Source organism: Gorilla gorilla, chromosome 21, assembly GCF_029281585.2.
Source record: "Gorilla gorilla gorilla isolate KB3781 chromosome 21, NHGRI_mGorGor1-v2.1_pri, whole genome shotgun sequence".
Lineage (NCBI taxonomy): Eukaryota > Metazoa > Chordata > Mammalia > Primates > Hominidae > Gorilla > Gorilla gorilla.
In genome coordinates this window covers 81,265,815-81,409,993 of record NC_073245.2, presented here as the reverse complement: position 1 = coordinate 81,409,993, position 144,179 = coordinate 81,265,815, and positions in this window count along the sequence as shown.

Sequence of the window (144,179 nt, the reverse complement as noted above, 5' to 3'; positions counted from 1 at the left end):
AATAACTACACCGCTATCTGTATGAACATGGAAATATCTACAACGCCATCCGTATGAACATGGAAATATCTGCACCGCCATCTGTATGAACATGGAAATATCTACACCGCTATCTGTATAAACCTGGAAATATCTACACCGCTATCTGTATGAATATGGAAATGTCTACACCGCCATCTGTATGAACATGGAAATATCTGCACCGCCATCTGTATGAACATATAATTATCTACACCGCCATCTGTATTAAGAAGGAGATATCTACACCGCTATCTCTATAAACATGGAAATATCTACACTGCTATCTGTATAAACATGGAAATATCTACACCGCTATCTGTTTGAACATGGAAATATCTACACCGCTGGCTGCAAGAAAATGGAAATATCTACACAGCTATCTGCATATACATGGAAATATCTACACAGTTACCTCTTTACACTTGCAAATAACTACACCGCTATCTGTATAAACATGGAAATATCTACACCGCTTCCTTTATAAACATGGAAATATCAGCACCGCTATCGGTACGAACATGGAAATATCTACACCGCTATCTGTATTAACATGGAAATATCTACACCGCTATCTTTATGAACATGGAAATATCTTCACCGTCACCTGTATGAACATGGATATATCTACACAGCCATCTGTATGAACATGGAAATATCTACACCGCTATCTGTGAAAACATGCATACATCTTCACCGCTATCTGTATAAACATGGAAATATCTCCACCGCTATCTGTATGAACATGGAAATCCCTACACCGCTATCTGTTTGAACATGGAAATACCTAAAGTGCTATCTGCATGAAAATAGAAATACCTACACAGCTATCTGCATATATATGGAAATATCTACAAATCTATCTCTATACACATGGAAATAACTACACCGCTATATCTATAAACATGGAAATATCTACACCGCCATCTGTATGAACATGGAAATAAGTGCACCGCCGTCTGTATGAACATATAAATATCTACACCGCCATCTGTATTAAGATGGAGATATCTTCACCGCTATCTGTATAAACTTGGAAATATCAGCACCGCTATCTGTATGAACATGGAAATATCTACACCGCTATCTCTATGAACATGGATATATCTACACCGCTATCTGTATGAACATGGAAATAGCTACACCGCCATCTGTATGAACATGGAAATAACTGCAACGCCATCTGTATGAGCCTCTAAATATCTACACCGCCATCTGTATTAACAAGGAGATATCTACACCGCTATCTGTATAAACATGGAAATATCTACTACGCTGCCTGTATAAACATGGAAATATCTACACAGCCATCTGGATGAACATGGAAATATCTACACCGCAATCTGTATGAACATGGAAATATCTGCACCTCCATCTGTATGAACATATAAATATCTACACAGCCATCTGTATTAAGATGGAGATATCTACACCGCTATCTGCATAAACATGGAAATATCTACACCGCTATCTGTATAAACATGGAAATATCTACACCGCTATCTGTATAAACATGGAAATATCTACACCGCTACCTGTATAAACATGGAAATATCATCACCGCTATCTGTATGAACATGGAAATATCTACACAGCCATCTGGATGAACATGGAAATATCTACACCACTATCTATATGAACATGGAAATAGCTACAACGCTATCTGTATGAACATGGAAATATCTACACTGCTATCTGTATAAACATGGAAATATCTACACCTCTACCTGTATAAACATGGAAATATCAGAACCGCTATCTGTATGAACATGGAAATAATAGCCTCTCTATCTGTATGAACATGGAAATATCTACACCGCTATCTCTATGAACATGGAAATATCTACACAGCTATCTGTTTGAACATGGAAATATCTAAACCACTATCTGCATGAAAATGGAAATATCTACACAGCTATCTGCATATACATGGAAATATCTACACAGCTATCTCTTTACACATGGAAATAACTACACAGTTATCTGTATGAACATGGAAATATCTACACCGCTATCTGTAGGAACATGGAGATATCTACACCGCTATCTGTATGAACATGGAAATATCTACACCGCAATCTGTATGAACATGGAAATATCTTCACCGCCATCTGTATGAATATGGATATGTCTACACAGCGATCTGGATGAACATGGAAATATCTACACCGCGATCTGTATGAACATGGAAATATCTACACCGCTACCTGTGTAAACATGCATACATTTCACCGCTCTCTGTATAAACATGGAAATATCTACACCGCTATCTGTATGAACATGGAAATATCTACACCGCTATCTGTATGAACATGGATATATCTACACAGCCATCTGGATGAACATAGAAATATCTACACCGCTATCTGTTTGAACATGGAAATATCTAAACCGCTATCTGCATGAAAATAGAAATATCTACACAGCTGTCTGCAAATACATGGAAATATCTACAAACCTATCTCTTTACACATGGAAATAACTACACCGCTAACTCTATAAACATGGAAATATCTACACCGCCATCTGTATGAACATGGAAATATCTGCACTGCCATCTGTATGAACATATAAATATCTACACCGCCATCTGTATTAAGATGGAGATATCTACACCGCTATCTGTTTGAACATGGAAATATCTACACTGCTATCTGTATGAACATGGAAATATCTACACCGCTATCTGTATGAACATGGAAATATCTACACCACTATCTGTATGAACATGGATATATCTACACAGACATCTGGATGAACATGGATATATCTACACAGCCATCTGGATGAACATGGAAATATCTACACCGCTATCTGTATGAACATGGAAATATCTACACCGCTATCTGTATAAACATGGAAATATCTACACAGCCGTCTGGATGAACATGGAAATATCTACACCGCTATCTGTGTAAACATGCATATATCTTCACCGCAGTCTGTATAAACCTGGAAATATCTACACCGCTGTCTGTATGAACATGGAAATATCTACAACGCTATCTGTATGAACATGGAAATATTTACACTGCTATCTGTATGAACATGGAAATATCTACACCGCCATCTGTATGAACATGGAAATGTCTGCACCGCCATCTGTATGAACATATAAATATCTACACCGCCATCTGTATTAAGATGGAGATATCCACACCGCTATCTGCATAAACATGGAAATATCTACACCGCTATCTGTATAAACATGGAAATAACTAAACCGCTATCTGTATAAACATGGAAATATCTACTCCGCTACCTGTATAAACATGGAAATATCAGCACCACTATCTGTATGAACATGGAAGTATATACACCGCTATCTGTATGAGCATGGAAATATCTACACCGCTATCAGTATGAACATGGAAATATCTACACCGCTATCTGTTTGAACATGGAAATATCTACACCGCTATCTCTATGAACATGGAAATATCTTCACCGCCATCTGTATGAACATGGATATGTCTACACAGCCATCTAGATGAACATGGAAATATCTACACCCCAATCTGTATGAACATGGAAATATCTACACCGCTATCTGTGTAAACATGCATACATCTTCACCGCTATCTGTATGAACATGGAAATATCTACACCGCTGTCTGTATGAACATGGAAATAACTACACCGCTATCTGCATGAAAATGGAAATATCTACACAGCTATCTGCATATACATGGAAATATCTACAAAGCTATCTCTTTACACATGGAAATAACTACACCGCTATCTCTATAAACATGGAAATATCTACACCGCCATCTGTATGAACATGGAAATATCTGCACCGCCATCTGTATGAACATATAAATATCTACACCGCCATCTGTATTAAGATGGAGATATCTACACCGCTATCTGTATAAACCTGGAAATATCTACACCGCTATCTGTTTGAACATGGAAATATCTAAACCCCTATCTGCATGAAAATAGAAATATCTTCACAGCTATCTGCATATACATGGAAATATCTACAAAGCTATCTCTATACACATGGAAATAACTGCACCGCTATCTCTATAAACATGGAAATATCTACAGTGCCATCTGTATGAACATGGGACTATCTGCACCGCCATCTGTATGAACATATAAATATCTACACCGCCATCTGCTTTAAGATGGAGATATCATCACCGCTCTCTGTATAAACTTGGAAATATCTACACCGCTACCTGTATAAACATGGAAATATCAGCACCGCAATCTGTATGAACATGGAAATATCTACACCGCTATCTCTATGAACATGGAAATATCTACACCGCTATCTGTTTGAACATGGAAATATCTAAACCGCTATCTGCATGAAAATGGAAATATCTACACAGCTATCTGCATATACATGGAAATATCTACACAGCTATCTCTTTACACATGGAAATAACTACACCGCTATCTGTATGAACATGGAAATATCTTCACCGCCATCTGTATGAACATGGATATATCTACACAGCCATCTGGATGAACATGGAAATATCTACACCGCTATCTATATGAACATGGAAATATCTACTCCGCTATCTGTGTAAACATGCATACATCTTCACCGCCATCTGTATAAACATGGAAATATCTACACTGCTATTAGCATGAACATGGAAATATCTACACCGCTATCTGTTTGAACATGGAAATATCTTCACCGCTATCTGCATGAAAATGGAAATATCTACACAGCGATCTGCATACACATGGAAATATCTACAAAGCTATCTCTTTACACATGGAAATAACTACAGCGCTATCTCTATAAACATGCAAATATCTACACCGCCATCTGTATGAACATGGAAATATCTGCACCGCTATCAGTATGAAGATATAAATATCTACACCCCCATCTATATTAAGATGGAGATATCTACACCGCTATCTGTAAAAACATGGAAATATCTACACCGCTACCTGTATAAACATGGAAATATCAGCACCGATATCTGTATGAACATGGAAATATCTACACCGCTATCTCTATGAACATGGAAATATCTACACCGCTATCTGTATGAAAATGGAAATAGCTACACCGCTATCTGTATGAACATGGAAATATCTACAACGCTATCTGTATGAACATGGAAATATTTACACTGCTATCTGTATGAACATGGAAATATCTACACCGCCATCTGTATGAACATGGAAATGTCTGCACCGCCATCTGTATGAACATATAAATATCTACACCGCTATCTGTATTAAGATGGAGATATCCACACCGCTATCTGCATAAACATGGAAATATCTACACCGCTATCTGTATAAACATGGAAATAACTAAACCGCTATCTGTATAAACATGGAAATATCTACTCCGCTACCTGTATAAACATGGAAATATCAGCACCACTATCTGTATGAACATGGAAGTATATACACCGCTATCTGTATGAGCATGGAAATATCTACACCGCTATCAGTATGAACATGGAAATATCTACACCGCTATCTGTTTGAACATGGAAATATCTACACCGCTATCTCTATGAACATGGAAATATCTTCACCGCCATCTGTATGAACATGGATATGTCTACACAGCCATCTAGATGAACATGGAAATATCTACACCCCAATCTGTATGAACATGGAAATATCTACACCGCTATCTGTGTAAACATGCATACATCTTCACCGCTATCTGTATGAACATGGAAATATCTACACCGCTGTCTGTATGAACATGGAAATAACTACACCGCTATCTGCATGAAAATGGAAATATCTACACAGCTATCTGCATATACATGGAAATATCTACAAAGCTATCTCTTTACACATGGAAATAACTACACCGCTATCTCTATAAACATGGAAATATCTACACCGCCATCTGTATGAACATGGAAATATCTGCACCGCCATCTGTATGAACATATAAATATCTACACCGCCATCTGTATTAAGATGGAGATATCTACACCGCTATCTGTATAAACCTGGAAATATCTACACCGCTATCTGTTTGAACATGGAAATATCTAAACCCCTATCTGCATGAAAATAGAAATATCTTCACAGCTATCTGCATATACATGGAAATATCTACAAAGCTATCTCTATACACATGGAAATAACTGCACCGCTATCTCTATAAACATGGAAATATCTACAGTGCCATCTGTATGAACATGGGACTATCTGCACCGCCATCTGTATGAACATATAAATATCTACACCGCCATCTGCTTTAAGATGGAGATATCATCACCGCTCTCTGTATAAACTTGGAAATATCTACACCGCTACCTGTATAAACATGGAAATATCAGCACCGCAATCTGTATGAACATGGAAATATCTACACCGCTATCTCTATGAACATGGAAATATCTACACCGCTATCTGTTTGAACATGGAAATATCTAAACCGCTATCTGCATGAAAATGGAAATATCTACACAGCTATCTGCATATACATGGAAATATCTACACAGCTATCTCTTTACACATGGAAATAACTACACCGCTATCTGTATGAACATGGAAATATCTTCACCGCCATCTGTATGAACATGGATATATCTACACAGCCATCTGGATGAACATGGAAATATCTACACCGCTATCTATATGAACATGGAAATATCTACTCCGCTATCTGTGTAAACATGCATACATCTTCACCGCCATCTGTATAAACATGGAAATATCTACACTGCTATTAGCATGAACATGGAAATATCTACACCGCTATCTGTTTGAACATGGAAATATCTTCACTGCTATCTGCATGAAAATGGAAATATCTACACAGCGATCTGCATACACATGGAAATATCTACAAAGCTATCTCTTTACACATGGAAATAACTACAGCGCTATCTCTATAAACATGCAAATATCTACACCGCCATCTGTATGAACATGGAAATATCTGCACCGCTATCAGTATGAAGATATAAATATCTACACCCCCATCTATATTAAGATGGAGATATCTACACCGCTATCTGTAAAAACATGGAAATATCTACACCGCTACCTGTATAAACATGGAAATATCAGCACCGATATCTGTATGAACATGGAAATATCTACACCGCTATCTCTATGAACATGGAAATATCTACACCGCTATCTGTATGAAAATGGAAATAGCTACACCGCTATCTGTATGAACATGGAAATATCTACACCACTACCTGTATGAAAATGGAAATATCTACACCGCTATTTGTATGAACATGGATGTATCTACACAGCCATCTGGATGAACATGGAAATATCTACACCGCTATCTGTATGAACATGGAAATATCTACACCGCTATCTGTGTAAATATGCATACATCTTCACCGCAATCTGTATAAACATGGAAATATCTACACCGCTATCTGTATGAACATGGAAATATCTACACCGCTGTTTGAACATGGAAATATCTACACCGCTATGTGTGTAAACGTGCATACATCTTCACCGCTATCTGTATAAACATGGAAATATCTACACTGCTATCTGTATGAACATGGAAATATCTACACCGCTATCTGCATGAAAATGGAAATATCGACACTGCTACCTGCATATTCATGGAAATATCTACACAGCTATCTCTTTACACATGGAAATAACTACACCGCTATCTGTATAAACATGGAAATATCTACACCGCCATCTGTATGAACATGGAAATATCTGCACCGCCAACTGTATGAACATATAAATATCTACACTGCCATCTGTATTAAGTTGGAGATATCTACACCGCTATCTGTATAAACATGGAAATATCAGCACCGCTATATGTATGAACATGGAAATATCTACAACACTATCTGTATGAACATGGAAATATCTACACCGCTATCTGTATGAACATGGAATTATCTTCACCGCCATCTGGATGAACATGGATATATCTACACAGCCATCTGGATGAACATGGAAATATCTACACCGCTATCTGTATGAACATGGAAATAGCTACACAGCTATCTGTATGAACATGGAAATATCTACACCGCTATCTGTATGAACATGGACATATCTACACTGCTATCTGTATGAACATGGAAATATCTTCACCGCCATCTGTATGAACATGGATATATCTACACAGCCATCTGGATGAACATGGAAATATCTACACAGCTATCTGTATGAACATGGAAATATATACACCGCTATCTGTGTAAACATGCATACATCTTCACTGCTATCTGTATAAACATGGAAATATCTACACCGCTTTCTGTATGAACACGGAAATATCTACACCGCTATCTGTATGAACATGGAAATATCTACACCGCTATCTGTATGAACATGGATATATCAACACAACCATCTGTATGAACATGGAAATATCTACACCACTACCTGTATGAAAATGGAAATATCTACACCGCTATCTGTATGAACATGGATATATCTACACAGCCATCTGGATGAACATGGAAATATCTACACCGATATCTGTATGAACATGGAAATATCTACACCGCTATCTGTATGAACATGGAAATAGCTACACCGCTATCTCTTTGAACATGGAAATATCTAAACCGCTATCTGCATGAAAATGGAAATATCTACACCGCTATCTCTATGAACATGGAAATATCTACACCGCTATCTGTTTGAACATGGAAATATCTACACCGCTATCTCTATGAACATGGAAATATCTTCACCGCCATCTGTATGAACATGGATATGTCTACACAGCCATCTAGATGAACATGGAAATATCTACACCCCAATCTGTATGAACATGGAAATATCTACACCGCTATCTGTGTAAACATGCATACATCTTCACCGCTATCTGTATGAACATGGAAATATCTACACCGCTGTCTGTATGAACATGGAAATATCTACACCGCTATCTGCATGAAAATGGAAATATCTACACAGCTATCTGCATATACATGGAAATATCTACAAAGCTATCTCTTTACACATGGAAATAACTACACCGCTATCTCTATAAACATGGAAATATCTACACCGCCATCTGTATGAACATGGAAATATCTGCACCGCCATCTGTATGAACATATAAATATCTACACCGCCATCTGTATTAAGATGGAGATATCTACACCGCTATCTGTATAAACCTGGAAATATCTACACCGCTATCTGTATGAACATGGAAATAGCTACACCGCTATCTGTATCAAGATGGAAATATCTACACCACTATCTGTATGAACATGGAAATATCTACACCGCTATCTGTATGAACATGGACATATCTACACAGCCATCGGGATGAACATGGAAATATCTACACCGCTATCTGTATGAACCTGGAAATATCTACACCGCTATCTGTGTAAACATGCATACATCTTCACCGCTATCTGTATAAACATGGAAATATCTACACCGCTATCTGTATGAACATGGAAATAGCTACACCGCTATCTGTATGAATATGGAAATAGCTACACCGCTTTCTGTATGAACATGGATATATCTACACAGCCATCTGGATGAACATGGAAATATCTACACCGCTATCTGTATGAACATGGAAATAGCTACACAGCTATCTGTATGAACATGGAAATATCTACACCGCTATCTGTATGAACATGGACATATCTACACTGCTATCTGTATGAACATGGAAATATCTTCACCGCCATCTGTATGAACATGGATATATCTACACAGCCATCTGGATGAACATGGAAATATCTACACAGCTATCTGTATGAACACGGAAATATATACACCGCTATCTGTGTAAACATGCATACATCTTCACCGCTATCTGTATAAACATGGAAATATCTACACCGCTTTCTGTATGAACACGGAAATATCTACACCGCTATCTGTATGAACATGGAAATATCTACACCGCTATCTGTATGAACATGGATATATCTACACAACCATCTGTATGAACATGGAAATATCTACACCACTACCTGTATGAAAATGGAAATATCTACACCGCTATCTGTATGAACATGGATATATCTACACAGCCATCTGGATGAACATGGAAATATCTACACCGATATCTGTATGAACATGGAAATATCTACACCGCTATCTGTATGAACATGGAAGTAGCTACACCGCTATCTCTTTGAACATGGAAATATCTAAACCGCTATCTGCATGAAAATGGAAATATCTACACCGCTATCTCTATGAACATGGAAATATCTACACCGCTATCTGTTTGAACATGGAAATATCTACACCGCTATCTCTATGAACATGGAAATATCTTCACCGCCATCTGTATGAACATGGATATGTCTACACAGCCATCTAGATGAACATGGAAATATCTACACCCCAATCTGTATGAACATGGAAATATCTACACCGCTATCTGTGTAAACATGCATACATCTTCACCGCTATCTGTATGAACATGGAAATATCTACACCGCTGTCTGTATGAACATGGAAATATCTACACCGCTATCTGCATGAAAATGGAAATATCTACACAGCTATCTGCATATACTTGGAAATATCTACAAAGCTATCTCTTTACACATGGAAATAACTACACCGCTATCTCTATAAACATGGAAATATCTACACCGCCATCTGTATGAACATGGAAATATCTGCACCGCCATCTGTATGAACATATAAATATCTACACCGCCATCTGTATTAAGATGGAGATATCTACACCGCTATCTGTATAAACCTGGAAATATCTACACCGCTATCTGTATGAACATGGAAATAGCTACACCGCTATCTGTATCAAGATGGAAATATCTACACCACTATCTGTATGAACATGGAAATATCTACACCGCTATCTGTATGAACATGGACATATCTACACAGCCATCGGGATGAACATGGAAATATCTACACCGCTATCTGTATGAACCTGGAAATATCTACACCGCTATCTGTGTAAACATGCATACATCTTCACCGCTATCTGTATAAACATGGAAATATCTACACCGCTATCTGTATGAACATGGAAATAGCTACACCGCTATCTGTATGAATATGGAAATAGCTACACCGCTATCTGTATGAACATGGATATATCTACACAGCCATCTGGATGAACATGGAAATATCTACACCGCTATCTGTGTAAACATGGATATATCTACACAGCCATCTGGATGAACATGGAAATATCAGCACCGCTATCTGCATGAACATGGCAAAATCAGCCCCTCTATCTGTATGAACATGGAAATATCTACACCACTATCTGTATGAACATGGAAATAGCTACACCGCTATCTGTATGAACATGGAAATATCTACAACACTATCTGTATGAACATGGAAATATATACACCGCTATCTGTATGAACATGGAAATATCTTCACCACCATCTGTATGAACATGGATATATCTACACAGCCATCTGGATGAACATGAAAATATCTACACCGCTATCTGTATGAACGTGGAAATAGCTACACCGCTATCTGTATGAACATGGAAATATCTACACCGCTATCTGTATGAACATGGAAATATCTACACCGCTATCTGTATGAACATGGAAATATATTCACCGCCATCTGTATGAATATGGATATATCTACAGAGCCATCTGGATGAACATGGAAATATCTACACCGCTATCTGTATGAACATGGAAATATCTACACCGCTATCTGTGTAAACATGCATACATCTTCACCGCTATCTGTATGAACATGGAAATACCTACACCGCTATCTGTATGAACATGGAAATATCTACACCGCTATCTGTTTGAACATGGAAATATCTACACCGCTATCTGCACGAAAATGGAAATATCTACACAGCTATCTGCATATACATGGAAATATCTACAAAGCTATCTCTTTACACGTGGAAATAACTACACCGCTATCTCTATAAACATGGAAATATCTACACCGTCATCTGTATGAACATGGAAATATCTGCACCGCCATCTGTATGAACATATAAATATCTACACCGCCATCTGTATTAAGATGGACATATCTACACCGCAATCTGTATAAACCTGGAAATATCTACACCGCTATCTGTATGAACATGGAAATAGCTACACCGCTATCTGTATCAACATGGAAATATCTACACCACTATCTGTATGAACATGGAAATATCTACACCGCTGCCTGTATAAACATGGAAATATCAGCACCGCTATCTCTATGAACATGGAAATATCTACACCGCTACCTGTATGAACATGGAAATATCTACACCGCTACTTGTATAAACATGGAAATATCAGCACCGCTATCTGTTTGAACATGGGAATACCTACACCGCTATCTCTATGAACATGGAAATATCTACACCGCTATCTGTATGAACATGGAAATAGCTACACCGCTATCTGTATGAACATGGAACTATCTACACCACTACCTGTATGAAAATGGAAATACCTACACCGCTATCTGTATGAACATGGATATATCTACACAGCCTTCTGGATGAACATGGAAATATCTACACCGCTATCTGTGTAAATATGCATACACCTTCACCACAATCAGTATAAACATGGAAATATCTACACCTCTATCTGTATGAACATGGAAATATCTACACCGCAATCTCAATGAACATGGAAATATCTACAACGCTATCTGTGTAAACATGCATACATCTTCACCGCTATCTGTATAAACATGGATATATCTACACTGCTATCTGTATGAACATAGAAATAACTACACCGCTATCTGAATGAACATGGAAATATCTACACCGCTATCTGTTTGAACATGGAAATATCTACACCGCTATCTGTGTAAACATGCATACATCTTCACCGCTATCTGTATAAACATGGAAATATCGACACCGCTATCTGTATGAACATGGAAATAGCTACACCGCTATCTGTATGAACATGGAAATATCTACACCGCTATCTGTTTGAACATGGAAATATCTACACCGCTATCTGCTCGAAAATGGAAATATCTACACTGCTATCTGCATATACATGGAAATATCTACACAGCTATCTCTTTACACATGGAAATAACTACACCGCTATCTCTATAAACATGGAAATATCTACACCGCAATCTGTATGAACATAGAAATATCTTCACCGCCATCTGTATGAACATATAAATATCTACACCGCAATCTGTATAAAGAAGGAGATATCTACACGGCTATCTGTATAAACATGGAAATATCTACACCGCTGCCTGTATAAACATGGAAATATCAGCACCGCTATCTCTATGAACATGGAAATATCTACACCGCTACCTGTATGAACATGGAAATATCTACACCGCTATCTGTATGAACATGGAAATACCTACAACGCTATCTGTTTGAACATGGAAATATCTACACCGCTATCGGTATGAACATGGAAATATCTACACCGCTATCTGTATGAACATGGAAATATCTACACAGCCATCTGGATGAACATGGAAATATCTACACCGCTATCTGTATGAACATGGAAATATCTACACCGTTATCTGTAATAACATGGATATATCTAAACAGCCATCTGGATGAACATGGAAATATCTACACCGCTATCTGTGTAAACATGCATACATCTTCACCGCTATCTGTATAAACATGGAAATATCTACACCGCTATCTGTATGAACATGGAAATATCTAAACCGCTATCTGTATGAACATGGAAATATCTACACTGCTATCTGTTTGAACATGGAAATATCTACACCGCTATCTGCATGAAAATGGAAATATCTACACTGCTATCTGCATATACATGGAAATATCTACTCAGCTATCTCTTTACACATGGAAATAACTACACCTCTATCTGTATGAACATGGAAATATCTACACCGCCATCTGTATGAACATGGAAATATCTGCACCGACAACTGTATGAACATATAAATATCTACACTGCCATCTTTATTAAGATGGGGATATCTACACCGCTATCTGTATCAACATGGAAATATCTACACCACTATCTGTATGAACATGGAAATATCTACACCGCTATCTGTATGAACATGGATATATCTACACAGCCATCGGGATGAACATGGAAATATCTACACCGCTATCTGTATGAACCTGGAAATATCTACACCGCTATCTGTGTAAACATGCATACATCTTCACCGCTATCTGTATAAACATGGAAATATCGACACCGCTATCTGTATGAACATGGAAATAGCTACACCGCTATCTGTATGAACATGGAAATATCTACACCGCTATCTGTTTGAACATGGAAATATCTACACCTCTATCTGCACGAAAATGGAAATATCTACACTGCTATCTGCATATACATGGAAATATCTACACAGCTATCTCTTTACACATGGAAATAACTACACCGCTATCTCTATAAACATGGAAATATCTACACCGCCATCTGTATGAACATAGAAATATCTTCACCGCCATCTGTATGAACATATAAATATCTACACCGCCATCTGTATAAAGAAGGAGATATCTACACCGCTATCTGTTTGAACATGGAAATATCTACACCGCTATCTGTGTAAACATGCATACATCTTCACCGCTATCTGTATAAACATGGAAATATCTACACCGCTATCTGTATGAACATGGAAATATCTAAACCGCTATCTGTATGAACATGGAAATATCTACACTGCTATCTGTTTGAACATGGAAATATCTACACCGCTGTCTGCATGAAAATGGAAATATCTACACTGCTATCTGCATATACATGGAAATATCTACTCAGCTATCTCTTTACACATGGAAATAACTACACCGCTATCTGTATGAACATGGAAATATCTACACCGCCATCTGTAGGAACATGGAAATATCTGCACCGACAACTGTATGAACATATAAATATCTACACTGCCATCTTTATTAAGATGGAGATATCTACACCGCTATCTGTATAAACATGGAAATATCTACACCGCTATCTGTATAAACATGGAAATATCTACACCGGTACCTGTATAAACATGGAAATATCCGCCCCGCTATCTGTATGAACATGGAAATATCTACACCGCTATCTGTATGAACATGGAAATATCTAAACCGCTATCTCTATGAACATGGAAATATCTACACCGCTATCTGTATGAACATGGAAATATCTACACCGCTATCTGTTTGAACATGGAAATATCTACACCGCTGGCTGCAAGAAAATGGAAATATCTACACAGCTATCTGCATATACATGGAAATATCTACACAGCTACCTCTTTACACTTGCAAATAACTACACCACTATCTCTATAAACTTGGAAATATCTACACCGCCATCTGTATGAACATGGAAATATCTGCACCGCCATCTGTATGAACATATAAACATTTACACAGCCATCTGTATTAAGAAGGAGATATCTACACCGCTATCGGTATAAACATGGAAATATCTACACCGCTACCTGTATAAACAAGGAAATATCAGCACCGCTATATGTATGAACATGGAAATATATACACCGCTATCTGTATGAACATGGAAATATCTACACCGCTATCTGTATGAACATGGAAATATCTACACCGCTACCAGTATAAACATGGAAATATCAGCACCGCTATCTGTATGAACATGGAAATATCTACACCGCTATCTCTATGAACATGGAAATATCTACTCCGCTATCTGTTTGAACATGGAAATATCGAAACCGATATCTGCATGAAAATGGAAATATCTACACAGCTATCTGCATATACATGGAAATATCTACACAGCTATCTCTTTACACATGGAAATAACTACACCGCTATCTGTATGAACATGGAAATATCTTCACCGCCATCTGTATGAACATGGATATATCTACACAGCCATCTGGATGAACATGGAAATATCTACACCGCTATCTGTAAGAACATGGAAATATCTACTCCGCTATCTGTGGAAACATGCATACATCTTCACCGCCACCTGTATAAACATGGAAATATCTACACTGCAATCTGCATGAACATGGAAATGTCTACACCGCTATCTGATTGAACATGGAAATATCTACACCGCTATCTGCATGAAAATAGAAATATCTACACAGCGATCTGCATATACATGGAAATATCTAAACAGCTATCTCTTTACACTTGGAAATAACTACAGCACTATCTCTATAAACATGCAAATATCTACACCGCCACCTGTATGAACATGGAAATATCTGCACCGCCATCTGTATGAAGATATAAATATCTACACACCCATCTATATTAAGATGGAGATATCTACACCGCTATCTGTATAAACTTGGAAATATCTACACCGCTACATGTATAAACATGGAAATATCTACACCGCTATCTGTATTAACATGGAAATATCTACACCGCTACTTGTATAAACATGGAAATATCAGCACCGCTATCTGTTTGAACATGGGAATACCTACACCGCTATCTCTATGAACATGGAAATATCTACACCACTACCTGTATGAAAATGGAAATATCTACACCGCTATCTGTATGAACATGGATATATCTACACAGCCATCTGGATGAACATGGAAATATCTACACCGCTATCTGGATGAACATGGAAATATCTACACCGCTATCTGTGTAAATATGCATACACCATCACCGCAATCTGTATAAACATGGAAATATCTACACCTCTATCTGTATGAACATGGAAATATCTACACCGCAATCTCAATGAACATGGAAATATCTACAACGCTATCTGTGTAAACAGGCATACATCTTCACCGCTATCTGTATAAACATGGAAATATCTACACTGCTATCTGTATGAACATGGAAATAACTACACCGCTATCTGAATGAACATGGAAATATCTACACCGCTATCTGTTTGAACATGGAAATATCTACACCGCTATCTGTGTAAACATGCATACATCTTCACCGCTATCTGTATAAACATGGAAATATCGACACCGCTATCTGTATGAACATGGAAATAGCTACACCGCTATCTGTATGAACATGGAAATATCTACACCGCTATCTGTTTGAACATGGAAATATCTACACCGCTATCTGCACGAAAATGGAAATATCTACACTGCTATCTGCATATACATGGAAATATCTACACAGCTATCTCTTTACACATGAAAATAACTACACCGCTATCTCTATAAACATGGAAATATCTACACCGCCATCTGTATGAACATAGAAATATCTTCACCGCCATCTGTATGAACATATAAATATCAACACCGCCATCTGTATAAAGAAGGAGATATCTAAACCGCTATCTGTATAAACATGGAAATATCTACACCGCTGCCTGTATAAACATGGAAATATCAGCACCGCTATCTCTATGAACATGGAAATATCTACACCGCTACCTGTATGAACTTGGAAATATCTACACCGCTATCTGTATGAACATGGAAATATCTACACCGCTATCTGTTTGAACATGGAAATATCTACACCGCTATCGGTATGAACATGGAAATATCTACACCGTTATCTGTATGAACATGGAAATATCTACACAGCCATCTGGATGAACATGGAAATATCTACACCGCTATCTGTATGAACATGGAAATATCTACACCGTTATCTGTAATAACATGGATATATCTACACAGCCATCTGGATGAACATGGAAATATCTACACCGCTATCTGTGTAAACATGCATACATCTTCACCGCTATCTGTATAAACATGGAAATATCTACACCGCTATCTGTATGAACATGGAAATATCTAAACCGCTATCTGTATGAACATGGAAATATCTACACTGCTATCTGTTTGAACATGGAAATATCTACACCGCTGTCTGCATGAAAATGGAAATATCTACACTGCTATCTGCATATACATGGAAATATCTACTCAGCTATCTCTTTACACATGGAAATAACTACACCGCTATCTGTATGAACATGGAAATATCTACACCGCCATCTGTAGGAACATGGAAATATCTGCACCGACAACTGTATGAACATATAAATATCTACACTGCCATCTTTATTAAGATGGAGATATCTACACCGCTATCTGTATAAACATGGAAATATCTACACCGCTATCTGTATAAACATGGAAATATCTACACCGGTACCTGTATAAACATGGAAATATCCGCACCGCTATCTGTATGAACATGGAAATATCTACACCGCTATCTGTATGAACATGGAAATATCTAAACCGCTATCTCTATGAACATGGAAATATCTACACCGCTATCTGTATGAACATGGAAATATCTACACCGCTATCTGTTTGAACATGGAAATATCTACACCGCTGGCTGCAAGAAAATGGAAATATCTACACAGCTATCTGCATATACATGGAAATATCTACACAGCTACCTCTTTACACTTGCAAATAACTACACCACTATCTCTATAAACTTGGAAATATCTACACCGCCATCTGTATGAACATGGAAATATCTGCACCGCCATCTGTATGAACATATAAACATTTACACAGCCATCTGTATTAAGAAGGAGATATCTACACCGCTATCGGTATAAACATGGAAATATCTACACCGCTACCTGTATAAACAAGGAAATATCAGCACCGCTATATGTATGAACATGGAAATATATACACCGCTATCTGTATGAACATGGAAATATCTACACCGCTATCTGTATGAACATGGAAATATCTACACCGCTACCAGTATAAACATGGAAATATCAGCACCGCTATCTGTATGAACATGGAAATATCTACACCGCTATCTCTATGAACATGGAAATATCTACTCCGCTATCTGTTTGAACATGGAAATATCGAAACCGATATCTGCATGAAAATGGAAATATCTACACAGCTATCTGCATATACATGGAAATATCTACACAGCTATCTCTTTACACATGGAAATAACTACACCGCTATCTGTATGAACATGGAAATATCTTCACCGCCATCTGTATGAACATGGATATATCTACACAGCCATCTGGATGAACATGGAAATATCTACACCGCTATCTGTAAGAACATGGAAATATCTACTCCGCTATCTGTGGAAACATGCATACATCTTCACCGCCACCTGTATAAACATGGAAATATCTACACTGCAATCTGCATGAACATGGAAATGTCTACACCGCTATCTGATTGAACATGGAAATATCTACACCGCTATCTGCATGAAAATAGAAATATCTACACAGCGATCTGCATATACATGGAAATATCTAAACAGCTATCTCTTTACACTTGGAAATAACTACAGCACTATCTCTATAAACATGCAAATATCTACACCGCCACCTGTATGAACATGGAAATATCTGCACCGCCATCTGTATGAAGATATAAATATCTACACACCCATCTATATTAAGATGGAGATATCTACACCGCTATCTGTATAAACTTGGAAATATCTACACCGCTACATGTATAAACATGGAAATATCTACACCGCTATCTGTATTAACATGGAAATATCTACACCGCTACTTGTATAAACATGGAAATATCAGCACCGCTATCTGTTTGAACATGGGAATACCTACACCGCTATCTCTATGAACATGGAAATATCTACACCACTACCTGTATGAAAATGGAAATATCTACACCGCTATCTGTATGAACATGGATATATCTACACAGCCATCTGGATGAACATGGAAATATCTACACCGCTATCTGGATGAACATGGAAATATCTACACCGCTATCTGTGTAAATATGCATACACCATCACCGCAATCTGTATAAACATGGAAATATCTACACCTCTATCTGTATGAACATGGAAATATCTACACCGCAATCTCAATGAACATGGAAATATCTACAATGCTATCTGTGTAAACAGGCATACATCTTCACCGCTATCTGTATAAACATGGAAATATCTACACTGCTATCTGTATGAACATGGAAATAACTACACCGCTATCTGAATGAACATGGAAATATCTACACCGCTATCTGTTTGAACATGGAAATATCTACACCGCTATCTGTGTAAACATGCATACATCTTCACTGCTATCTGTATAAACATGGAAATATCGACACCGCTATCTGTATGAACATGGAAATAGCTACACCGCTATCTGTATGAACATGGAAATATCTACACCGCTATCTGTTTGAACATGGAAATATCTACACCGCTATCTGCACGAAAATGGAAATATCTACACTGCTATCTGCATATACATGGAAATATCTACACAGCTATCTCTTTACACATGAAAATAACTACACCGCTATCTCTATAAACATGGAAATATCTACACCGCCATCTGTATGAACATAGAAATATCTTCACCGCCATCTGTATGAACATATAAATATCAACACCGCCATCTGTATAAAGAAGGAGATATCTAAACCGCTATCTGTATAAACATGGAAATATCTACACCGCTGCCTGTATAAACATGGAAATATCAGCACCGCTATCTCTATGAACATGGAAATATCTACACCGCTACCTGTATGAACTTGGAAATATCTACACCGCTATCTGTATGAACATGGAAATATCTACACCGCTATCTGTTTGAACATGGAAATATCTACACCGCTATCGGTATGAACATGGAAATATCTACACCGTTATCTGTATGAACATGGAAATATCTACACAGCCATCTGGATGAACATGGAAATATCTACACCGCTATCTGTATGAACATGGAAATATCTACACCGTTATCTGTAATAACATGGATATATCTACACAGCCATCTGGATGAACATGGAAATATCTACACCGCTATCTGTGTAAACATGCATACATCTTCACCGCTATCTGTATAAACATGGAAATATCTACACCGCTATCTGTATGAACATGGAAATATCTAAACCGCTATCTGTATGAACATGGAAATATCTACACTGCTATCTGTTTGAACATGGAAATATCTACACCGCTGTCTGCATGAAAATGGAAATATCTACACTGCTATCTGCATATACATGGAAATATCTACTCAGCTATCTCTTTACACATGGAAATAACTACACCGCTATCTGTATGAACATGGAAATATCTACACCGCCATCTGTATGAACATGGAAATATCTGCACAGACAACTGTATGAACATATAAATATCTACACTGCCATCTTTATTAAGATGGAGATATCTACACCGCTATCTGTATAAATATGGAAATATCTATACCGCTACCTGTATAAACATGGAAATATCAGCACCGCTATCTGTATGAACATGGAAATATCTACACCGCTATCTGTATGAACATGGAAATATCTACACCGCTATCTGTATGAACATGGAAATATCTACACCGCTATCTGTATGAACATGGAAATATCTACACCGCTATCTGTTTGAACATGGAAATATCTACACCGCTGGCTGCAAGAAAATGGAAATATCTACACAGCTATCTGCATATACATGGAAATATATACACAGCTACCTCTTTACACTTGCAAATAACTACACCGCTATCTGTATAAACTTGGAAATATCTACACCGCCATCTGTATGAACATGGAAATATCTGCACCGCCATCTGTATGAACATATAAACATTTACACAGCCATCTGTATTAAGAAGGATATATCTACACTGCTATCGGTATAAACATGGAAATATCTACACCGCTACCTGTATAAACAAGGAAATATCAGCACCGCTATATGTATGAACATGGAAATATCTACACCGCTATCTGTATGAACATGGAAATATCTACACCGCTATCTGTATGAACATGGAAATATCTACACCGCTACCTGTATAAACATGGAAATATCAGCACCGCTATCTGTATGAACATGGAAATATCTACACCGCTATCTCTATGAACATGGAAATATCTACTCCGCTATCTGTTTGAACATGGAAATATCTTCACTGCCATCTGTATGAACATGGATATATCTACACAGCCATCTGGATGAACATGGAAATATCTACACCGCTATCTGTATGAACATGGAAATATCTACTCCGCTATCTGTGTAAACATGCATACATCTTCACCGCCACCTGTATAAACATGGAAATATCTACACCGCTATCTGTTTGAACATGGAAATATCTACACCGCTATCTGCATGAAAATGGAAATATCTACACAGCGATCTGCATATACATGGAAATATCTAAACAGCTATCTCTTTACACATGGAAATAACTACAGCGCTATCTCTATAAACATGCAAATATCTACACCGCCACCTGTATGAACATGGAAATATCTGCACCGCCATCTGTATGAAGATATAAATATCTACACTCCCATCTATATTAAGATGGAGATATCTACACCGCTATCTGTATAAACTTGGAAATATCTACACCGCTACATGTATAAACATGGAAATATCTACACCGCTATCTGTATTAACATGGAAATATCTACACCGCTACTTGTATAAACATGGAAATATCAGCACCGCTATCTGTTTGAACATGGGAATACCTACACCGCTATCTCTATGAACATGGAAATATCTAAACCGCTATCTGTATGAACATGGAAATAGCTACACCGCTATCTGTATGAACATGGAAATATCTACACCACTACCTGCATGAAAATGGAAATATCTACACAGCTATCTGTATGAACATGGATATATCTACACAGCCATCTGGATGAACATGGAAATATCTACACCGCTATCTGGATGAACATGGAAATATCTACACCGCTATCTGTGTAAATATGCGTACACCTTCACCGCAATCTGTATAAACATGGAAATATCTACAACTCTATCTGTATGAACATGGAAATATCTACACCGCAATCTCAATGAACATGGAAATATCTACAACGCTATCTGTGTAAACATGCATACATCTTCACCGCTATCTGTATAAACATGGAAATATCTACACTGCTATCTGTATGAACATGGAAATAACTACACCGCTATCTGAATGAACATGGAAATATCTACACCGCTATCTGTTTGAACATGGAAATATCTACACCGCTATCTGTGTAAACATGCATACATCTTCACCGCTATCTGTATAAACATGGAAATATCGACACCGCTATCTGTATGAACATGGAAATAGCTACAGCGCTATCTGTATGAACATGGAAATATCTACACCGTTATCTGTATGAACATGGATATATCTACACAGCCATCTGGATGAACATGGAAATATCTACACCGCTATCTGTGTAAACATGCATACATCTTCACCGCTATCTGTATAAACATGGAAATATCTACACCGCTATCTGTATCAACATGGAAATATCTAAACCGCTATCTGTATGAACATGGAAATATCTACACTGCTATCTGTTTGAACATGGAAATATCTACACCGCTGTCTGCATGAAAATGGAAATATCTACACTGCTATCTGCATATACATGGAAATATCTACTCAGCTATCTCTTTACACATGGAAATAACTACACCGCTATCTGTATGAACATGGAAATATCTACACCGCCATCTGTATGAACATGGAAATATCTGCACCGACAACTGTATGAACATATAAATATCTACACTGCCATCTTTATTAAGATGGAGATATCTACACCGCTATCTGTATAAACATGGAAATATCTACACCGCTATCTGTATAAACATGGAAATATCTACACCGCTACCTGTATAAACATGGAAATATCCGCACCGCTATCTGTATGAACATGGAAATATCTACACCGCTATCTGTATGAACATGGAAATATCTACACCGCTATCTGTATGAACATGGAAATATCTACACCGCTATCTGTATGAACATGGAAATATCTACACCGCTATCTGTTTGAACATGGAAATATCTACACCGCTGGCTGCAAGAAAATGGAAATATCTACACAGCTATCTGCATATACATGGAAATATCTACACAGTTACCTCTTTACACTTGCAAATAACTACACCGCTATCTCTATAAACTTGGAAATATCTACACCGCCATCTGTATGAACATGGAAATATCTGCACCGCCATCTGTATGAACATATAAACATTTACACAGCCATCTGTACTAAGAAGGAGATATCTACACCGCTATCGGTATAAACATGGAAATATCTACACCGCTACCTGTATAAACAAGGAAATATCAGAACCGCTATATGTATGAACATGGAAATATCTACACCGCTATCTGTATGAACATGGAAATATCTACACCGCTATCTGTATGAACATGGAAATATCTACACCGCTACCTGTATAAACATGGAAATATCAGCACCGCTATCTCTATGAACATGGAAATATCTACTCCGCTATCTGTGTAAACATGCATACATCTTCACCGCCACCTGTATAAACATGGAAATATCTACACTGCTATCTGCATGAACATGGAAATGTCTACACCGCTATCTGTTTGAACATGGAAATATCTACACCGCTATCTGCATATACATGGAAATATCTACACAGCTATCTCTTTACACATGGAAATAACTACACCGCTATCTGTATGAACATGGAAATATCTTCACCGCCATCTGTATGAACATGGATATATCTACACAGCCATCTGGATGAACATGGAAATATCTACACCGCTATCCGTATGAACATGGAAATATCTACTCCGCTATCTGTGTAAACGTGCAAACATCTTCACCGCCACCTGTATAAACATGGAAATATCTACACTGCTATCTGCATGAACATGGAAATGTCTACACCGCTATCTGTTTGAACATGGAAATATCTACACCGCTATCTGCATGAAAATGGAAATATCTACACAGCGATCTGCATATACATGGAAATATCTAAACAGATATCTATTTACACATGGAAATAACTACAGCGCTATCTCTATAAACATGCAAATATCTACACCGCCACCTGCATGAACATGGAAATATCTGCAAAGCCATCTGTATGAAGATATAAATATCTACACACCCATCTATATTAAGATGGACATATCTACACCGCTATCTGTATAAACTTGGAAATATCAACACCGCTACATGTATAAACATGGAAATATCTACACCGCTATCTGTATTAACATGGAAATATCTACACCGCTACTTGTATAAACATGGAAATATCAGCACCGCTATCTGTTTGAACATGGGAATACCTACACCGCTATCTCTATGAACATGGAAATATCTGCACCGCTATCTGTATGAACATGGAAATAGCTACACCGCTATCTGAATGAACAAGGAAATATCTACACCACTACCTGTATGAAAATGGAAATATCTACACCGCTATCTGTATGAACATGGATATATCTACACAGCCATCTGGATGAACATGGAAATATCTACACCGCTATCTGGATGAACATGGAAATATCTACACCGCTATCTGTGTAAATATGCATACACCTTCACCGCAATCTGTATAAACATGGAAATATCTACACCTCTATCTGTATGAACATGGAAATATCTACACCGCAATCTCAATGAACATGGAAATATCTACAACGCTATCTGTGTAAACATGCATACATCTTCACCGCTATCTGTATAAACATGGAAATATCTACACTGCTATCTGTATGAACATGGAAATAACTACACCGCTATCTGAATGAACATGGAAATATCTACACCGCTATCTGTTTGAACATGGAAATATCTACACCGCTATCTGCATGAAAATGGAAATATCTACATGCTATCTCCATATACATGGAAATATCCACACAGCTATCTCTTTACACATGGAAATAACTACAACGCTATCTGTATGAACATGGAAATATCTACACCGCCATCTGTATGAACATGGAAATATATGCACCGCCAACTGTATGAACATATAAATATCTACACCGCCATCTGTATTAAGATAGAGATATCTACACCGCTATCTGTATAAACATGGAAATATCTACACCGCTATCTGTATAAACATGGAAATATCTACACCGCTACCTGTATAAACATGGAAATATCAGCACCGCTATCTGTATGAACATGGAAATATCTACTCCGCTATCTGTGTAAACATGCAAACATCTTCACCGCCACCTGTATAAACATGGAAATATCTACACTGCTATCTGCATGAACATGGAAATGTCTACACCGCTATCTGTTTGAACATGGAAATATCTACACCGCTATCTGCATATACATGGAAATATCTACACAGCTATCTCTTTACACATGGAAATAACTACACCGCTATCTATATGAACATGGAAATATCTTCACCGCCATCTGTATGAACATGGATATATCTACACAGCCATCTGGATGAACATGGAAATATCTACACCGCTATCCGTATGAACATGGAAATATCTACTCCGCTATCTGTGTAAACATGCATACATCTTCACCGCCACCTGTATAAACATGGAAATATCTACACTGCTATCTGCATGAACATGGAAATGTCTACACCGCTATCTGTTTGAACATGGAAATATCTACACCGCTATCTGCATGAAAATGGAAATATCTACACAGCGATCTGCATATACATGGAAATAACTAAACAGCTATCTATTTACACATGGAAATAACTACAGCGCTATCTCTATAAACATGCAAATATCTACACCGCCACCTGTATGAACATGGAAATATCTGCACCGCCATCTGTATGAAGATATAAATATCTACACACCCATCTATATTAAGATGGACATATCTACACCGCTATCTGTATAAACTTGGAAATATCAACACCGCTACATGTATAAACATGGAAATATCTACACCGCTATCTGTATTAACATGGAAATATCTACACCGCTACTAGTATAAACATGGAAATATCAGCACCGCTATCTGTTTGAACATGGGAATACCTACACCGCTATCTCTATGAACATGGAAATATCTACACCGCTATCTGTATGAACATGGAAATAGCTACACCGCTATCTGTATGAACATGGAAATATCTACACCACTACCTGTATGAAAATGGAAATATCAACACCGCTATCTGTATGAACATGGATATATCTACACAGCCATCTGGATGAACATGGAAACATCTACACCGCTATCTGGATGAACATGGAAATATCTACACCGCTATCTGTGTAAATATGCATACACCTTCACCGCAATCTGTATAAACATGGAAATATCTACACCTCTATCTGTATGAACATGGAAATATCTACACCGCAATCTCAATGAACATGGAAATATCTACAACGCCATCTGTGTAAACATGCATACATCTTCACCGCTATCTGTATAAACATGGAAATATCTACACTGCTATCTGTATGAACATGGAAATAACTACACCGCTATCTGAATGAACATGGAAATATCTACACCGCTATCTGTTTGAACATGGAAATATCTACACCGCTATCTGCATGAAAATGGAAATATCTACATGCTATCTGCATATACATGGAAATATCCACACAGCTATCTCTTTACACATGGAAATAACTACAACGCTATCTGTATGAACATGGAAATATCTACACCGCCATCTGTATGAACATGGAAATATATGCACCGCCAACTGTATGAACATATAAATATCTACACCGCCATCTGTATTAAGATAGAGATATCTACACTGCTATCTGTATAAACATGGAAATATCTACACCGCTATCTGTATAAACATGGAAATATCTACACCGCTATCTGTATAAACATGGAAATATCTACACCGCTACCTGTATAAACAAGGAAATATCAGCACCGCTATATGTATGAACATGGAAACATCTACACCGCTATCTGTATGAACATGGAAATATCTACACCGCTATCTGTATGAACATGGAAATATCTACACCGCTATCTGTATGAACATGGAAATATCTGCACCGCTATCTGTTTGAACATGGAAATGTCTACACCGCTGTCTGCATGAAAATGGAAATATCTACACAGCTATCTGCATATACATGGAAATATCTACACAGCTACCTCTTTACACATGGAAATAACTACACCGCTATCCCTATAAACTTGGAAATATCTACACCGCCATCTGTATGCACATGGAAATATCTGCACCGCCATCTGTATGAACATATAAACATCTACACCGCCATCTGTATTAAGAAGGAGATATCTACACCGCTATCTGTATAAACATGGAAATATCTACACCGCTATCTGTATAAACATGGAAATCTCTACACCGCTATCTGTATGAACATGGAAATACCTTCACCGTCATCTGTATGAACATGGATATATCTACACAGCCATCTGTATGAACATGGAAATATCTACACCGCTATCATTATGAACATGGAAATATCTACACCGCTCTCTGTATGAACATGGAAATATCTTCACCGCCATCTCTATGAACATGGATATGTCTACACAGCCATCTGGATGAACATGGAAATATCTACACCGCGATCTGTATGAACATGGAAATATCTAAACCCCTATCTGCATGAAAATAGAAATATCTACACAGCTATCTGCATATACATGGAAATATCTACAAAGCTATCTCTATACACATGGAAATAACTGCACCGCTATCTCTATAAACATGGAAATATCTACAGCGCCATCTGTATGAACATGGGAATATCTGCACCGCCATCTTTATGAACATATAAATATCTACACCGCCATCTGCTTTAAGATGGAGATATCATCACCGCTCTCTGTATAAACTTGGAAATATCTACACCGCTACCTGTATAAACATGGAAATATCAGCACCGCTATCTGTATGAACATGGAAATATCTACACAGCTATCTCTATGAACATGGAAATATCTACACCGCTATCTGTTTGAACATGGAAATATCTAAACCGCTGTCTGCATGAAAATGGAAATATCTACACAGCTATCTGCATATACATGGAAATATCTACACAGCTATCTCTTTACACATGGAAATAACTACACCGTTATCTGTATGAACATGGAAATATCTTCACCGCCATCTGTATGAACATGGATATATCTACACAGCCATCTGGATGAACATGGAAATATCTACACAGCTATCTATATGAACATGGAAATATCTACTCCGCTATCTGTGTAAACATGCATACATCTTCACCGCCATCTGTATAAACATGGAAATATCTACACTGCTATTAACATGAACATGGAAATATCTACACCGCTATCTGTTTGAACATGGAAATATCTTCACCGCTATCTGCATGAAAATGGAAATATCTACACAGCGATCTGCATATACATGGAAATATCTACAAAGCTATCTCTTTACACATGGAAATAACTACAGCGCTATCTCTATAAACATGCAAATATCTACACCGCCATCTGTATGAACATGGAAATATCTGCACCGCCATCAGTATGAAGATATAAATATCTACACCCCCATCTATATTAAGATGGAGATATCTACACCGCTATCTCTAAAAACATGGAAATATCTACACCGCTACCTGTATAAACATGGAAATATCAGCACCGCTATCTGTATGAACATGGAAATATCTACACCGCTATCTCTATGAACATGGAAATATCTACACCGCTATCTGTATGAAAATGGAAATAGCTACACCGCTATCTGTATGAACATGGAAATATCTACACCACTACCTGTATGAAAATGGAAATATCTACACCGCTATTTGTATGAACATGGATATATCTACACAGCCATCTGGATGAACATGGAAATATCTACACTGCTATCTGTATGAACATGGAAATATCTACACCGCTATCAGTGTAAATATGCATACATCTTCACCGCAATCTGTATAAACATGGAAATATCTACACCGCTATCTGTATGAACATGGAAATATCTACACCGCTGTTTGAACATGGAAATATCTACACCGCTATCTGTGTAAACATGCATACATCTTCACCGCTATCTGTATAAACATGGAAATATCTACACTGCTATCTGTATGAACATGGAAATATCTACACCGCTATCTGTATGAACATGGAAATATCTACACCGCTATTTGTTTGAACATGGAAATATCTACACCGCTATCTGCATGAAAATGGAAATATCTACACTGCTACGTGCATATTCATGGAAATATCTACACAGCTATCTCTTTACACATGGAAATAACTACACCGCTATCTCTATGAACATGGAAATATCTACACCGCCATCTGTATGAACATGGAAATATCTGCACCGCCAACTGTATGAACATATAAATATCTACACCGCCATCTGTATTAAGTTGGAGATATCTACACCGCTATCTGTATAAACATGGAAATATCAGCACCGCTATATGTATGAACATGGAAATATCTACACCACTATCTGTATGAACATGGAAATATCTACACCGCTATCTGTATGAACATGGAATTATCTTCACTGCCATCTGTATGAACATGGATATATCTACACAGCCATCTGGATGAACATGGAAATATCTACACCGCTATCTGTATGAACATGGAAATAGCTACACAGCTATCTGTATGAACATGGAAATATCTACAACGCCATCTGTATGAACATGGAAATATCTGCACCGCCATCTGTATGAACATATAAATACACCGCCATCTGTATTAAGATGGAGATACCTACACCGCTATCTGTATAAACCTGGAAATATCTACACCGCCATCTGTATGAACATATAAACATCTACACCGCCATCTGTATTAAGGAGATATCTACACCGCTACCTGTATGAACATGGAAATATCAGCACCGCTATCGGTATGAACATGGAAATATCTACACCGCTATCTGTATGAACATGGAAATATCTACACCGCTATCTGTATGAACATGGAAATATCTTCACCGTCATCTGTATGAACATGGATATATCTATACAGACATCTGTATGAACATGGAAATATCTACACCGCTATCTGTATGAACATGGAAATATCTACACCGCTGTCTGTATGAACATAGAAATATCTTCACCGCCATCTGTTTGAACATGCATATGTCTACACAGCCATCTGGATGAACATGGAAATATCTACACCGCGATCTCTATGAACAAGGAAATATCTACACCGCTATCTGTGTAAACATGCATACATCTTAACCGCTATCTGTATAAACATGGAAATATCTACACCGCTATCTGCATGAACATGGAAATATCTACACCGCTATCTGTTTGATCATGGAAATATCTAAACCCCTATCTGCATGAAAATAGAAATATCTACACAGCTATCTGCATATACATGGAAATATCTACAAAGCTATCTCTATACACATGGAAATAACGACACCGCTATATGTATAAACATGCCAATATCTACAGCGCCATCTGTATGAACATGGAAATATCTGCACCGCCATCTGTATGAACATATAAATATCTACACCGCCAACTGCTTTAAGATGGAGATATCTTCACCACTCTCTGTATAAACTTAGAAATATCTACACCGCTATATGTATAAACATGGAAATATCTACACCGCTACCTGTATAAACATGGAAATATCTACACCGCTACCTGTATAAACATGGAAATATAAGCACCGCTATCTGTATGAACATGGAAATATGTACACCGCTATCTCTATGAACATGGAAATATCTACACCGCTATCTGTTTGAACATGGAAATATCTAAACCGCTATCTGCATGAAAATGGAAATATCTACACAGCTATCTGCATATTCATGGAAATATCTACACAGCTATCTCTTTACACATGGAAATAACTACACCACTATCTGTATGAACATGGAAATATCTTCACCGCCATCTGTATGAACATGGATATACCTACACAGCCACCTGGATGAACATGGAAATATCTACACCGCTATCTGTATGAACATGGAAATATCTACACCGCTATCTTTGTAAACATGCATACACCTTCACCGCCATCTGTATAAACATGGAAATATCTACACTGCTATCTGTATAAACATGGAAATATCTACACCGCTACCAGTATAAACATGGAAATATCAGCACCGCTATCTGTATGAACATGGAAATATCTACACCGCTATCTCTATGAACATGGAAATATCTACACCGCTATCTGTATGAACATGGAAATAGCTACACCGCTATCTGTATAAAGATGGAAATATCTACACCACTACCTGTATGAAAATGGAAGTATCTACACCGCTATCTGTATGAACATGGATATATCTACACAGCCATCTGTAAGAACATGGAAATATCTACACCGCTATCTGTGTAAATATGCATACATCTTCACCGCAATCTGTATAAACATGGAAATATCTGCACCGCTATCGGTATGAACATGGAAATATCTACACCGCTATCTGTTTGAACATGGAAATATCTACACCGCTATATGTGTAAACATGCATACATCTTCACAGCTATCTGTATAAACATGGAAATATCTACACTGCTATCTGTATGCAAATGGAAATATCTACACCGCTATCTGTATGAACATGGAAATATCTACACCGCTATCTTTGTAAACATGCATACATCTTCACCGCCATCTGTATAAACATGGAAATATCTACAATGCTATCTGCATGAACATGGAAATAACTACACCGCTATCTGTTTGAACATGGAAATATCTACACCGATATCTGCATGAAAATGGAAAAATCTACACAGCGATCTGCATATACATGGAAATATCTACAAAGCTATCTCTTTACACATGGAAATAACTACAGCGCTATCTCTATAAACATGCAAATATCTACACCGCCATCTGTATGAACATGGAAATATCTGCACCGCCATCTTTATGAAGATATAAATATCTACACCCCCATCTATATTAAGATGGAGATATCTACACCGCTATCTGTATAAACTTGGAAATATCTACACTGCTATATGTAAAAACATGGAAATATCTACACCGCTATCAGTATAAACATGGAAATATCTACACCGCTACCACTATAAACATGGAAATATCAGCACCGCTATCTGTATGAACATGGAAATATCTACACCGCTATCTCTATGAACATGGAAATATCTACACCGCTATCTGTATGAACATGGAAATAGCTACACCGCTATCTGTATGAACATGGAAATATCTACACCACTACCTGTATGAAAATGGAAGTATCTACACCGCTATCTGTATGAACATGGATATATCTACACAGCCATCCGTATGAACATGGAAATATCTACACCGCTATCTGTGTAAATATGCATACATCTTCACCGCAATCTGTATAAACTTGGAAATATCTACACTGCTATCTGTATGAACATGGAAATATCTACACCGCTATCTGTTTGAACATGGAAATATCTACACCGCTATCTGTGTAAACATGCATACATCTTCACCGCTATCTGTATAAACATGGAAATATCTACACTGCTATCTGTATGCAAATGGAAATATCTACACCGCTATCTGTATGAACATGGAAATATGTACACGGCTATCTTTATGAACACGGAATTATCTACACCGCTATCTGTATGAACATGGATATATCTACACAGCCATCTGGATGAACATGGAAATATCTTCACCGCTATCTGTATGAACATGGAAATATCTACACCACTATCTGTATGAACATGGAAATATCTACACCGCTATCTGTATGAACATGGAAATATCTACACCGCTATCTGTGTAAATATGCATACATCTTCACCGCAATCTGTATAAACATGGAAATACCTACACCTCTACCTGTATGAAGATGGAAATATCTACACCGCTATCTGTTTGAACATGGAAATATCTACACCGCTATCTGTGTAAACATGCATACACCTTCACCGCTATCTGTATAAACATGGAAATATCTACACTGCTATCTGTATGAAAATGGAAATATCTACACCGCTATCTGTATGAACATGGAAATACCTACACCGCTATCTGTATGAACATGGATATATCTACACAGCCATCTGGATGAACATGGAAATATCTACACTGCTATCTGTATGAACATGGAAATATCTACACCGTTATCTGTAAGAACATGGATATATCTACACAGCCATCTGGATGAACATGGAAATATCTACACCGCTATCTGTGTAAACGTGCATACATCTTCACCGCTATCTGTATAAACATGGAAATATCTACACTGCTATCTGTATGAACATGGAAATATCTACACCGCTATCTGTTTGAACATGGAAATATCTACACCGCTATCTGTGTAAACATGCATACATCTTCACCGCTATCTGTATAAACATGGAAATATCTACACTGCTATCTGTATGCAAATGGAAATATCTACACCGCTATCTGTATGAACATGGAAATATGTACACGGCTATCTTTATGAACACGGAATTATCTACATCGCTATCTGTATGAACATGGAAATATCTACACCGCTATCTGTATGAAAATGGAAATATCTACACTGCTATCTGTTTGAACATGGAAATATCTACACCGCTATCTGCATGAAAATGGAAATATCTACACTGCTACCTGCATATACATGGAAATAACTATTCAGCTATCTCTTTACACATGGAAATAACTACACCGCTATCTGTATGAACATGGAAATATCTACACCGCCATCTGTATGAACATGGAAATATCTGCACCGCCAACTGTATGAACATATAAATATCTACACCGCCATCTTTATTAAGATGGAAATATCTACACCGCTATCTGTATAAACATGGAAATATCTACACCGCTATCTGTATAAACATGGAAATATCTACACCGCTATCTGTATAAACATGGAAATATCTACACCGCTACCTGTATAAACATGGAAATATCAGCACCGCTATCTGTATGAACATAGAAATATCTACACCGCTATCTGTATGAACATGGAAATATCTACACCGCTATCTGTATGAACATGGAAATATCAACACCGCTATCTGTGTAAATATGCATACATCTTCACCGCAATCTGTATAAACATGGAAATACCTACACCGCTACCTGTATGAACATGGAAATATCTACACCGCTATCTGTATGAACATGGAAATATCTACACCGCTATCTGTATGAACATGGAAATATCTACACCGCTATCTGTATGAACATGGAAATATCTTCACCACCATCTGTATGAACATGGATATGTCTACACAGCCATCTGTATGAACATTTAAATATCTACACCGCCATCTGTATTAAGATGGACATATCTACACAACTATCTGCATAAACATGGAAATATCTACACCTCTATCTGTATGAACATGGAAATATCTACACAGACATCTGGATGAACACGGAAATATCTACACCGCTATCTGTTTGAACATGGAAATACATGCACCGCTATCTGCATGAACATGGAAATATCTACACCGCTATCTGTATGAACATGGAAATATCTTCACCGCCATCTGTATGAACATGGATATATCTACACAGCCATCTGGATGAACATGGAAATATCTACACCGCTATCTGTGTAAACATGCATACATTTTCACCGCTATCTGTATAAACATGGAAATATCTACACCGCTATCTGTATAAACATGGAAATATCTACACCGCTACCTGTATAAACATGGAAATATCAGCACCGCTATCTGTATGAACATAGAAATATCTACACCGCTATCTGTATGAACATGGAAATATCTACACCGCTATCTGTATGAACATGGAAATATCAACACCGCTATCTGTGTAAATATGCATACATCTTCACCGCAATCTGTATAAACATGGAAATACCTACACCGCTACCTGTATGAACATGGAAATATCTACACCGCTATCTGTATGAACATGGAAATATCTACACCGCTATCTGTATGAACATGGAAATATCTACACCGCTATCTCTATGAACATGGAAATATCTACACCGCTATCTGTACGAACATGGAAATATCTACACCGCTATATGTTTGAACATGGAAATATCTACACCGCTGTCTGCATGAAAATGGAAATATCTACACAGCTATCTGCATATACATGGAAATATCTACACAGCTATCTCTTTACACATGGAAATAACTACACCGCTATATAAACATGGAAATATCTACACCGCCATCTGTATGAACATGGAAATATTCGCACCGCCATCTGTATTAAGAAGGAGATATCTACAATGCTATCTGTATAAACATGGAAATAACTACACCGCTATCTGTATAAACATGGAAACATCTACACCGCTATCTGTATAAACACAGAAATATCTACACCGCTACCTGTATAAACATGGAAATGTCAGCACCGCAATCGTTATGAACATGGAAGTATCTACACCGCTATCTGTATGAACATGGAAATATCTAAACGGCTGTCTCTATGAACATGGAAATATCTTCACCGCCATCTGTTTGAACATGGATATGTCTGCACAGCCATCTGGATGAACATGGAAATATCTACACCGCGATCTGTATGAACATGGAAATATCTACACCGCTATCTGTGTAAACATGCATACATCTTCACCGCTATCTGTATAAACATGGAAATATCTACACCGCTATCTGTATGAACCTGGAAATATCTACACCGCTATCTGTTTGAACATCTAAATATCTAAACCGCTATCTGCATGAAAATAGAAATATCTACACAGCTATCTGCATATACATGGAAATATCTACAAAGCTATCTCTATACACATGGAAATTACTACACCGCTATCTCTATAAACATGGAAATATCTACAGTGCCATCTGTATGAACATGGAAATATCTGCACCGCCATCTGTATGAAGATATAAATATCTACACCCCCATCTATATTAAGATGGAGATATCTACACCGCTATCTGTATAAACTTGGAAATATCTACACCGCTATATGTATAAACATGGAAATATCTACACCGCTATCTGTATAAACATGGAAATATCTACACCGCTACCTGTATTAACATCGAAATATCAGCATCGCTCTCTGTATGAACATGGAAATATCTACACCGCTATCTCTATGAACATGGAAATATCTACACCGCTATCTGTATGAACATGGAAATAGCTACACCGCTATCTGTATGAACATGGAAATATCTACACCACTACCTGTATGAACATGGAAATATCTACACCGCTATCTGTATGAACATGGATATATCTACACTGCCATCTGGATGAAAATGGAAATATCTACACCACTATCTGTATGAACATGGAAATTTCTACACCGCTATCTGTGTAAATATGCATACATCTTCACCGCAATCTGTATAAACATGGAAATATCTACACCGCTATCTGTGTGAACATGGAAATATCTACACAGCTATCTGTTTGAACATGGAAATATCTACACCTGTATCTGCATGAAAATGGAAATATCTACAGAGCTATCTGCATATACATAGAAATATCTACACAGCTATCTCTTTACACATGGAAATAACTACACCACTATCTGTATGAACATGGAAATATCTACACCACCATCTGTATGAACATGGAAATATCTTCACCGCCATCTGTATGAACATATAAATATCTACACTGCCATCTGCATTAAGATGGAGATATCTACACCGCTATTTGTATAAACATGGAAATATCTACACCGCTATCTGTATAAACATGGAAATATCTACACCGCTATCTGTATAAACATGGAAATACCTACCCCGCTACCTGTATAAACATGGAAATATCAGCACCGCGATCTGTATGAACATGGAAATATCTACACCACTATCTGTATGAACATGGAAATATCTACACCGCTATCTGTATGAAAATGGAATTATCTTCACCGCCATCTGTATGAACATGGATATATCTACACAGCCATCTGGATGAACATGGCAATATCTACACCGCTATCTGTATGAACATGGAAATTGCTACTCAGCTATCTGTATGAACATGGAAATATCTACACAGCTATTTGTATGAACATGGAAATATCTACACTGCTATCTGTATGAACATGGAAATATCTACACCGCTATCTGTATGAACATGGATATATCTACACAACCATCTGGATGAACATGGAAATATCTACACCGCTATCTGTATGAACATGGAAATATCTACACCGTTATCTGTAAGAACATGGATATATCTACACAGCCATCTGGATGAACATGGAAATATCTACACCGCTATCTGTGTAAACATGCATACATCTTCACCGCTATCTGTATAAACATGGAAATATCTACACCGCTATCTGAACATGGAAATATCTACACCGCTATCTGTATGAACATGGAAATATCTACACTGCTATCTGTTTGAACATGGAAATATCTACACCGCTATCTGTATGAAAATGGAAATATCTATACTGCTATCTGCATATACATGGAAATATCTACTCAGCTATCTCTTTACACATGGAAATAACTACACCGCTATCTGTATGAACATGGAAATATCTACACCGCCATGTGTATGAACATGGAAATATCTGCACCGCCAACTTTATGAACTTATAAATATCTACACCGCCATCTTTATTAACATGGAGATATCTACACCGCTATCTGTATAAACATTTTAATATCTACACCGCTATCTGTATAAACATGGAAATATCTACACCGCTATCTGTATAAACATGGAAATATCTACACCGCTACCTGTATAAACATGGAAATATCAGCACCGCTATCTGTATGAACATGGAAATATCTACACCGCTATCTGTATGAACATGGAAATATCTACACCGCTATCTGTATGAACATGGAAATATCTACACCGCTATCTGTATGAACGTGGAAATATCTACACCGCTATCTGTTTGAACATGGAAATATCTACACCGCTGTCTGCATGAAAATGGAAATATCTACACAGCTATCTGCATATACTTGGAAATATCTACACAGCTACCTCTTTACACATGCAAATAACTACACCGCTATCTCTATAAACTTGGAAATATCTACACCGCTATCTGTATGAACATGGAAATATCTACACCGCTGTCTGTATGAACATGGAAATATCTTCACCGCCATCTGTATGAACATGGATATATCTACACAGCCATCTGGATGAACATGGATATATCTACACCGCTATCTGTGTAAACACCGCTATCTGCATAAACATGGAAATATCTACACCGCTATCTGTATGAACATGGAAATATCTACACCGCAATCTGTTTCAACATGGAAATATCTAAACCCCTATCTGCATGAAAATAGTAATATCTACACAGCTATCTGCATATACATGGAAATATCTACAAAGCTATCTCTATACACACGGAAATTACTACACCGCTATCTCTATAAACATGGAAATATCTACAGCGCCATCTGTATGAACATGGAAATATCCGCACCGCCATCTGTATGAACATATAAATATCTACACCGCCATCTGCTTTAAGATGGAGATATCTTCACCGCTCTCTGTATAAACTTGGAAATATCTACACCGCTATCTGTATAAACATGGAAATATCTACACCGCTACCTGTATACACATGGAAATATCTACACCGCTACCTATATAAACATGGAAATATCAGCAAGGCTATCTGTATTAACATGGAAATATCTACACCGCTATCTCTATGAACATGGAAATATCTACACCGCTATCTGTTTGAACATGGAAATATCTAAACCGCTATCTGCATGAAAATGGAAATATGTACACAGCTATCTGCATATATATGGAAATATCTACACAGCTATCTCTTTACACATGGAAATAACTACACCGCTATCAGTATGAACATGGAAATATCTTCACCGCCATCTGTATGAACATGGATATATCTACACGCCATCTGGATGAACATGGAAATATCTACTCCGCTATCTGTGTAAACATGCATACATCTTCCCCGCCATCTGTATAAACATGGAAATATCTACACTGCTATCTGCATGAACATGGAAATATCTACACCGCTATCTGTTTGAACTTGGAAATATCTACACCGCTATCTGCATGAAAATGGAAATACCTTCACAGCGATCTGCACATACATGGAAATATCTACACAGCAATCTCTTTACACATGGAAATAACTACAGCGCTATCTTTATAAACATGCAAATATCTACACCACCACCTGTATGAGCATGTAAATATCTGCACCGCCATCTGTATGAAGATATAAATATCTACACCCCCATCTATATTAAGATGGAGATATCTACACCGCTATCTGTATAAACTTGGAAATATCTACACCGCTATATGTATAAACATGGAAATATCTACACTGCTATCTGTATAAACATGGAAATATCTACACCGCTACCTGTATAAACATGGAAATATCAGCACCGCTATCTGTTTGAACATGGGAATATCTACACCGCTATCTCTATGAACATGGAAATATCTACACCGCTATCTGTATGAACATGGAAATAGCTACACCGCTATCTGTATGAACATGGAAATATCTACACCACTACCTGTATGAAAATGGAAATATCTACACCGCTATCTGTATGAACATGGATATATCTACACAGCCATCTGGATGAACATGGAAATATCTACACCGCTATCTGTATGAACATGGAAATATCTACACCACTATCTGTGTAAATATGCATACATCTTCACCGCAATCTGTACAAACATGGAAATATCTACACCTCTATCTGTATGTACATGGAAATATCTACACCGCTATCTGTTTGAACATGGAAATATCTACACCGCTATCTGTGTAAACATGCATACATCTTCACCGCTATCTGTATAAACATGGAAATATCTACACTGCTATCTGTATGAACATGGAAATATCTACAACGCTATCTGTATGAACATGGAAATATCTACACAGCTATCTGTTTGAACATGGAAATATCTAAACCGCTATCTGCATGAAAATGGAAATATCAACACTGCTATCTGTATATACATGGAAATATCTACACAGCTATCACTTTACACATGGAAATAACTACACCGCTATCTGTATGAACATGGAAATGTCTACACCGCTACCTGTATAAACATGGAAATATCAGCACCGCTATCGGTATGAACATGGAAATATCTAAACCGCTATCTGTATGAACATGGAAATATCTACACCGCTATCTGTATGAACGTGGAAATACCTTCACCGTCATCTGTATGAACATGGATATATCTACACAGCCATCTGTATGAACATGGAAATATCTACACCGCTATCTGTATGAACATGGAAATATCTATACCACTGTCTGTATGAACATGGAAATATCTTCACCGCCATCTGTATGAACATGGATATGTCTACACAGCCATCTGGATGTATATGGAAATATCTACACCGCGATCTGTATGAACATGGAAATATCTACACCGCTATCTGTTTGAACATGGAAATATCTAAACCCCTATCTGCATGAAAATAGAAATATCTACACAGATATCTGCATATACATGGAAATATCTACAAAGCTATCTCTATACACATGGAAATAACTGCACCGCTGTCTCTATAAACATGGAAATATCTACAGCGCCATCTGTATGAACATGGAAATATCTGCACCGCCATCTGTATGAACATATAAATATCTACACCGCCATCTACTTTAAGATGGAGATATCTTCACCGCTCTCTGTATAAACTTGGAAATATCTGCACCGCTACCTGTACAAACATGGAAATATCAGCACCGCTATCTGTATGAACATGGAAATATCTACACCGCTATCTCTATGAACATGGAAATATCTACACCGCTATCTGTTTAAACATGGAAATATCTAAACCGCTATCTGCATGAAAATGGAAATATCTACACAGCTATCTGCATATACATGGAAATATCTACAGAGCTATCTCTTTACACATGGAAATAACTACACCGCTATCTGTATGAACATGGAAATATCTTCACCGCCATCTGCATGAACATGGATATATCTGCACAGCCATCTGGATGAACATGGAAATATCTACAACGCTATCTCTATGAACATGGAAATATCTACACCGCTATCTGTTTAAATATGCATACATCTTCACCGCAATCTGTATAAACATGGAAATATCTACACCGCTATCTGTATGAACATGGAAATATCTACACCGGTGTTTAAACATGGAAATATCTACACCGCTATCTGTGTAAACATGCATACATCTTCACCGCTATCTGTATAAACATGGAAATATCTACACTGCTATCTGTATGAACATGGAAATATCTACACCGCTATCTGTATGAACATGGAAATATTTACACCGCTATCTGTTTGAACTTGGAAATATCTACACCGCTATCTGCATGAAAATGAAAATATCTATACTGCTATCTGCATATTCATGGAAATATCTACACAGCTATCTCTTTACACATGGAAATAACTACACCGCTATCTGTATGAACATTTAAATATCTACACCGCCATCTGTATGAACATGGAAATATCTGCACCGCCAACTTTATGAACATATAAATATCTACACCGCCATCTGTATTAAGATGGAGATATCTACACCGCTATCTGAATAAACATGGAAATATCTACACCGCTATCTGTATAAACATGGAAATATCTACACCGCTATCTATATTAACATGGAAATATCTACACCGCTACCTGTATAAACATGGAAATATCAGCACCGCTATATGTATGAACATGGAAATATCTACACCGCTATCTGTATGAACATGGAAATATCTACACCGCTATCTGTATGAACATGGAAATATCTACACCGCTATCTGTATGAAAATGGAAATATCTACAGCGCTGTTTGAACATGGAAATATCTACACGGCTGTCTGCATGAAAATGGAAATATCTACACAGCTATCTGCATATAGATGGAAATATCTACACAGCTATCTCTTTACACATGGAAATAACTACACCGCTATATAAACATGGAAATATCTACACCGCCATCTGTATGATCATGGAAATATCTGCACCGCCATCTGTATGAAAATATAAACATCTACACCGCCATCTGTATTAAGATGGAGATATCTACACCGCTATCTGTATAAACATGGAAATATCTACACCGCCATCTGTATAAACATGGAAATAACTACACCGCTATCTGTATAAACATGGAAATATCTACACCGCTACCTGTATAAACATGGAAATATCTACACCGCTACCTGTATGAACATGGAAATATCAGCACCGCTATCTGTATGAACATGGAAATATCTACACCGCTAGATGTATAAACATGGAATTAACTTCACTGCCATCTGTATGAACACGGATATGTCTACACAGCCATCTGGATGAACATGGAAATATCTACACCGCTATCTGTATGAACATGGAAATAGCTACACCGCTATCTGTATGAATACGGAAATATCTGCACCGCCATCTGTATGAACATATAAATATCTACACCGCCATCTGTATTAACATGGAGATATCTACACCGCTATCTGTATAAACATGGAAATATCTACACCGCTATCTGTATAAACATGGAAATATCTACACCGCTATCTGTATAAACATGGAAATATCTACACCGCTACCTGCATAAACATGGAAATAACAGCACCGCTATCTGTATGAACATGGAAATATCTACACAGCTATCTGTATGAACATGGACATATCTACACCGCTAGCTGTATGAACATGGAAATATCTACACCGCTATCTGTATGAACATGGAAATATCTACACCGCTATCTGTTTGAACATGGAAATATCTACACCACTGTCTGCATGAAAATGGAAATATCTACACAGCTATCTGCATATACATGGAAATATCTACACAGCTATCTCTTTACACATGGATATAACTACACCGCTATCTCTATAAACATGGAAATATCTACACCGCTATCTGTATGAACATGGAAATATCTGCACCGCCATCTGTATGAACATATAAATATCTACACTGCCATCTGTATTAAGGAGCAGATATCTACACCTCTATCTGTATAAACCTGGAAATATCTACACCGCTATCTGTATAAACATGGAAATATCTACACCGCTATCTGTATAAACATGGAAATATCTACACCGCTACCTGTATAAACATGGAAATATCAGCACAGCTATCTGTATGAACATGGAAATATCTACACCGCTATCTGTACGAACATGGAAATATCTACACCGCTATCTGTATGAACATGGAAATAGCTACACCGCTATCTGTATGAACATGGAAATATCTACACCACTATCTGTATGAATATGGAAATAACTACACCGCTATCTGTATGAACATGGATATATCTACACAGCCATCTGGATGAACATGGAAATATCTACACCGCTATCTGTATGAACATGGATATATCTACACCGCTAACTGTGTAAACATGCATACATCTTCAGCGCTACCTGTATAAACATGGAAATATCTACACCGCTATCTGTATGAACATGGAAATATCTACACCGATATCTGTTTGAACATGGAAATATCTAAACCGCTATCTGCATGAAAATGGAAATATCTACACAGCTATCTGCATATACATGGAAATATCTAAACAGCTATCTCTTTACACATGGAAATAACTACACCGCTATCTGTATGAACATGGAAATATCTGCACCGCCATCTGCATGTACATAGAAATATCTACTCCGCCATCTGTATTAAGATGGAGATATCTACACCGCTATCTGTATAAACATGGAAATATCTACACCGCTATCTGTATAAACATGGAAATATCTACACCGCTATTTGTATAAACATGGAAATATCTACACCGCTACCAGTATAAACTTGGAAATATCAGCACCGCTATCTGTATGAACATGGAAATATCTACACCGCAATCTGTATTAACATGGAAATATCTACACCGCTATCTGTTTGAACATGGAAATATCTAAACCGCTATCTGCATGAAAATAGAAATATCTACACAGCTATCTGTATAAACATGGAAATATCTACACCGCTACCTGTATACATATGGAAATATCAGCACCGCTATCTGTATGAACATGGAAATATCTACACCGCTATCTCTATGAACATGGAAGTATCTACACCGCTATCTGCATAAACATGGAAATAGCTACACCACTATCTGTACGAACATGGAAATATCTACACTTCTATCTGTATGAACATGGAAATATCTACACCGCTATCTGTATGAACATGGATATATCTACACAGCCATCTGGATGAACATGGAAATATCTACACCGCTATCTGCATGAACATGGAAATATCTACACCGCTATCTGTGTAAACATGCATACATCTTCAGTGCAATCTGTATAAGCATGGAAGTATCTACAACGCTATCTGTATGAACATGGAAATATCTACACCGCTATCTGTTTGAACATGGAAATATCTAAACCGCTATCAGCATTAAAATAGAAATATCTACACAGCTATCTGCATATACATGGAAATATCTATACCGCTATCTCTTTACACATGGAAATAACTACACCGCTATCTGTATGAACATGGAAATATCTACACCGCCATCTGTATGAACATGGAAATATCTGCACCGCCATCTGAAAGAACATATAAATATCTACACCGCCATCTGTATTAAGATGGAGATATCTACACCGCTATCTATATAAACATGGAAATATCCACACCGCTATCTGTATAAACATGGAAATATCTACACTGCTACCTGTATAAACATGGAAATATCTTCACCACTACCTGTATAAACATGGAAATATCAGCACCGCTATCTGTATGAACATGGAAATATCAGCCCCTCTATCTGTATGAACATGGAAATATCTACACCGCTATCTCTATGAACATGGAAATATCTACACCGCCATCTGTATGACATGGATATATCTACACAGCCATCTGGATGAACATGGAAATATCTACACCGCTATCTGTATGAACATGGAAATATCTACACCGCTATCTGTATGAACATGGAAATACATACACCGCTATCTGGATGAACATGGAAATAGCTACACCGCTATCTGTATGCACATGGAAATTTCTTCACCGCCATCTGTATGAACATGGATATATCTACACAGCCATCTGGATGAACATGGAAATATTTACACCGCTATCTGTATGAACATGGAAATATCTACACCGCTATCTGTATGAACATGGAAATACCTTCACCGCCATCTGTATGAACATGGATATGTCTACACAGCCATCTGGATGAACATGGAAATATCTACACCGCGATCTGTATGAACATGGAAATATCTACACCGCTATCTGTGTAAACATGCATACGTTTCACCGCTATCTGTATAAACATGGAAATATCTACACCGCTATCTGTATGAACATGGAAATATCTACACCGCTATCTGAACATGGAAATATCTAAACCGCTATCTGCATGAAAATAGAAATATCTACACAGCTATCTGCATATACATGGAAATATCTACAAACCTATCTCTTTACACATGGAAATAACTACACCGCTATCTCTATAAACATGGAAATATCTACACCGCCATCTGAATGAACATGGAAATATCTCCACTGCCATCTGTATGAACATATAAATATCTACACCGCCATCTGTATTAAGATGGAGATATCTTCACCGCTATCTGTATAAACTTGGAAATATCTACACCGCTATCTCTATAAACCTGGAAATATCTACACCGCTATCTGTATAAGCATGGAAATATCTACACCGCTACCTGTATAAACATGGAAATATCAGCACCGCTATCTGTATGAACATGGAAATATCTACACCGCTATCTCTATGAACATGGAATAATCTACACCGCTATCTGCATGAACATGGAAATAGCTACATCGCTATCTGTACGAACATGGAAATATCTACACCTCTAACTGTATGAACATGGAAATATCTACACCGCTATCTGTATGAACTTGGATATGTCTACAAAGCCATCTGGATGAACATGGAAATATCTACACCGCTATCTGCATGAACATGGAAATATCTACACCGCTATCTGTGTAAACATGCATACATCTTCACTGCAATCTCTATAAGCATGGAAATATCTACAACGCTATCTGTATGAACATGGAAATATCTACACCGCTATCTGTTTGAACATGGAAATATCTAAACCACTATCAGCATGAAAATAGAAATATCTACACAGCTATCTGCATATACATGGAAATATCTACACAGCTATCTCTTTACACATGGAAATAACTACACTGCTATCTGTATGAACATGGAAATATCTACACCGCCATCTGTATGAACATGGAAATATCTGCACCGCCATCTGAATGCACATATAAACATCTACACCGCAGTCTGTATTAAGATGGAGATATCTACACGGCTATCAGTATAAACATGGAAATATCCACACCGCTATCTGTATAAACATGGAAATATCTACACTGCTACCTGTATAAACATGGAAATATCTACACCACTACCTGTACAAACATGGAAATATCAGCACCGCTATCTGTATGAAAATGGAAATATCAGCCCCTCTATCCGTATGAACATGGAAATATCTACACTGCTATCTCTATGAACATGGAAATATCTACACCGCCCTCTGTATGAACATGGATATATCTACACAGCCATCTGGATGAACATTGAAATATCTACACCGCTATCTGTATGAACATGGAAATATCTACACCGCTATCTGTATGAACATGGAAATACATAAACCGCTATCTGTATGAACATGGAAATAGCTACACCGCTATCTGTATGAACATGGAAATTTCTTCACCGCCATCTGTATGAACATGGATATATCTACACAGCCATCTGGATGAACATGGAAATATCTACACCGCTATCTGTAGGAACATGGAAATATCTACACCGCTATCTGTATGAACATGGATATATCTACACAGCCCTCTGGATGAACTTGGAAATATCCACACCGCTATCTGTGTAAACATGCATACATCTTCACCGCGATCTGTATAAACATGGAAATATCTACACCGCTATCTGTATGAACATGGAAATATCTGCACCGCTATGTGTTTGAACATGGAAATATATACACCGCTATCTGCATGAAAATGGAAATATCTACACAGCTATCTGCATATACATGGAAATATCTACACAGCTATCTCTTTACTCATGGAAATAACTACACCGCTAACTGTATGAACATGGAAATATCTACACCGCCATCTGTATGAACATGGAAATATCTGCACCGCCATCTGTATGAACATGTAAATATCTACACCGCCATCTGTATTAAGATGGAGATATCTACACCGCTATCTGAAAAAACATGGAAATATCTACACCACTATCTGCATAAACATGGAAATATCTACACCGCTATCTGTACTAACATGGAAATATCTACACCGCTACCTGTATAAACTTGGAAATATCAGCACCGCTATCTGTATGAACATGGAAATATCTACACCGCTATCTGTATGAACATGGAAATATCTACACCGCTATCTGTATGAACATGGAAATATCCACAAAGCTATCTGAATGAACATGGAAATTTCTACACCACTATCTGTTTGAACATGTAAATATCTACACCGCTATCTGCATGAAAATGGAAATATCTACAAAGCTATCTGCATATACATGGAAATATCTACACAGCCATCTCTTTACACATGGAAATAACTACACCGCTATATCTATAAACATGGAAATATCTACACTGCCATCAGTATGAACATGGAAATATCCGCAACGCCATCTGTATGAACATATAAATATCTACACCGCCATCTGTATTAAGATGGAGATATCTACACCGCTATCTGTATAAACATGGAAATATCTTCACCACTACCTGTATAAACATGGAAATATCAGCACCGCTATCTGTATGAACATGGAAATATCAGCCCCTCTATCTGTATGAACATGGAAATATCTACACCGCTATCTCTATGAACATGGAAATATCTACACCGCCATCTGTATGACATGGATATATCTACACAGCCATCTGGATGAACATGGAAATATCTACACCGCTATCTGTATGAACATGGAAATATCTACACCGCTATCTGTATGAACATGGAAATACATACACCGCTATCTGGATGAACATGGAAATAGCTACACCGCTATCTGTATGCACATGGAAATTTCTTCACCGCCATCTGTATGAACATGGATATATCTACACAGCCATCTGGATGAACATGGAAATATTTACACCGCTATCTGTATGAACATGGAAATATCTACACCGCTATCTGTATGAACATGGAAATACCTTCACCGCCATCTGTATGAACATGGATATGTCTACACAGCCATCTGGATGAACATGGAAATATCTACACAGCGATCTGCATGAACATGGAAATATCTACACCGCTATCTGTGTAAACATGCATACGTTTCACCGCTATCTGTATAAACATGGAAATATCTACACCGCTATCTGTATGAACATGGAAATATCTACACCGCTATCTGTTTGAACATGGAAATATCTAAACCGCTATCTGCATGAAAATAGAAATATCTACACAGCTATCTGCATATACATGGAAATATCTACAAACCTATCTCTTTACACATGGAAATAACTACACCGCTATCTCTATAAACATGGAAATATCTACACCGCCATCTGAATGAACATGGAAATATCTCCACTGCCATCTGTATGAACATATAAATATCTACACCGCCATCTGTATTAAGATGGAGATATCTTCACCGCTATCTGTATAAACTTGGAAATATCTACACCGCTATCTCTATAAACCTGGAAATATCTACACCGCTATCTGTATAAGCATGGAAATATCTACACCGCTACCTGTATAAACATGGAAATATCAGCACCGCTATCTGTATGAACATGGAAATATCTACACCGCTATCTCTATGAACATGGAATATTCTACACCGCTATCTGCATGAACATGGAAATAGCTACATCGCTATCTGTACGAACATGGAAATATCTACACCTCTAACTGTATGAACATGGAAATATCTACACCGCTATCTGTATGAACTTGGATATGTCTACAAAGCCATCTGGATGAACATGGAAATATCTACACCGCTATCTGCATGAACATGGAAATATCTACACCGCTATCTGTGTAAACATGCATACATCTTCACTGCAATCTGTATAAGCATGGAAATATCTACAACGCTATCTGTATGAACATGGAAATATCTACACCGCTATCTGTTTGAACATGGAAATATCTAAACCACTATCAGCATGAAAATAGAAATATCTACACAGCTATCTGCATATACATGGAAATATCTACACAGCTATCTCTTTACACATGGAAATAACTACACTGCTATCTGTATGAACATGGAAATATCTACACCGCCATCTGTATGAACATGGAAATATCTGCACCGCCATCTGAATGCACATATAAACATCTACACCGCAATCTGTATTAAGATGGAGATATCTACACGGCTATCAGTATAAACATGGAAATATCCACACCGCTATCTGTATAAACATGGAAATATCTACACTGCTACCTGTATAAACATGGAAATATCTACACCACTACCTGTACAAACATGGAAATATCAGCACCGCTATCTGTATGAAAATGGAAATATCAGCCCCTCTATCCATATGAACATGGAAATATCTACACCGCTATCTCTATGAACATGGAAATATCTACACCGCCCTCTGTATGAACATGGATATATCTACACAGCCATCTGGATGAACATTGAAATATCTACACCGCTATCTGTATGAACATGGAAATATCTACACCGCTATCTGTATGAACATGGAAATACATAAACCGCTATCTGTATGAACATGGAAATAGCTACACCGCTATCTGTATGAACATGGAAATTTCTTCACCGCCATCTGTATGAACATGGATATATCTACACAGCCATCTGGATGAACATGGAAATATCTACACCGCTATCTGAAGGAACATGGAAATATCTACACCGCTATCTGTATGAACATGGATATATCTACACAGCCCTCTGGATGAACTTGGAAATATCCACACCGCTATCTGTGTAAACATGCATACATCTTCACCGCGATCTGTATAAACATGGAAATATCTACACCGCTATCTGTATGAACATGGAAATATCTGCACCGCTATGTGTTTGAACATGGAAATATATACACCGCTATCTGCATGAAAATGGAAATATCTACACAGCTATCTGCATATACATGGAAATATCTACACAGCTTTCTCTTTACTCATGGAAATAACTACACCGCTAACTGTATGAACATGGAAATATCTGCACCGCCATCTGTATGAACATGTAAATATCTACACCGCCATCTGTATTAAGATGGAGATATCTACACCGCTATCTGAAAAAACATGGAAATATCTACACCACTATCTGCATAAACATGGAAATATCTACACCGCTATCTGTACTAACATGGAAATATCTACACCGCTACCTGTATAAACTTGGAAATATCAGCACCGCTATCTGTATGAACATGGAAATATCTACACCGCTATCTGTATGAACATGGAAATATCTACACCGCTATCTGTATGAACATGGAAATATCCACAAAGCTATCTGAATGAACATGGAAATTTCTACACCGCTATCTGTTTGAACATGTAAATATCTACACCGCTATCTGCATGAAAATGGAAATATCTACAAAGCTATCTGCATATACATGGAAATATCTACACAGCCATCTCTTTACACATGGAAATAACTACACTGCTATATCTATAAACATGGAAATATCTACACTGCCATCTGTATGAACATGGAAATATCCGCAACGCCATCTGTATGAACATATAAATATCTACACCGCCATCTGTATTAAGATGGAGATATCTACACCGCTATCTGTATAAACATGGAAATATCTACACCGCTGCCTGTATAAACATGGAAATATCAGCACCGCTATCTGTATGAACATGGAAATATCTACACCGCTACCTGTATGAACATGGAAATATCTACACCGCTATCTGTATGAACATGGAAATACCTACACCGCTATCTGTATGAACATGGATATATCTACACAGCCATCTGGATGAACATGGAAATATCTACACCGCTATCTGTATGAACATGGAAATATCTACACAGCTATCTGTATGAACATGGACATATCTACACAGCCAACTGGATGAACATGGAAATATCTACACCGCTATCTGTGTAAACATGCATACATCTTCACCGCAGTCTGTATAAACATGGAAATATCTACACCGCTATCTGTATGAATATGGAAATATCTACACCGCTATCTGTATGAACATGGAAATATCTACAGCGCTATCTGTTTGAACATGGAAATATCTACACCGCTATCTGGATGAAAATGGAAATATCTACACTGCTATCCGCATATACATGGAAATATCTACACAGCTATCTCTTTACACATGGAAATAACTACACCGCTATCTGTATGAACATGGAAATATCTACACCGCCATCTGTATGAACATGGAAATATCTGCACCGCCATCTGTATGAACATATAAATATCTACACCGCCATCTGTATTAAGATGGAGATATCTACACCGCTATCTGCATAAACATGGAAGTATCTACACCGCTATCTGTATAAACATGGAAATATCTACACCACTATCTGTATAAACATGGAAATATCTAAACAGCTATCTGCATGAAAATGGAAATACCTACACAGCTATCTGCATATACATGTAAATATCTACACAGCTATCTCTTTGCACATGGAAATAACTACACCGCTATCTGTATGAACACGGAAACATCCACACCGCTATCTGTATGAACATGGATATATCTACACAGCCCTCTGGATGAACATGGAAATCTCCACAACGCTATCTGTTGAAATATTCATACATCTTCACCGCTGTCTGTATAAACATGGAAATATCTACACCGCTATCTGTATGAACATGGAAATATCTGCACCGCTATGTGTTTGAACATGGAAATATATACACCGCTATCTGCATGAAAATGGAAATATCTACACAGCTATCTGCATATACATGGAAATATCTACACAGCTTTCTCTTTACTCATGGAAATAACTACACCGCTAACTGTATGAACATGGAAATATCTGCACCGCCATCTGTATGAACATGTAAATATCTACACCGCCATCTGTATTAAGATGGAGATATCTACACCGCTATCTGAAAAAACATGGAAATATCTACACCACTATCTGCATAAACATGGAAATATCTACACCGCTATCTGTACTAACATGGAAATATCTACACCGCTACCTGTATAAACTTGGAAATATCAGCACCGCTATCTGTATGAACATGGAAATATCTACACCGCTATCTGTATGAACATGGAAATATCTACACCGCTATCTGTATGAACATGGAAATATCCACAAAGCTATCTGAATGAACATGGAAATTTCTACACCGCTATCTGTTTGAACATGTAAATATCTACACCGCTATCTGCATGAAAATGGAAATATCTACAAAGCTATCTGCATATACATGGAAATATCTACACAGCCATCTCTTTACACATGGAAATAACTACACTGCTATATCTATAAACATGGAAATATCTACACTGCCATCTGTATGAACATGGAAATATCCGCAACGCCATCTGTATGAACATATAAATATCTACACCGCCATCTGTATTAAGATGGAGATATCTACACCGCTATCTGTATAAACATGGAAATATCTACACCGCTGCCTGTATAAACATGGAAATATCAGCACCGCTATCTGTATGAACATGGAAATATCTACACCGCTACCTGTATGAACATGGAAATATCTACACCGCTATCTGTATGAACATGGAAATACCTACACCGCTATCTGTATGAACATGGATATATCTACACAGCCATCTGGATGAACATGGAAATATCTACACCGCTATCTGTATGAACATGGAAATATCTACACAGCTATCTGTATGAACATGGACATATCTACACAGCCAACTGGATGAACATGGAAATATCTACACCGCTATCTGTGTAAACATGCATACATCTTCACCGCAGTCTGTATAAACATGGAAATATCTACACCGCTATCTGTATGAATATGGAAATATCTACACCGCTATCTGTATGAACATGGAAATATCTACAGCGCTATCTGTTTGAACATGGAAATATCTACACCGCTATCTGGATGAAAATGGAAATATCTACACTGCTATCCGCATATACATGGAAATATCTACACAGCTATCTCTTTACACATGGAAATAACTACACCGCTATCTGTATGAACATGGAAATATCTACACCGCCATCTGTATGAACATGGAAATATCTGCACCGCCATCTGTATGAACATATAAATATCTACACCGCCATCTGTATTAAGATGGAGATATCTACACCGCTATCTGCATAAACATGGAAGTATCTACACCGCTATCTGTATAAACATGGAAATATCTACACCGCTATCTGTATAAACATGGAAATATCTAAACAGCTATCTGCATGAAAATGGAAATACCTACACAGCTATCTGCATATACATGTAAATATCTACACAGCTATCTCTTTGCACATGGAAATAACTACACCGCTATCTGTATGAACACGGAAACATCCACACCGCTATCTGTATGAACATGGATATATCTACACAGCCCTCTGGATGAACATGGAAATCTCCACAACGCTATCTGTTGAAATATTCATACATCTTCACCGCTGTCTGTATAAACTTGGAAATATCTACACCGCTATCTGTATAAACATGGAAATATCTACATCGCTATCTGTATGAACATGGAAATATCTACACCGCTACCTGTATGAACATGGAAATATCTACACCGCTATCTGTATGAACATGGAAACATCTACACCGCCATCACTATGAAGATGGAAATATCTACACCGCTATCTGTATGAACATGGAAATAGCTACACGGCTATCTGTATAAACATGGAAATATCTACACCGCTACCTGTATAAACATTTAAATATCTACACCGCTATCTGCATGAAAATGGAAATACCTACACAGCGATCTGCATATACATGGAAATATCTACAAAGCTATATCTTTACACGTGGAAATAACTACAGCGCTATCTCTATAAACGTGGAAATATATACTCCACCATCTGTATGAACATGGAAATACCTGCACCGCCATCTGTATGAACATATAAATATCTACACCGCCATCTATATTAAGATGGAGATATCTACACCGCTATCTGTATAAACTTGGAAATATCTACACGGCTATCTGTATAAACATGGAAATATCTACACGGCTATCTGTATAAACATGGAAATATCTACACGGCTATCTGTATAAACATGGAAATATCTACACCGCTACCTGTATAAACATTTAAATATCAGCACCGCTATCTGTATGAACATGGAAATACCTACACCGCTATCTCTATGAACATGGAAATATCTACACCACTATCTGTATGAACATGGAAATAGCTACACCGCTATCTGAATGAACATGGAAATATCTACACCACTACCTGTATGAACATGGAAATATCTACACCTCTATCTCTATGAACATGGATATATCTACACAGCCATCTGGATGAACATGGAAATATCTACACCGCTATCTGTTTGAACATGTAAATATCTACACCGCTATCTGCATGAAAGTGGAAATATCTACACAGCTATCTGCATATACATGGAAATATCTACACAGCTATCTGTATAAACATGGAAATATCAGCACCGCTATCTGTATGAACATGAAAATATCTACACCGCTATCTGTATGAACATGGAAATATCTACACCGCTATCTGTATGAACATGGAAATATCTACACCTCTATCTGTATGAACATGGAAATATCTACACCGCTATCGGTTTGAACACGGAAATATCTACACCGCTATCTGTATGAACATGGAAATACATTCACCGCCATCTGTATGAACATGGATATGTCTACTCAGCCATCTAGATGAACATGGAAATATCTACACCGCGATCTGTATGAACATGGAAATATCTACACTGCTATCTGTGTAAACATGCATACATCATCACCGTTATCTGTATAAACATGGAAATATCTACACCGCTATCTGTATGAACTTGGAAATATCTACACCGCTATCTGTTTGAACATGGAAATATCTAAACCGCTATCTGCATGAAAATGGAAATATCTACAGAGCTATCTGCATATACATGGAAATACCGACACATCTATCTCTTTACACATGGAAATAACTACACCGTTATCTGTATGAACATGGAAATATCTACACCGCCATCTGTATGAACATGGAAATATCTGCACCGCCATCTGTATGAACATATAAATAACTACACGGCCATCTGTATAAAGATAGAAATATCTACACCGCTGGCTGTATAAACATGGAAATATCTACACCGTTATCTGTATGAACATAGAAATATCTACACCGCTATCTCTATGAACATGGAAATATCTACACCGCTATCTGTATGAACATGGAAATAGCTACAACGCTATCTGTATGAACATGGAAATATCTACACCACTATCTGTATGAACATGGAAATATCTACACCGCCATCTGTATGAACATGGAAATATCTACACCGCTATCTCTATGAACATGGAAGTATCTACACCGCTATCTGCATGAACATGGAAATAGCTACACCACTATCTGTACGAACATGGAAATATCTACACTTCTATCTGTATGAACATGGAAATATCTACACCGCTATCTGTATGAACATGGATATATCTACACAGCCATCTGGATGAACATGGAAATATCTACACCGCTATCTGCATGAACATGGAAATATCTACACCGCTATCTGTGTAAACATGCATACATCTTCAGTGCAATCTGTATAAGCATGGAAGTATCTACAACGCTATCTGTATGAACATGGAAATATCTACACCGCTATCTGTTTGAACATGGAAATATCTAAACCGCTATCAGCATTAAAATAGAAATATCTACACAGCTATCTGCATATACATGGAAATATCTATACCGCTATCTCTTTACACATGGAAATAACTACACCGCTATCTGTATGAACATGGAAATATCTACACCGCCATCTGTATGAACATGGAAATATCTGCACCGCCATCTGAAAGAACATATAAATATCTACACCGCCATCTGTATTAAGATGGAGATATCTACACCGCTATCTGTATAAACATGGAAATATCCACACCGCTATCTGTATAAACATGGAAATATCTACACTGCTACCTGTATAAACATGGAAATATCTTCACCACTACCTGTATAAACATGGAAATATCAGCACCGCTATCTGTATGAACATGGAAATATCAGCCCCTCTATCTGTATGAACATGGAAATATCTACACCGCTATCTCTATGAACATGGAAATATCTACACCGCCATCTGTATGACATGGATATATCTACACAGCCATCTGGATGAACATGGAAATATCTACACCGCTATCTGTATGAACATGGAAATATCTACACCGCTATCTGTATGAACATGGAAATACATACACCGCTATCTGGATGAACATGGAAATAGCTACACCGCTATCTGTATGCACATGGAAATTTCTTCACCGCCATCTGTATGAACATGGATATATCTACACAGCCATCTGGATGAACATGGAAATATTTACACCGCTATCTGTATGAACATGGAAATATCTACACCGCTATCTGTATGAACATGGAAATACCTTCACCGCCATCTGTATGAACATGGATATGTCTACACAGCCATCTGGATGAACATGGAAATATCTACACCGCGATCTGTATGAACATGGAAATATCTACACCGCTATCTGTGTAAACATGCATAAGTTTCACCGCTATCTGTATAAACATGGAAATATCTACACCGCTATCTGTATGAACATGGAAATATCTACACCGCTATCTGAACATGGAAATATCTAAACCGCTATCTGCATGAAAATAGAAATATCTACACAGCTATCTGCATATACATGGAAATATCTACAAACCTATCTCTTTACACATGGAAATAACTACACCGCTATCTCTATAAACATGGAAATATCTACACCGCCATCTGAATGAACATGGAAATATCTCCACTGCCATCTGTATGAACATATAAATATCTACACCGCCATCTGTATTAAGATGGAGATATCTTCACCGCTATCTGTATAAACTTGGAAATATCTACACCGCTATCTCTATAAACCTGGAAATATCTACACCGCTATCTGTATAAGCATGGAAATATCTACACCGCTACCTGTATAAACATGGAAATATCAGCACCGCTATCTGTATGAACATGGAAATATCTGCACCGCTATCTCTATGAACATGGAATAATCTACACAGCTATCTGCATGAACATGGAAATAGCTACATCGCTATCTGTACGAACATGGAAATATCTACACCTCTAACTGTATGAACATGGAAATATCTACACCGCTATCTGTATGAACTTGGATATGTCTACAAAGCCATCTGGATGAACATGGAAATATCTACACCGCTATCTGCATGAACATGGAAATATCTACACCGCTATCTGTGTAAACATGCATACATCTTCACTGCAATCTGTATAAGCATGGAAATATCTACAACGCTATCTGTATGAACATGGAAATATCTACACCGCTATCTGTTTGAACATGGAAATATCTAAACCACTATCAGCATGAAAATAGAAATATCTACACAGCTATCTGCATATACATGGAAATATCTACACAGCTATCTCTTTACACATGGAAATAACTACACTGCTATCTGTATGAACATGGAAATATCTACACCGCCATCTGTATGAACATGGAAATATCTGCACCGCCATCTGAATGCACATATAAACATCTACACCGCAGTCTGTATTAAGATGGAGATATCTACACGGCTATCAGTATAAACATGGAAATATCCACACCGCTATCTGTATAAACATGGAAATATCTACACTGCTACCTGTATAAACATGGAAATATCTACACCACTACCTGTACAAACATGGAAATATCAGCACCGCTATCTGTATGAAAATGGAAATATCAGCCCCTCTATCCGTATGAACATGGAAATATCTACACTGCTATCTCTATGAACATGGAAATATCTACACCGCCCTCTGTATGAACATGGATATATCTACACAGCCATCTGGATGAACATTGAAATATCTACACCGCTATCTGTATGAACATGGAAATATCTACACCGCTATCTGTATGAACATGGAAATACATAAACCGCTATCTGTATGAACATGGAAATAGCTACACCGCTATCTGTATGAACATGGAAATTTCTTCACCGCCATCTGTATGAACATGGATATATCTACACAGCCATCTGGATGAACATGGAAATATCTACACCGCTATCTGTAGGAACATGGAAATATCTACACCGCTATCTGTATGAACATGGATATATCTACACAGCCCTCTGGATGAACTTGGAAATATCCACACCGCTATCTGTGTAAACATGCATACATCTTCACCGCGATCTGTATAAACATGGAAATATCTACACCGCTATCTGTATGAACATGGAAATATCTGCACCGCTATGTGTTTGAACATGGAAATATATACACCGCTATCTGCATGAAAATGGAAATATCTACACAGCTATCTGCATATACATGGAAATATCTACACAGCTATCTCTTTACTCATGGAAATAACTACACCGCTAACTGTATGAACATGGAAATATCTACACCGCCATCTGTATGAACATGGAAATATCTGCACCGCCATCTGTATGAACATGTAAATATCTACACCGCCATCTGTATTAAGATGGAGATATCTACACCGCTATCTGAAAAAACATGGAAATATCTACACCACTATCTGCATAAACATGGAAATATCTACACCGCTATCTGTACTAACATGGAAATATCTACACCGCTACCTGTATAAACTTGGAAATATCAGCACCGCTATCTGTATGAACATGGAAATATCTACACCGCTATCTGTATGAACATGGAAATATCTACACCGCTATCTGTATGAACATGGAAATATCCACAAAGCTATCTGAATGAACATGGAAATTTCTACACCACTATCTGTTTGAACATGTAAATATCTACACCGCTATCTGCATGAAAATGGAAATATCTACAAAGCTATCTGCATATACATGGAAATATCTACACAGCCATCTCTTTACACATGGAAATAACTACACCGCTATATCTATAAACATGGAAATATCTACACTGCCATCAGTATGAACATGGAAATATCCGCAACGCCATCTGTATGAACATATAAATATCTACACCGCCATCTGTATTAAGATGGAGATATCTACACCGCTATGTGTATAAACATGGAAATATCTTCACCACTACCTGTATAAACATGGAAATATCAGCACCGCTATCTGTATGAACATGGAAATATCAGCCCCTCTATCTGTATGAACATGGAAATATCTACACCGCTATCTCTATGAACATGGAAATATCTACACCGCCATCTGTATGACATGGATATATCTACACAGCCATCTGGATGAACATGGAAATATCTACACCGCTATCTGTATGAACATGGAAATATCTACACCGCTATCTGTATGAACATGGAAATACATACACCGCTATCTGGATGAACATGGAAATAGCTACACCGCTATCTGTATGCACATGGAAATTTCTTCACCGCCATCTGTATGAACATGGATATATCTACACAGCCATCTGGATGAACATGGAAATATTTACACCGCTATCTGTATGAACATGGAAATATCTACACCGCTATCTGTATGAACATGGAAATACCTTCACAGCCATCTGTATGAACATGGATATGTCTACACAGCCATCTGGATGAACATGGAAATATCTACACAGCGATCTGCATGAACATGGAAATATCTACACCGCTATCTGTGTAAACATGCATACGTTTCACCACTATCTGTATAAACATGGAAATATCTACACCGCTATCTGTATGAACATGGAAATATCTACACCGCTATCTGTTTGAACATGGAAATATCTAAACCGCTATCTGCATGAAAATAGAAATATCTACACAGCTATCTGCATATACATGGAAATATCTACAAACCTATCTCTTTACACATGGAAATAACTACACCGCTATCTCTATAAACATGGAAATATCTACACCGCCATCTGAATGAACATGGAAATATCTCCACTGCCATCTGTATGAACATATAAATATCTACACCGCCATCTGTATTAAGATGGAGATATCTTCACCGCTATCTGTACAAACTTGGAAATATCTACACCGCTATCTCTATAAACCTGGAAATATCTACACCGCTATCTGTATAAGCATGGAAATATCTACACCGCTACCTGTATAAACATGGAAATATCAGCACCGCTATCTGTATGAACATGGAAATATCTACACCGCTATCTCTATGAACATGGAATATTCTACACCGCTATCTGCATGAACATGGAAATAGCTACATCGCTATCTGTACGAACATGGAAATATCTACACCTCTAACTGTATGAACATGGAAATATCTACACCGCTATCTGTATGAACTTGGATATGTCTACAAAGCCATCTGGATGAACATGGAAATATCTACACCGCTATCTGCATGAACATGGAAATATCTACACCGCTATCTGTGTAAACATGCATACATCTTCACTGCAATCTGTATAAGCATGGAAATATCTACAACGCTATCTGTATGAACATGGAAATATCTACACCGCTATCTGTTTGAACATGGAAATATCTAAACCACTATCAGCATGAAAATAGAAATATCTACACAGCTATCTGCATATACATGGAAATATCTACACAGCTATCTCTTTACACATGGAAATAACTACACTGCTATCTGTATGAACATGGAAATATCTACACCGCCATCTGTATGAACATGGAAATATCTGCACCGCCATCTGAATGCACATATAAACATCTACACCGCAATCTGTATTAAGATGGAGATATCTACACGGCTATCAGTATAAACATGGAAATATCCACACCGCTATCTGTATAAACATGGAAATATCTACACTGCTACCTGTATAAACATGGAAATATCTACACCACTACCTGTACAAACATGGAAATATCAGCACCGCTATCTGTATGAAAATGGAAATATCAGCCCCTCTATCCATATGAACATGGAAATATCTACACCGCTATCTCTATGAACATGGAAATATCTACACCGCCCTCTGTATGAACATGGATATATCTACACAGCCATCTGGATGAACATTGAAATATCTACACCGCTATCTGTATGAACATGGAAATATCTACACCGCTATCTGTATGAACATGGAAATACATAAACCGCTATCTGTATGAACATGGAAATAGCTACACCGCTATCTGTATGAACATGGAAATTTCTTCACCGCCATCTGTATGAACATGGATATATCTACACAGCCATCTGGATGAACATGGAAATATCTACACCGCTATCTGTAGGAACATGGAAATATCTACACCGCTATCTGTATGAACATGGATATATCTACACAGCCCTCTGGATGAACTTGGAAATATCCACACTGCTATCTGTGTAAACATTCATACATCTTCACCGCGATCTGTATAAACATGGAAATATCTACACCGCTATCTGTATGAACATGGAAATATCTGCACCGCTATCTGTTTGAACATGGAAATATATACACCGCTATCTGCATGAAAATGGAAATATCTACACAGCTATCTGCATATACATGGAAATATCTACACAGCTATCTCTTTACTCATGGAAATAACTACACCGCTAACTGTATGAACATGGAAATATCTGCACCGCCATCTGTATGAACATGTAAATATCTACACCGCCATCTGTATTAAGATGGAGATATCTACACCGCTATCTGAAAAAACATGGAAATATCTACACCACTATCTGCATAAACATGGAAATATCTACACCGCTATCTGTACTAACATGGAAATATCTACACCGCTACCTGTATAAACTTGGAAATATCAGCACCGCTATCTGTATGAACATGGAAATATCTACACCGCTATCTGTATGAACATGGAAATATCTACACCGCTATCTGTATGAACATGGAAATATCCACAAAGCTATCTGAATGAACATGGAAATTTCTACACCGCTATCTGTTTGAACATGTAAATATCTACACCGCTATCTGCATGAAAATGGAAATATCTACAAAGCTATCTGCATATACATGGAAATATCTACACAGCCATCTCTTTACACATGGAAATAACTACACCGCTATATCTATAAACATGGAAATATCTACACTGCCATCTGTATGAACATGGAAATATCCGCAACGCCATCTGTATGAACATATAAATATCTACACCGCCATCTGTATTAAGATGGAGATATCTACACCGCTATCTGTATAAACATGGAAATATCTACACCGCTGCCTGTATAAACATGGAAATATCAGCACCGCTATCTGTATGAACATGGAAATATCTACACCGCTACCTGTATGAACATGGAAATATCTACACCGCTATCTGTATGAACATGGAAATATCAACACCGCTATCTGTATGAACATGGATATATCTACACAGCCATCTGGATGAACATGGAAATATCTACACCGCTATCTGTATGAACATGGAAATATCTACACAGCTATCTGTATGAACATGGACATATCTACACAGCCAACTGGATGAACATGGAAATATCTACACCGCTATCTGTGTAAACATGCATACATCTTCACCGCAGTCTGTATAAACATGGAAATATCTACACCGCTATCTGTATGAATATGGAAATATCTACACCGCTATCTGTATGAACATGGAAATATCTACAGCGATATCTGTTTGAACATGGAAATATCTACACCGCTATCTGGATGAAAATGGAAATATCTACACTGCTATCCGCATATACATGGAAATATCTACACAGCTATCTCTTTACACATGGAAATAACTACACCGCTATCTGTATGAACATGGAAATATCTACACCGCCATCTGTATGAACATGGAAATATCTGCACCGCCATCTGTATGAACATATAAATATCTACACCGCCATCTGTATTAAGATGGAGATATCTACACCGCTATCTGCATAAACATGGAAATATCTACACCGCTATCTGTATAAACATGGAAATATCTACACCGCTATCTGTATAAACATGGAAATATCTAAACAGCTATCTGCATGAAAATGGAAATACCTACACAGCTATCTGCATATACATGTAAATATCTACACAGCTATCTCTTTGCACATGGAAATAACTACACCGCTATCTGTATGAACACGGAAACATCCACACCGCTATCTGTATGAACATGGATATATCTACACAGCCCTCTGGATGAACATGGAAATCTCCACAACGCTATCTGTTGAAATATTCATACATCTTCACCGCTGTCTGTATAAACTTGGAAATATCTACACCGCTATCTGTATAAACATGGAAATATCTACATCGCTATCTGTATGAACATGGAAATATCTACACCGCTACCTGTATGAACATGGAAATATCTACACCGCTATCTGTATGAACATGGAAACATCTACACCGCCATCACTATGAAGATGGAAATATCTACACCGCTATCTGTATGAACATGGAAATAGCTACACGGCTATCTGTATAAACATGGAAATATCTACACCGCTACCTGTATAAACATTTAAATATCTACACCGCTATCTGCATGAAAATGGAAATACCTACACAGCGATCTGCATATACATGGAAATATCTACAAAGCTATATCTTTACACGTGGAAATAACTACAGCGCTATCTCTATAAACGTGGAAATATATACTCCACCATCTGTATGAACATGGAAATACCTGCACCGCCATCTGTATGAACATATAAATATCTACACCGCCATCTATATTAAGATGGAGATATCTACACCGCTATCTGTATAAACTTGGAAATATCTACACGGCTATCTGTATAAACATGGAAATATCTACACGGCTATTTGTATAAACATGGAAATATCTACACGGCTATCTGTATAAACATGGAAATATCTACACCGCTACCTGTATAAACATTTAAATATCAGCACCGCTATCTGTATGAACATGGAAATACCTACACCGCTATCTCTATGAACATGGAAATATCTACACCACTATCTGTATGAACATGGAAATAGCTACACCGCTATCTGAATGAACATGGAAATATCTACACCACTACCTGTATGAACATGGAAATATGTACACCTCTATCTCTATGAACATGGATATATCTACACAGCCATCTGGATGAACATGGAAATATCTACACCGCTATCTGTTTGAACATGTAAATATCTACACCGCTATCTGCATGAAAGTGGAAATATCTACACAGCTATCTGCATATACATGGAAATATCTACACAGCTATCTGTATAAACATGGAAATATCAGCACCGCTATCTGTATGAACATGAAAATATCTACACCGCTATCTGTATGAACATGGAAATATCTACACCGCTATCTGTATGAACATGGAAATATCTACACCTCTATCTGTATGAACATGGAAATATCTACACCGCTATCGGTTTGAACACGGAAATATCTACACCGCTATCTGTATGAACATGGAAATACATTCACCACCATCTGTATGAACATGGATATGTCTACTCAGCCATCTAGATGAACATGGAAATATCTACACCGCGATCTGTATGAACATGGAAATATCTACACTGCTATCTGTGTAAACATGCATACATCATCACCGTTATCTGTATAAACATGGAAATATCTACACCGCTATCTGTATGAACTTGGAAATATCTACACCGCTATCTGTTTGAACATGGAAATATCTAAACCGCTATCTGCATGAAAATGGAAATATCTACAGAGCTATCTGCATATACATGGAAATACCTACACATCTATCTCTTTACACATGGAAATAACTACACCGTTATCTGTATGAACATGGAAATATCTACACCGCCATCTGTATGAACATGGAAATATCTGCACCGCCATCTGTATGAACATATAAATAACTACACGGCCATCTGTATAAAGATAGAAATATCTACACCGCTGGCTGTATAAACATGGAAATATCTACACCGTTATCTGTATGAACATAGAAATATCTACACCGCTATCTCTATGAACATGGAAATATCTACACCGCTATCTGTATGAACATGGAAATAGCTACAACGCTATCTGTATGAACATGGAAATATCTACACCACTATCTGTATGAACATGGAAATATCTACACCGCCATCTGTATGAACATGGATAGATCTACACAGCCATCTGGATGAACATGGAAATATCTACACCGCTATCTGCATGAACATGGAAATATCTACACCGCTATCTGTGTAAATATGCATACATCTTCGCAATCTGTATAAGCATGGAGATATCTACACCGCTATCTGTATGAACATGGAAATAGCTACACCGCTATCTGTATGAACATGGAAATATCTACACTGCTATCTGTATGAACATGGAAATATCTACACCGCTATCTGTATGAACATGGATATATCTACCAAACCATCTGGATGAACATGGAAATATCTACACCGCTATCTGCATGAAAATGGAAATATCTACACAGCTATCTGCATATACATGGAAATATCTGCACAGCTATCTCTTTACACATGGAAATAACTACATCGCTATCTGTATGAACATGGAAATATCTGCCCAGCCATCTGTATGAACATATAAATATCTACACCGCCATCTGTATTAAGATGGAGATATCTACACCGCTATCTATATAACATGGAAATATCTACACCGCTATCTGTATAAACATGGAAATATCTACACCGCTATCTGTATAAACATGATAATATCTACACCGCTACCTGTATAAACATGGAAATATCAGCACCGCTATCTGTATGAACATGGAAATATCAGCCCCTCTATCTGTATGAACATGGAAATATCTACACCGCTATCTATATGAACATGGAAATATCTACACCGCTAGATGTATGAACACGGAATTATCTTCACCGCCATCTGTGTGAACATGGATATGTCTACACAGCCATCTGGAGGAACATGGAAATATCTACACCGCTATCTGTATGAACATGGAAATAGCTACTCCGCTATCTGTATGAACATGGAAATATCTGTACCGCCATCTGTATGAACATATAAATATCTACACCGCCATCTGTATTAAGATGGAGATAGCTACACCGCTATCTGTATAAACATGGAAATATCTACACCGCTATCTGTTTGAACATGGAAATATCTAAACCGCTATCTGCATGAAAATAGAAATATCTACACAGCTATCTGCATATACATGGAAATATCTACAAACCTATCTCTTTACACATGGAAATAACTACACCGCTATCTCTATAAACATGGAAATATCTACACCGCCATCTGAATGAACATGGAAATATCTCCACTGCCATCTGTATGAACATATAAATATCTACACCGCCATCTGTATTAAGATGGAGATATCTTCACCGCTATCTGTATAAACTTGGAAATATCTACACCGCTATCTCTATAAACCTGGAAATATCTACACCGCTATCTGTATAAGCATGGAAATATCTACACCGCTACCTGTATAAACATGGAAATATCAGCACCGCTATCTGTATGAACATGGAAATATCTACACCGCTATCTCTATGAACATGGAATATTCTACACCGCTATCTGCATGAACATGGAAATAGCTACATCGCTATCTGTACGAACATGGAAATATCTACACCTCTAACTGTATGAACATGGAAATATCTACACCGCTATCTGTATGAACTTGGATATGTCTACAAAGCCATCTGGATGAACATGGAAATATCTACACCGCTATCTGCATGAACATGGAAATATCTACACCGCTATCTGTGTAAACATGCATACATCTTCACTGCAATCTGTATAAGCATGGAAATATCTACAACGCTATCTGTATGAACATGGAAATATCTACACCGCTATCTGTTTGAACATGGAAATATCTAAACCACTATCAGCATGAAAATAGAAATATCTACACAGCTATCTGCATATACATGGAAATATCTACACAGCTATCTCTTTACACATGGAAATAACTACACTGCTATCTGTATGAACATGGAAATATCTACACCGCCATCTGTATGAACATGGAAATATCTGCACCGCCATCTGAATGCACATATAAACATCTACACCGCAATCTGTATTAAGATGGAGATATCTACACGGCTATCAGTATAAACATGGAAATATCCACACCGCTATCTGTATAAACATGGAAATATCTACACTGCTACCTGTATAAACATGGAAATATCTACACCACTACCTGTACAAACATGGAAATATCAGCACCGCTATCTGTATGAAAATGGAAATATCAGCCCCTCTATCCATATGAACATGGAAATATCTACACCGCTATCTCTATGAACATGGAAATATCTACACCGCCCTCTGTATGAACATGGATATATCTACACAGCCATCTGGATGAACATTGAAATATCTACACCGCTATCTGTATGAACATGGAAATATCTACACCGCTATCTGTATGAACATGGAAATACATAAACCGCTATCTGTATGAACATGGAAATAGCTACACCGCTATCTGTATGAACATGGAAATTTCTTCACCGCCATCTGTATGAACATGGATATATCTACACAGCCATCTGGATGAACATGGAAATATCTACACCGCTATCTGAAGGAACATGGAAATATCTACACCGCTATCTGTATGAACATGGATATATCTACACAGCCCTCTGGATGAACTTGGAAATATCCACACCGCTATCTGTGTAAACATGCATACATCTTCACCGCGATCTGTATAAACATGGAAATATCTACACCGCTATCTGTATGAACATGGAAATATCTGCACCGCTATGTGTTTGAACATGGAAATATATACACCGCTATCTGCATGAAAATGGAAATATCTACACAGCTATCTGCATATACATGGAAATATCTACACAGCTTTCTCTTTACTCATGGAAATAACTACACCGCTAACTGTATGAACATGGAAATATCTGCACCGCCATCTGTATGAACATGTAAATATCTACACCGCCATCTGTATTAAGATGGAGATATCTACACCGCTATCTGAAAAAACATGGAAATATCTACACCACTATCTGCATAAACATGGAAATATCTACACCGCTATCTGTACTAACATGGAAATATCTACACCGCTACCTGTATAAACTTGGAAATATCAGCACCGCTATCTGTATGAACATGGAAATATCTACACCGCTATCTGTATGAACATGGAAATATCTACACCGCTATCTGTATGAACATGGAAATATCCACAAAGCTATCTGAATGAACATGGAAATTTCTACACCGCTATCTGTTTGAACATGTAAATATCTACACCGCTATCTGCATGAAAATGGAAATATCTACAAAGCTATCTGCATATACATGGAAATATCTACACAGCCATCTCTTTACACATGGAAATAACTACACTGCTATATCTATAAACATGGAAATATCTACACTGCCATCTGTATGAACATGGAAATATCCGCAACGCCATCTGTATGAACATATAAATATCTACACCGCCATCTGTATTAAGATGGAGATATCTACACCGCTATCTGTATAAACATGGAAATATCTACACCGCTGCCTGTATAAACATGGAAATATCAGCACCGCTATCTGTATGAACATGGAAATATCTACACCGCTACCTGTATGAACATGGAAATATCTACACCGCTATCTGTATGAACATGGAAATACCTACACCGCTATCTGTATGAACATGGATATATCTACACAGCCATCTGGATGAACATGGAAATATCTACACCGCTATCTGTATGAACATGGAAATATCTACACAGCTATCTGTATGAACATGGACATATCTACACAGCCAACTGGATGAACATGGAAATATCTACACCGCTATCTGTGTAAACATGCATACATCTTCACCGCAGTCTGTATAAACATGGAAATATCTACACCGCTATCTGTATGAATATGGAAATATCTACACCGCTATCTGTATGAACATGGAAATATCTACAGCGCTATCTGTTTGAACATGGAAATATCTACACCGCTATCTGGATGAAAATGGAAATATCTACACTGCTATCCGCATATACATGGAAATATCTACACAGCTATCTCTTTACACATGGAAATAACTACACCGCTATCTGTATGAACATGGAAATATCTACACCGCCATCTGTATGAACATGGAAATATCTGCACCGCCATCTGTATGAACATATAAATATCTACACCGCCATCTGTATTAAGATGGAGATATCTACACCGCTATCTGCATAAACATGGAAGTATCTACACCGCTATCTGTATAAACATGGAAATATCTACACCGCTATCTGTATAAACATGGAAATATCTAAACAGCTATCTGCATGAAAATGGAAATACCTACACAGCTATCTGCATATACATGTAAATATCTACACAGCTATCTCTTTGCACATGGAAATAACTACACCGCTATCTGTATGAACACGGAAACATCCACACCGCTATCTGTATGAACATGGATATATCTACACAGCCCTCTGGATGAACATGGAAATCTCCACAACGCTATCTGTTGAAATATTCATACATCTTCACCGCTGTCTGTATAAACATGGAAATATCTACACCGCTATCTGTATGAACATGGAAATATCTGCACCGCTATGTGTTTGAACATGGAAATATATACACCGCTATCTGCATGAAAATGGAAATATCTACACAGCTATCTGCATATACATGGAAATATCTACACAGCTTTCTCTTTACTCATGGAAATAACTACACCGCTAACTGTATGAACATGGAAATATCTGCACCGCCATCTGTATGAACATGTAAATATCTACACCGCCATCTGTATTAAGATGGAGATATCTACACCGCTATCTGAAAAAACATGGAAATATCTACACCACTATCTGCATAAACATGGAAATATCTACACCGCTATCTGTACTAACATGGAAATATCTACACCGCTACCTGTATAAACTTGGAAATATCAGCACCGCTATCTGTATGAACATGGAAATATCTACACCGCTATCTGTATGAACATGGAAATATCTACACCGCTATCTGTATGAACATGGAAATATCCACAAAGCTATCTGAATGAACATGGAAATTTCTACACCGCTATCTGTTTGAACATGTAAATATCTACACCGCTATCTGCATGAAAATGGAAATATCTACAAAGCTATCTGCATATACATGGAAATATCTACACAGCCATCTCTTTACACATGGAAATAACTACACTGCTATATCTATAAACATGGAAATATCTACACTGCCATCTGTATGAACATGGAAATATCCGCAACGCCATCTGTATGAACATATAAATATCTACACCGCCATCTGTATTAAGATGGAGATATCTACACCGCTATCTGTATAAACATGGAAATATCTACACCGCTGCCTGTATAAACATGGAAATATCAGCACCGCTATCTGTATGAACATGGAAATATCTACACCGCTACCTGTATGAACATGGAAATATCTACACCGCTATCTGTATGAACATGGAAATACCTACACCGCTATCTGTATGAACATGGATATATCTACACAGCCATCTGGATGAACATGGAAATATCTACACCGCTATCTGTATGAACATGGAAATATCTACACAGCTATCTGTATGAACATGGACATATCTACACAGCCAACTGGATGAACATGGAAATATCTACACCGCTATCTGTGTAAACATGCATACATCTTCACCGCAGTCTGTATAAACATGGAAATATCTACACCGCTATCTGTATGAATATGGAAATATCTACACCGCTATCTGTATGAACATGGAAATATCTACAGCGCTATCTGTTTGAACATGGAAATATCTACACCGCTATCTGGATGAAAATGGAAATATCTACACTGCTATCCGCATATACATGGAAATATCTACACAGCTATCTCTTTACACATGGAAATAACTACACCGCTATCTGTATGAACATGGAAATATCTACACCGCCATCTGTATGAACATGGAAATATCTGCACCGCCATCTGTATGAACATATAAATATCTACACCGCCATCTGTATTAAGATGGAGATATCTACACCGCTATCTGCATAAACATGGAAGTATCTACACCGCTATCTGTATAAACATGGAAATATCTACACCGCTATCTGTATAAACATGGAAATATCTAAACAGCTATCTGCATGAAAATGGAAATACCTACACAGCTATCTGCATATACATGTAAATATCTACACAGCTATCTCTTTGCACATGGAAATAACTACACCGCTATCTGTATGAACACGGAAACATCCACACCGCTATCTGTATGAACATGGATATATCTACACAGCCCTCTGGATGAACATGGAAATCTCCACAACGCTATCTGTTGAAATATTCATACATCTTCACCGCTGTCTGTATAAACTTGGAAATATCTACACCGCTATCTGTATAAACATGGAAATATCTACATCGCTATCTGTATGAACATGGAAATATCTACACCGCTACCTGTATGAACATGGAAATATCTACACCGCTATCTGTATGAACATGGAAACATCTACACCGCCATCACTATGAAGATGGAAATATCTACACCGCTATCTGTATGAACATGGAAATAGCTACACGGCTATCTGTATAAACATGGAAATATCTACACCGCTACCTGTATAAACATTTAAATATCTACACCGCTATCTGCATGAAAATGGAAATACCTACACAGCGATCTGCATATACATGGAAATATCTACAAAGCTATATCTTTACACGTGGAAATAACTACAGCGCTATCTCTATAAACGTGGAAATATATACTCCACCATCTGTATGAACATGGAAATACCTGCACCGCCATCTGTATGAACATATAAATATCTACACCGCCATCTATATTAAGATGGAGATATCTACACCGCTATCTGTATAAACTTGGAAATATCTACACGGCTATCTGTATAAACATGGAAATATCTACACGGCTATCTGTATAAACATGGAAATATCTACACGGCTATCTGTATAAACATGGAAATATCTACACCGCTACCTGTATAAACATTTAAATATCAGCACCGCTATCTGTATGAACATGGAAATACCTACACCGCTATCTCTATGAACATGGAAATATCTACACCACTATCTGTATGAACATGGAAATAGCTACACCGCTATCTGAATGAACATGGAAATATCTACACCACTACCTGTATGAACATGGAAATATCTACACCTCTATCTCTATGAACATGGATATATCTACACAGCCATCTGGATGAACATGGAAATATCTACACCGCTATCTGTTTGAACATGTAAATATCTACACCGCTATCTGCATGAAAGTGGAAATATCTACACAGCTATCTGCATATACATGGAAATATCTACACAGCTATCTGTATAAACATGGAAATATCAGCACCGCTATCTGTATGAACATGAAAATATCTACACCGCTATCTGTATGAACATGGAAATATCTACACCGCTATCTGTATGAACATGGAAATATCTACACCTCTATCTGTATGAACATGGAAATATCTACACCGCTATCGGTTTGAACACGGAAATATCTACACCGCTATCTGTATGAACATGGAAATACATTCACCGCCATCTGTATGAACATGGATATGTCTACTCAGCCATCTAGATGAACATGGAAATATCTACACCGCGATCTGTATGAACATGGAAATATCTACACTGCTATCTGTGTAAACATGCATACATCATCACCGTTATCTGTATAAACATGGAAATATCTACACCGCTATCTGTATGAACTTGGAAATATCTACACCGCTATCTGTTTGAACATGGAAATATCTAAACCGCTATCTGCATGAAAATGGAAATATCTACAGAGCTATCTGCATATACATGGAAATACCGACACATCTATCTCTTTACACATGGAAATAACTACACCGTTATCTGTATGAACATGGAAATATCTACACCGCCATCTGTATGAACATGGAAATATCTGCACCGCCATCTGTATGAACATATAAATAACTACACGGCCATCTGTATAAAGATAGAAATATCTACACCGCTGGCTGTATAAACATGGAAATATCTACACCGTTATCTGTATGAACATAGAAATATCTACACCGCTATCTCTATGAACATGGAAATATCTACACCGCTATCTGTATGAACATGGAAATAGCTACAACGCTATCTGTATGAACATGGAAATATCTACACCACTATCTGTATGAACATGGAAATATCTACACCGCCATCTGTATGAACATGGAAATATCTACACCGCTATCTCTATGAACATGGAAGTATCTACACCGCTATCTGCATGAACATGGAAATAGCTACACCACTATCTGTACGAACATGGAAATATCTACACTTCTATCTGTATGAACATGGAAATATCTACACCGCTATCTGTATGAACATGGATATATCTACACAGCCATCTGGATGAACATGGAAATATCTACACCGCTATCTGCATGAACATGGAAATATCTACACCGCTATCTGTGTAAACATGCATACATCTTCAGTGCAATCTGTATAAGCATGGAAGTATCTACAACGCTATCTGTATGAACATGGAAATATCTACACCGCTATCTGTTTGAACATGGAAATATCTAAACCGCTATCAGCATTAAAATAGAAATATCTACACAGCTATCTGCATATACATGGAAATATCTATACCGCTATCTCTTTACACATGGAAATAACTACACCGCTATCTGTATGAACATGGAAATATCTACACCGCCATCTGTATGAACATGGAAATATCTGCACCGCCATCTGAAAGAACATATAAATATCTACACCGCCATCTGTATTAAGATGGAGATATCTACACCGCTATCTGTATAAACATGGAAATATCCACACCGCTATCTGTATAAACATGGAAATATCTACACTGCTACCTGTATAAACATGGAAATATCTTCACCACTACCTGTATAAACATGGAAATATCAGCACCGCTATCTGTATGAACATGGAAATATCAGCCCCTCTATCTGTATGAACATGGAAATATCTACACCGCTATCTCTATGAACATGGAAATATCTACACCGCCATCTGTATGACATGGATATATCTACACAGCCATCTGGATGAACATGGAAATATCTACACCGCTATCTGTATGAACATGGAAATATCTACACCGCTATCTGTATGAACATGGAAATACATACACCGCTATCTGGATGAACATGGAAATAGCTACACCGCTATCTGTATGCACATGGAAATTTCTTCACCGCCTTCTGTATGAACATGGATATATCTACACAGCCATCTGGATGAACATGGAAATATTTACACCGCTATCTGTATGAACATGGAAATATCTACACCGCTATCTGTATGAACATGGAAATACCTTCACCGCCATCTGTATGAACATGGATATGTCTACACAGCCATCTGGATGAACATGGAAATATCTACACCGCGATCTGTATGAACATGGAAATATCTACACCGCTATCTGTGTAAACATGCATAAGTTTCACCGCTATCTGTATAAACATGGAAATATCTACACCGCTATCTGTATGAACATGGAAATATCTACACCGCTATCTGAACATGGAAATATCTAAACCGCTATCTGCATGAAAATAGAAATATCTACACAGCTATCTGCATATACATGGAAATATCTACAAACCTATCTCTTTACACATGGAAATAACTACACCGCTATCTCTATAAACATGGAAATATCTACACCGCCATCTGAATGAACATGGAAATATCTCCACTGCCATCTGTATGAACATATAAATATCTACACCGCCATCTGTATTAAGATGGAGATATCTTCACCGCTATCTGTATAAACTTGGAAATATCTACACCGCTATCTCTATAAACCTGGAAATATCTACACCGCTATCTGTATAAGCATGGAAATATCTACACCGCTACCTGTATAAACATGGAAATATCAGCACCGCTATCTGTATGAACATGGAAATATCTGCACCGCTATCTCTATGAACATGGAATAATCTACACAGCTATCTGCATGAACATGGAAATAGCTACATCGCTATCTGTACGAACATGGAAATATCTACACCTCTAACTGTATGAACATGGAAATATCTACACCGCTATCTGTATGAACTTGGATATGTCTACAAAGCCATCTGGATGAACATGGAAATATCTACACCGCTATCTGCATGAACATGGAAATATCTACACCGCTATCTGTGTAAACATGCATACATCTTCACTGCAATCTGTATAAGCATGGAAATATCTACAACGCTATCTGTATGAACATGGAAATATCTACACCGCTATCTGTTTGAACATGGAAATATCTAAACCACTATCAGCATGAAAATAGAAATATCTACACAGCTATCTGCATATACATGGAAATATCTACACAGCTATCTCTTTACACATGGAAATAACTACACTGCTATCTGTATGAACATGGAAATATCTACACCGCCATCTGTATGAACATGGAAATATCTGCACCGCCATCTGAATGCACATATAAACATCTACACCGCAGTCTGTATTAAGATGGAGATATCTACACGGCTATCAGTATAAACATGGAAATATCCACACCGCTATCTGTATAAACATGGAAATATCTACACTGCTACCTGTATAAACATGGAAATATCTACACCACTACCTGTACAAACATGGAAATATCAGCACCGCTATCTGTATGAAAATGGAAATATCAGCCCCTCTATCCGTATGAACATGGAAATATCTACACTGCTATCTCTATGAACATGGAAATATCTACACCGCCCTCTGTATGAACATGGATATATCTACACAGCCATCTGGATGAACATTGAAATATCTACACCGCTATCTGTATGAACATGGAAATATCTACACCGCTATCTGTATGAACATGGAAATACATAAACCGCTATCTGTATGAACATGGAAATAGCTACACCGCTATCTGTATGAACATGGAAATTTCTTCACCGCCATCTGTATGAACATGGATATATCTACACAGCCATCTGGATGAACATGGAAATATCTACACCGCTATCTGTAGGAACATGGAAATATCTACACCGCTATCTGTATGAACATGGATATATCTACACAGCCCTCTGGATGAACTTGGAAATATCCACACCGCTATCTGTGTAAACATGCATACATCTTCACCGCGATCTGTATAAACATGGAAATATCTACACCGCTATCTGTATGAACATGGAAATATCTGCACCGCTATGTGTTTGAACATGGAAATATATACACCGCTATCTGCATGAAAATGGAAATATCTACACAGCTATCTGCATATACATGGAAATATCTACACAGCTATCTCTTTACTCATGGAAATAACTACACCGCTAACTGTATGAACATGGAAATATCTACACCGCCATCTGTATGAACATGGAAATATCTGCACCGCCATCTGTATGAACATGTAAATATCTACACCGCCATCTGTATTAAGATGGAGATATCTACACCGCTATCTGAAAAAACATGGAAATATCTACACCACTATCTGCATAAACATGGAAATATCTACACCGCTATCTGTACTAACATGGAAATATCTACACCGCTACCTGTATAAACTTGGAAATATCAGCACCGCTATCTGTATGAACATGGAAATATCTACACCGCTATCTGTATGAACATGGAAATATCTACACCGCTATCTGTATGAACATGGAAATATCCACAAAGCTATCTGAATGAACATGGAAATTTCTACACCACTATCTGTTTGAACATGTAAATATCTACACCGCTATCTGCATGAAAATGGAAATATCTACAAAGCTATCTGCATATACATGGAAATATCTACACAGCCATCTCTTTACACATGGAAATAACTACACCGCTATATCTATAAACATGGAAATATCTACACTGCCATCAGTATGAACATGGAAATATCCGCAACGCCATCTGTATGAACATATAAATATCTACACCGCCATCTGTATTAAGATGGAGATATCTACACCGCTATGTGTATAAACATGGAAATATCTTCACCACTACCTGTATAAACATGGAAATATCAGCACCGCTATCTGTATGAACATGGAAATATCAGCCCCTCTATCTGTATGAACATGGAAATATCTACACCGCTATCTCTATGAACATGGAAATATCTACACCGCCATCTGTATGACATGGATATATCTACACAGCCATCTGGATGAACATGGAAATATCTACACCGCTATCTGTATGAACATGGAAATATCTACACCGCTATCTGTATGAACATGGAAATACATACACCGCTATCTGGATGAACATGGAAATAGCTACACCGCTATCTGTATGCACATGGAAATTTCTTCACCGCCATCTGTATGAACATGGATATATCTACACAGCCATCTGGATGAACATGGAAATATTTACACCGCTATCTGTATGAACATGGAAATATCTACACCGCTATCTGTATGAACATGGAAATACCTTCACAGCCATCTGTATGAACATGGATATGTCTACACAGCCATCTGGATGAACATGGAAATATCTACACAGCGATCTGCATGAACATGGAAATATCTACACCGCTATCTGTGTAAACATGCATACGTTTCACCACTATCTGTATAAACATGGAAATATCTACACCGCTATCTGTATGAACATGGAAATATCTACACCGCTATCTGTTTGAACATGGAAATATCTAAACCGCTATCTGCATGAAAATAGAAATATCTACACAGCTATCTGCATATACATGGAAATATCTACAAACCTATCTCTTTACACATGGAAATAACTACACCGCTATCTCTATAAACATGGAAATATCTACACCGCCATCTGAATGAACATGGAAATATCTCCACTGCCATCTGTATGAACATATAAATATCTACACCGCCATCTGTATTAAGATGGAGATATCTTCACCGCTATCTGTATAAACTTGGAAATATCTACACCGCTATCTCTATAAACCTGGAAATATCTACACCGCTATCTGTATAAGCATGGAAATATCTACACCGCTACCTGTATAAACATGGAAATATCAGCACCGCTATCTGTATGAACATGGAAATATCTACACCGCTATCTCTATGAACATGGAATATTCTACACCGCTATCTGCATGAACATGGAAATAGCTACATCGCTATCTGTACGAACATGGAAATATCTACACCTCTAACTGTATGAACATGGAAATATCTACACCGCTATCTGTATGAACTTGGATATGTCTACAAAGCCATCTGGATGAACATGGAAATATCTACACCGCTATCTGCATGAACATGGAAATATCTACACCGCTATCTGTGTAAACATGCATACATCTTCACTGCAATCTGTATAAGCATGGAAATATCTACAACGCTATCTGTATGAACATGGAAATATCTACACCGCTATCTGTTTGAACATGGAAATATCTAAACCACTATCAGCATGAAAATAGAAATATCTACACAGCTATCTGCATATACATGGAAATATCTACACAGCTATCTCTTTACACATGGAAATAACTACACTGCTATCTGTATGAACATGGAAATATCTACACCGCCATCTGTATGAACATGGAAATATCTGCACCGCCATCTGAATGCACATATAAACATCTACACCGCAATCTGTATTAAGATGGAGATATCTACACGGCTATCAGTATAAACATGGAAATATCCACACCGCTATCTGTATAAACATGGAAATATCTACACTGCTACCTGTATAAACATGGAAATATCTACACCACTACCTGTACAAACATGGAAATATCAGCACCGCTATCTGTATGAAAATGGAAATATCAGCCCCTCTATCCATATGAACATGGAAATATCTACACCGCTATCTCTATGAACATGGAAATATCTACACCGCCCTCTGTATGAACATGGATATATCTACACAGCCATCTGGATGAACATTGAAATATCTACACCGCTATCTGTATGAACATGGAAATATCTACACCGCTATCTGTATGAACATGGAAATACATAAACCGCTATCTGTATGAACATGGAAATAGCTACACCGCTATCTGTATGAACATGGAAATTTCTTCACCGCCATCTGTATGAACATGGATATATCTACACAGCCATCTGGATGAACATGGAAATATCTACACCGCTATCTGTAGGAACATGGAAATATCTACACCGCTATCTGTATGAACATGGATATATCTACACAGCCCTCTGGATGAACTTGGAAATATCCACACTGCTATCTGTGTAAACATTCATACATCTTCACCGCGATCTGTATAAACATGGAAATATCTACACCGCTATCTGTATGAACATGGAAATATCTGCACCGCTATCTGTTTGAACATGGAAATATATACACCGCTATCTGCATGAAAATGGAAATATCTACACAGCTATCTGCATATACATGGAAATATCTACACAGCTATCTCTTTACTCATGGAAATAACTACACCGCTAACTGTATGAACATGGAAATATCTGCACCGCCATCTGTATGAACATGTAAATATCTACACCGCCATCTGTATTAAGATGGAGATATCTACACCGCTATCTGAAAAAACATGGAAATATCTACACCACTATCTGCATAAACATGGAAATATCTACACCGCTATCTGTACTAACATGGAAATATCTACACCGCTACCTGTATAAACTTGGAAATATCAGCACCGCTATCTGTATGAACATGGAAATATCTACACCGCTATCTGTATGAACATGGAAATATCTACACCGCTATCTGTATGAACATGGAAATATCCACAAAGCTATCTGAATGAACATGGAAATTTCTACACCGCTATCTGTTTGAACATGTAAATATCTACACCGCTATCTGCATGAAAATGGAAATATCTACAAAGCTATCTGCATATACATGGAAATATCTACACAGCCATCTCTTTACACATGGAAATAACTACACCGCTATATCTATAAACATGGAAATATCTACACTGCCATCTGTATGAACATGGAAATATCCGCAACGCCATCTGTATGAACATATAAATATCTACACCGCCATCTGTATTAAGATGGAGATATCTACACCGCTATCTGTATAAACATGGAAATATCTACACCGCTGCCTGTATAAACATGGAAATATCAGCACCGCTATCTGTATGAACATGGAAATATCTACACCGCTACCTGTATGAACATGGAAATATCTACACCGCTATCTGTATGAACATGGAAATATCAACACCGCTATCTGTATGAACATGGATATATCTACACAGCCATCTGGATGAACATGGAAATATCTACACCGCTATCTGTATGAACATGGAAATATCTACACAGCTATCTGTATGAACATGGACATATCTACACAGCCAACTGGATGAACATGGAAATATCTACACCGCTATCTGTGTAAACATGCATACATCTTCACCGCAGTCTGTATAAACATGGAAATATCTACACCGCTATCTGTATGAATATGGAAATATCTACACCGCTATCTGTATGAACATGGAAATATCTACAGCGATATCTGTTTGAACATGGAAATATCTACACCGCTATCTGGATGAAAATGGAAATATCTACACTGCTATCCGCATATACATGGAAATATCTACACAGCTATCTCTTTACACATGGAAATAACTACACCGCTATCTGTATGAACATGGAAATATCTACACCGCCATCTGTATGAACATGGAAATATCTGCACCGCCATCTGTATGAACATATAAATATCTACACCGCCATCTGTATTAAGATGGAGATATCTACACCGCTATCTGCATAAACATGGAAATATCTACACCGCTATCTGTATAAACATGGAAATATCTACACCGCTATCTGTATAAACATGGAAATATCTAAACAGCTATCTGCATGAAAATGGAAATACCTACACAGCTATCTGCATATACATGTAAATATCTACACAGCTATCTCTTTGCACATGGAAATAACTACACCGCTATCTGTATGAACACGGAAACATCCACACCGCTATCTGTATGAACATGGATATATCTACACAGCCCTCTGGATGAACATGGAAATCTCCACAACGCTATCTGTTGAAATATTCATACATCTTCACCGCTGTCTGTATAAACTTGGAAATATCTACACCGCTATCTGTATAAACATGGAAATATCTACATCGCTATCTGTATGAACATGGAAATATCTACACCGCTACCTGTATGAACATGGAAATATCTACACCGCTATCTGTATGAACATGGAAACATCTACACCGCCATCACTATGAAGATGGAAATATCTACACCGCTATCTGTATGAACATGGAAATAGCTACACGGCTATCTGTATAAACATGGAAATATCTACACCGCTACCTGTATAAACATTTAAATATCTACACCGCTATCTGCATGAAAATGGAAATACCTACACAGCGATCTGCATATACATGGAAATATCTACAAAGCTATATCTTTACACGTGGAAATAACTACAGCGCTATCTCTATAAACGTGGAAATATATACTCCACCATCTGTATGAACATGGAAATACCTGCACCGCCATCTGTATGAACATATAAATATCTACACCGCCATCTATATTAAGATGGAGATATCTACACCGCTATCTGTATAAACTTGGAAATATCTACACGGCTATCTGTATAAACATGGAAATATCTACACGGCTATTTGTATAAACATGGAAATATCTACACGGCTATCTGTATAAACATGGAAATATCTACACCGCTACCTGTATAAACATTTAAATATCAGCACCGCTATCTGTATGAACATGGAAATACCTACACCGCTATCTCTATGAACATGGAAATATCTACACCACTATCTGTATGAACATGGAAATAGCTACACCGCTATCTGAATGAACATGGAAATATCTACACCACTACCTGTATGAACATGGAAATATGTACACCTCTATCTCTATGAACATGGATATATCTACACAGCCATCTGGATGAACATGGAAATATCTACACCGCTATCTGTTTGAACATGTAAATATCTACACCGCTATCTGCATGAAAGTGGAAATATCTACACAGCTATCTGCATATACATGGAAATATCTACACAGCTATCTGTATAAACATGGAAATATCAGCACCGCTATCTGTATGAACATGAAAATATCTACACCGCTATCTGTATGAACATGGAAATATCTACACCGCTATCTGTATGAACATGGAAATATCTACACCTCTATCTGTATGAACATGGAAATATCTACACCGCTATCGGTTTGAACACGGAAATATCTACACCGCTATCTGTATGAACATGGAAATACATTCACCACCATCTGTATGAACATGGATATGTCTACTCAGCCATCTAGATGAACATGGAAATATCTACACCGCGATCTGTATGAACATGGAAATATCTACACTGCTATCTGTGTAAACATGCATACATCATCACCGTTATCTGTATAAACATGGAAATATCTACACCGCTATCTGTATGAACTTGGAAATATCTACACCGCTATCTGTTTGAACATGGAAATATCTAAACCGCTATCTGCATGAAAATGGAAATATCTACAGAGCTATCTGCATATACATGGAAATACCTACACATCTATCTCTTTACACATGGAAATAACTACACCGTTATCTGTATGAACATGGAAATATCTACACCGCCATCTGTATGAACATGGAAATATCTGCACCGCCATCTGTATGAACATATAAATAACTACACGGCCATCTGTATAAAGATAGAAATATCTACACCGCTGGCTGTATAAACATGGAAATATCTACACCGTTATCTGTATGAACATAGAAATATCTACACCGCTATCTCTATGAACATGGAAATATCTACACCGCTATCTGTATGAACATGGAAATAGCTACAACGCTATCTGTATGAACATGGAAATATCTACACCACTATCTGTATGAACATGGAAATATCTACACCGCCATCTGTATGAACATGGATAGATCTACACAGCCATCTGGATGAACATGGAAATATCTACACCGCTATCTGCATGAACATGGAAATATCTACACCGCTATCTGTGTAAATATGCATACATCTTCGCAATCTGTATAAGCATGGAGATATCTACACCGCTATCTGTATGAACATGGAAATAGCTACACCGCTATCTGTATGAACATGGAAATATCTACACTGCTATCTGTATGAACATGGAAATATCTACACCGCTATCTGTATGAACATGGATATATCTACCAAACCATCTGGATGAACATGGAAATATCTACACCGCTATCTGCATGAAAATGGAAATATCTACACAGCTATCTGCATATACATGGAAATATCTGCACAGCTATCTCTTTACACATGGAAATAACTACATCGCTATCTGTATGAACATGGAAATATCTGCCCAGCCATCTGTATGAACATATAAATATCTACACCGCCATCTGTATTAAGATGGAGATATCTACACCGCTATCTATATAACATGGAAATATCTACACCGCTATCTGTATAAACATGGAAATATCTACACCGCTATCTGTATAAACATGATAATATCTACACCGCTACCTGTATAAACATGGAAATATCAGCACCGCTATCTGTATGAACATGGAAATATCAGCCCCTCTATCTGTATGAACATGGAAATATCTACACCGCTATCTATATGAACATGGAAATATCTACACCGCTAGATGTATGAACACGGAATTATCTTCACCGCCATCTGTGTGAACATGGATATGTCTACACAGCCATCTGGAGGAACATGGAAATATCTACACCGCTATCTGTATGAACATGGAAATAGCTACTCCGCTATCTGTATGAACATGGAAATATCTGTACCGCCATCTGTATGAACATATAAATATCTACACCGCCATCTGTATTAAGATGGAGATAGCTACACCGCTATCTGTATAAACATGGTAATATCTACACCGCTATCTGTATAAACATGGAAATATCTACACCACTATCTGTATAAACATGGAAATATCTACACCGCTACCTGTATAAACATGGAAATATCAGCACCGCTATCTTTATGAACATGGAAATATCTACACCACTATCTGTATGAACATTGAAATATCTACACCGCTATCTGTATGAACATGGAAATATCTACACCGCTATATGTATGAACATGGAAATATCTACACCGCTATCTGTTTGAACATGGAAATATCTACACCGCTGTCTGCATGAAAATGTAAATATCTACACAGAAATCTGTATATACAAGGAAATATCTACACAGCTATCTCTTTACACATGGAAATAACTACACCGCTATCTCTAAAAACATGGAAATATCTACACCGCCATCTGTATGAACATGGAAATATCTGCACCGCCATCTGTATGAACATATAAATATCTACACCGCCATCTGTATTAAGAAGGAGATATCTGCACCGCTATCTGTATAAACCTGGAAATATCTACACCGCTATCTGCATAAACATGGAAATATCTACCCCGCTATCTGTATAAACATGGAAATATCTACACCGCTACCTGTATAAACATGGAAATAGCACAGCTATCTGTATGAACATGGAAATATCTACACCGCTATCTGTACGAACATGGAAATATATACACCGCTGTCTGTATGAACATGGAAATAGCTACACCGCTATCTTAACATGGAAATATCTACACCACTATCTGTATGAACATGGAAATAACTACACCGCTATCTGTATGAACATGGATATATCTACACAGCCATCTGGATGGACATGGAAATATCTACACCGCTATCTGTATGAACATGGAAATATCTACACCGCTATCTGTGTAAACATGCATACATCTTCACCGCTATCTGTATAAACATGGAAATATCTACACCGCTATCTGTATGAACATGGAAATATCTTCACCGCCATCTGTATCAACATGGATATATCTTCACAGCCTCCTGGATGAACATGGAAATATCTACACTGCTATCTGTATGAACATGGAAATATTTGCACTGCTATCTGTATGAACATGGAAATATATACACCGGTATCTGTATGAACATGGAAATAGCTACACCGCTATCTGTATGAACATGGAAATATCTACACCGCTATCTGTATGGACATGGAAATATCTTCACCGCCATCGGTATGAACATGGATATATCTACGCAGCCATCTGGATGAACATGGAGATATCTACACCGCTATCTGTATGAACATGGAAATATCTACACCGCTATCTGTTTGATCATGGAAATATCTAAACCGCTATCAGCATGAAAATGGAAATATCTACAACGCTATCTGCATATACATGGAAATATCTACACAGCTATCTGCATATACATGGAAATATCTACACAGTTACCTCTTTACACTTGCAAATAACTACACCGCTATCTCTATAAACTTGGAAATATCTACACCGCCATCTGTATGAACATGGAAATATCTTCACCGCCATCTGTATGAACATGGATATATCAACACAGCCATCTGGATGAACATGGAATTACCTACACCGCTATCTGTATAAACATGCATACATCTTTACTGCTATCTGTATAAACATGGAAATATCTACACTGCTATCTGCATGAACATGGAAATATCTGCACCGCCATCTGTATGAACATCTAAATATCTCCACGGCCATCTCTATTAAGATGGAGATATCTACACCGCTATCAGTATAAACATGGAAATATCTACACCGCTATCTGTATAAACATGGAAATAACTACACCGCTATCTGTATAAACATGGAAATATCTACACCGCTACCTATATAAACATGGAAATATCAGCACCGCTATCTGTATGAACATGGAAATATCAGCCCCTCTATCTGTATGAACATGGAAATACCTACACCGCTATCTGTATGAACATGGAAATATCTACACCGCTATCTGTATGAACATGGAAATATCTACACCGCTGTCTGTATGAACATGGAAATATCTTCACCGCTATCTGTATGAACATGGATATATCTTCACAGCCATCTGGATGAACATGGAAATATCTATACTGCTATCTGTATGAACATGGAAATATCTACACCGCTATCTGTATGAACATGGAAATATCTACACCACTACCTGTATAAACATGGAAATATCAGCCCCTCTATCTGTATGAACATGGAAATACCTACACCGCTATCTGTATGAACATGGAAATATCTACACCGTTAGATGTATAAACATGGAATTATCTTCACTGCCATCTTTATGAACACGGATATGTCTACACAGCCATCTGGATGAACATGGAAATATCTACTCCGCTATCTGTATGAACATGGAAATAGCTACACCGCTATCTGTATGAATATGGAAATATCTACACCGCCATCTGTATGAACATGGAAATATCTGCACCGCCATCTGTATGAACATATAAATATCTACACCGCCATCTGTATTAAGATGGAGATATCTACACCGCTATCTGAATAAACATGGAAATATCTACACCGCTCTCTGTATAAACATGGAAATATCTACACCGCTATCTGTATTAACATGGAAATATCTAAACAGCTATCTGCATGAAAATGGAAATACCTACACAGCTATCTGCATATACATGTAAATATCTACACAGCTATCTCTTTGCACATGGAAATAACTACACCGCTATCTGTATGAACATGGAAACATCTACACCGCTATCTGTATGAACATGGATATATCTACACAGCCCTCTGGATGAACATGGAAATCTCCACAATGCTATCTGTTGAAATATTCATACATCTTCACCGCTGTCTGTATTAACTTGGAAATATCTACACCGCTATCTGTATGAACATGGAAATATATACACCGCTATCTGTTTGAAGATGGAAATATATACACCATTATCTGCATGAAAATGGAAATATCTACAAAGATATCTGAATGAACATGGAAATTTCTACACCGTTATCTGTTTGAACATGTAAATATCTACACCGCTATCTGCATGAAAATGGAAATATCTACAAAGCTATCTGCATATACATGGAAATATCTACACAGCCATCTCTTTACACATGGAAATAACTACACCGCTATATCTATAAACATGGAAATATCTACACTGCCATCTGTATGAACATGGAAATATCCGCAACGCCATCTGTATGAACATATAAATATCTACACCGCCATCTGTATTAAGATGGAGATATCTACACCGCTATCTGTATAAACATGGAAATATCTACACCGCTGCCTGTATAAACATGGAAATATCAGCACCGCTATCTGTATGAACATGGAAATATCTACACCGCTACCTGTATGAACATGGAAATATCTACACCGCTATCTGTATGAACATGGAAATATCTACACCGCTATCTGTAGGAACATGGAAATATCTACACCGCTATCTGTATGAACATGGAAATATCTACACCGCTATCTGTATGAACATGGAAATATCTACACCGCTATCTGTATGAACATGGATATATCTACACAGCCATCTGGATGAACATGGAAATATCTACACCGCTATCTGTATGAACATGGAAATATCTACACAGCTATCTGTATGAACATGGACATATCTACACAGCGAACTGGATGAACATGGAAATATCTACACCGCTATCTGTGTAAGCATGCATACATCTTCACCGCAGTCTGTATAAACATGGAAATATCTACACCGCTATCTGTATGAACATGGAAATATCTACACCGCTATCTGTATGAACATGGAAATATCTACACCGGAATCTGTATGAACATGGAAATATCTGCACGGCCATCTGTATGAACATATAAATATCTACACTGCCATCTGTATTAAGATGGAGATATCTACACCGCTATCTGTATAAACATGGAAATATCTACACCGCTATCCGTATAAACATGGAAATATCTACACCGCTACCTGTATAAACATGGAAATATCAGCACCGCTTTCTGTATGAACATGGAAATATCAGCCCCTCTATCAGTATGAACATGGAAATATCTACACCACTATCTGTATGAACATGGAAATATCTACACCGCTATCTGTATGAACATGGAAATATCCACACCGCTATGTGTATAGACATGGAAATATCTACACCGCTATCTGTATAAACATGGAAATATCTACACCGCTACCTGTATAAACATGGAAATATCTACACCGCTACCTGTATAAAGATGGAAATATCAGCACCGCTATCTGTATGAACATGGAAATATCAGCCCCTCTATCTGTATGAACATGGAAATATCTTCAACGCCATCTGTATGAACATGGATATATCTACACAGCCATCTGGATGAACATGGAAATATCTACACCGCTATCTGCATGAACATGGAAATATCTACACCGCTACCTGTATAAACCTGGAAATATCAGCACCGCTATCTGTATGAACATGGAAATAGCTACACCGCTATCTCTATGAACATGGAAAAATCTTCACCGCTATCTGTATGAACATGGAAATAGCTACAACGCTATCTGTATGAACATGGAAATATCTACACCACTATCTGTATGAACATGGAAATATCTACACCGCCATCTGTATGAACATGGAAATATCTGCACCACCCTCTGTATGAACATATAAATATCTAATCCGCCATCTGTATTAAGATGGAGATATCTACACCGCTATCTGTAAAAACATGGAAATATCTACAACGCTATCTGTATAAACATGGAAATATCTACACTGCTATCTGTATAAACATGGAAATATCTACACCGCTACCTGTATAAACATGGAAATATCAGCACTGCTATCTGTAAGACCAAGGAAATAGCCCCTCTATCTTTATGAACATGGAAATATCTACACCGGTATCTCTATGAACATGGAAATATCTACACCACTATCTGTTTGAACATGGAAATATCTAAACCGCTATCTGCATGAAAATGGAAATATCTACACAGCTATCTGCATATACATGGAAATATCTACACAGCTATCTCTTTACAAATGGAAATAACTACACCGCTATCTGTATGAACATGGAAATATCTTCACCGCCATCTGTATGAACATGGATATATCTACACAGCCATCTGGATGAACATGGGAATATCTACACCGCTATCTGTATGAACATGGAAATATCTACACCGCTATCTGTGTAAACATGCATACATCTTCACCGCTATCTGTATAAACATGGAAATATCTACACTGCTATCTGCATGAACATGGAAATATCTACACCGCTATCTGTTTGAACATGGAAATATCTACACCGCTATCTGCATGAAAATGGAAATATCTACACAGCGATCTGCATATACATGGAAATATCTACAAAGCTATATCTTTACACATGGAAATAACTATAGCGCTATCTCTATAAACATGGAAATATCTACTCCACCATCTGTATGAACATGGAAATATCTGTACCGCCATGTGTATGAACATATAAATATCTACACCGCCATCTGTATTAAGATGGAGATATCTACACCGCTATCTGTATAAACATGAAAATATCTACACCGCTATCTGTATAAACATGGAAATATCTACACGGCTATCTGTATAAACATGGAAATATCTACACCGCTACCTGTATAAACATGGAAATACATAAACCGCTATCTGTATGAACATGGAAATACCTACACCGCTATCTCTATGAACTTGGAAATATCTACACCGTTATCTGTATGAACATGGAAATAGCTACACCGCTATCTGTATGAACATGGAAATATCTACACCACTACCTGTATGAACATGGAAATATCTACACCTCTATCTCTATGAACATGGATATATCTACACAGCCATCTGGATGAACATGGAAATATCTACACCGCTATCTGTTTGAACATGTAAATATCTAAACCGCTATCTGCATGAAAGTGGAAATATCTACACAGCTATCTGCATATACATGGAAATATCTACACAGCTATCTCTTTACACATGGAAATAACTACACCGCTATCTCTATAAACATGGAAATATCTACACCGCCATCTGTATGAACATGGAAGTATCTGCACCGCCATCTGTATGAACATATAAATATCTACACCGCCATCTGTATTAAGAAGGAAATATCTAAACCGCTATCTGTATAAACATGGAAATATCTTCACCGCTGCCTGTATAAACATGGAAATATCAGCACCGCTATCTGTATGAACATGAAAATATCTACACCGCTATCTGTATGAACATGGAAATATCTACACCGCTATCTGTATGAACATGGAAATATCTACACCTCTATCTGTATGAACATGGAAATATCTACACCGCTATCGGTTTGAACATGGAAATATCTACACCGCTATCTGTATGAACATGGAAATACCTTCACCGCCATCTGTATGAACATGGATATGTCTACTCAGCCATCTAGATGAACATGGAAATATCTACACCGCGATCTGTAGGAACATGGAAATATCTACACCGCTATCTGTGTAAACATGCATACATCATCACCGCTATCTGTATAAACATGGAAATATCTACACCGCTATCTGTATGAACTTGGAAATATCTACACCGCTATCTGTTTGAACATGGAAATATCTAAACTGCTATCTGCATGAAAATGGAAATATCTACAGAGCTATCTGCATATACATGGAAATACCTACACATCTATCTCTTTACACATGGAAATAACTACACCGCTATCTGTATGAATATGGAAATATGTACACCGCCATCTGTATGAACATGGAAATATCTGCACCGCCATCTGTATGAACATATAAATAACTACACGGCCATCTGTATTAAGATAGAAATATCTACACCGGTGTCTGTATAAACATGGAAATATCTACACTGCTATCTGTATAAACAAAGAAATATCTACACCGCTACCTGTATAAACATGGAAATATCCACACCGCTACCTGTATACACATGGAAATATCAGCACCGCTATCTGTATGAACATGGAAATATCAGCCCCTCTATCTGTATGAACATGGAAATATCTTCACAACCATCTGTATGAACATGGATATATCTACACAGCCATCTGGATGAACATGGAAATATCTACACCGCTATCTGCATGAACATGGAAATATCTACACCGCTACCTGTATAAACCTGGAAATATCAGCACCACTATCTGTATGAACATGGAAATATCTACACCGCTATCTCTATGAACATGGAAATAGCTACACCGCTATCTGTATGAACATGGAAATAGCTACAACGCTATCTGTATGAACATGGAAATATCTACACCACTATCTGTATGAACATGGAAATATCTACACCGCCATCTGTATGAACATGGATATATCTACACAGCCATCTGGATGAACATGGAAATATCTACACCGCTATCTGCATGAACATGGAAATATCTACACCGCTATCTGTGTAAATATGCATACATCTTCGCAATCTGTATAAGCATGGAGATATCTACACTGCTATCTGAATGAACATGGAAATATCTACACCGCTATCTGTTTGAACATTTAAATATCTAAACCGCTATCAGCATGAAAATGGAAATCTCTACACAGCTATCTGCAAATACATGGAAATTTCTACACAGCTATCTCTTTACACATGGAAATAACTACACCGCTATCTGTATGAACATAGAAATATCTACACCGCCATCTGTATGAACATGGAAATATCTGCACAGCCATCTGTATGAACATATAAATATCTACTCCGCCATCTGTATTAAGATGGAGATATCTACACCGCTATCTGTTAAAACATGGAAATATCTACACCGCTATCTGTATAAACATGGAAATATCTACAATGCTATCTGCGTAAACATGGAAAAATCTACACCGCTATCTCTATATACATGCAAATATCTACACGGCTATCTGTGTAAACATGGCAATATCTACACCGATATCTCTGTAAACATGGAAATATCTACACCGCTATCTCTGTAAACATGGAAATAACTACAGAGTCATCTGTATAAACATGGAAATATCTACACCGCTATCTGTGTAAGCGTGGAAATATCTACACCGCTATCTCTAAAAACATGGAAAGATCTACACCATTATGTGTATAAAGACGGAAATATCTACACCGCTATCTGTATAAACATGGAAATATCTACACCGCCATCTATATGAACGTGGAAATGTCTAAACCGCCATCTCTATAAACATGCAAATATCTACACCGCCCTCTGTAGGAACATGGAAATATCTACAACGCTATCTGTTTAAACATTGAAATATCTACACGGCTATATGCCTAAAAGTGGAAATATCTAGAACGCTATCTGCACAAACTTGGAAATACCTACACCGCTATCTGTGTACACATGGAAATATCTACACCACCAACTGTAGGAACATGAAAATATCTACACCGCTATCTGTATGAACATGGAAATATCTTCACCGCCATCTGTATGAACATGGATATATCTACACAGCCATATGGATTAACATGGAAATATCTACACCGCTATCTGCATGAACATGGAAATAGCTACAACGCTATCTGTATGAACATGGAAATAGCTACACCGCCATCTGTATGAACATGGAAATATCTGCACCGCCATCTGTATGAACATATAAATATCTACAAAGCCATCCGTATTAAGATGGAGATATCTACACCGCTATCTGTATACACCTGGAAATATCTACAGCGCTCTCTGTATAAACATGGAAATATCCACACCGCTATCTGTATAAACATGGAAATATCCACACCGCTACCTGTATAAACATGGAAATATCAGCACCGCTATCTGTATGAACATGGAAATATCTACACCGCTATCTGTACGAACATGGAAATATCTACACCGCTATCTGTATGAACATGGAAATAGCTACACCGCTATCTGTATGAACATGGAAATATCTACACCACTATCTGTATGAACATGGAAATATCTACACCGCTATCTGTATGAACATGGATATATCTACACAGTCATCTGGATGAACATGGAAATATCTACACCACTATCTGTATGAACATGGAAATATCTACACCGCTATCTGTGTAAACATGCATACATCTTCACCGCTATCTGTATAAACATGGAAATATCTACACCGCTATCTGTATGAACGTGGAAATATCTACACCGCTATCTGTTTGAACATGGAAATATCTAAACCGCTATCTGCATGAAAATGGAAATATCTACACAGCTATCTGCATATACATGTAAATATCTACACAGCTATCTCTTTGCACATGGAAATAACTACACCGCTATCTGTATGAACATGGAAATACCTACACCGCCATCTGTATGAACATGGAAATATCTGCACGGCCATCTGTATGAACATATAAATATCTACACTGAAATCTGTATTAAGATGGAGATATCTACACCGCTATCTGTATAAACATGGAAATATCTACACCGCTATCTGTATAAACATGGAAATATCTACACCGCTACCTGTATAAACATGGAAATATCAGCACCGCTTTCTGTATAAACATGGAAATATCAGCCCCTCTATCTGTATGAACATGGAAATATCTACACCACTATCTGTATGAACATGGAAATATCTACACCGCTATCTGTATGAACATGGAAATATCCACACTGCTATCTGTATAGACATGGAAATATCTACACCGCTATCTGTATAAACATGGAAATATCTACACCGTTATCTGTGTAAACATGGAAATATCTATACCGCTATCTGTGTAAACATGGAAATATCTACACCGCTATCTGTACAAACATGGAAATATCTACACAGCCCTCTGTAGTAATATGTAAATATCTACACCGTTATCTGTATACACATGGAATTACCTACACCGCTATCTGTATGAACATGGAAATGTCTACACCTCTATCTGTGTAAACATGGAAATATCTACACTGCTGTCTGTGTAAACATGGAGATATCTACACCGCTATCTCTATAAGCATGGAAATATCCACACAGCCATCTATATAAACATGGAAATATCTACACTACGCTCTGTATAAACCTGGAAATATCTACGCTGATATCTCTATAAACATGGAAATAACTACGCCGCTGTCTCTATAAACATGGAAATATCTACACCGCTATCTGTGTAAACATGGAAATATCTACACCGCTGTCTGTGTAAACATGGAAATACCTACACCGCTATATCTATAAACATGGAAATATCTACACCGCCATCTGTATGGGTATGGAAATATCTACACCGCTTCTGTATAAACATGGAAATATCTACACCGTTATGTGTATAAAGATGGAAATATCTACACTGCTATCTGTAAAAACATGGAAATATCTACACCGCCATCTGTATGAACATGGAAATGTCTAAACCGCCAACTCTATAAACATGGAAATATCTACAGCGCTATGTGTTGGAACATAGAAATATCTACACCGCTTTCTGTATAAACATGGAAATATCTACACCGCTATCTGCATAAAAGTGGAAATATCTTCACCGCTATCTGCATAAACTTGGAAATATCTACACCACTATCTTGTAAACATGGAAATATCTAAAAAAACAACTGTGGGAACATTGAAATATCTACACCGCTATCTCTATAAACATGGAAATATCTACACCGCTATCTGTATAAACTTGGAAATATCTACACAGCCATCTGTAGGAACATGTAAATATCTACACAGTTATCTGTATACACATGGAAATATCTACACCGCTATCTGTATAAACATGGAAATATCTACTCCGCCATCTGTATGAACGTGGAAATGTCTAAACCGCCATCTCTATAAACATGTAAATATCTACACCGCCCTCTGTAGGAACATGGAAATATCTACAACGCTATCTGTTTAAACATTGAAATATCTACACCGCTATGTGCCTAAAAGTGGAAATATCTACACCGCTATCTGCATAAACTTGGAAATACCTACACCGCTATCTGTGTAAACATGGAAATATCTAAACCACCAACTGTAGGAACATGGAAATATCTACACCACTATCTCCACAAATATTGACATATCTACACCGCTATCTGTATAAACATGGAAATATCTACACAGCCATCTGTAGGAACATGTAAATATCTACACCACTATCTCTATAAACATGGAAATATCTACACTGCTATCTGTATAAACATGGAAATATCTACACCGCTATCTGTGTAAACATGGAAAGATCTACACCGCTATCTCTGAAAACATGTAACGATCTACACCATTATGTGTATAAAGACGGAAATATCTACACCGCTATCTGTATAAACATGGAAATATCTACGCAGCCATCTGTAGGAACATGTAAATATCTACACAGTTATCTGTATATACATGGAAATATCTACACCGCTATCTGTGTAAACATGGAAATATCTACACCGCTATCTGTGTAAACATGGAAATATCTACACCGCCATCTCTTAAAACTTGGAAATATCTTCACCGTTATGTGTATAAACATGGAAATTTCTTCACCGTCATCTGTATGAACTTGGAAATATCTACACTACCATCGATATAAACATGGAAATATCTACACCGCCATCTGTTTGAACATGAAAATATCTACACTGCCAACTCTATAAACATTGAAATATCTACACCGCTATCTGTATAAACATGGAAATATCTACACCGCTATCTGTGTAAACATGGAAATATCTACACCGCTATCTGTGTAAACATGGAAATATCTACACCGCTATATGTATGAACATGGAAATATCTACACCGCTATCTGAACATGGAAATATCTACACCGCCATCTGTATGAACATGGAAATATCTGCACCGCCATCTGTATGAAAATATAAATATCTACACCAACATCTGTATTAAGATGGAGATATCTATACCGCTATCTGAATAAACATGGAAATATCTACACCGGTATCTGTATTAACATGGAAATATCTACACCGCTATCTGTATAAACATGGAAATATCTACACCGCTACCTGTATAAACATGGAAATATCAGCACCGCTATCTGTATGAACATGGAAATATCTACACCGCTATCTGTATGAACATGGAAATATCTACACCGCTATCTGTATGAACATGGAAATATCTACAAAGCTATCTGAATGAACATGGAAATACCTACACCGCTATCTGTTTGAACATGTAAATATCTACACCGCTAACTGCATGAAAATGGAAATATCTACAAAGCTATCTGCATATACATGGAAATATATACACAGCTATCTCTTTACACATGGAAATAACTACACCGCTATATCTATAAACATGGAAATATTTACACCACCATCTGTATGAACATATAAATATCTATACCGCCATCTGTATTAAGAAGGAGATATCTACACCGCTATCTGTATAAACATGGAAATATCTACACCACTGCCTGTATAAACATGGAAATATCAGCACCGCTATCTGTATAAACATGGAAATATCTACACCGCTACCTGTATGAACATGGAAATCTCTACACCGCTATCTGTATGAACATGGAAATATCTACACCGCTATCTGTATGAACATGGAAATATCTACACCGCTATCTGTATGAACATGGAAATATCTACACCGCTATCTGTATGAACATGGAAATATCTACACCGCTCTCTGTATGAACATGGATATAACTACACAGCCATCTGGATGAACATGGAAATATCTACACCGCTATCTGTATGAACATGGAAATATCTTCACCGCCATCTGTATGAACATGGATATGTTTACACAGCCATCTGTATGAACATGGAAATATCTACACCGATATCTGTGTAAACATGCATACATCTTAACCACTATCTGTATAAACATGGAAATATCTACACTGCTATCTGTATGAACATGGAAATATCTACACCGCTCTCTCTATGAACATGGAAATATCTACACAGCTATCTGTTTGAACATGGAAATATCTAAAACGCTATCTGCATGAAAATGGAAATATCTACACAGCTATCTGCATATACATGGAAATATCTACACAGCTATCTCTTTACACACGGAAATAACTACACCGCTATCTGTATGAACATGGAAATATCTTCACCGCCATCTGTATGAACATGGATATATCAACACAGCCATCTGGATGAACATGGAAATATCTACACCGCTATCTGTATAAACATGCATACATCTTCACCGCTATCTGTATAAACATGGAAATATCTACACTGCTATCTGCATGAACATGGAAATATCTACACCGCTATCTGAACATGGAAATATCTACACCGCTATCTGCATGAAAATGGAAATATCTACACAGCGATCTGCATATACATGGAAATATCTACAAAGCTATCGCTTTACATATGGAAATAACTACAGCGCTATCTCTATATACATGCAAATATCTACACTGCCATCTGTATGAACATGGAAATATCTGCACCGACATCTGTATGAAGACATAAATATCTACACCCCAATCTATATTAAGATGGAGATATCTACACCGCTATATGTATAAACATGGAAATATCTACACGGCTATCTGTATAAACATGGAAATTTCTACACCGCTCTCTGTATAAACATGGAAATATCTACACCGCTACCTGTATAAACCTGGAAATATCAGCACCGCGATCTGTATGAACACGGAAATATCTGCACCGCTATCTCTATGAACATGGAAATATCTACACCGCTATCTGTATGAACATGGAAATAGCTACACCGCTATCTGTATGAACATGGAAATATCTACACCACTACCTGTATGAACATGGAAATATCTACACCGCTATCTGTATGAACATGGATATACCTACACAGCCATCTGGATGAACATGGAAATATCTACACCGCTATCTGTATGAACATGGAAATATCTACACCGCTATCTGTGTAAATATGCATACATCTTCACCGCAATCTGTATAAACATGGAAATATTTTCACCGCTATCTGAATGAACATGGAAATGTCTACACCGCTATCTGTTTGAACATGGAAATATCTACACCGCTATCTCCATGAAAATGGAAATATCTACAGAGCTATCTGCATATACATGGAAATATCTACACAGCTATCTCCTTACACATGGAAATAACTACACCGCTATATGTATGAACATGGAAATATCTACACCGCCATCTGGATGAACATGGAAATATCTGCACCGCCATCTGTATGAACATATAAATATCTACACGGCCATCTGTATTAAGATGGAGATATCTACACCGCTATCAGTATAAACATGGAAATATCTACACCGCTATCTGTATAAACATGGAAATATCAGCACCGCTATTTGTATGAACATGGAAATATCAGCCCCTCTATCTGTATGAACATGGAAACACCTACACCGCTATCTGTATGAACATGGAAATATCTACACCGCTAGATGTATAAACATGGAATTATCTTCGCTGCCATCTGTATGAACATGGATATGTCTACACAGCCATCTGGATGAACATGGAAATATCTACACCGCTATCTGTATGAACATGGAAATAGCTACACCGCTATCTGTATGAATATGAAAATATCTGCACCGCCATCTGTATGAACATATAAATATCTACACCGCCATCTGTATTAACATGGAGATATGTACACCGCTATCTGTATAAACATGGAAATATCTACACCGCTATCTGTATAAACATGGAAATATCTACACCGCTATCTGTATAAACATGGAAATATCTACACCGCTACCTGTATAAACATGGAAATAACAGCACCGCTATCTGTATGAACATGGAAATATCTACACCGCTACCTGTATGAACATGGAAATATCTACACCGCTATCTGTATGAACATGGAAATATCTACACCGCTATATGTTTGAACATGGAAATATCTACACCGCTATCTGTTTGAACATGGAAATATCTACACCACTGTCTGCATGAAAATGGAAATATCTACACAGCTCTCTGCATATACATGGAAATATCTACACAGCTATCCCTTTACACATGGATATAACTACACCGCTATCTCTATAAACATGGAAATATCTACACCGCTATCTGTATGAACATGGAAATATCTGCACCGCCATCTGTATGAAAATATAAATATCAACACCGCCATCTGTATTAAGAAGCAGATATCTACACCTCTATCTGTATAAACATGGAAATATCTACACCGCTACCCATATAAACATGGAAATATCAGCACAGCTATCTGTATGAACATGGAAATATCTACACCGCTATCTGTACAAACATGGAAATATCTACACCGCTATCTGTATGAACATGGAAATAGCTACACCGCTATCTGTATGAACATGGAAATATCTACACCACTATCTGTATGAATATGGAAATAACTACACCGCTATCTGTATGAACATGGATATATCTACACAGCCATCTGGATGAACATGGAAATACCTACACCGCTATCTGTATGAACATGGATATATCTACACCGCTATCTGTGTTAACATGCATACAACTTCAGCGCTACCTGTATAAACATGGAAATATCTACACCGCTATCTGTATGAACATGGAAATATCTACACCGATATCTGTTTGAACATGGAAATATGTAAACCGCTATCTGCATGAAAATGGATATATCTACACAGCTATCTGCATATACATGGAAATATCTACACAGCTATCTCTTTACACATGGAAATAACTACACCGCTATCTGTATGAACATGGAAATATCTGCACCGCCATCTGCATGTACATAGAAATATCTACTCCGCCATCTGTATTAAGATGGAGATATCTACACCGCTATCTGTATAACATGGAAATACCTACACCGCTATTTGTATAAACATGGAAATATCTACACCGCTACCTGTATAAACTTGAAAATATCAGCACCGCTATCTGTATGAACATGGAAATATCTACACTGCAATCTGTATTAACATGGAAATATCTACACCGCTATCTGTATGAACATGGATATATATACACTGCTGTCTGCATGAAAATGGAAATATCTACACAGCTATCTGCATATACATGGAAATATATACAAAGCTATCTCTTTACACATGGAAATAACTACACCGCTATCTCTATAAACATGGAAATATCTACACCGCCATCTGTATCAACATGGAAATATCTTCACAGCCATCTGTATGAACATATAAATATGTACACCGCCATCTGTGTTAAGAAGGAGATATCTACACCGCTATCTGTATAAACATGGAAATATCTACAACGCTATCTGTATAAACATGGAAATATCAGCACCGCTATCTGTATGAACATGGAAATATCTGCACCGCTATCTGTATGAACATGGAAATAGCTACACCGCTATCTGTATGAACATGGAAATATATTCACCGCCATCTGTATGAACATGGATTTATCTACACAGCCAACTGTATGAACATGGAAATATCTACACCGCTATCTGTATGAACATGGAAATATCTACACCGCTATCTGTATGAACATGGAAATATCTTCACCGCCATCTGTATGAACATGGATATGTCTACACAGCCATCTGGATGAACATGGAAATATCTACACCGCGATCTGTATGAACATGGAAATATCTACACCGCTATCTGTGTAAACTTGCATACGTTTCACCGCTATCTGTATAAACATGAAAATATCTACACCGCTATCTGTATGAACATGGAAATATCTTCACCGCTATCTGTTTGAACATGGAAATATCTAAACCGCTATCTGCATGAAAATAGAAATATCTACACAGCTATCTGCGTATACATGGAAATATCTACAAACCTATCTCTTTACACATGGAAATAACTAAACCGCTATCTCTATAAACATGGAAATATCTACACCGCCATCTGTATGAACATGGAAATATCTGCACTGCCATCTGTATGAACATATAAATATCTACACCGCCATCTGTATTAAGATGGAGATATCTTCACCGTTATCTGTATAAACTTGGAAATATCTACACCGCTATCTTTATAAACCTGGAAATATCTACACCGCTACCTGTATAAACATGGAAATATCAGCACCGCTATCTGTATCAACATGGAAATATCTACACCGCTATCTCTGTGAACATGGAAGTATCTACACCGCTATCTGCATGAACATGGAAATAGCTACACCGCTATCTGTACGAACATGGAAATATCTACACTTCTATCTGTATGAACATGGAAATATCTACACCGCTATCTGTATGAACATGGATATATCTACACAGCCATCTGGATGAACATGGAAATATCTACACCGCTATCTGCATGAACATGGAAATATCTACACCGCTATCTGTGTAAACATGCATACATCTTCACTGCAATCTGTATAAGCATGGAAATATCTACAACGCTATTTGTATGAAGAAGGAAATATCTACACCGCTATCTGTTTGAACATGGAAATATCTAAACCGCTATCAGCATGAAAATAGAAATATCTACACAGCTATCTGCATATACATGGAAATATCTACACAGCTATCTCTTTACACATGGAAATAACTACACCGCTATCTGTATGAACATGGAAATATCTACACCGCCATCTGTATGAACATGGAAATATCTGCACCGCCATCTGAATAAACATATAAATATCTACCCCGCCATCTGTATTAAGATGGAGATATCTACACCGCTATCTGTATAAACATGGAAATATCCACACCGCTATCTGTAGAAACATGGAAATATCTACACTGCTACCTGTATAAACATGGAAATATCTACACCACTATCTGTATAAACATGGAAATATCAGCGCCGCCATCTGTATTAACATGGAAATATCAGCCCCTTTATCTGTATGAACATGGAAATATTTACACCGCTATCTGTATGAACATGGAAATATCTACACCGCTATCTGTATGAACATGGAAATACATACACCGCTATCTGTATGAACATGGAAATAGCTACACCGCTATCTGTATGCACATGGAAATTTCTTCACCACCATCTGTATGAACATGGATATATCTACACAGCCATCTGGATGAACATGGAAATATCTACACCGCTATCTGTATGAACATGGAAATACCTACACCGCTATCTGTATGAACATGGAAATACCTTCACCGCCATCTGTATGAACATGGATATGTCTACACAGCCATCTGGATGAACATGGAAATATCTACACCGCTATCTGAATGAACATGGAAATATCTACACCGCTATCTGTGAAAACATGCATACATCTTCACCACTATCTGTATAAACATGGAAATATCTACACCGCTATCTGTATGAACATGGAAATATCTACAACGCTCTCTCTATGAACATGGAAATATCTACACCGCTATCTGTTTGAACATGAAATATCTAAAACACTATCTGCATGAAAATGGAAATATCTACACAGCTATCTGCATATACATGGAAATATCTACACAGCTATCTCTTTACACACGGAAATAACTACACCGGTATCTGTATGAACATGGAAATATCTTCACCGCCATCTGTATGAACATGGATATATCAACACAGCCATCTGGATGAACATGGAATTATCTACACCGCTATCTGTATAAACATGCATACATCTTCACCGCTATCTGTATAAACATGGAAATATCTACACTGCTATCTGCATGAACATGGAAATATCTACACCGCTATCTGAACATGGAAATATCTACACCGCTATCTGCATGAAAATGGAAATATCTACACAGCGATCTGCATACACATGGAAATATCTACAAAGCTATCTCTTTACACATGGAAATAACTACAGCGCTATCTCTATATACATGCAAATATCTACACTGCCATCTGTATGAACATGGAAATATGTGCACCGACATATGTATGAAGATATAAATATCTACACCCTAATCTATATTAAGATGGAGATATCTACACCGCTATATGTATAAACATGGAAATATCTACACCGCTATCTGTATAAATATGGAAATATCTACACCGCTATCTGTATAAACATGGAAATATCTACACCGCTACCTGTATAAACATGGAAATATCAGCACCGCTATCTGTATGAACACGGAAATATCTGCACCGCTATCTCTATGAACATGGAAATATCTACACCGCTATCTGTATGAACATGGAAATAGCTACACCGCTATCTGTATGAACATGGAAATATCTACACCACTACCTGTATGAACATGGAAATAACTACACCGCTATCTGTATGAACATGGATATATCTACACAGCCATCTGGATGAACATGGAAATATCTACACCGCTATCTGTATGAACATGGAAATATCTACACCGCTATCTGTGTAAATATGCATACATCTTCACCGCAATCTGTATAAACATGGAAATATCTTCACCGCTATCTGAATGAACATGGAAATGTCTACACCGCTATCTGTTTGAACATGGAAATATCTACACCGCTATCTGCATGAAAATGGAAATATCTACAGAGCTATCTGCATATACATGGAAATATCTACACAGCTATCTCTTTACACATGGAAATAACTACACCGCTATCTGTATGAACATGGAAATATCTACACCGCCATCTGTATGAACATGGAAATATCTGCACGGCCATCTGTATGAACATATAAATATCTACACGGCCATCTGTATTAAGATGGAGATATCTACACCGCTATCAGTATAAACATGGAAATATCTACACCGCTATCTGTATAAACATGGAAATAACTACACCGCTATCTGTATAAACATGGAAATATCTACACCGCTACCTGTATAAACATGGAAATATCAGCACCGCTATCTGTATGAACATGGAAATATCAGCAGCTCTATCTGTATGAACATGGAAATACCTACACCGCTATCTGTATGAACATGGAAATATCTACACCGCTAGATGTATAAACATTGAATTATCTTCACTGCCATCTGTGTGAACACGGATATGTCTACACAGCCATCTGGATGAACATGGAAATATCTACACCGCTATCTGTATGAACATGGAAATAGCTACACCGCTATCTGTATGAATATGGAAATATCTGCACCGCCATCTGTATGAACATATAAATATCTACACCGCCATCTGTATTAACATGGAGATATCTACACCGCTATCTGTATAAACATGGAAATATCTACACCGCTATCTGTATAAACATGGAAATATCTACACAGCTATCTGTATAAACATGGAAATATCTACACCGCTACCTGTATAAACATGGAAATAACAGCACCGCTATCTGTATGAACATGGAAATATCTACACCGCTGTCTGTATGAACATGGAAATATCCACACCGCTATCTGTATGAACATGGAAATATCTACACCACTATATGTATGAACATGGTAATATCTACACCGCTGTCTGCATGAAAATGGAAATATCTACACAGCTATCTGCATATATATGGAAATATCTACACAGCTATCTCTTTACACATGGATATAACTACACCGCTATCTCTATAAACATGGAAATATCTACACTGCTATCTGTATGAACATGGAAATATCTGCACCGCCATCTGTATGAACATATAAATATCTACACCGCCATCTGTATTAAGAAGCAGATATCTACACCTCTATCTGTATAAACCTAGAAATATCTACACCGCTATCTGTATAAACATGGAAATATATACACTGCTATCTGTATAAACATGGAAATATCTACACCGCTACCTGTATAAACATGGAAATATCAGCAAAGCTATCTGTATGAACATGGAAATATCTACAACGCTATCTGTACGAACATGGAAATATCTACACCGCTATCTGTATGAACATGGAAATAGCTACACCGCTATCTGTATGATCATGGAAATATCTACACCTCTATCTGTATGAATATGGAAATAACTACACCGCTATCTGTATGAACATGGATATATCTACACAGCCATCTGGATGAACATGGAAATATCTACACCGCTATCTGTATGAACATGGATATATCTACACCGCTAACTGTGTAAACATGCATACATCTTCAGCGCTACCTGTATAAACATGGAAATATCTACACCGCTATCTGTATGAACATGGAAATATCTACACCGATATCTGTTTGAACATGGAAATATCTAAACCGCTATCTGCATGAAAATGGAAATATCTACACAGCTATCTGCATATACATGGAAATATCTACACAGCTATCTCTTTACACATGGAAATAACTACACCGCTATCTCTATAAACATGGAAATATCTACACCGCCATCTGTATGAACATGGAAATATCTTCACAGCCATCTGTATGAACATATAAATATGTACACCGCCATCTGTATTAAGAAGGAGATATCTACACCGCTATCTGTATAAACATGGAAATATCTACACCGCTATCTGCAAGAAAATGGAAATATCTACACAGCTATCTGCATGTACATGGAAATATCTACAAAGCTATCTCTTTACACATGGAAATAACTACACCGCTATCTGTATGAGCATGGAAATATCTACACCGCCATCTGTGTGAACATGGAGATAACTACACCGCTATCTGTATGAACATGGAAATATCTACACCGCCATCTGTATGAACATGGAGATATCTACACCGCTATCAGTATGAACATGGAAATATCTGCACGGCCATCCGTGTGAACATGGAAATATCTACACCGCTATCTGTATGAACAATGAGATATCTACACCGCTATCTGTATGAACATGGAAATATCTACACCGCAAACTGTATGAACATGGAAATATCTTCACCGCGATCTGTATGAACATGGAAATAGCTACACCGCTATCTGTGTAAACTTGCATACGTTTCACCGCTATCTGTATAAACATGGAAATATCTACACCGCTATCTGTATGAACATGGAAATATCTACACCGCTATCTGTTTGAAAATGGTAATATCTAAACCGCTATCTGCATGAAAATAGAAATATCTACACAGCTATCTGCATATACATGGAAATATCTACAAACCTAAATCTTTACACATGGAAATAACTAAACCGCTATCTCTATAAACATGGAAATATCTACACCGCCATCTGTATGAACATGGAAATATCTGCACTGCCATTTGTATGAACATATAAATATCTACACTGCCATCTGTATTAAGATGGAGATATCTTCACCGCTATCTGTATAAACTTGGAAATACCTACACCGCTATCTTTATAAACCTGGAAATATCTACACCGCTATCTGTATAAACATGGAAATATCTACAACGCTACCTGTATAAATATGGAAATACCAGCACCGCTATCTGTATGAACATGGAAATATCTACACCGCTATCTCTATGAACATGGAAGTATCTACACCGCTATCTGCATGAACATGGAAATAGCTACACCAGTATCTGTACGAACATGGAAATATCTACACTTCTATCTGTATGAACAAGGAAATATCTACACCGCTATCTGTATGAACATGGATATATCTACACAGCCATCTGGATGAACATGGAAATATCTACACCGCTATCTCTATGAACATGGAAGTATCTACACCGCTATCTGTATGAACATGGAAATATCTACACCGCTATCTGTATGAACATGGAATTATCTACACCGCTATCTGTATGAACATGGATATAACTACACAGCCATCTGGATGAACATGGAAATATCTACACCACTATCTGTATGAACATGGAAATATCTTCACCGCCATCTGTATGAACATGGATATGATTACACAGCCATCTGGATGAACATGGAAATATCTACACCGCTATCTGAATGAACATGGAAATATCTACACCGCTATCTGTGAAAACATGCATACATCTTCACCACTATCTGTATAAACATGGAAATATCTACACCGCTATCTGTATGAACATGGAAATATCTACACCGCTCTCTCTATGAACATGGAAATATCTTCACCGCCATCTGTATGAACATGGATATGATTACACAGCCATCTGGATGAACATGGAAATATCTACACCGCTATCTGTATAAACATGGAAATAACTACACAGCTATCTGTACAAACATGGAAATATCTACACTGCTACCTGTATAAACATGGATATATCAGCACCACTATCTGTATGAACATGGAAATATATACACCGCTATCTGTATGAACATGGAAATATCTACACCGCTATCAGTATGAACATGGAAATATATACACTGCTATCTGTATGATCATGGAAATATCTACACCGCTATCTGTTTGAACAAGGAAATATCTACACCGCTGTCTGCATGAAAATGGAAATATCTACACATCTATCTGCATATACATGGAAATATCTACACAGCTATCTCTTTACACATGGAAATAACTACACCGCTATCTCCATAAGCATGGAAATATCTACTTCGCCATCTGTATGAACATGGAAATATCTACACCGCTATCTGTATGAACATGGAAATATATTCACCGCCATCTGTATGAACATGGATATATCTACACAGCCATCTGTGTGAACATGGAAATATCTACACCGCTATCTGTATGAACATGGAAATATCTACACCGCTATCTGTATGAACATGGAAATATCTACACCGCAAACTGTATGAACATGGAAATATCTTCACCGCCATCTGTATGAATATGGATATGTCTACACAGCGATCTGGATGAACATGGAAATATCTACACCGCGATCTGTATGAACATGGAAATATCTACACCGCTATCTGTGTAAACATGCATACATTTCACCGCTATCTGTATAAACATGGAAATATCTACATCGCTATCTGTATGAACATGGAAATATCTACACCGCTATCTGTATGAACATGGATATATCTACACAGCCATCTGGATGAACATGGAAATATCTACACCGCTATCTGTTTGAACATGGAAATATCTAAACCGCTATCTGCATTAAAATAGAAATATCTACACAGCTCTCTGCATATACATGGAAATAACTACAAACCTATCTCTTTACACATGGAAATAACTACACCGCTATCTCTATAAACATGGAAATATCTACACCGCCATCTGTATGAACATGGAAATATCTGCACTGCCATCTGTATGAACTTATAAATATCTGCACTGCCATCTGTATTAAGATGGAGATATCTACACCGCTATCTGTTTGAACATGGAAATATCTACACTGCTATCTGTATGAACATGGAAATATCTACACCGCTATCTGTACGAACATGGAAATATCTAAACCGCTATCTGTATGAACATGGATATATCTACACAGCCATCTGGATGAACATGGAAATATCTAAATCGCTATCTGTATGAACATGGAAATGTCTACACCGCTATCTGTATAAACATGGAAATATCTACACAGCCATCTGGATGAACATGGAAATATCTACACCGCTATCTGTGTAAACATGCATACATCTTCACCGCAGTCTGTATAAACATGGAAATATCTACACCGCTGTCTGTATGAACATGGAAATATCTACACTGCTATCTCTATGAACATGGAAATATCTACACCGCTATCTGTTTGAAGATGGAAATATCTACACTGCTATCTGCATATACATGGAAATATCTACACAGCTATCTCTTTACACATGGAAATAACTACATCGCTATCTGTATGAACATGGAAATATCTACACTGCCATCTGTATGAACATGGAAATATCTGCACTGCCATCTGTATGAACATATAAATATCTACACCGCCATCTGTATTAAGATGGAGATATCTACACCGCTATCTGCATAAACATGGAAATATCTACACCGCTATCTGTATAAACATGGAAATAACTACACCGCTATCTGTACAAACATGGAAATATCTACACTGCTACCTGTATAAACATGGATATATCAGCACCACTATCTGTATGAACATGGAAATATATTCACCGCTATCTGTATGAACATGGAAATATCTACACCGCTATCAGTATGAACACGGAAATATCTACACTGCTATCTGTATGAACATGGAAATATCTACACCGCTATCTGTTTGAACAAGGAAATATCTACACCGCTGTCTGCATGAAAATGGAAATATCTACACATCTATCTGCATATACATGGAAATATCTACACAGCTATCTCTTTACACATGGAAATAACTACACCGCTATCTCCATAAGCATGGAAATATCTACTTCGCCATCTGTATGAACATGGAAATATCTACACCGCTATCTGTATGAACATGGAAATATATTCACCGCCATCTGTATGAACATGGATATATCTACACAGCCATCTGTATGAACATGGAAATATCTACACCGCTATCTGTATGAACATGGAAATATCTACACCGCTATCTGTATGAACATGCAAATATCTTCACCGCCATCTGAATGAACATGGATATGTCTACACAGCCATCTGGATGAACATGGAAATATCTACACCGCGATCTGTATGAACATGGAAATAGCTACACCGCTATCTGTGTAAACTTGCATACGTTTCACCGCTATCTGTATAAACATGGAAATATCTACACCGCTATCTGTATGAACATGGAAATATCTACACCGCTATCTGTTTGAAAATGGTAATATCTAAACCGCTATCTGCATGAAAATATAAATATATACACAGCTATCTGCATATACATGGAAATATCTACAAACCTAAATCTTTACACATGGAAATAAGTACTCCTTATCTCTATAAACATGGAAATATCTACACCGCCATCTGTATGAACATGGAAATATCTGCACTGCCATCTGTATGAACATATAAATATCTACACCGCCATCTGTATTAAGATGGAGATATCTTCACCGCTATCTGTATAAACTTGGAAATACCTACACCGCTATCTTTATAAACCTGGAAATATCTACACCGCTATCTGTATAAACTTGGAAATATCTACACCGCTACCTGTATAAATATGGAAATACCAGCACCGCTATCTGTATGAACATGGAAATATCTACACCGCTATCTCTATGAACATGGAAGTATCTACACCGCTATCTGCATGAACATGGAAATAGCTACACCAGTATCTGTACGAACATGGAAATGTCTACACTTCTATCTGTATGAACAAGGAAATATCTACACCGCTATCTGTATGAACATGGATATATCTACACAGCCATCTGGATGAACATGGAAATATCTACACCGCTATCTCTATGAACATGGAAGTATCTACACCGCTATCTGTATGAACATGGAAATATCTACACCGCTATCTGTATGAACATGGAATTATCTACACCGCTATCTGTATGAACATGGATATAACTACACAGCCATCTGGATGAACATGGAAATATCTACACCACTATCTGTATGAACATGGAAATATCTTCACCGCCATCTGTATGAACATGGATATGATTACACAGCCATCTGGATGAACATGGAAATATCTACACCGCTATCTGAATGAACATGGAAATATCTACACCGCTATCTGTGAAAACATGCATACATCTTCACCACTATCTGTATAAACATGGAAATATCTACACCGCTATCTGTATGAACATGGAAATATCTACACCGCTCTCTCTATGAACATGGAAATATCTACACCGCTATCTGTTTGAACATGAAATATCTAAAACACTATCTGCATGAAAATGGAAATATCTACACAGCTATCTGCATATACATGGAAATATCTACACAGCTATCTCTTTACACACGGAAATAACTACACCGGTATCTGTATGAACATGGAAATATCTTCACCGCCGTCTGTATGAACATGGATATATCAACACAGCCATCTGGATGAACATGGAATTATCTACACCGCTATCTGTATAAACATGCATACAGCTTCACCGCTATCTGTATAAACATGGAAATATCTACACTGCTATCTGCATGAACATGGAAATATCTACACCGCTATCTGAACATGGAAATATCTACACCGCTATCTGCATGAAAATGGAAATATCTACACAGCGATCTGCATATACATGGAAATATCTACAAAGCTATCTCTTTACACATGGAAATAACTACAGCGCTATCTCTATATACATGCAAATATCTACACTGCCATCTGTATGAACATGGAAATATGTGCACCGACATCTGTATGAAGATATAAATATCTACACCCCCATCTATATTAAGATGGAGATATCTACACCGCTATATGTATAAACATGGAAATATCTACACCGCTATCTGTATAAATATGGAAATATCTACACCGCTATCTGTATAAACATGGAAATATCTACACCGCTACCTGTATAAACATGGAAATATCAGCACCGCTATCTGTATGAACACGGAAATATCTGCACCGCTATCTCTATGAACATGGAAATATCTACACCGCTATCTGTATGAACATGGAAATAGCTACACCGCTATCTGTATGAACATGGAAATATCTACACCACTACCTGTATGAACATGGAAATAACTACACCGCTATCTGTATGAACATGGATATATCTACACAGCCATCTGGATGAACATGGAAATATCTACACCGCTATCTGTATGAACATGGAAATATCTACACCGCTATCTGTGTAAATATGCATACATCTTCACCGCAATCTGTATAAACATGGAAATATCTTCACCGCTATCTGAATGAACATGGAAATGTCTACACCGCTATCTGTTTGAACATGGAAATATCTACACCGCTATCTGCATGAAAATGGAAATATCTATAGAGCTATCTGCATATACATGGAAATATCTACACAGCTATCTCTTTACACATGGAAATAACTACACCGCTATCTGTATGAACATGGAAATATCTACACCGCCATCTGTATGAACATGGAAATATCTGCACGGCCATCTGTATGAATATAAATATCTACACGGCCATCTGTATTAAGATGGAGATATCTACACCGCTATCAGTATAAACATGGAAATATCTACACCGCTATCTGTATAAACATGGAAATAACTACACCGCTATCTGTATAAACATGGAAATATCTACACCGCTACCTGTATAAACATGGAAATATCAGCACCGCTATCTGTATGAACATGGAAATATCAGCAGCTCTATCTGTATGAACATGGAAATACCTACACCGCTATCTGTATGAACATGGAAATATCTACACCGCTAGATGTATAAACATTGAATTATCTTCACTGCCATCTGTATGAACACGGATATGTCTACACAGCCATCTGGATGAACATGGAAATATCTACACCGCTATCTGTATGAACATGGAAATAGCTACACCGCTATCTGTATGAATATGGAAATATCTGCACCGCCATCTGTATGAACATATAAATATCTACACCGCCATCTGTATTAACATGGAGATATCTACACCGCTATCTGTATAAACATGGAAATATCTACACCGCTATCTGTATAAACATGGAAATATCTACACCGCTATCTGTATAAACATGGAAATATCTACACCGCTACCTGTATAAACATGGAAATAACAGCACCGCTATCTGTATGAACATGGAAATATCTACACCGCTATCTGTATGGACATGGAAATATCCACACCGCTATCTGTATGAACATGGAAATATCTACACCGCTATATGTATGAACATGGTAATATCTACACCGCTGTCTGCATGAAAATGGAAATATCTACACAGCTATCTGCATATATATGGAAATATCTACACAGCTATCTCTTTACACATGGATATAACTACACCGCTATCTCTATAAACATGGAAATATCTACACCGCTATCTGTATGAACATGGAAATATCTGCACCGCCATCTGTATGAACATATAAATATCTACACCGCCATCTGTATTAAGAAGCAGATATCTACACCTCTATCTGTATAAACCTAGAAATATCTACACCGCTATCTGTATAAACATGGAAATATATACACCGCTATCTGTATAAACATGGAAATATCTACACCGCTACCTGTATAAACATGGAAATATCAGCAAAGCTATCTGTATGAACATGGAAATATCTACACCGCTATCTGTACGAACATGGAAATATCTACACCGCTATCTGTATGAACATGGAAATAGCTACACCGCTATCTGTATGAACATGGAAATATCTACACCACTATCTGTATGAATATGGAAATAACTACACCGCTATCTGTATGAAGATGGATATATCTACACAGCCATCTGGATGAACATGGAAATATCTACACCGCTATCTGTATGAACATGGATATATCTACACCGCTAACTGTGTAAACATGCATACATCTTCAGCGCTACCTGTATAAACATGGAAATATCTACACCGCTATCTGTATGAACATGGAAATATCTACACCGATATCTGTTTGAACATGGAAATATCTAAACCGCTATCTGCATGAAAATGGAAATATCTACACAGCTATCTGCATATACATGGAAATATCTACACAGCTATCTCTTTACACATGGAAATAACTACACCGCTATCTCTATAAACATGGAAATATCTACACCGCCATCTGTATGAACATGGAAATATCTTCACAGCCATCTGTATGAACATATAAATATGTACACCGCAATCTGTATTAAGAAGGAGATATCTACACCGCTATCTGTATAAACATGGAAATATCTACACCGCTATCTGCAAGAAAATGGAAATATCTACACAGCTATCTGCATGTACATGGAAATATCTACAAAGCTATCTCTTTACACATGGAAATAACTACAGCGCTATCTCTATATACATGCAAATATCTACACTGCCATCTGTATGAACATGGAAATATGTGCACCGACATCTGTATGAAGATATAAATATCTACACCCCCATCTATATTAAGATGGAGATATCTACACCGCTATATGTATAAACATGGAAATATCTACACCGCTATCTGTATAAATATGGAAATATCTACACCGCTATCTGTATAAACATGGAAATATCTACACCGCTACCTGTATAAACATGGAAATATCAGCACCGCTATCTGTATGAACACGGAAATATCTGCACCGCTATCTCTATGAACATGGAAATATCTACACCGCTATCTGTATGAACATGGAAATAGCTACACCGCTATCTGTATGAACATGGAAATATCTACACCACTACCTGTATGAACATGGAAATAACTACACCGCTATCTGTATGAACATGGATATATCTACACAGCCATCTGGATGAACATGGAAATATCTACACCGCTATCTGTATGAACATGGAAATATCTACACCGCTATCTGTGTAAATATGCATACATCTTCACCGCAATCTGTATAAACATGGAAATATCTTCACCGCTATCTGAATGAACATGGAAATGTCTACACCGCTATCTGTTTGAACATGGAAATATCTACACCGCTATCTGCATGAAAATGGAAATATCTATAGAGCTATCTGCATATACATGGAAATATCTACACAGCTATCTCTTTACACATGGAAATAACTACACCGCTATCTGTATGAACATGGAAATATCTACACCGCCATCTGTATGAACATGGAAATATCTGCACGGCCATCTGTATGAACATATAAATATCTACACGGCCATCTGTATTAAGATGGAGATATCTACACCGCTATCAGTATAAACATGGAAATATCTACACCGCTATCTGTATAAACATGGAAATAACTACACCGCTATCTGTATAAACATGGAAATATCTACACCGCTACCTGTATAAACATGGAAATATCAGCACCGCTATCTGTATGAACATGGAAATATCAGCAGCTCTATCTGTATGAACATGGAAATACCTACACCGCTATCTGTATGAACATGGAAATATCTACACCGCTAGATGTATAAACATTGAATTATCTTCACTGCCATCTGTATGAACACGGATATGTCTACACAGCCATCTGGATGAACATGGAAATATCTACACCGCTATCTGTATGAACATGGAAATAGCTACACCGCTATCTGTATGAATATGGAAATATCTGCACCGCCATCTGTATGAACATATAAATATCTACACCGCCATCTGTATTAACATGGAGATATCTACACCGCTATCTGTATAAACATGGAAATATCTACACCGCTATCTGTATAAACATGGAAATATCTACACCGCTATCTGTATAAACATGGAAATATCTACACCGCTACCTGTATAAACATGGAAATAACAGCACCGCTATCTGTATGAACATGGAAATATCTACACCGCTATCTGTATGGACATGGAAATATCCACACCGCTATCTGTATGAACATGGAAATATCTACACCGCTATATGTATGAACATGGTAATATCTACACCGCTGTCTGCATGAAAATGGAAATATCTACACAGCTATCTGCATATATATGGAAATATCTACACAGCTATCTCTTTACACATGGATATAACTACACCGCTATCTCTATAAACATGGAAATATCTACACCGCTATCTGTATGAACATGGAAATATCTGCACCGCCATCTGTATGAACATATAAATATCTACACCGCCATCTGTATTAAGAAGCAGATATCTACACCTCTATCTGTATAAACCTAGAAATATCTACACCGCTATCTGTATAAACATGGAAATATATACACCGCTATCTGTATAAACATGGAAATATCTACACCGCTACCTGTATAAACATGGAAATATCAGCAAAGCTATCTGTATGAACATGGAAATATCTACACCGCTATCTGTACGAACATGGAAATATCTACACCGCTATCTGTATGAACATGGAAATAGCTACACCGCTATCTGTATGAACATGGAAATATCTACACCACTATCTGTATGAATATGGAAATAACTACACCGCTATCTGTATGAAGATGGATATATCTACACAGCCATCTGGATGAACATGGAAATATCTACACCGCTATCTGTATGAACATGGATATATCTACACCGCTAACTGTGTAAACATGCATACATCTTCAGCGCTACCTGTATAAACATGGAAATATCTACACCGCTATCTGTATGAACATGGAAATATCTACACCGATATCTGTTTGAACATGGAAATATCTAAACCGCTATCTGCATGAAAATGGAAATATCTACACAGCTATCTGCATATACATGGAAATATCTACACAGCTATCTCTTTACACATGGAAATAACTACACCGCTATCTCTATAAACATGGAAATATCTACACCGCCATCTGTATGAACATGGAAATATCTTCACAGCCATCTGTATGAACATATAAATATGTACACCGCAATCTGTATTAAGAAGGAGATATCTACACCGCTATCTGTATAAACATGGAAATATCTACACCGCTATCTGCAAGAAAATGGAAATATCTACACAGCTATCTGCATGTACATGGAAATATCTACAAAGCTATCTCTTTACACATGGAAATAACTACACCGCTATCTGTATGAGCATGGAAATATCTACACCGCCATCTGTGTGAACATGGAGATAACTACACCGCTATCTGTATGAACATGGAAATATCTACACCGCCATCTGTATGAACATGCAGATATCTACACCGCTATCAGTATGAACATGGAAATATCTGCACGGCCATCCGTGTGAACATGGAAATATCTACACCGCTATCTGTATGAACAATGAGATATCTACACCGCTATCTGTATGAACATGGAAATATCTACACCGCAAACTGTATGAACATGGAAATATCTTCACCGCCATCTGTATGAATATGGATATGTCTACACAGCGATCTGGATGAACATGGAAATATCTACACCGCGATCTGTATGAACATGGAAATATCTACACCGCTATCTGTGTAAACATGCATACATTTCACCGCTATCTGTATAAACATGGAAATATCTACATCGCTATCTGTATGAACATGGAAATATCTACACCGCTATCTGTATGAACATGGATATATCTACACAGCCATCTGGATGAACATGGAAATATCTTCACCGCTATCTGTTTGAACATGGAAATATCTAAACCGCTATCTGCATTAAAATAGAAATATCTACACAGCTCTCTGCATATACATGGAAATAACTACAAACCTATCTCTTTACACATGGAAATAACTACACCGCTATCTCTATAAACATGGAAATATCTACACCGCCATCTGTATGAACATGGAAATATCTGCACTGCCATCTGTATGAACTTATAAATATCTACACCGCCATCTGTATTAAGATGGAGATATCTACACCGCTATCTGTTTGAACATGGAAATATCTACACTGCTATCTGTATGAACATGGAAATATCTACACCGCTATCTGTATGAACATGGAAATATCTAAACCGCTATCTGTATGAACATGGATATATCTACACAGCCATCTGGATGAACATGGAAATATCTAAACCGCTATCTGTATGAACATGGAAATATCTACACCGCTATCTGTATAAACATGGAAATATCTACACAGCCATCTGGATGAACATGGAAATATCTACACCGCTATCTGTGTAAACATGCATACATCTTCACCGCAGTCTGTATCAACATGGAAATATCTACACCGCTGTCTGTATGAACATGGAAATATCTACACCGCTATCTCTATGAACATGGAAATATCTACACCGCTATCTGTTTGAAGATGGAAATATCTACACTGCTATCTGCATATACATGGAAATATCTACACAGCTATCTCTTTACACATGGAAATAACTACATCGCTATCTGTATGAACATGGAAATATCTACACTGCCATCTGTATGAACATGGAAATATCTGCACTGCCATCTGTATGAACATATAAATATCTACACCGCCATCTGTATTAAGATGGAGATATCTACACCGCTATCTGCATAAACATGGAAATATCTACACCGCTATCTGTATAAACATGGAAATAACTACACCGCTATCTGTACAAACATGGAAATATCTACACTGCTACCTGTATAAACATGGATATATCAGCACCACTATCTGTATGAACATGGAAATATATACACCGCTATCTGTATGAACATGGAAATATCTACACCGCTATCAGTATGAACATGGAAATATCTACACTGCTATCTGTATGAACATGGAAATATCTACACCGCTATCTGTTTGAACAAGGAAATATCTACACAGCTGTCTGCATGAAAATGGAAATATCTACACATCTATCTGCATATACATGGAAATATCTACACAGCTATCTCTTTACACATGGAAATAACTACACCGCTATCTGTATGAACATGGAAATATCTACACCGCCATCTGTATGAACATGGAAATATCTGCACGGCCATCTGTATGAACATATAAATATCTACACGGCCATCTGTATTAAGATGGAGATACCTACACCGCTATCAGTATAAACATGGAAATATCTACACCGCTATCTGTATAAACATGGAAATAACTACACCGCTATCTGTATAAACATGGAAATATCTACACCGCTACCTGTATAAACATGGAAATATCAGCACCGCTATCTGTATGAACATGGAAATATCAGCAGCTCTATCTGTATGAACATGGAAATACCTACACCGCTATCTGTATGAACATGGAAATATCTACACCGCTAGATGTATAAACATTGAATTATCTTCACTGCCATCTGTATGAACACGGATATGTCTACACAGCCATCTGGATGAACATGGAAATATCTACAACGCTATCTGTATGAACATGGAAATAACTACACCGCTATCTGTATGAATATGGAAATATCTGCACCGCCATCTGTATGAACATATAAATATCTACACCGCCATCTGTATTAACATGGAGATATCTACACCGCTATCTGTATAAACTTGGAAATATCTACACCGCTATCTGTATAAACATGGAAATATCTACACCGCTATCTGTATAAACATGGAAATATCTACACCGCTACCTGTATAAACATGGAAATAACAGCACCGCTATCTGTATGAACATGGAAATATCTACACGGCTATCTGTATGAACATGGAAATATCCACACCGATATATGTATGAACATGGAAATATCTACACCGCTATATGTATGAACATGGTAGTATCTACACCGCTGTCTGCATGAAAATGGAAATATCTACACAGCTATCTGCATATATATGGAAATATCTACACAGCTATCTCTTTACACATGGATATAACTACACCGCTATCTCTATAAACATGGAAATATCTACACCGCTATCTGTGTGAACATGGAAATATCTGCACCGCCATCTGTATGAACATATAAATATCTACACCGCCATCTGTATTAAGAAGCAGATATCTACACCTCTATCTGTATAAACCTAGAAATATCTTCACCGCTATCTGTATAAACATGGAAATATATACACCGCTATCTGTATAAACATGGAAATATCTACACCGCTACCTGTATAAACATGGAAATATCAGCAAAGCTATCTGTACGAACATGGAAATATCTACACCGCTATCTGTATGAACATGGAAATAGCTACACCGCTATCTGTATGAACATGGAAATATCTACACCACTATCTGTATGAATATGGAAATAACTACACCGCTATCTGTATGAACATGGATATATCTACACAGCCATCTGGATGAACATGGAAATATCTACACCGCTATCTGTATGAACATGGATATATCTACACCGCTAACTGTGTAAACATGCATACATCTTCAGCGCTACCTGTATAAACATGGAAATATCTACTCCGCTATCTGTATGAACATGGAAATATCTACACCGATATCTGTTTGAACATGGAAATATCTAAACCGCTATCTGCATGAAAATGGAAATATCTACACAGCTATCTGCATATACATGGAAATATCTACACAGCTATCTCTTTACACATGGAAATAACTACACCGCTATCTCTATAAACATGGAAATATCTACACCGCCATCTGTATGAACATGGAAATATCTTCACAGCCATCTGTATGAACATATAAATATGTTCACCGCCATCTGTATTAAGAAGGAGATATCTACACCGCTATCTGTATAAACATGGAAATATCTACACCGCTATCTGCAAGAAAATGGAAATATCTACACAGCTATCTGCATGTACATGGAAATATCTACAAAGCTATCTCTTTACACATGGAAATAACTACACCGCTATCTGTATGAGCATGGAAATATCTACACCGCCTTCTGTGTGAACATGGAGATAACTACACCGCTATCTGTATGAACATGGAAATATCTACACCGCCATCTGTATGAACATGGAGATATCTACACCGCTATCAGTATGAACATGGAAATATCTGCACGGCCATCCGTGTGAACATGGAAATATCTACACCGCTATCTGTATGAACAATGAGATATCTACACCGCTATCTGTATGAACATGGAAATATCTACACCGCAAACTGTATGAACATGGAAATATCTTCACCGCCATCTGTATGAATATGGATATGTCTACACAGCGATCTGGATGAACATGGAAATATCTACACCGCGATCTGTATGAACATGGAAATATCTACTACGCTATCTGTGTAAACATGCATACATTTCACCGCTATCTGTATAAACATGGAAATATCTACATCGCTATCTGTATGAACATGGAAATATCTACACCGCTATATGTATGAACATGGATATATCTACACAGCCATCTGGATGAACATGGAAATATCTACACCGCTATCTGTTTGAACATGGAAATATCTAAACCGCTATCTGCATTAAAATAGAAATATCTACACAGCTCTTTGCATATACATGGAAATAACTACAAACCTATCTCTTTACACATGGAAATAACTACACCGCTATCTCTATAAACATGGAAATATCTACACCGCCATCTGTATGAACATGGAAATATCTGCACTGCCATCTGTATGAACTTATAAATATCTACACTGCCATCTGTATTAAGATGGAGATATCTACACCGCTATCTGTTTGAACATGGAAATATCTACACCGCTATCTGTATGAACATGGAAATATCTAAACCGCTATCTGTATGAACATGGATATATCTACACAGCCATCTGGATGAACATGGAAATATCTAAACCGCTATCTGTATGAACATGGAAATATCTACACCGCTATCTGTATAAACATGGAAATATCTACACAGCCATCTGGATGAACATGGAAATATCTACACCGCTATCTGTGTAAACATGCATACATCTTCACCGCAGTCTGTATAAACATGGAAATATCTACACCGCTGTCTGTATGAACATGGAAATATCTACACCGCTATCTCTATGAACATGGAAATATCTACACCGCTATCTGTTTGAAGATGGAAATATCTACACTGCTATCTGCATATACATGGAAATATCTACACAGCTATCTCTTTACACATGGAAATAACTACATCGCTATATGTATGAACATGGAAATATCTACACTGCCATCTGTATGAACATGGAAATATCTGCACTGCCATCTGTATGAACATATAAATATCTACACCGCCATCTGTATTAAGATGGAGATATCTACACCGCTATCTGCATAAACATGGAAATATCTACACTGCTACCTGTATAAACATGGATATATCAGCACCACTATCTGTATGAACATGGAAATATATACACCGCTATCTGTATGAACATGGAAATATCTACACCGCTATCAGTATGAACATGGAAATATCTACACTGCTATCTGTATGAACATGGAAATATCTACACCGCTATCTGTTTGAACAAGGAAATATCTACACCGCTGTCTGCATGAAAATGGAAATATCCACATCTATCTGCATATACATGGAAATATCTACACAGCTATCTCTTTACACATGGAAATAACTACACCGCTATCTCCATAAGCATGGAAATATCTACTTCGCCATCTGTATGAACATGGAAATATCTACACCGCTATCTGTATGAACATGGAAATATATTCACCGCCATCTGTATGAACATGGATATATCTACACAGCCATCTGTATGAACATGGAAATATCTACACCGCTATCTGTATGAACATGGAAATATCTACACCGCTATCTGTATGAACATGGAAATATCTACACCGCAAACTGTATGAACATGGAAATATCTTCACCGCCATCTGTATGAATATGGATATGTCTACACAGCGATCTGGATGAACATGGAAATATCTACACCGCGATCTGTATGAACATGGAAATATCTACAAGGCTATCTGTGTAAACATGCATACATTTCACCGCTATCTGTATAAACATGGAAATATCTACATCGCTATCTGTATGAACATGGAAATATCTACACCGCTATCTGTATGAACATGGATATATCTACACAGCCATCTGGATGAACATGGAAATATCTACACCGCTATCTGTTTGAACATGGAAATATCTAAACCGCTATCTGCATGAAAATGGAAATATCTACACAGCTATCTGCATATACATGGAAATATCTACACAGCTATCTCTTTACACATGGAAATAACTACACCGCTATCTCTATAAACATGGAAATATCTACACCGCCATCTGTATGAACATGGAAATATCTTCACAGCCATCTGTATGAACATATAAATATGTTCACCGCCATCTGTATTAAGAAGGAGATATCTACACCGCTATCTGTATAAACATGGAAATATCTACACCGCTATCTGCAAGAAAATGGAAATATCTACACAGCTATCTGCATGTACATGGAAATATCTACAAAGCTATCTCTTTACACATGGAAATAACTACACCGCTATCTGTATGAGCATGGAAATATCTACACCGCCATCTGTGTGAACATGGAGATAACTACACTGCTATCTGTATGAACATGGAAATATCTACACCGCCATCTGTATGAACATGGAGATATCTACACCGCTATCAGTATGAACATGGAAATATCTGCACGGCCATCCGTGTGAACATGGAAATATCTACACCGCTATCTGTATGAACAATGAGATATCTACACCGCTATCTGTATGAACATGGAAATATCTACACCGCAAACTGTATGAACATGGAAATATCTTCACCGCCATCTGTATGAATATGGATATGTCTACACAGCGATCTGGATGAACATGGAAATATCTACACCGCGATCTGTATGAACATGGAAATATCTACTCCGCTATCTGTGTAAACATGCATACATTTCACCGCTATCTGTATAAACATGGAAATATCTACATCGCTATCTGTATGAACATGGAAATATCTACACCGCTATATGTATGAACATGGATATATCTACACAGCCATCTGGATGAACATGGAAATATCTACACCGCTATCTGTTTGAACATGGAAATATCTAAACCGCTATCTGCATTAAAATAGAAATATCTACACAGCTCTTTGCATATACATGGAAATAACTACAAACCTATCTCTTTACACATGGAAATAACTACACCGCTATCTCTATAAACATGGAAATATCTACACCGCCATCTGTATGAACATGGAAATATCTGCACTGCCATCTGTATGAACTTATAAATATCTACACTGCCATCTGTATTAAGATGGAGATATCTACACCGCTATCTGTTTGAACATGGAAATATCTACACTGCTATCTGTATGAACATGGAAATATCTACACCGCTATCTGTATGAACATGGAAATATCTAAACCGCTATCTGTATGAACATGGATATATCTACACAGCCATCTGGATGAACATGGAAATATCTAAACCGCTATCTGTATGAACATGGAAATATCTACACCGCTATCTGTATAAACATGGAAATATCTACACAGCCATCTGGATGAACATGGAAATATCTACACCGCTATCTGTGTAAACATGCATACATCTTCACCGCAGTCTGTATAAACATGGAAATATCTACACCGCTGTCTGTATGAACATGGAAATATCTACACCGCTATCTCTATGAACATGGAAATATCTACACCGCTATCTGTTTGAAGATGGAAATATCTACACTGCTATCTGCATATACATGGAAATATCTACACAGCTATCTCTTTACACATGGAAATAACTACATCGCTATATGTATGAACATGGAAATATCTACACTGCCATCTGTATGAACATGGAAATATCTGCACTGCCATCTGTATGAACATATAAATATCTACACCGCCATCTGTATTAAGATGGAGATATCTACACCGCTATCTGCATAAACATGGAAATATCTACACCGCTATCTGTATAAACATGGAAATAACTACACCGCTATCTGTACAAACATGGAAATATCTACACTGCTACCTGTATAAACATGGATATATCAGCACCACTATCTGTATGAACATGGAAATATATACACCGCTATCTGTATGAACATGGAAATATCTACACCGCTATCAGTATGAACATGGAAATATCTACACTGCTATCTGTATGAACATGGAAATATCTACACCGCTATCTGTTTGAACAAGGAAATATCTACACCGCTGTCTGCATGAAAATGGAAATATCCACATCTATCTGCATATACATGGAAATATCTACACAGCTATCTCTTTACACATGGAAATAACTACACCGCTATCTCCATAAGCATGGAAATATCTACTTCGCCATCTGTATGAACATGGAAATATCTACACCGCTATCTGTATGAACATGGAAATATATTCACCGCCATCTGTATGAACATGGATATATCTACACAGCCATCTGTATGAACATGGAAATATCTACACCGCTATCTGTATGAACATGGAAATATCTACACCGCTATCTGTATGAACATGGAAATATCTACACCGCAAACTGTATGAACATGGAAATATCTTCACCGCCATCTGTATGAATATGGATATGTCTACACAGCGATCTGGATGAACATGGAAATATCTACACCGCGATCTGTATGAACATGGAAATATCTACAAGGCTATCTGTGTAAACATGCATACATTTCACCGCTATCTGTATAAACATGGAAATATCTACATCGCTATCTGTATGAACATGGAAATATCTACACCGCTATCTGTATGAACATGGATATATCTACACAGCCATCTGGATGAACATGGAAATATCTACACCGCTATCTGTTTGAACATGGAAATATCTAAACCGCTATCTGCATGAAAATGGAAATATCTACACAGCTATCTGCATATACATGGAAATATCTACACAGCTATCTCTTTACACATGGAAATAACTACACCGCTATCTCTATAAACATGGAAATATCTACACCGCCATCTGTATGAACATGGAAATATCTTCACAGCCATCTGTATGAACATATAAATATGTTCACCGCCATCTGTATTAAGAAGGAGATATCTACACCGCTATCTGTATAAACATGGAAATATCTACACCGCTATCTGCAAGAAAATGGAAATATCTACACAGCTATCTGCATGTACATGGAAATATCTACAAAGCTATCTCTTTACACATGGAAATAACTACACCGCTATCTGTATGAGCATGGAAATATCTACACCGCCATCTGTGTGAACATGGAGATAACTACACTGCTATCTGTATGAACATGGAAATATCTACACCGCCATCTGTATGAACATGGAGATATCTACACCGCTATCAGTATGAACATGGAAATATCTGCACGGCCATCCGTGTGAACATGGAAATATCTACACCGCTATCTGTATGAACAATGAGATATCTACACCGCTATCTGTATGAACATGGAAATATCTACACCGCAAACTGTATGAACATGGAAATATCTTCACCGCCATCTGTATGAATATGGATATGTCTACACAGCGATCTGGATGAACATGGAAATATCTACACCGCGATCTGTATGAACATGGAAATATCTACTCCGCTATCTGTGTAAACATGCATACATTTCACCGCTATCTGTATAAACATGGAAATATCTACATCGCTATCTGTATGAACATGGAAATATCTACACCGCTATATGTATGAACATGGATATATCTACACAGCCATCTGGATGAACATGGAAATATCTACACCGCTATCTGTTTGAACATGGAAATATCTAAACCGCTATCTGCATTAAAATAGAAATATCTACACAGCTCTTTGCATATACATGGAAATAACTACAAACCTATCTCTTTACACATGGAAATAACTACACCGCTATCTCTATAAACATGGAAATATCTACACCGCCATCTGTATGAACATGGAAATATCTGCACTGCCATCTGTATGAACTTATAAATATCTACACTGCCATCTGTATTAAGATGGAGATATCTACACCGCTATCTGTTTGAACATGGAAATATCTACACTGCTATCTGTATGAACATGGAAATATCTACACCGCTATCTGTATGAACATGGAAATATCTAAACCGCTATCTGTATGAACATGGATATATCTACACAGCCATCTGGATGAACATGGAAATATCTAAACCGCTATCTGTATGAACATGGAAATATCTACACCGCTATCTGTATAAACATGGAAATATCTACACAGCCATCTGGATGAACATGGAAATATCTACACCGCTATCTGTGTAAACATGCATACATCTTCACCGCAGTCTGTATAAACATGGAAATATCTACACCGCTGTCTGTATGAACATGGAAATATCTACACCGCTATCTCTATGAACATGGAAATATCTACACCGCTATCTGTTTGAAGATGGAAATATCTACACTGCTATCTGCATATACATGGAAATATCTACACAGCTATCTCTTTACACATGGAAATAACTACATCGCTATATGTATGAACATGGAAATATCTACACTGCCATCTGTATGAACATGGAAATATCTGCACTGCCATCTGTATGAACATATAAATATCTACACCGCCATCTGTATTAAGATGGAGATATCTACACCGCTATCTGCATAAACATGGAAATATCTACACCGCTATCTGTATAAACATGGAAATAACTACACCGCTATCTGTACAAACATGGAAATATCTACACTGCTACCTGTATAAACATGGATATATCAGCACCACTATCTGTATGAACATGGAAATATATACACCGCTATCTGTATGAACATGGAAATATCTACACCGCTATCAGTATGAACATGGAAATATCTACACTGCTATCTGTATGAACATGGAAATATCTACACCGCTATCTGTTTGAACAAGGAAATATCTACACCGCTGTCTGCATGAAAATGGAAATATCCACATCTATCTGCATATACATGGAAATATCTACACAGCTATCTCTTTACACATGGAAATAACTACACCGCTATCTCCATAAGCATGGAAATATCTACTTCGCCATCTGTATGAACATGGAAATATCTACACCGCTATCTGTATGAACATGGAAATATATTCACCGCCATCTGTATGAACATGGATATATCTACACAGCCATCTGTATGAACATGGAAATATCTACACCGCTATCTGTATGAACATGGAAATATCTACACCGCTATCTGTATGAACATGGAAATATCTACACCGCAAACTGTATGAACATGGAAATATCTTCACCGCCATCTGTATGAATATGGATATGTCTACACAGCGATCTGGATGAACATGGAAATATCTACACCGCGATCTGTATGAACATGGAAATATCTACAAGGCTATCTGTGTAAACATGCATACATTTCACCGCTATCTGTATAAACATGGAAATATCTACATCGCTATCTGTATGAACATGGAAATATCTACACCGCTATCTGTATGAACATGGATATATCTACACAGCCATCTGGATGAACATGGAAATATCTACACCGCTATCTGTTTGAACATGGAAATATCTAAACCGCTATCTGCATTAAAATAGAAATATCTACACAGCTCTCTGCATATACATGGAAATAACTACAAACCTATCTCTTTACACATGGAAATAACTACACCGCTATCTCTATAAACATGGAAATATCTACACCGCCATCTGTATGAACATGGAAATATCTGCACTGCCATCTGTATGAACTTATAAATATCTGCACTGCCGTCTGTATTAAGATGGAGATATCTACACCGCTATCTGTTTGAACATGGAAATATCTACACTGCTATCTGTATGAACATGGAAATATCTACACCGCTATCTGTATGAACATGGAAATATCTAAACCGCTATCTGTATGAACATGGATATATCTACACAGCCATCTGGATGAACATGGAAATATCTAAACCGCTATCTGTATGAACATGGAAATATCTACACCGCTATCTGTATAAACATGGAAATATCTACACAGCCATCTGGATGAACATGGAAATATCTACACCGCTATCTGTGTAAACATGCATACATCTTCACCGCAGTCTGTATAAACATGGAAATATCTACACCGCTGTCTGTATGAACATGGAAATATCTACACCGCTATCTCTATGAACATGGAAATATCTACACCGCTATCTGTTTGAAGATGGAAATATCTACACTGCTATCTGCATATACATGGAAATATCTACACAGCTATCTCTTTACACATGGAAATAACTACATCGCTATCTGTATGAACATGGAAATATCTACACTGCCATCTGTATGAACATGGAAATATCTGCACTGCCATCTGTATGAACATATAAATATCTACACCGCCATCTGTATTAAGATGGAGATATCTACACCGCTATCTGCATAAACATGGAAATATCTACACCGCTATCTGTATAAACATGGAAATAACTACACCGCTATCTGTACAAACATGGAAATATCTACACTGCTACCTGTATAAACATGGATATATCAGCACCACTATCTGTATGAACATGGAAATATATTCACCGCTATCTGTATGAACATGGAAATACCTACACCGCTATCAGTATGAACATGGAAATATCTACACTGCTATCTGTATGAACAGGGAAATATCTACACCGCTATCTGTTTGAACAAGGAAATATCTACACCGCTGTCTGCATGAAAATGGAAATATCTACACATCTATCTGCATATACATGGAAATATCTACACAGCTATCTCTTTACACATGGAAATAACTACACCGCTATCTCCATAAGCATGGAAATATCTACTTCGCCATCTGTATGAACATGGAAATATCTACACCGCTATCTGTATGAACATGGAAATATATTCACCGCCATCTGTATGAACATGGATATATCTACACAGCCATCTGTATGAACATGGAAATATCTACACCGCTATCTGTATGAACATGGAAATATCTACACCGCTATCTGTATGAACATGGAAATATCTTCACCGCCATCTCAATGAACATGGATATGTCTACACAGCCATCTGGATGAACATGGAAATATCTACACCGCGATCTGTATGAACATGGAAATAGCTACACCGCTATCTGTGTAAACTTGCATACGTTTCACCGCTACCTGTATAAACATGGAAATATCTACACCGCTACCTGTATAAAGATGGAAATATAAGCACCGCTATCTGTATGAACATGGAAATATCAGCCCCTCTATCTGTATGAACATGGAAATATCTTCAACGCCATCTGTATGAACATGGATATATCTACACAGCCATCTGGATGAACATGGAAATATCTACACCGCTATCTGCATGAACATGGAAATATCTACACCGCTACCTGTATAAACCTGGAAATATCAGCACCGCTATCTGTATGAACATGGAAATAGCTACACCGCTATCTCTATGAACATGGAAAAATCTTCACCGCTATCTGTATGAACATGGAAATAGCTACAACGCTATCTGTATGAACATGGAAATATCTACACCACTATCTGTATGAACATGGAAATATCTACACCGCCATCTGTATGAACATGGAAATATCTGCACCACCCTCTGTATGAACATATAAATATCTAATCCGCCATCTGTATTAAGATGGAGATATCTACACCGCTATCTGTAAAAACATGGAAATATCTACAACGCTATCTGTATAAACATGGAAATATCTACACTGCTATCTGTATAAACATGGAAATATCTACACCGCTACCTGTATAAACATGGAAATATCAGCACTGCTATCTGTAAGACCAAGGAAATAGCCCCTCTATCTTTATGAACATGGAAATATCTACACCGGTATCTCTATGAACATGGAAATATCTACACCACTATCTGTTTGAACATGGAAATATCTAAACCGCTATCTGCATGAAAATGGAAATATCTACACAGCTATCTGCATATACATGGAAATATCTACACAGCTATCTCTTTACAAATGGAAATAACTACACCGCTATCTGTATGAACATGGAAATATCTTCACCGCCATCTGTATGAACATGGATATATCTACACAGCCATCTGGATGAACATGGGAATATCTACACCGCTATCTGTATGAACATGGAAATATCCACACCGCTATCTGTGTAAACATGCATACATCTTCACCGCTATCTGTATAAACATGGAAATATCTACACTGCTATCTGCATGAACATGGAAATATCTACACCGCTATCTGTTTGAACATGGAAATATCTACACCGCTATCTGCATGAAAATGGAAATATCTACACAGCGATCTGCATATACATGGAAATATCTACAAAGCTATATCTTTACACATGGAAATAACTATAGCGCTATCTCTATAAACATGGAAATATCTACTCCACCATCTGTATGAACATGGAAATATCTGCACCGCCATGTGTATGAACATATAAATATCTACACCGCCATCTGTATTAAGATGGAGATATCTACACCGCTATCTGTATAAACATGAAAATATCTACACCGCTATCTGTATAAACATGGAAATATCTACACGGCTATCTGTATAAACATGGAAATATCTACACCGCTACCTGTATAAACATGGAAATACATAAACCGCTATCTGTATGAACATGGAAATACCTACACCGCTATCTCTATGAACTTGGAAATATCTACACCGTTATCTGTATGAACATGGAAATAGCTACACCGCTATCTGTATGAACATGGAAATATCTACACCACTACCTGTATGAACATGGAAATATCTACACCTCTATCTCTATGAACATGGATATATCTACACAGCCATCTGGATGAACATGGAAATATCTACACCGCTATCTGTTTGAACATGTAAATATCTAAACCGCTATCTGCATGAAAGTGGAAATATCTACACAGCTATCTGCATATACATGGAAATATCTACACAGCCATCTCTTTACACATGGAAATAACTACACCGCTATCTCTATAAACATGGAAATATCTACACCGCCATCTGTATGAACATGGAAGTATCTGCACCGCCATCTGTATGAACATATAAATATCTACACCGCCATCTGTATTAAGAAGGAAATATCTAAACCGCTATCTGTATAAACATGGAAATATCTTCACCGCTGCCTGTATAAACATGGAAATATCAGCACCGCTATCTGTATGAACATGAAAATATCTACACCGCTATCTGTATGAACATGGAAATATCTACACCGCTATCTGTATGAACATGGAAATATCTACACCTCTATCTGTATGAACATGGAAATATCTACACCGCTATCGGTTTGAACATGGAAATATCTACACCGCTATCTGTATGAACATGGAAATACCTTCACCGCCATCTGTATGAACATGGATATGTCTACTCAGCCATCTAGATGAACATGGAAATATCTACACCGCGATCTGTAGGAACATGGAAATATCTACACCGCTATCTGTGTAAACATGCATACATCATCACCGCTATCTGTATAAACATGGAAATATCTACACCACTATCTGTATGAACTTGGAAATATCTACACCGCTATCTGTTTGAACATGGAAATATCTAAACTGCTATCTGCATGAAAATGGAAATATCTACAGAGCTATCTGCATATACATGGAAATACCTACACATCTATCTCTTTACACATGGAAATAACTACACCGCTATCTGTATGAATATGGAAATATGTACACCGCCATCTGTATGAACATGGAAATATCTGCACCGCCATCTGTATGAACATATAAATAACTACACGGCCATCTGTATTAAGATAGAAATATCTACACCGGTGTCTGTATAAACATGGAAATATCTACACTGCTATCTGTATAAACAAAGAAATATCTACACCGCTACCTGTATAAACATGGAAATATCCACACCGCTACCTGTATACACATGGAAATATCAGCACCGCTATCTGTATGAACATGGAAATATCAGCCCCTCTATCTGTATGAACATGGAAATATCTTCACAACCATCTGTATGAACATGGATATATCTACACAGCCATCTGGATGAACATGGAAATATCTACACCGCTATCTGCATGAACATGGAAATATCTACACCGCTACCTGTATAAACCTGGAAATATCAGCACCGCTATCTGTATGAACATGGAAATATCTACACCGCTATCTCTATGAACATGGAAATAGCTACACCGCTATCTGTATGAACATGGAAATAGCTACAACGCTATCTGTATGAACATGGAAATATCTACACCACTATCTGTATGAACATGGAAATATCTACACCGCCATCTGTATGAACATGGATATATCTACACAGCCATCTGGATGAACATGGAAATATCTACACCGCTATCTGCATGAACATGGAAATATCTACACCGCTATCTGTGTAAATATGCATACATCTTCGCAATCTGTATAAGCATGGAGATATCTACACTGCTATCTGAATGAACATGGAAATATCTACACCGCTATCTGTTTGAACATTTAAATATCTAAACCGCTATCAGCATGAAAATGGAAATCTCTACACAGCTATCTGCAAATACATGGAAATTTCTACACAGCTATCTCTTTACACATGGAAATAACTACACCGCTATCTGTATGAACATAGAAATATCTACACCGCCATCTGTATGAACATGGAAATATCTGCACAGCCATCTGTATGAACATATAAATATCTACTCCGCCATCTGTATTAAGATGGAGATATCTACACCGCTATCTGTTAAAACATGGAAATATCTACACCGCTATCTGTATAAACATGGAAATATCTACAATGCTATCTGCGTAAACATGGAAAAATCTACACCGCTATCTCTATATACATGCAAATATCTACACGGCTATCTGTGTAAACATGGCAATATCTACACCGATATCTCTGTAAACATGGAAATATCTACACCGCTATCTCTGTAAACATGGAAATAACTACAGAGTCATCTGTATAAACATGGAAATATCTACACCGCTATCTGTGTAAACATGGAAATATCTACACCGCTATCTCTAAAAACATGGAAAGATCTACACCATTATGTGTATAAAGACGGAAATATCTACACCGCTATCTGTATAAACATGGAAATATCTACACCGCCATCTATATGAACGTGGAAATGTCTAAACCGCCATCTCTATAAACATGCAAATATCTACACCGCCCTCTGTAGGAACATGGAAATATCTACAACGCTATCTGTTTAAACATTGAAATATCTACACGGCTATATGCCTAAAAGTGGAAATATCTAGAACGCTATCTGCACAAACTTGGAAATACCTACACCGCTATCTGTGTACACATGGAAATATCTACACCACCAACTGTAGGAACATGAAAATATCTACACCGCTATCTGTATGAACATGGAAATATCTTCACCGCCATCTGTATGAACATGGATATATCTACACAGCCATATGGATTAACATGGAAATATCTACACCGCTATCTGCATGAACATGGAAATAGCTACAACGCTATCTGTATGAACATGGAAATAGCTACACCGCCATCTGTATGAACATGGAAATATCTGCACCGCCATCTGTATGAACATATAAATATCTACAAAGCCATCCGTATTAAGATGGAGATATCTACACCGCTATCTGTATACACCTGGAAATATCTACAGCGCTCTCTGTATAAACATGGAAATATCCACACCGCTATCTGTATAAACATGGAAATATCCACACCGCTACCTGTATAAACATGGAAATATCAGCACCGCTATCTGTATGAACATGGAAATATCTACACCGCTATCTGTACGAACATGGAAATATCTACACCGCTATCTGTATGAACATGGAAATAGCTACACCGCTATCTGTATGAACATGGAAATATCTACACCACTATCTGTATGAACATGGAAATATCTACACCGCTATCTGTGTAAACATGCATACATCTTCACCGCTATCTGTATAAACATGGAAATATCTACACCGCTATCTGTATGAACGTGGAAATATCTACACCGCTATCTGTTTGAACATGGAAATATCTAAACCGCTATCTGCATGAAAATGGAAATATCTACACAGCTATCTGCATATACATGTAAATATCTACACAGCTATCTCTTTGCACATGGAAATAACTACACCGCTATCTGTATGAACATGGAAATACCTACACCGCCATCTGTATGAACATGGAAATATCTGCACGGCCATCTGTATGAACATATAAATATCTACACTGAAATCTGTATTAAGATGGAGATATCTACACCGCTATCTGTATAAACATGGAAATATCTACACCGCTATCTGTATAAACATGGAAATATCTACACCGCTACCTGTATAAACATGGAAATATCAGCACCGCTTTCTGTATAAACATGGAAATATCAGCCCCTCTATCTGTATGAACATGGAAATATCTACACCACTATCTGTATGAACATGGAAATATCTACACCGCTATCTGTATGAACATGGAAATATCCACACTGCTATCTGTATAGACATGGAAATATCTACACCGCTATCTGTATAAACATGGAAATATCTACACCGTTATCTGTGTAAACATGGAAATATCTATACCGCTATCTGTGTAAACATGGAAATATCTACACCGCTATCTGTACAAACATGGAAATATCTACACAGCCCTCTGTAGTAATATGTAAATATCTACACCGTTATCTGTATACACATGGAATTACCTACACCGCTATCTGTATGAACATGGAAATGTCTACACCTCTATCTGTGTAAACATGGAAATATCTACACTGCTGTCTGTGTAAACATGGAGATATCTACACCGCTATCTCTATAAGCATGGAAATATCCACACAGCCATCTATATAAACATGGAAATATCTACACTACGCTCTGTATAAACCTGGAAATATCTACGCTGATATCTCTATAAACATGGAAATAACTACGCCGCTGTCTCTATAAACATGGAAATATCTACACCGCTATCTGTGTAAACATGGAAATATCTACACCGCTGTCTGTGTAAACATGGAAATACCTACACCGCTATATCTATAAACATGGAAATATCTACACCGCCATCTGTATGGGTATGGAAATATCTACACCGCCATCTGTATAAACATGGAAATATCTACACCGTTATGTGTATAAAGATGGAAATATCTACACTGCTATCTGTAAAAACATGGAAATATCTACACCGCCATCTGTATGAACATGGAAATGTCTAAACCGCCAACTCTATAAACATGGAAATATCTACAGCGCTATGTGTTGGAACATAGAAATATCTACACCGCTTTCTGTATAAACATGGAAATATCTACACCGCTATCTGCATAAAAGTGGAAATATCTTCACCGCTATCTGCATAAACTTGGAAATATCTACACCACTATCTTGTAAACATGGAAATATCTAAAAAAACAACTGTGGGAACATTGAAATATCTACACCGCTATCTCTATAAACATGGAAATATCTACACCGCTATCTGTATAAACTTGGAAATATCTACACAGCCATCTGTAGGAACATGTAAATATCTACACAGTTATCTGTATACACATGGAAATATCTACACCGCTATCTGTATAAACATGGAAATATCTACTCCGCCATCTGTATGAACGTGGAAATGTCTAAACCGCCATCTCTATAAACATGTAAATATCTACACCGCCCTCTGTAGGAACATGGAAATATCTACAACGCTATCTGTTTAAACATTGAAATATCTACACCGCTATGTGCCTAAAAGTGGAAATATCTACACCGCTATCTGCATAAACTTGGAAATACCTACACCGCTATCTGTGTAAACATGGAAATATCTAAACCACCAACTGTAGGAACATGGAAATATCTACACCACTATCTCCACAAATATTGACATATCTACACCGCTATCTGTATAAACATGGAAATATCTACACAGCCATCTGTAGGAACATGTAAATATCTACACCACTATCTCTATAAACATGGAAATATCTACACTGCTATCTGTATAAACATGGAAATATCTACACCGCTATCTGTGTAAACATGGAAAGATCTACACCGCTATCTCTGAAAACATGGAAAGATCTACACCATTATGTGTATAAAGACGGAAATATCTACACCGCTATCTGTATAAACATGGAAATATCTACGCAGCCATCTGTAGGAACATGTAAATATCTACACAGTTATCTGTATATACATGGAAATATCTACACCGCTATCTGTGTAAACATGGAAATATCTACACCGCTATCTGTGTAAACATGGAAATATCTACACCGCCATCTCTTAAAACTTGGAAATATCTTCACCGTTATGTGTATAAACATGGAAATTTCTTCACCGTCATCTGTATGAACTTGGAAATATCTACACTACCATCGATATAAACATGGAAATATCTACACCGCCATCTGTTTGAACATGAAAATATCTACACTGCCAACTCTATAAACATTGAAATATCTACACCGCTATATGTATAAACATGGAAATATCTACACCGCTATCTGTGTAAACATGGAAATATCTACACCGCTATCTGTGTAAACATGGAAATATCTACACCGCTATATGTATGAACATGGAAATATCTACACCGCTATCTGAACATGGAAATATCTACACCGCCATCTGTATGAACATGGAAATATCTGCACCGCCATCTGTATGAAAATATAAATATCTACACCAACATCTGTATTAAGATGGAGATATCTATACCGCTATCTGAATAAACATGGAAATATCTACACCGGTATCTGTATTAACATGGAAATATCTACACCGCTATCTGTATAAACATGGAAATATCTACACCGCTACCTGTATAAACATGGAAATATCAGCACCGCTATCTGTATGAACATGGAAATATCTACACCGCTATCTGTATGAACATGGAAATATCTACACCGCTATCTGTATGAACATGGAAATATCTACAAAGCTATCTGAATGAACATGGAAATACCTACACCGCTATCTGTTTGAACATGTAAATATCTACACCGCTAACTGCATGAAAATGGAAATATCTACAAAGCTATCTGCATATACATGGAAATATATACACAGCTATCTCTTTACACATGGAAATAACTACACCGCTATATCTATAAACATGGAAATATTTACACCACCATCTGTATGAACATATAAATATCTATACCGCCATCTGTATTAAGAAGGAGATATCTACACCGCTATCTGTATAAACATGGAAATATCTACACCACTGCCTGTATAAACATGGAAATATCAGCACCGCTATCTGTATAAACATGGAAATATCTACACCGCTACCTGTATGAACATGGAAATCTCTACACCGCTATCTGTATGAACATGGAAATATCTACACCGCTATCTGTATGAACATGGAAATATCTACACCGCTATCTGTATGAACATGGAAATATCTACACCGCTATCTGTATGAACATGGAAATATCTACACCGCTATCTGTATGAACATGGATATAACTACACAGCCATGTGGATGAACATGGAAATATCTACACCGCTATCTGTATGAACATGGAAATATCTTCACCGCCATCTGTATGAACATGGATATGTTTACACAGCCATCTGTATGAACATGGAAATATCTACACCGATATCTGTGTAAACATGCATACATCTTAACCACTATCTGTATAAACATGGAAATATCTACACCGCTATCTGTATAAACATGGAAATAACTACACCGCTATCTGTATAAACATGGAAATATCTACACCGCTACCTGTATAAACATGGAAATATCAGCACCGCTATCTGTATGAACATGGAAATATCAGCAGCTCTATCTGTATGAACATGGAAATACCTACACCGCTATCTGTATGAACATGGAAATATCTACACCGCTAGATGTATAAACATTGAATTATCTTCACTGCCATCTGTGTGAACACGGATATGTCTACACAGCCATCTGGATGAACATGGAAATATCTACACCGCTATCTGTATGAACATGGAAATAGCTACACCGCTATCTGTATGAATATGGAAATATCTGCACCGCCATCTGTATGAACATATAAATATCTACACCGCCATCTGTATTAACATGGAGATATCTACACCGCTATCTGTATAAACATGGAAATATCTACACCGCTATCTGTATAAACATGGAAATATCTACACAGCTATCTGTATAAACATGGAAATATCTACACCGCTACCTGTATAAACATGGAAATAACAGCACCGCTATCTGTATGAACATGGAAATATCTACACCGCTGTCTGTATGAACATGGAAATATCCACACCGCTATCTGTATGAACATGGAAATATCTACACCACTATATGTATGAACATGGTAATATCTACACCGCTGTCTGCATGAAAATGGAAATATCTACACAGCTATCTGCATATATATGGAAATATCTACACAGCTATCTCTTTACACATGGATATAACTACACCGCTATCTCTATAAACATGGAAATATCTACACTGCTATCTGTATGAACATGGAAATATCTGCACCGCCATCTGTATGAACATATAAATATCTACACCGCCATCTGTATTAAGAAGCAGATATCTACACCTCTATCTGTATAAACCTAGAAATATCTACACCGCTATCTGTATAAACATGGAAATATATACACTGCTATCTGTATAAACATGGAAATATCTACACCGCTACCTGTATAAACATGGAAATATCAGCAAAGCTATCTGTATGAACATGGAAATATCTACAACGCTATCTGTACGAACATGGAAATATCTACACCGCTATCTGTATGAACATGGAAATAGCTACACCGCTATCTGTATGATCATGGAAATATCTACACCTCTATCTGTATGAATATGGAAATAACTACACCGCTATCTGTATGAACATGGATATATCTACACAGCCATCTGGATGAACATGGAAATATCTACACCGCTATCTGTATGAACATGGATATATCTACACCGCTAACTGTGTAAACATGCATACATCTTCAGCGCTACCTGTATAAACATGGAAATATCTACACCGCTATCTGTATGAACATGGAAATATCTACACCGATATCTGTTTGAACATGGAAATATCTAAACCGCTATCTGCATGAAAATGGAAATATCTACACAGCTATCTGCATATACATGGAAATATCTACACAGCTATCTCTTTACACATGGAAATAACTACACCGCTATCTCTATAAACATGGAAATATCTACACCGCCATCTGTATGAACATGGAAATATCTTCACAGCCATCTGTATGAACATATAAATATGTACACCGCCATCTGTATTAAGAAGGAGATATCTACACCGCTATCTGTATAAACATGGAAATATCTACACCGCTATCTGCAAGAAAATGGAAATATCTACACAGCTATCTGCATGTACATGGAAATATCTACAAAGCTATCTCTTTACACATGGAAATAACTACACCGCTATCTGTATGAGCCTGGAAATATCTACACCGCCATCTGTGTGAACATGGAGATAACTACACCGCTATCTGTATGAACATGGAAATATCTACACCGCCATCTGTATGAACATGGAGATATCTACACCGCTATCAGTATGAACATGGAAATATCTGCACGGCCATCCGTGTGAACATGGAAATATCTACACCGCTATCTGTATGAACAATGAGATATCTACACCGCTATATGTATGAACATGGAAATATCTACACCGCAAACTGTATGAACATGGAAATATCTTCACCGCGATCTGTATGAACATGGAAATAGCTACACCGCTATCTGTGTAAACTTGCATACGTTTCACCGCTATCTGTATAAACATGGAAATATCTACACCGCTATCTGTATGAACATGGAAATATCTACACCGCTATCTGTTTGAAAATGGTAATATCTAAACCGCTATCTGCATGAAAATAGAAATATCTACACAGCTATCTGCATATACATGGAAATATCTACAAACCTAAATCTTTACACATGGAAATAACTAAACCGCTATCTCTATAAACATGGAAATATCTACACCGCCATCTGTATGAACATGGAAATATCTGCACTGCCATTTGTATGAACATATAAATATCTACACCGCCATCTGTATTAAGATGGAGATATCTTCACCGCTATCTGTATAAACTTGGAAATACCTACACCGCTATCTTTATAAACCTGGAAATATCTACACCGCTATCTGTATAAACATGGAAATATCTACCACGCTACCTGTATAAATATGGAAATACCAGCACCGCTATCTGTATGAACATGGAAATATCTACACCGCTATCTCTATGAACATGGAAGTATCTACACCGCTATCTGCATGAACATGGAAATAGCTACACCAGTATCTGTACGAACATGGAAATATCTACACTTCTATCTGTATGAACAAGGAAATATCTACACCGCTATCTGTATGAACATGGATATATCTACACAGCCATCTGGATGAACATGGAAATATCTACACCGCTATCTCTATGAACATGGAAGTATCTACACCGCTATCTGTATGAACATGGAAATATCTACACCGCTATCTGTATGAACATGGAATTATCTACACCGCTATCTGTATGAACATGGATATAACTACACAGCCATCTGGATGAACATGGAAATATCTACACCACTATCTGTATGAACATGGAAATATCTTCACCGCCATCTGTATGAACATGGATATGATTACACAGCCATCTGGATGAACATGGAAATATCTACACCGCTATCTGAATGAACATGGAAATATCTACACCGCTATCTGTGAAAACATGCATACATCTTCACCACTATCTGTATAAACATGGAAATATCTACACCGCTATCTGTATGAACATGGAAATATCTACACCGCTCTCTCTATGAACATGGAAATATCTACACCGCTATCTGTTTGAACATGAAATATCTAAAACACTATCTGCATGAAAATGGAAATATCTACACAGCTATCTGCATATACATGGAAATATCTACACAGCTATCTCTTTACACACGGAAATAACTACACCGGTATCTGTATGAACATGGAAATATCTTCACCGCCATCTGTATGAACATGGATATATCAACACAGCCATCTGGATGAACATGGAATTATCTACACCGCTATCTGTATAAACATGCATTCATCTTCACCGCTATCTGTATAAACATGGAAATATCTACACTGCTATCTGCATGAACATGGAAATATCTACACCGCTATCTGAACATGGAAATATCTACACCGCTATCTGCATGAAAATGGAAATATCTACACAGCGATCTGCATATACATGGAAATATCTACAAAGCTATCTCTTTACACATGGAAATAACTACAGCGCTATCTCTATATACATGCAAATATCTACACTGCCATCTGTATGAACATGGAAATATGTGCACCGACATCTGTATGAAGATATAAATATCTACACCCCAATCTATATTAAGATGGAGATATCTACACCGCTATATGTATAAACATGGAAATATCTACACCGCTATCTGTATAAATATGGAAATATCTACACCGCTATATGTATAAACATGGAAATATCTACACCGCTACCTGTATAAACATGGAAATATCAGCACCGCTATCTGTATGAACACGGAAATATCTGCACCGCTATCTCTATGAACATGGAAATATCTACACCGCTATCTGTATGAACATGGAAATAGCTACACCGCTATCTGTATGAACATGGAAATATCTACACCACTACCTGTATGAACATGGAAATAACAACACCGCTATCTGTATGAACATGGATATATCTACACAGCCATCTGGATGAACATGGAAATATCTACACCGCTATCTGTATGAACATGGAAATATCTACACCGCTATCTGTGTAAATATGCATACATCTTCACCGCAATCTGTATAAACATGGAAATATCTTCACCGCTATCTGAATGAACATGGAAATGTCTACACCGCTATCTGTTTGAACATGGAAATATCTACACCGCTATCTGCATGAAAATGGAAATATCTACAGTGCTATCTGCATATACATGGAAATATCTACACAGCTATCTCTTTACACATGGAAATAACTACACCGCTATCTGTATGAACATGGAAATATCTACACCGCCATCTGTATGAACATGGAAATATCTGCACGGCCATCTGTATGAACATATAAATATCTACACGGCCATCTGTATTAAGATGGAGATATCTACACCGCTATCAGTATAAACATGGAAATATCTACACCGCTATCTGTATAAACATGGAAATAACTACACCTCTATCTGTATAAACATGGAAATATCTACACCGCTACCTGTATAAACATGGAAATATCAGCACCGCTATCTGTATGAACATGGAAATATCTACACTGCTAAATGTATAAACATTGAATTATCTTCACTGCCATCTGTTTGAACACGGATATGTCTACACAGCCCTCTGGATGAACATGGAAATATCTACACCGCTATCTGTATGAACATGGAAATAGCTACACCGCTATCTGTATGAATATGGAAATATCTGCACCGCCATCTGTATGAACATATAAATATCTACACCGCCATCTGTATTAACATGGAGATATCTACACCGCTATCTGTATAAACATGGAAATATCTACACCGCTATCTGTATAAACATGGAAATATCTACACCGCTATCTGTATAAACATGGAAATATCTACACCGCTACCTGTATAAACATGGAAATAACAGCACCGCTATCTGTATGAACATGGAAATATCTACACCGCTATCTGTATGAACATGGAAATATCCACACCGCTATATGTATGAACATGGAAATATCTACACCGCTATATGTATGAACATGGTAATATCTACACCGCTGTTTGCATGAAAATGGAAATATCTACACAGCTATCTGCATATATATGGAAATATCTACACAGCTATCTCTTTACACATGGATATAACTACACCGCTATCTCTATAAACATGGAAATATCTACACCGCTATCTGTATGAACATGGAAATATCTGCACCGCCATCTGTATGAACATATAAATATCTACACCGCCATCTGTATTAAGAAGCAGATATCTACACCTCTATCTGTATAAATCTAGAAATATCTACACCGCTATCTGTATAAACATGGAAATATATACACCGCTATCTGTATAAACATGGAAATATCTACACCGCTACCTGTATAAACATGGAAATATCAGCAAAGCTATCTGTATGAACATGGAAATATCTACACCGCTATCTGTACGAACATGGAAATATCTACACCGCTATCTGTATGAACATGGAAATAGCTACACCGCTATCTGTATGAACATGGAAATATCTACACCACTATCTGTATGAATATGGAAATAACTACACCGCTATCTGTATGAACATGGATATATCTACACAGCCATCTGGATGAACATGGAAATATCTACACCGCTATCTGTATGAACATGGATATATCTACACAGCTAACTGTGTAAACATGCATACATCTTCAGCGATACCTGTATAAACATGGAAATATCTACACCGCTATCTGTATGAACATGGAAATATCTACACCGATATCTGTTTGAACATGGAAATATCTAAACCGCTATCTGCATGAAAATGAAAATATCTACACAGCTATCTGCATATACATGGAAATATCTACACAGCTATCTCTTTACACATGGAAATAACTACACCGCTA